The sequence below is a fragment of the Lonchura striata genome, chromosome Z, assembly GCF_046129695.1.
Source record: "Lonchura striata isolate bLonStr1 chromosome Z, bLonStr1.mat, whole genome shotgun sequence".
In the NCBI taxonomy this organism is placed as follows: Eukaryota; Metazoa; Chordata; class Aves; order Passeriformes; family Estrildidae; genus Lonchura; species Lonchura striata.
Window position 1 is genome coordinate 54748161 of NC_134642.1, and position 144179 is coordinate 54892339.

General features: G+C 38.2%; 1 protein-coding gene across 1 annotated transcript; it reads right to left on the reverse strand.

Moving 5' to 3' along the window:
• Positions 1-40784: 40784 nt before the first annotated feature.
• On the reverse strand, positions 40785-115320 carry PRDM6 (PR/SET domain 6). Its single transcript, XM_021546214.2, has 8 exons — positions 115209-115320; positions 114090-114620; positions 104587-104894; positions 65546-65673; positions 61832-61956; positions 58325-58667; positions 47802-47978; positions 40785-40899 (listed from the first exon to the last, which is right to left on the reverse strand). The coding sequence occupies exons 2-8, from the start codon at positions 114610-114612 to the stop codon at positions 40785-40787; spliced, it is 1719 nt and encodes a 572-aa protein (XP_021401889.1). The 5' UTR covers positions 114613-114620; positions 115209-115320.
• Between the last annotated feature and the right edge of the window lie 28859 nt (positions 115321-144179).

Below are 144179 nucleotides of genomic sequence, written 5' to 3' on the forward strand. Positions count from 1 at the left end.
TTATAGCCTGTGCTTGTACAGTATAGTCTAGCAAAAAGGCATTTGAAAACAATGTTATTTTTTCATTATAATCTTCAGGCAGATGATCCCTCCCTGTGTCTTTATGTGGTAATTTTTCTTCCAGTGGTGAGGACTTGCTATTGCCTCAAATTACTTACTACAGGTTTAAATGTAGGCTGGAAACCTGGATGTAGTTATTTGATTGATATGGAGCATTTGCTAAGATTTGGGAAATCTTACAAAGAAATAGACCTTTTTCATCTGAGAATTGTTAGACCACTTCACAGAAAAATTGTGTCTAAATTCTTATTTACATATTAAAGCAGTGGAGTGCTTATATCTATGAAAAAAATGTCAAATTATTTCAGAAAGAGTGCAATTTTGCTTTGAATCTGAATTATTTAAGTATATAGTTACATTACTGATTTTTATAGTATTTTTTTTATTTTGGAGTGAATCTCTAACCACTATTTCTATAATATTTCAGCAGTGATCCAACACTTTTGACACTAATACGCTTACTAAAGTACTGTTGTGGAAAAGAAGCATTGTTATACCTGGCACAGAGCTTTCAAGTATTCAATCTGCAGTTTAAATGCTTCTCCCTTCCATCCACCACCTTAGTGCACTGCTAAAAACATAAGTCCTTTATCATATCTTCTAAGTGCTACTGGAGTATTTATACCAGTTATTACATATTTACACAATTATTTATTTTGCTACTACTGTACCTAAATGATCATGACCTGTGTCAGGGCTTAGATGGGAAACACTAGCCTTGCTATTGTTAAAGATAGAGCTGTAGAAAGGCGGCTGCATACTTAGATCTCATTTCATTTGTTTCTCCAGGGGGTTGTATTAGTATTTTCATTAGAAATGTTTTTACAGATGTCAGCTATCCAGATATGAAGTCCCTGTAATGGAGAAGCAGTCAGGAATTTGGCATTCAGAACAGAGAGGGGAAAAAATCATCTTTGAGAGACTAATTTATAGAAAAATAATTTACTGACTTTCTGATGTGTAAATGTACAGTAACCTTATGGCAGCTTTAATGCAGAGTAATTGAATTCTTGCAAGTATTGTTATTTTCTATTCTGAACTTGAAAAAATAGTACAACCTGTCTATCCCCATCACTGAAGACCAAAATAGTCCACATTAACAATGCTCCTGGAAAAGTGATGTCCCTTGCTTTGTAATCCAGTACTCTTTTATCCACGTGCAAAACTTGTGGTAGTTTGACAGCATTTTAAACTATTTATGTATTATTACAAACGTTTTGTTTAACAACATACAAAGTGAGTAGTTATGGAAATGTAATGTCATTAATTGTTTGAGCAAAATGTTTTAATGCAAAAGATTTTACTGACACATAACTGCATTGACAAAATAATACAGCATCAAACATTACAGTGGGTTTACTGGGGCAGATGGAGGCTAGAAGAACAGTCCACAGCCTAATATTCTTTCAGCAGTACATTGCTCACAGCTTTAAATGTATTATGAAAAAAACTTCAAATTTGAAAATTGTTATGTACTGTGAATATCATATATTTTGTTTTACAAAGGCAAATGTAAATAGAGCAGCAAAATTAAATCACCATTTTGAGGAGCAGGCAATCAAGCTAATACATTTTTTTGTAAAATTCAAGTTTAAGAGGTAATGGTAAATCTCCAACATTTGTGAATTTGCTTGATAGTATAAATGAGAGTATTTTTTCCTTTGGTTTTGTGATCTGGAGGTACAGAAAATAATTTTATTGATCTCATGTTAAGTGATGTTCAGACATCAGACTATCAGTATGTTTGCCTGAAAAGGCTATTTTTAATAACAGGATTAATACTCTAATAAAATAGATCATCCCAACCAGGAGTGGAAAGCACCATGAGCTGCTTTTTGCTTTATAATTTAAGTGTGAACACAGCCAACTGGACATGATGCTTCTCATCCAAATAATTAACACAATTTAGTATTCTGTTAGAGACTGGACTGTGGGTATGGTGCCATGAATACCCATATGGTTTTGTGGTAGACCACAGAGTCTACCTACTGCTCCAGGAGCCCTTCAGGCCAGGTATAGGGCATGCTCAGTCTACATAACATTTTTAATATTTCCATAGCATGTTTAATGCATGTTTTCCTGTATGTGGATGCAATTATTTAAATACTCTAACTTATCTTGGTTAGAGTTTTTAAATTAACTTGGTTTATCCTGACTGTCTGATAATAAAAAATTGGACTGAATAAATGAGGCTAATAACCCAATGTAAAAAAAACAACAAACAGACAAAACAAACAAACAAACAAACACACAAAAAAAACCAACAAAAAAAACCCCCATAGAATAGCAGAAGCAAGAACACACCACTACCCCAGGGAATTTGTAGCTACATTTCTATAAGAAGGCACTGCTATTTGTGGAAAAAGTTGCACATGTCAGCAACATGATTATGTATCTCTTAAGCAAGTTTTACCTCCTGTCCTATCCTAACACATCTTGCAGAATGCATGGCTTTTTGTTTTTTTGGCTCTCTGTCTATTATCTTGCTGCATATATACAGCAAATCAGCAAATCATTAAAAATGGTCCTAAAGTTTTACCTGAGGATACAGATTTTTATGCTACTGGTGCCATTTATTTGTCTATAGCATCATCAATGCAGACAGCTTGTAACAGCTAATTAGAAATAGGTAAGCTAAGCAGAAGGACATCTTAAAAGCCATTATCTCTCAAACACTGTGTAAGGGGCTAGCAATGGTTTGCCATCCTGTCCAACAGCTTGTGTTGCAATACTTTGTGCAACATAGCAAAATCTTTGGAGTTGCTCGTGAAGGCAAACCCACTGGTAGGCTGAGGGTTGGATGCCAAGTCTGTGGTTTCTCTGCCCATCTTGGTTATAGGGTGTTGAGTGATTTTAAACAGGGATCTAGGCTTTCACTTCCTATCAGCAAAATGAGAATAATGTGGGAAAAGCTTTTCTGTGTAAGTGGATCACCAAATGCTTTAAACTCCAACTATTTGTGTTGTTTGCAGTTGTCTTAATGCCCTTAAAGGGATAAATACTGACTTCTATGGAGATGCTTCAGTGAATCAGTACGAGCTATTTACTTTGCTCTTTTATAGTAGATAAATCAGTACATTCTTTCATTGTTCTTGATAATTACCAATTCACCTGAAACCTTTAAAAAAAAGCAAAAATTACTTCAATCCTTCTGTGTAACTCTAATTTCTAGGGCAGTTAAGGGTGTCTAAGGCTGAGACTTTCCACAAAATGCTAGGTTAGCCTTTTAGTTAAGACATTAATTAAATAAAATTATTTGACAAAGGCAGGAAAAAGGACAAAATATCTGAGTTTTGGGTCTGCCACAAACAAGACTTTTTTTTTTTATTGCTATGGGGTAGTACTACTTACTCTGTTTCTCTCTTGGTAAGATGAAGGCGATTCCTCATTATACTGATTCTTTGATGAATAGCTAGTTAATGCTTGGTTGTTACAGCTATTATATAAAGAAAAGGTCAAGCATTTTTTGCCATATCCCATCTATTGAGTAAATAAGTAATTGCAAGGATTTTAGTGAAAACTTTTATAGGAAAATCATTGCACAACTTATTTGTATTGAAATACTAATAAAAATAAATCCCTATCATCCTAACAAACGTGACATATACTTCTGGAAATTAATCTTGAAGATGGAGGAGGCCAACTCTTATTTAAGTAATTCTCAAATGCTGTGAAACCAGCAGGCCACTGCCTGCATGCCAAATGTGACTGTGCCCATGAGATGGTCACAAACTCTCTATCCCAATCTGGAGCTCTATACAAACATTCAGGAGCTGCTGGGCCACAGCTTGGGCCACAGCAGAAGGAGGAGATGATTTTGCAGCACTGCATTTTCCATCACATGGAAAAGATACTTTTACTACAGCTCACAAAACTTTAGCCTTACCTAGTATGGCAAGAAATTCATACTTCTTTACCAGAGTGGACTTTTACACACACCATTTTTTTTCTCCTTTTCCTATTATCAAATGTAATCATGATGATGAGAATAGCAGATTTTACTAGCAGACAAGTTAATTGAACTGTTTATTTACAGTGAATAATAGAAAAGTTTGATAATTAAACATGCAGGAAAATTATGTTCTACTTTATTATTGTATTTGATCAAGCAACCTGGATCAAATAAATATTTTTTGAAGAGTAGTATAAGCATAAAATAAGTTTGTTTGCTTTTTAAACATAATTTTTATGCTTACTCAATCAGTCTTTTCACAAAGATTAAACTTCTAACAAAATTAATTTTTTTTAATTAATCCTTTCCCAAAGATTAATAAAACTCATGTTTTCAGGAGTTCTATTTTTTCCTTCCTTTTTCCTTCCTTTTATGCTCATTGAGTAAGTCATTCACATCATCTGCACCATTATTCCTGGAAGTATCTCACAATTCTAAAAGTAGAATATCTTAACAAAAATTAATGCTTGTAGAATAAAGCAACAACAGCAACAACAACAAAGAGAGACAAGCCTGCCCATGTGTTTAATTTGATTGCTGCTTATTTTCCCGCTCAATTTTCAGATAAAAAGGCTTTTCATGCTTTATGGAATGCAATTTTTTACAGAGCATAGCCAGCATACTAACTTATGTACCACAAAATAACAAGCTTGTATGAGTACAGGCAGGACTACTGTTTGAACAAAAAGACTTGAACTTTTAGTTAGGTAATTTTTGGCAGTGAAAGCACCTAGTTTGTTACTTATAACCAGTTAATCCTGACTTAGAAAAAATGGAAGTCCATCTAGGGCCTTTAAAACCTTAGCTAACTTTTATACTGTGCTAAGAGATCATTGAGAGTATGTCACATTAAAGACTAGAATTCCTAAATGCTAACATGTTTTTTTACACAAAAATACAAGAATTAGTACTGAGACAAAATACAAAGCAACTTTTAGTGGGCTTAGTTCAAATTTTTTTCTATGCTCACAAAAGGAGAAAGCAGGCATTTAGTGTTGTCTGCTTTTTTAATAGAGGTATAAGGACTGTAATGAAGAATAGCAGTATGAAGGAAATGGACTACCCTATGTGGTTTGAACAAAGGTATATATATATGTGTGTGTTTTTGTCTGTGCGTGTCTGTGTGTGTTTAAATATGCTGATAAAAGAAGGAACATAGTAGAAAGAATCCACCCAAAATGGTTGTGGTTTGTTTTGTTTTGTTTTTTTAAGGCAGAGAAATTTGCTTTATCTCATGGAGCTTTCTTGATTTTTCTTCTGTAGCACAAAGCAGTATTTCAATGGCTCAGCAGCCAGATTACATAAAGTCATTTTAGTAAGAAAAAAAATTCTCTTTGGGGACACAAGAGGCAACATGTATTCTGGTTCACAATATCTTCCATTTCTAATTCTCTTCTTATGAAAACAAAAACAAAAAAAAAAACCAATGAACTAAACCAAATCAAACCATCATTTGGGGGTTTGCTTACAGAGATTTCTCAAATCCTGCATTTATTCATATAAGTCTTATCAATGCATATTTTTAAAATATCACAACCTTGACTCCGTTTTCTAACTCTATTTTTATTATCACAGTATCAATTTGAAATTCCTATTAAGCTACAATGTCCCTACCTTATCTTTGTCAGTTAATGTATCTAATTCCACCATCCCAGAGGGAATAAACCTGAAGCTAAAACCTGCAATATATTATAGACTCAAGAACGCTTATACAGAAGAAACAGAGGATTTAGCTTGGATAAACAACAGAGAGCTCAGTGTCTTTTATGTCCAGAGCTCAGGACTGGATGAAGAAAATGTCTATAAATCATCCCTGAGAAAAAACATAAAAAAATGTTGTATGTTTATTTAAAACTTTATACAATCATTTATCTGGGCTATAGCTCAGTTTCAAAAAGAGGTCTGCTGTAATGAGGTACTGAGACTAGCAGTGATCAAGAGTAAAATGATATATAGTCTTCAGCCAGAATTTGCTTATGGGAAGAATGGAAAGCACTTAAGCAGACACCAAGTATCTATAGCTAGTAGATCAAGCAGGAGGATAATGCAAATAATAACAAAAGCTTTGATAAAATTTTTCCTGTTTCTCTTCAAAATATCACATTTCTTGTAACGTGACATTGTTTTGAGAGTTAAGCAGCCAGCAATTTATGCCTAAATTTTCATATTTGAATAAAGACTGATTTGTTGTGAGTGTCTGAGGTTTGACATGATGCTCCACCAGACTTAAATTTAAAAAAAAGAGGCTGAATCTTTGTCTGGCCTTGCATTCCAGGGACAAGAGCTCTTTCAAGTGAGCTGCTGTTTTTTTGGTTTGTTTTTCTCACAGGAGTAAGCACTTTCTGTGATTTCATGGCTAGTAATTGCTAATTTTTTTACTTCAGGAAATTTAGGAGCCACTGATAATACATTTACTGCCTAAAGGAGACAGGCAAAAAAAAATATAATGCAGCTTTTACAGCAGAAAGAAATTTTTCCCGCAAGCACCTTGCACCCTGAAGTGTTCCAGAAGATGCCAGTGTTTGGCCCCAGGGGTGCCCAAGCAGCCATGAGGTTCCAGGACAGGGTTTAGCCATGACATCCCCGGCAGGACTGGTGCACATCCCATGGAGTGTGGGCATGCTCTGGCACACCACAACATCCAACACAGTACCTTTTGCTTTGTATCTCAGTATTGTTCCAGCAGATCTCCCTCAGCGGGGAAGATTCTGTGGTTTGTGGCACAGTAGGTCCCACCCAACCCTTGTCAAATTGTCTTTGGCAGTGTCAGCTTCTGATAAGGCTGTAGCCACTGTGCCTCTCCCCAGCTGCTGCACACAAAGATTTTCAACTCTGCCTGGCAAGTCTCCCATCGCTTTGACAGTGCATTTGGGCCTATAAAAATACTCTGTAAATTTTTAATTACCTCTGAAAATGATCTGGTGCCAATTTAAAGCCTGCTCTCTGTTACCAAATTAATGTTCATTTAAGCTCTCTCTGTTACTAAATTCATGTTAATTAAGCTTCTCTGTGTTACTCTAGCAGTATTGCAGGATTACAGGTCTATTTGTCAGACACTAAATAATTAACTATTAAAAAAAAAAAGAAAATCAAGTTACACTATTTTCACTTAGATATTTTTATTTATTTTGTAGTCTATGAAGACAATAGCCTGCAGAAACAGTGTTGATTGAAACACTGTATCTCCTGACATGAACATAAGAGGTGAAACCTTCTTTGTCCCCTTTCCCCTCCACACTTGACAGCACCCTGTAAAACAGTGCTGTAAAGAGCACAGGCTCATAAATATTTCTATGCCTATGCAGCTCCGGATGTTTTCAAGCAAATATATTTATTATGTCAATAACTATTAAAAAAAAGATTACTTATTCAATAATTCATAATGGTTTTAGACCTGCTGGAGGCTAATATAGCTCACTTTAGTTTAGATAACTTATAAATGTAGATTATTTTCATGACAGACTGAAATTACTTTCTGGTGAATATTTACTTGAGCTTTAATTTTCCTATTAACCCAACATGTACTAGAAAAGAAGATGTTGGTGCTATTGTCCTTGTGCTGCTCTCCCAGAGGCAAGTAACAAAATCTCTGAGAAGCATTTTGTGGAAACAAGGTCTTAAAAATTCCTCCATGCCATCAACAGCAGAGAAAACTCTTGTAGGTTTTTTTGGTAGCTAAAAATGTTTTGTATTTCCAGCATCTGATTATAAACAAATATGTCTACCAAAAATAGGGAGGGCTGGTCCACTGCTCTCCCCATGAGAGCTGCACCCAAACCCTGCAACAGCTCTTGCACAAAGCCCAGGTGCCAAGGACAGCTCTGGCACAGCTGGAAAATTCTTTGTGGCTCAGACACCTGAGGGAAAGATGGGACAAGGAGCAGTTTGGAGACAAGATAATGTGCTGGGCACATCAGACATTTCCATATCCTGAGAGATGCAGGACACTGCCACCGTCAGGCCTCTCCAAACTTCATCCACATGGGATAATGGCCTAGTCCTGGTCTGCCTTTTTCTTGCACATGGCACATACTGAAACAGAAGACGCATCCAAAATCCTAAAAGTAGTTTAAATTGCCTCTGGAGTTTTCAGAGTAAGTAGAAGCTGGAATACCTTCTGGGGAGGAGAAGCAGAGAAGGGACAGGAAGCAGCAGAAAGAGGAGGGACCCCCACACAGAAAAACTCAGCCTTTGTCCCTGTGACAGGCTTTCTTCTCTTTTTCCCTAGGTGAAATAGCAAATTCAAGACATTATGTTTAGCATGTGTCTATATCCTAACAACGACAACATTTTAAGTGAGGGTTGCTGTGATGGTGCTCGAGCTGTCTGAACAAAACATTTATTGTACACACAGGGAAACACACTGGGACCAAATTTAGGGTGGCTTTTCTAGCTTGAAGTTAAATTGTACAAAGGAATAGGTTTTATAGGATTTTAATTTATAGATGTCTTTTCCAAAGTGTCTTTATATCAAACAGGACACATCTACTCTATACTTCTTCTGCATGAAATCATTTTATTAATTTAATTTTGCACATGAGAGAAATATGCAAGCGCAAGAATCCATAAATACAGGCACGTTAAATATAAACCTTGCCCTAACACCAATAAAAGCTAGCAAAAATATTTGAAAACTTGAACTCTGTACAAATATGTAAGAAATCCACTTGGAGCCTGTTTAGAGACAGTTTCTGGGCAGAGGAGGGTGACAGAAGAGCGTGTCTGAGGCCGTGCACCCCTGGCCGGAGCAGGGACGGTCCCCACGTGGCAAACCTGCAGGCAGGGAGCGCGGGGTGTGCGCGGGCAGCCCCCCTTCGCAAAGCCGCGCCTGCCGGCTGCTCGCCCCGAGCCAGCACGGACAGACAGCACCCTCTCTCTTTAATCACTTAAGAAGTTACTTATGATATGCAACTAAATATTTAGTTGTGCAGAGGACAGCTTGTCACAGACAGCTTTGTTGCTAATGTATACAAATGCTGGTATGGCACTGGCTTCCTCCCTGCACACACAGACCTACACACACACTGACCACAGCCTAAATAAGCTGATTTATTTGTTTCGGTTATTTGATAAGTGCATCATACCTCAAACCCTACGAAACCACTTTAAGAGGATTATAAGTTTTATGATGTGAAAAGATTACCCTGAGTGTGCCGGGCAAAGTTTATATTCAGAGACTGTGCAGGAGGTCAGGCATTCACAGAGGCTGGAGAAAGAGGCTTGATAGATCAAAAAGGGACTTTCTTTGTTGCTACACCACTTGCTGGATTTTTTCCTTTTTCTTTTCTTCCATTAAAAGAATGGCTCTGACAAGCCCCAGCTTTGCTAACCTTGTGACACTCCTTTGCCTTACACTCAACAATGGGAATTTCAGGATCTACACTTTTATAAAAATAAGAAGCCATCATTTTACTGGCAAATGAAAAGAGGGGAGAATTGAGTCTGGGAGTTACCTGCAAAATGTGTCTGTGAGGCTGGTCCTGAACTGGGAGAGTTCTCACTCTCCTGTGGAGAGAGTGCCTCAGCCCAGTTTCCCTCTGGAATCCATGAGTACTCCACTGCCAAGCACAGTGCCCCAGGGAGGTTGGAGCAAACAGAGTACCTGTAGAGATGCTGGGTACTTACCCTGTCTTTGGTAGAGCTATCCCATCACCCTTCCCCATGGCTGGAACCAGCAACCACCAGCCCCAGTGCAGCTGAGAGTCCAGAGTGGTCAGCAGGTGAGGACAGAGGTAAGAATAAGGCTTGGCTTTGGCCTTGAACTCACAAAGTTGTCCTCATGTCATGTGGCTTTGTTGGGCTTGACACTTGTGTCATGACCTGGCAGAGAGAGGAAAATAATTTAGCCTTTTTTACCCTTATTGTTTAATGTTTGACAGATGCTTAGGGAATAATTGTAAATAGGAGGAGGAAAAAAATAGGTGATGTATGTTCCTTTTTAAAGGAATGGTCTTGGACAGCAACTGTTTAATACTGTGCTCTAGTGATGTTCTATTATTAACAGGGCAATGTGGATCAAAAGGGTAACACAAGAAAGAGAGCAGGAGCATGAGAGGAGGTAGTGCACACAACATCATGGAGGTTTGCTGTCCTCAGAGGCTTTGCTCAGGTGCTTGGGCAGAACTCAGGGATGTTGCCTGGGGGTTTTGCTTTCCCACAAAGTTTTCTGGGTCCTGCCAGACCTCATCTCCTCTGTCCCAGCTGCATCAAAGTGGGGTCCATATTATCCTCACCCTGCCTCCCCCATCACATGATTGGGCAATGCTGCCCCATAGAGCTCTATTAAAAAACATGCTTGTGCCCAGTGCTACACAGCCCACAGTACTCTGCTGTTACTAAAAAAACATTTATATTATATTCTGTGTCCTGTGTCTTTCATAAGGAAGTTTTTATGTGTCACCAGAAAATACTGGGTAACACACTTTATTAGCCTCATGATACTGTGGCCCATCAATACTTGTCGAGGCCTGATGAGATCACGCTAAAATTGTTAATGAGAGGAAAGGAAGGAGGTGGAGTAGTGGGAAATACCTTTAGGAAAGAATCCATTAGAGGGAGCAGTATTGCAGGTAAGCATGCAATGTGTTTTCCAGTGTAAAACAGCAGTTAGCTGCTCAGCCCATCACTGAAGTTTAAACCTAACTTTCATTTAATAACAAGCATTCCTTTATTCAAGGAGAGAAGAAATTCTGCATTAGCAGAACATGCTTGTGATTACTGTGTGGCTCTTTCAACCATTTTCAGCCTCCTTAAGATCCATTATTTAGGAAAGTACTTAGGTACTTGAACAGATGGAGTGTTGTTGGGACGGTCTCATTTACTCTTTGTTAGACCAAAAGATTTCAGCCTGGCACAGCTGAGCATTGATTACTCACTTGGAAGAGTGTTCTTGACTTGGATTTTTCCTCTTCAGTGAGGACTTCACTGAGGTTTCTTGGAGAAGGAGGTGAATAATTTTTACTTTTTGCATCTTCATAAAATCTCAAAGCTAAGGCTGAGCCTGCTGCCAAAGTGATCTGAGTGTCACACGGGCAAGGTGAAAGATATGGTGAGACAGGAGCCACCACGCAGTGATCACCAGGATGTATTTAAGAAATGTGTCTCCAGGTTATGTTTGCTTTTCAAAGCCTACTACTGTTGCTTGGTACTGATAGTGCACAATTCTTCTCTGATGTATTTTTTCATCCAGGGTCAGAGGAAAGTAAAGTTTTTGTGACAGAACAGCAAGATTTGTTAGTCATATGACTTTCCTTGGATTGCAGCAAAAGTCTGCAGCTCTAGTGCTCACTTCTCATCCCTCCAAACTCTTGAGTTTCTAGGATGACCCTTTAGATTGCATTGTGAAAAGCCCCAGATACATGGATGACACCTTGTGTGAAAGCCACAGAATTTACTGAAGTTGTTTTGCACACCTGGCTAAGAATGAAACAAGGTGTTCAGTGGTTTACACCCCTCAATGTAATGCAGACCAGGCTGATGTCAGATGCCAGGCTGGTTGCTCAGTGCTACCAGCCTAGATAGCACTTTGTCTGGTTTAAGAAGTACAAATATCTGTAACTTGGACACTCCTTGCTCATTTTGTTCCAAGTGGAGAATTTCGGGAAAAAAATGAGGAAGGAATCAGATCAGACCCTGGTAATTCATCCTTGGCAGAGTGCTTGAAACACACCTCCTTATACTTTTCTAAGGATACAGATAAGAATGAATTTTGCATGTCTGGGACCAGCCATGCTTTAATAGGATAAACCTAGAAATCCTATTGCATTATTAGTACAATAATGTCCTAATAATTCGGATCCTAAGGAATTCATGTTGAGAAACAAATGGGTGCTTACCAGTCTTAGCAGAACAAATACAGAGAAATAAGCAGTAAACAATAATATCTCCTCAATCAGCTGAATATTTCAGAGAGTCCCTGGAGTTATTTTAAGAAATTCTCATAGATAGCCCTTGATCTGAGCTATGTCATCACTTCTGAGAGATTCCCTAAGGATTCTTGGCAGAAGCTACCTCATCCATGGTTAATAAGGTCTCTGTCTTCACAGCACAGTGAATGGACTCTTATGAACATTAGACACAGCACCAAACTTGGGGCTTTCATTAGAAGGCAGAAGTAGGTTGGGGTTTTTAGTGTATTTCTCCAAGTTTAAATTAAATACATGAACTCAGTAAGTATAAAGAGAGCAAGAAATCTCAAAACCAAAATTCCAGGTGAAAAAACCTCCACACAATCAAAACAACCAAAACAACAGAACAACCACAAAACGGAACAAAAAACTCAGTAAAAACCAGAAAGCAGCAATCATTAATCTGTACATGCTTTCACAAGCCAAACATATTTAGTTTTACTAAAAGGCACCTTCCTGAGCTACTGACCAAGGGAATAGAAATCAGTGCATCTCAGTGAGATAAAAATATGTTTCCCTGTGACCCCATGGAGTTGCTTGTCTTGCTGTGTATCTGTATTCTCATCTGCCCTAAAAAGAACTAGGACTCTGCATTTAACCACAGCAACCTCATTCCGTGGCTCTTCTAGAGCAGAGGTACTGTCAAATGCATTTCTGTGCAAGTCTTGGTGTGTGTGATGACTGCACTGGGTATAGAGATGACAAAGATGTTTAAAAGTATAAATTTACTGTCCATTGATTAGGAAAATTCCTGCAGACCCCATGATTTTTTTTTTTTTTTAATGGATATCAGGTACAAAAACAAAGTTGTGAAATTGAATACAAATTTTCTTTGCTCAGGGCAAAATTCTGTGTTCATAGTTTATTCCTATGCCTTGTAGAACTATTCCAATTAACAATGCATCTGATAAATGGGAAAAAAATGTGCTAAATACTCCAGTCTTGGTGGAATATTTCAATTCAGAAGGGACCATTAGATCATGCAACATAATTTTTGTTTATCAAGGAGCTTTCTATTTAATCTATCTATGCTTAGATAGGGTCCAGTGGTCCCTTTGGCTGGAGAACTCTTGCTTTGACTTAACCATATCTTCCAGAAACATTGTCTAGCTTAATTTAGGCACTAAGCATCCTGCCTGCCCACATGCAAATCCTATGTATCCCTGCCAGGTTGATGGAAAGAGAATTCTTCAGTAAGTCTGAGAGGGTCAGGTTCTGAAACAGACAGCAGGAGGGAGAAAATTTTTCTAAACCCATTTGCAAACAATTTTCACTAAACACTTCCGTAAACCTTCTGGGCTCTGTAATTGAACACTGGCTTTGAGCTCCAGCCTTTTATTGGCAGTGTGTCTTGGCTTGATCTCATGCCTCCAGTGTTAAAAGCCAAGTTTTGAAAATTAAACTGTTGGGTTGACTATGGGTTTGATACACCCTCAGTCCAAGTACAGCAGTTTTTTAATCTGTTTGTATTTGTTTACAATGAAATCAGTCTTTCAATCTTTTTTTTTTTTTTTCAGTTTTTCCTCTTTTTCCACAAGAATAAATAATAAAATCTGTTCATTTAAACTGCTTTTCTTTCTACTGAATTCTGGAGTCCGTATGGACATACGTGGCTCTGACTGTTGTAAGACCGATGTTTCCAGTGCTTTCAGGTAATTCCCCTTCCCCAGTCCCTCTCATTGCAAACAAGTATGTGATGTGAATAGAGCAAGAGGTGATGGAAGCAAATGAGAGTGTGCAATGGAGATATACTTTAGGAATCAGATAAAGATAGGAAGAGTAAGGATCAAAGATGTCATCTATATTCCTCCAGATCAGCATTAATGAGGCATGATAGTTTTTTTATTTAGATCTTGGGGTTTACTTGTCATGGGCAAGAGAACCTGGTGAGATTAACTAACTTTGTTTTGGATTTAATAAAAAGAAATCTTCACATAATTTTGGTTTTTTTTTCATCTGTGAGCCTCATGTGATGCCTTACTGTTGTGCTTCCATGAGTTCTGCTATTGCAATACAATGACATTCACTTTTCATCTGGTCCTTCTCATGGACAAGAGATGAACTATTTGTTCCCAGCTCTTAAGGCTACTGGGCATACTGGCAGTACCATTAGACTTTCTGTGCCCTTAATATAAAATGCAGACAAATGGTAAATGATTTGCCACATGTGTCATGTGGTAAGATAGATGTATGTATGAAATATGTATATGGATGTCTGGATTTTTTTTGTTAACTGGAGTGTGTTACTCCCTTCATTTTTGCCTGACTAATAATACAATACCATGTTAGTTTAAAGCTAACTTAGGAAACTATGTAGCTTAAGGGACTCATAACTTTGTATTCTTCTGGGAACTTGCCCAGACGCTCAAAGTGTTCCCACAATAAGGTGGACTAAGTGTTTGCTGGTGAGACATCATATGGCAGCTTTGAGATGTCTATCACTCGTTGTACAGAGTTCTAATTTTTTCCTTACAATTCTCAATATCTCTTGGGAAAGTTTACCTTAGAAAACTGTTGTGAGAGTAGAATGAAAAGATTTGGTTTAGCAAATGGAAATATGAAGTTTTGATAATTTTCCTCACCCTAAGTAACACAGAAGCTCAGCACGGCTCTCCTGTCAACCATCCTCATCAAACAGACAGGTGCTGCTCTACTTTTGCATTCATTTAATCCAGGACGCATTTGCATTTCTCATTAATTTGACAGCTTCCATTTGGGAAGCATTCTTTCACATATATTTGCAGAGCCTATGGCTAATAGGATAATTCAGGCAGCTGTTGACCATAGTGTCACAGGGACAGGAATACACCCTTGGGAAAACCACTCATGCACATTTGTGTGTGCACAAACTTATGCACTCTTCCTCACACACTCGTTCTTTCCTCTGCTCCTTGGAAACCCTGCCCTTACAGGGGCACACATGGACTCAGTGCATGTGCAGCACTAGAATGCCACTGAAGCTAAACTTTAACTTCCTTGCATAAAACTAATGGTGCTATTTAAATACAATAAAAACATGCAGAGCTTCACTGCCAAGTTGTGCAAGGTCACACTGCAATGTGTTGGCTTTAAAGATTTCTAAGGAGCCTGTTTTCTTGAATAATAGCAGTTGGAGAAATGCATTTATCTGAAGAATGAGACTGTTATACATTTCTGTAAATCAAACCCTAGCTAAAAACAGTTCCTTAATATCCCTTTTCTACTTCAACACTTTGACTGTGGCACACACTGAGCTAAATCCTGCCCAGCTCACATAAGCAAACCTCAAATTCATGCTGGCATGACCAGCCCTGGGCAAATGTAGAAGATAGCTCGAGAGACTCCACACAAGCAGGAATATAAGGGTTTCCTGCTTTCTGCACGTGAATATTGGAAGTGGTACCAGTCCCAAATTTATCTTCTAGATGGGCTCAAGCCATACCAGGTTCCAGATAAACCAAGCTTGTGGGAAGTGATATAAATCTGATGAACTGAAGTACATAAAAACAGGGGATCCAGAGCTGCCACCTTTTGGGTTTCTATCACCCCTCCTGCACTTCCAGGCAATGCACACCATTAGTGGATGTCCTTGGGGTTCACAATGGGTGATACTGAAAGGTCTTCAAGGTACTGTTGTAAGTACTTTTCCCTTTAAATTTCTCCTTGTGGTTGTCAGGACCAGGGAAATGAGGCCCCATTCAGCACAGTTTCTTGTCACATGTGTTCATGAGACCGGCTCAGCTTCCTCCTGTTTGGAGAACATTTGGGCAGGATAAAAAGAACTGCTTTGGGGAATCCCTGATTGTGCAGCACTACCCCAAGCAATAGGTATCTGCTGGGAGGTGGCGTGGCAGGGTCCAGCATGAGCCCCCACAGCCAGGAGGTGCCTGGCGAGTGGGAGCATGCTGGTGGCATCACACTGCTCCCAACACTGCACCACAGCATGTGGGGCTGCCTTCTGTGACAGCTCCGCCAGCCAAAAACATGGGCAACTGTAAAGGGTTTTTTACAGATTCTATTAAATACTGCTATTCACAGGAAGCCTTAGAAAAATCTAACACTACATTCACTTCTGAGGTATAATAGATGGTAAGTCTTTTTTTTAAATCATTTTAATGCGATCATTTGTTGGGCCTTAGGGTAAAATTACATTTCACAGTTCCCTTGTTCCCATGCTATGTTAAAAAAGAGATTGATGTCTGAAATTTCAACTGTATTTGTCTTACGAATTTGTCCGACTCCCTGGAGAATAATTGTCTCATATCATTTGAAGGCTGGTAATTCCTTTGGAATGACCTCTATGTTATAATTACAGCAAGAGTACTAGCATGTACCTAGGCAAAGTGAAAGTTAATGTTCTTGGTTTCTAGCTTTGTTATTTTTATTAAACTGTTCCCCTTTAAAAGAAATACCTGGAGATATGGACTCTTACTCAAAAGGGCTTTTTGCAGATAACACAAAATGTTGTTTTTCCTGCAAAACACTTACATGCATTAACAATTATCTGAAGATTGCAACGTATTCTTAAAGTCATGTGTATTTCTGGAATATATTAGAAGAATTGGAGACTTGAAGATGTCATTTGCCTCAGGATTATTTATTTTATCCCACTTCAAATGTTTTGAAATTTTTAAATATATATTCAGCCATGGCTCATATCATTTTTCTATCATGATATGGGATTGAACTGAGAACAACCTAAATATACATTCACCTTAGGAAAGAAAATCCTTTAGAGCTGGGAAGAAATCTGGAGAAACTGGTGAGTAGAACAAAAGCCATAGAGAATTAGAGATGCGCTTGCAGAAGTAATGAGAAAGAGGATGCAATACATTGTACAGCTTTGTCCTGTTTGTGTTGGTCTCTCTGGACCATCAGCCCTGAGTCTGAGCCATGCTGGGGGTAAGTGAGGGGGTGCAAAGGGAAAACCCTCCCTGCAGCCCTGGGGGCACTCTCACTGATGTGCAGGCACTGGGATATAGAATTACTGTTACCATTACAACAATTTACATGCTCAATTCCTGTCTGCCTCAGCTAGGTGATAAATACCTCAAAATATTATATATTATAGGACCTATCCTATTCTTGATTTACAAGGTCAATTGCCTATACTAACCTCTCTTAATGTTGGTGGAAATTATTTTATAAATTTTCAGCACACCCAGAAAGGACATGGGAGTTAATCTGTCATGACTCTTCTCTCTAGGGGCAGGACCAGCATCTTACTTCCCCCCGCCATAGTTCTTACACACATTTTTGGGTGATATTTGAAGGTAAAAATGTGGTTTGGTGAGTGGGATGGGGCTGCATGCTTCATTTAAAAAGAAAGCATAGGCACTGCTTAATACATTTACTGCATTATAGTTCTAAAACAGGAACATGTATCATTTGTTATACTAATAGCTGAGATATTATTAGTATTTTTTTAGTCTCTGCCCACTGTGAAACTATAATATCTTATAGTGGATATCCATTATTTATTAGTGGATAAGTTTTCAGACAGGTTATGGCCTTAGACCAGCCCAGTTACAACTCTGAAACATTAGAGTAGTCCATCTTCATTATTAAGAAGTACATATCTATAACTGCTTAATAATTACTAAAAAAAGAGTACTCATTCTACTCTCACAACACTCCATCTTTTATATTCTCTTGAACAGTATCCTTGCTCAATGTCCTTGAACAATATCTACTTTTGTCCAGTGAGCACAAAACCAAAACTAAGACTTCTGAAGCCAGCTGATGAATCTTTAGGGGTAGTCTTTGCAGTTGTAGGCAACAAGAAACTTTTGGTCCATGTTTCAGCAGCTGAGTTAGTCTCTACTTTTTGTTCATATTTTCTCATAATTTTGGAGGGCTATGCCTAGTTTCCAAGCTAGTAACAACAACATATAATTTCACTTTTTTGGGCTGATTTAAAGCATATATGCTTTTTTAAAAAACTTAGAACAGGAGGTGCTCAAATTTGTGTCATAAATGGCCTAGAACACTCACAAAAATATAGGCTTTATTTTCAGTGACTTATATAAAGTCACTGAAAATAAAGCTTCCATAAATTCTTTTAGTTAAATGACTGCATATATTTGTAAAGCAGTCTTGCATGGAGGCAGTATGGTGACAGAATGAAAGGAAAATAAGAAACTTTGTTGAAGCTTAATGAGAATTAATGTTTTGGCCATTGAACTTGATGGATATGTTGGAAAAAGAGTTAAAGTGCTTTCTGTGTTAATGTCAGCTGACATAACAATTGTTTCCAGAGAACCAGACTTCTGAATCCTCATATAAAGCACTGGGAAACTTGAACAACACAAAAGAATGTAAGATTTGGAGAGAATGGGGGCAGGGTAAGGAAAGAAAAACATTATATAGGTTTAGCTACTTCCAGCTCATTTTTTCCCCATTGAAATAATGAACATGAGGGTGTCTCAGCAGCAGTCCAAGCCACATTTAGAGAGAGCCTCAAGACTGCTATCTTAGGCATAAGAATCATCCTGTTCATTTACCAAGCTGAACCAAAGAGTCTTTAATTCATCTTTGTAGTCCTACACTGAAATGAAATCTGGTTTATTGGATGAAAGGTAATAATGACCTTGGGGGAAAAAACTAATCTCTTGACTAGCAGAAAACTACTCTCCTCACTGAACTCAGAGGAGCCAAAAGCAGTGCTCAGAGCCTAGTGCTGTGCATGCACAGCAGGGAGGCAGAAAGACAGCCCTTTTTCCACAGCACAAGACCACCACTTCCCTGCTCAGAGGAGATGGAGGAAGCAAGAAGTATCCTCTGTGGCTGCAGCCTTGGACCCAAATACTCCATTGCTCTGAAGTTTTTAGTCTTCATCTGAGCCATGCTTCAGCACCCAGCCATGCCTTAGGGGTTCCCAATGGCTCCCAGAAATATCACACCCTTTGTAAACTCCTTTCTGCAAGGGAATTTTTTTTCCCTAAGTGCATCATATAATTGAAGATGCTAAAGAACAATTTTATTTGGTCTGGATCAACTGGTGTTTGAGCTGGCAACTGCCCACAAAAGTCCTCTGCCATAGTTATCATGTTGCATACATGATAACGCTGTATAAAACAATGAGTAGAATATGCACAATGTTACCAGTTTTTCATAAATTCAAAACTCAGATGAACACACAAATAACCAAGGGAAAAGATTACAGCATATTGGGGTAAATCAGAGGACACATTTATTACTGTGCCATACCAAAAGAAAAGCATTTTCATTGTGAAGAAAGATGTCTTCATTCTCACACCACACATGCACCAAATAATATCCTGATGACTTCCCATGGACTGGAAACCTATCAGTGGAAAATGAAGAAAGATATACTATCTCTACCTTCTCTCCCCCTCATATTTTCTGAAGCCATGTAGAAGTATCCATGCCATTTTTTTCAGAATTGTTCATGTATAAGGGCAGTGGGGGGATCTGAACAACATATTTTTTGCAAAGAGGACATTTGTAGCTCTTGTCTCAACTCCAGTGCTCAGCTCTTGTGATCCAGAACAGCTGAGAAAGGGGTTTTGATGAAATGACCCCTGGTTCCCACACACTACTTGGGCTGTGATAGTTAAGATTGTTCTTCCAATATATTTCAGTGACTGCCAGAGGCATTGTGGAGTATATTATGTCCTTCCTGCATGTTTTTTGAAAAGCCTGACCTGGTGAGGGCAAGTTCTTCAGTACAGTCTCTAGTTTTTAAAGCTTTCCTGGTCCCCACACAAGGCAACCCTGTAGGCTGTTACACTCCCAGTGTACATGTTGCTTGCATATAAGGTACTTCCATCAGTTTTAAAGTAGCCAGTTTCATTCTCAAAAATGCTTGAATAGCAACAGATTATATTTCACAAGATAACATCTCTGATTATTCCCAACAGCATAGATGTTGCTTTGGTCATGGAGAGTGCTAGCTACTTCTAGAAAAGCAAGAAGGGTGACCCTGGTAAATACAGGCCTGTTAGATTCATTTCAGTTGCTGGTAAAATTACAGAAAAAATTATTCTGGTAGTTAATGAAAAATGCTTGAAAGAGGTGATTGTCTTGCACTGCTGTGCATTGGTGTGGCCTCACATTCAGTGTTGTATGCAGTTCTGGGTACCACAACACAAAAAAGGCATTGAGCTGTTAGAGAGTGTCCAGAGGAGGGCCATGAGGATGGTGAAGGGCCTTGAGGAGAAGATGTGTGAGGAGTGCCTGAGGTCACTTGGTCTGTTCAGCCTGGAGAGGAGGAGACTGAGGGGAGACCTCACTGCAGTCACAACTTCCTTGGGAGAGGAAGAGGAGGGGCAGGTACTGATCTCTTCCCTGTGGTGACAGTGACAGGACCTGAGGAAACGGCATGAAGTTGTGCCAGGAGAGGTTTAGGCTGGATATCAGGAAAAACTTCTTCACCTAGAGGGTGGCTGGGCACTGGAACAGGCTCCCCAGGGAAGTGGGCACAGCACCAGCCTGATGTAGCTCAAGAAGAATTTGGACAACATTCTTGGTCACATGGTATGATTCTTGGGGTTGTCCTGCGCAGAGCCAGGAACCGAATTTTGATGATCCTTATGGGTCCCTTTCAACTCAGGATATTCTATGACTGTATGATTTTTAAGCCTTATTGCAAACCTCATTTTAGAAGGGTTCACCTGCCCTGGCTTCAACTTTTTCCATTTTTCCTCACATAGAAAACATGAGAAAAATGTGAGTCTCTTTCTTTGCATTGAAAAGAGATTGCTGGCAAACCAAACCCTACAGCAGCCTTGCAGCAATTCCAAGAGGAACACCATTTCTGTTTGGCAAGGCCCCACTGAACATCACACTGCCCACACCTTTTCCTATGCTGTGTGTTCAGTACAGATTGAATGAGCAAGATACAGCTGTGCTCACACCACAGCCCTGCTTTCAAAAAGATGGTGGTGGCTGGGATGTTGCTAGCCTTAGAGGCCGAGTTCCCCAGGCTACTATCAGAGACCCTCTGAAGGGAAAAGTTTAGGAACAATTTAGAAATTATAGAGCTATCATAAAGCTTTCATCAGTCAATAAAACAGTCTTTCCTTTTCATAAAAAAAACTCTCAAACATTTTTGTCTTATAAAAAAAATATTGATGCTGGAACCCTGAAAACTTCATCTGAACTTTTATTTTCTCTGCTTCTCTTTTCATTTCCTGTTTTTCTTTTCTTTCTATATGGTGAGTGCTTTCATGAGACCTTGAATTCTTTTTGATCCACTTATGGGTGAGGTGCCTTAAATAACACCTCCATGTTGCCTATCTCTGATTTCTACCAGGTCACCAGACAGCTATGACCTCTCAGAAGCTGTGGAGAGAGATGTCATCTTCAGTCCTCTGTATCATGCAAAACTGAGAAAGAACACAGTATCAGGTGGGGAGAAATAGGGAAATTCCAACTCCTCAATCATTTTTAAGGCTTCTTGAAAGAGCATTGTGAGAATGGCACACACTGAATGACCTTCTTGCTGTCTTTGCAAGAAAAACATTCTTTCTGTGAAGCACTCGCACCAGTATCATCACAAGATACTCCAGCCAATACACAGAACAACAGGTGCTGTATTTTTCCGTTTCAGTTAATTTTCCCTTCACAGGTGGAAAATAGAGAGCAGTTATCCAGTTGTCACCCCTGGCTGAGCCCCACCTTGCCTCACTCTGCAGCCTCCAGAGCTGCTGGTGTTTTCACAAGCTGCCCTGAAGCCCCAGCACAGGGCAGAGGGTGCATGCAGCCTGATTGTGACTATCTTATTGCATGAAAGCAGTATTCAGGAAATATTTGGCTCTGTTTTCCCAGTGTTTGCATAGTGATTAAACTTTTTTTTTAATTCAAGTCTTTCTTTTTGGGAGAGAGGCAGTGTTTATACCTGCTTGTGTTATACTTACTGGTTGAGTGTCTGCTTTTAATTGTTGACAATCAAATATTACTACAGGAAATGATAGAAAAGAATTACAGCTATTTTCCTCAAGGTGGTGCTGCATAGATAAAGCAGAGAGACTTTCATATGGTTTGATTACTGTAAATAAACTCATTTAGCATTTGTTGACACGTGAGTATTCCAGCACAAACCCTACTATGAGTTTTGACAATTTAAATATTTTGAGTCTATCTGTCACAAGAATATCTGAAGAAATCAGAAACACAGAAAAAAAAAAAAAATAAAGAAAAGAGAAAAATTAATCACATAACTTATTCACAGTGAATAATATGGTTTGCTCCATCTCTATCTCTGTACAGGCAATACTGCACAGCAGTTGACAGCCCTGGGTTGGTGACAATTAGGAAATCAGTTCTCCACACCAATGTCTTATTCCCATGACTCAAACTTTTACAATTTAATAGTAAGGGATTTTACATTATTGCTGGACAGTTGATTGAAAGTTGCTGTACCTGTTTTCAAAATGTTGTAAGTAAAAATTGATGTGATTTTGAAAATGGAAAGCTATTGTATGAAACTCTTTAGCATCAAGAGAGCTTCCTGGATTATGGCCATAAGCTGCATTTGCTCAAGTCAATTTTGCATTAATCAGTGTGCCTTGAAGATTACGTCCTATGTTTTTTTATTTAGTGGGTCGTATATTTTAAAAAGTGCCTTTAAGTGTTTTGATGAAACACATTAAAAATCTACTGTAATGCCTAGGTGGCTGACAGTGTTAATATATAGCAGGTACCTTTGCCTTTACGGTTTAAATAATCTGGAGGAGATGCATCATTATTTATTTTTAAATTTTATCACCAGAGATCTGTAATATCTGAAAATCAAAGCTATGGTACTTGTCTCTAATATTTTAAAAAATACAAATGAATGTTTTCCAACCATAAAAGCAAACTTTTAAAGGAAGTTTTCCAAGTAGAAAATACATAAATGATCTGATGTCTTTTACACCACCAAGAGAACATGAAAACTAACCCTGGCTATCTTTGTGCTGCCTACAGATTCCACAGAAGGAGCAGTGTAACATTTAGTATAACGGCAAAAGTCAGGCCATGGTTATCCTGATTTTCTAAATATTCATGGATCTAATGCTTTTCTATAGCCTGTCCAAGCATTTTGGCCACAAAATGGCCTTTTCACAACAACCAGACTTCATCTGAATTTCCAATTTTTTGTGAAGAGATCTGGCTGTCTTGGTGGTTCTACCAGCAGCAGAAGAATTTTGTAGTCTCACCTCTACTCCTGGGTGCAAAGGTGAGTACATGAATAATGGCTTTAGGGTTCAGCCCTCTATTCTAAGTTGAGACAAGCATGTGCAGACAGATACATGTCCTCTTCAACAGACAAATGACAATCACAAAAGAAAAAGCAGTTTGCACATGCTGATATAGCCAGTAAAAATCTCTTGACACCTGATATTGGCATGACCTGGTGGTGCTTCAACCCAACTTTCCTGTGCCCTGAAGGGAAGTGGAGGGAAGTGATAACCTGAAAGAAAGCAAATTTTCTACTTCAGACTGCAAGCTGCAGAGGCATGAAGACACCTCCCAAGACAGCCTTGGAATCTCTAGGGGTATGACAGAACTGTGTGAAAATGGAAGAGAAGTAAGCACAGCAGCCATGGTAAGAGAGGTATGCTTCAATCACTCTTTAGTAGGAATCCAGACAGTTCTTTTTTAGGGCTCTCTAAAACAACATTTTTGCAGGGAGAAGACCAACTCAAACCCTGCAGTAAGAGCTGCTTTGTTCATGCCCTGAAACTGCCTGGAACTGAGCTGAACTCCTGTGGGGAGGAAGCCTTCTCCTGCAATGGGGCCTCCATGGTGGGAAGAAAGGATGGCTATGGCAATTCACATATTCTGGAGGCCAGGATGTAGGGACCCAAGCTGTGAATATGAATATTCACAAAAGTTATACACACAGCTAAGAGCAAAGGACTGGCTTCAGCTCAGTCTAGGATTTGAGCACATATTTTGTTTCAATGCTAGTCTATCCAAACTAATTTGTCCATCTCTACTAATTTTGCCCAGTGGGCCCCATCTCACAGCTTTTAGTCTTTATTCAGGCTGTAAGCCCACTGACCTCAGTAAAAGCTGTGCCAGGATAAAGAATGAATGAGGACTGCAGGATTCAGCCTGAATATCTTGAATAGTGTTTAGATACGATTTCCTGTATAAAGATCTCCAAATATTTTTAAGTAAAATCATAGCGAAGTGGGAGGATGATAATAAGTTCAGTGACGTGATTTAGAATAATCACTTCTCAAATGTAGACATGGGGTAAAAGGTAGGAAGTGAACCTTTTCACAAAAATACAGCCTATGTCACATGCTGGGAGTGGTCAATGGGTAAACAAGTTCTGGCAGTGGTGAAGTTATATGAATACACAGGAATTATTTAGTACTTTCTTCTGACTAGACGCAGGACCACACAAATACAGATCTGTCACAAATATATATGAAGGAAATGATGACTCCAATCTATTACATTTAGTAGTATTCCATATGTTTTGCTGGGCTGATGACCTACTGCAACAGTATTAAAATGCACTGGGGTGCATTTTTTAAATTACAGAGGAAAAATGAGAGGAGTCTTTAAAAGACTTTGCATGTACAGCCAAATCCACAGTTGGTGCAGGTCTCCAAGGCTATACCACCAGTAAGGCTGAGTAAAGCCCTGGGACTGGAACAGAAGTGCTCACTGACTGCTGTATTACAGAAGGTCATTTAGCAAGTTTTACAAGCTGTTCTCTTGCCATATTTGAGTTACTCTAATTTTGCATTATTGTACAGTTTCACATCCCTTTCTATGCACATCCACTGTTAGAGGCTTTCCTGATTCTGATTGCCATTTGTTAAAAACAGAGAGAGCCTGAAGTGGTTCACTTAGGATGGGAAAGAAGAAAAGATGAGGGAGCTCCAGACAGAGGCTTTGAAGAAACAGAATGTTAAACCTGGAGACCTAGTAAACTTGAACTCCTGTATTTTGGCTAGTTCTGAAGTTGAAAATTTTGGAGTTTTCTTGGCCTTCCATCTAGATCTGACCTATCCTATGAGAGTATGTGGATATTTTTGGCTATTTAGAATATACTGTACAGATCACAGATCAGACAAATTAGAGCTGGCAAAAACCTTTCCTCATTTAGCTTGGCTGTCTGTCTGTGAAGGATCATTCCCTAGAGTCTGGTTTTTAGACTTCATAAGACAATCTAGAACTAGTGAAAAGGGGGAAGAAAAGGTCTTGATTTGGATTTTTATTTTTGGTTGTTGCTGTTTTATTTTTTTTTTGGATGTAAAATACTAGAATTTACACAGTTGTCCAGAAACTCTCTATATGCCTTGGTATGGGGGAAGATTTGCATGGCTATTTATTTTTGTGATAATCCATGCTTCAGGCAGATCTGAAGAATCTATTAACCACTGTCTGAGCTGATTTCCACCTGGGTGAGAATGAAGGACTACTGCATGTCATGTAAATAATGCATCACAATAGAGTCTGTATTTTAGTATTTGCACTGCAGTAGCACTTTTCAGTCCTTCAGAATATTCAGTCACACATGAGTAATGTCCAAACCACAATTACAACTATAACACAGGAACATCTTTCACAACCCTTACAGTGGGAAAAAAACCCAAACCAAACAAAAACAAAAACAAAAAAACCAAAACAAAAACAAAACAAAACCAAAAACAAAAATAAAAACAAAACACCAAAACAAAACAAAAAACAAACCACCCAAAGACCAAAACACTTAAAAGAACCTTCAAAATACCTGAAGATCCTTCTGCCTTGATTGCTTCTAGGTCACAAGAGAATGCACTTCAAGAAAGCTCCCCACAGTGCCTATCCAGAAAAGGGGGCTGAAGGTTGTAAAAATCCCTTAGAGAGCCTGGTTACACTGCATTTTTTTCTCCCTGCTTTTCACACCATGTGGAGTTTGTAGGCTCAGCCAGCTCTGGATCTTTCCTGGCAAATGGATGGGTCACAAAACAGCACACTGCTGGTCTGATTGGGGCTGAGAAGGTATTGTATCCTCACAGCATTGTATTAAACTTCCCTGTTGCTGGGTTAAAACTGAGAAAAAAATAATCTCTACTTTCCTTTTGTTTTGAATTGCCAGGCATAACATTGCCAGGTTTAACATAATGCTTTAAAAATTGCATGAGCCCCATATTGTGTTTGCTTTTTGACAGGTCTGACTCTGCTTCATTAACAGGCTCCTTCTGGCATAACACTTTTGCACCCATCAAATTTACCTGTTCTTAACTGTCTTGAAAGAAACTCCAAACTGTGAGTAGTAGTTAATACTTCTCTATGTACCACATCTGGTATTGCTTAAGGTTATGCATAGGCTCTTAACAGTCATTTTCCTTTCTGCAGTACAAAATGAAACATATTGATTATAATTTGTTTCCACTCCCTTTTATCTTTTTTTTTTAAATCAGAATTTGGAAGAAAAATATTCCAGGAGTACTTTTCTCTATTTTTCCTTTGTTTCTGCAGCAAGCTAATTCCTATGAAAAGCAACCTTCAATGAAGGCGAAAGGATAATTTTCATTGTGATTTTGCCAAATTCATGTTTTCTCTTATGAAAATCCTCTAATAATCTCAAAAGATTGGATAGAGATCTTAAAGTTAGGGCACAGAATATCAATCAACACATCCCTCAGGGTTCTGTAGCATTATGAACCAATCTAATTTTTCTGTTGGGATTATCACAATTACTTTGTGAATCATGTAGATATCTTTCAATAAGGTGGACTGAATACCCTGAGTTAGAAAATGTTATTGTCTTACAGACAAATGAGGGCAGCAGCATAACCCTAAGAACGTGAAATTTCAGTGAAGTCAGTGGGATTTACCTTGTTCATGAAAGAGGAACTGCAAGGGAAATTGACAACTGACAAAAGTTCCTTCTGTCCTATGCCCTTTGATAACTGACTCTGGACTTGCTTTTCAGTTTTATACTATTTTCTATTTTTTTAAAATTTAAAATACAACAGAATTAAGGATCCAATTAGCTTCTGTAACAGATCTGTCATCCAAATTATTAAAGAGAAAATATTTGTTTCTTAAAGTACTGTGCTTATGTTACTTTCAATTTGAAATTTGTTTTCTTTAATATCCTCTGTCATTGCAAGAGAAGCATCAACAAAGCCATTCCATTGATAAGTCTCAAAATAACCTGGGAGATGTTTTAACAGTGTCCAGTTCCCATGAGAGGTGTCCAGTCTGACTATGAAATGCAATTGGGTCCAGGAACTTTTGGACCCTTTTTCCCCTACTTCAGCCCCCTCTTTTAGGTTTTCTGCCTCTGCACACTCCAGCCACATCCCTGATCCAGATCAAAAATGGAGGTAAAACTGTGACATTTGCCATGCGGTGCACCTCTACCTGACACAACCTGAAGGACTATTTTAACCTTTATTAAGTTAAATAAGGCTTTGAATTGGATTTTAAAACATTTTTTTTCCATCCTAACAGTACACTCTTCCCATATATGGAAGAGCTTTCTTCCAGTCCTCTGCCTACACCTTTCAACAGTGTTCTCTAAGCTATTTTCATTTCTGTTTCTTAATCTGCTCCCTATTTCTTTCTTTCTTTCTGAAAAAAAACATTTCTCTTGCACCAGATTCACCATCATCCCCTTGACCTCTTTCCTGGCATGTTCTGTTCTATGAGGAGGTCCCCATCTGGGCCTTGGCATTAGGAGGAGAGAGTAACTGACCAGTCTTTCATACTATGGATAATGTTTGAACATGCTTTGTGCTGTTCCAGCAACAGAAGAAACAGTGAAATTCTAGGAAACATCTTCTCAATTAATTCCTTTGCTTCTGTCTTCCTAAGTAGCCTTATTAGGGAGTAGGATTATTTGGGAACAGTTTTCCTGGAAAGGACAAATACTACCATAGTGATGCAGCTATACTATTCTTTGGCCTCATGGCTGTAAATTTCCATTTCTTATCTCATATCCAAAACTTGTCTAATTTGATCACTTCTTTGCTCTAAAAAATATTTGCAAATTATTCTAACACGATATTTTATTCTGTTAAGTGTATCTGAAAAAGAAATATAAGCAGTGAATAAGAAATGTGCTTTGAGAATAGCCTTATGGAATGACAAGAAAATTATCCAATAGAGATGGTGTGTGCCTTCTTTGCACAGTGAAATTTTGTTTTCTGGTCACACTTTTCATGAGCAGAAGACACATAAGTGCCACCAGTATTACCTTGTGATTCGTTGTACTTGCAGTACTGCAGGATGATGAATTCAGATGTATCTGCTGGGAACCAAGCATTATCAAGAGGATTTCACAGAGGAAAACTAATTATTTAAAGGAGCAGCTGAAATGTATTTCTGTTCTGAATGTCCCCTAGAGCCTGGCTAGTAGGGACATTCAGCCCATAAATATGGACTAAACTCAATTTTCATAATTGATTTGCAGTACATCTTTAAGTGCTAAGGAGGCCAGGTGGTTCAGCAGCAACTGCAGCTTGATTCCTGTACAATAAAGTATATGTTCATGCTGCACTCAGGCAAGTTATACCATGGACAGTTGAGGCAAATAAGAATCCATGCAATAATTCTCACTCCATCATTTTCGGACATTAGTGACTTACAGGTCCTGATCTTAGTTCTGAATTTGCCTTCGTTTTCATTGATTTTGTGGTATATCTGATGCCCACTGCAGTAAATTACTGAGATCATAAATGATGACTCATGAAGCCGAGAGTGAAGTCAATGCCATTGGGGTGAACAAAATTAATGGATGCTGGTGGATGATCTTTGTGCTTTCCTGTATCTGTTGTTTGAACTTTTTCATTGTGCATGGACCGTAGGAAGCCTGGTGATGTGATCACAAAAAAACAGCTCCATGGCTCACTTTTCTTGTGCCTCAGTAAATGAGCAGGGGGATGAGGAAAGGGATGCATGAAGTATTTCAGTAAATTTTTAAAACTTCTCTATTTCTTAGATAACTAATGCTGATCTAGTAGTTGCAGAATTGTGATCTTTACAGCAGTAGACCGGCAGAAATTGAGGTAACGTTATCTAAGGCCGTTATAACCTTTCAGTGGCATAAGGTTGGTCTATATTTGGAATATCTTTCCCCTTTTTCAGGGCAAAAGGAAAGAATCATTACTCTCATATTTTTTTGACAGTACTGCTGAGGCAATCTTCATGCTGCCTAAAAACCTGGCATTATCTTTCCTTAGGAGGCTAAGTCACTCACAGCAAACAATAGTGGACCCTTTGAGAAATACTTTCCATATTGCTTAATATACAAATTAGGAGAAACGCTTCACTAACTTCAACAGAATATTTTTGAGGAAAATATAGTCAACCGGGACTAAAGGAGCTTTCATGGACTTACATTAATAAAGGGCTCCTTGATAGAATTAAACCAGTATTACTGGTCATCCAAAAGCTGCCTGTTACCACATACACCACAAAACAACATCTGTGGTTATATGATGTTCAGCAATAGAGATTGCATTGATTTGCAGTTCAGTGACTGCAAAGTAACCATCAGTGTTTTGATGGCTCTGTGTTTCTTACACAGATCCAAGTCAGCGTTTGCCACTGTCAATGTAACATGAATCTTCCATAATCCTCATCACATCAAGAGAGCTTACCAAAAATGATGCCCACTTGTTTCCTGTCAATGACAGCGTCCCTGTTCTAGAGTATACTGGGTTTTTAAGTACTACAAAGTCAGTCATAAGGCTCTTAGATACATCTGTACCCAATAGGGGCACCATATTAAAGTAGCTCCAAGGACAAAAAATCTGATGTTTGAACAAAGAAACTATTTCTACTAAGTATGAACAATACCTGAAAGAAGCAGATTGGGAATTGAAATTACACCATTCCTTGTTACTTTCAGTGTTTTGGTGTTGCCACCATTGCAGTGGTCAACAGTAGAATAGCACTTGAGTGGGAAAGTAGTTGGCCACACAGTGACCCCTCTGATCAAATACAATGCCAGTGCAAGTCTTGGGATTTCCAACATTATAAGCCGTATAGAGAAGCATTGCTATAGAAAACATGCCGACTCTAAAAAGCCTTTTAAATTCTCAAATAAAAAGCCTAAGAAATTTATGACTGTGTTGCTAGATGTGGAGGCCAAGTAAACTCACAATGTTGATCTTAGTTGTGTTCAAATTTCTTCTGCCTTCTGGCACTTTGAACTGTAGTGGAAAGAAATAATTTACTTCTAGCAGCTTTAAGCATTTGGAAAAACAAGGGTACCATGGAAGAGCACTGAAAACATAAGTTATGTCACATAACTGGTCACAGAACTGGTGTTGGGTACCTTTCCTCTCAGACACAGCAGATCTATAGTGATGTGTGTGGGCACATTTAAAAAAAATCCCTTGGACAAAATGTGGTGCCAGCACCTGGGTTACTGGCTTTCAACATCAGGCTATACTCATTTAAAACTCCATTGCAAGAAAAGAAACACAAAGCCTGAGCTTCTAACCCTGAAGTTTCTTGCTGAAAACATGATTGTCTTTGTTAGACAATTTATATTTAAAGATATTCTTTGTTTATCTGTATATATACATCCTTTTTGATAATGGTTAAGTTTGGGATGGAATACAAAATGTGGTCTTCCTCTCCTTAGGCTTTTAATTGCTCTGCAAGTTTCACATTTAGGAAAGAATCTATTCAACTTTTCACATTATTAGAGATCAGAGGTTACAGAGTGCTTCCAGAGCTCCCAGAGCAGGGCAGCTGAACAGTGCGGGTGCAATCGCCCTCTCCAAGGCAAGATATATTGGATGAAATCTCTTGGAGTAGAATAGCAGTCATACATCTCATTTGGAAAGGTTTTGGTTAAAAGAAGGTTATTTTTCATTTCTTTAAGGTGCATTTAATTTTAAATGCAGGGTAAAGATAGTCAAAAAGTCTCAAGTACTACTGTGTGTAAGAGCAGTCAGATGATCTATAATGTGGAAAATTACCTTAGATTAATGCAAGGCAAAATGCTGTTTTTTGAACCCAGAAACAAATTAAACACTTATCTCAAAAGTAAATTTAATGAAAATTTTATGTGTGACTTATACATGTTCTGGTTAAGGTTATTAAAGTTAGACAGTAAGATTTCCTGGTAGAAATTTTCTTTCTTGTTTTTATAAGATCTCATCTTTATCACTTTATTCCCTTACCTTTGCATTTTCTTTTCACTTCTGAAAATTCTGAATCTTTAAAGAAGAAAGAATTAATAAAGATTAGGAAGAGGGAGAATGAGGGTGAATGCCTGCATGTGTACCTATACACACACAAGGTGAGTGTGAAATCCATGAGTTACACAGATCAGCAAGACTATATGCTACTAGAGACACTTATTAAAAAAAAAAACATGATAGACAAAAAAGTGTAAAACCATCATGTCTTACATCTAGCCTAGATCTTCTGTTATGTGTGATTAGTTAAGCCATCTCTTAAAATTGTTACAAATTAAGCAATGCATGCAATTAGGATTTTCCTATTGCTTTTTTCCTCCCTTTCCTTTATTTTCTTTTTAAAGACCCCCTAAAAACATCCCACAAGACATTTTATCTTGAAAAGGCATGCTTCTCTTTTCTCATTGCAAATCATTGGTTTTGTACTATGCACAGACCTAAACAAAAAATCTATGCAAGAAAAAATGTTTTTTACTCTCTGACCAAAATTTAACATGATTGTCTCCAGAGCAGATTTGTTTTTGAAATTTTATTTTTAATGTAATGAGATCTAGTGTTTTTCTTTGTTTTAATACAGAATAATTGCATTCTTCAGTAGCATAGACTATGATTATTAGTTTATTCAATGTCTGATGATCAGTCTATTAAAATGCACTATTATGGTTAGGCAGAATCACAGGTACATTTTACTTTACATTGAAGCTGAATAATTTTTCTGAAAGTTCACTGCATCTGTCCTCTGAACAAGAATATGCTGCTTGCAAAAATAGAACAGTGAGGAAAGAAAAGAGATTTGGCGAGGCTGTGTTTATTGTTCAATAAATCACAGTCACTATAAGTGACCTGCTGACTTCAAGTTCTTTAGGTCAAGGAACCCTTTGGTATTCTGCAACTTCACCTCTTTGCTGAGCCTCTTAATCAAAAGTGTAAAGCCAGAAAGAACATCAAACAATCAAGAGCTGGATGATTGGATTGGTTATTTTAAATGACAACAGCTATGGTTGTGACAGATTTGAGGATAGATTGCATCATCTCAGCCTCACTAAGTAGGTTGAATAGGTTGAGCATTTTGTAAAAAACAGCTCCCCTCCCTCCAAAACAAATTTACATGAAGCCATCATTCAAGGTACTTTGACAATTAATTTACTACACATGTAAAAACTGCAGGGATTAGAAAAAAAATCCAGTATAGTGACACCTCAGCTTTGCTATAAGAGAAATTAAAAATAATATTTAATGTCTTTACTATATTAACATATATTCGCTGTACTGTTTTATTCAGACTTATCTCCTAATTCAACCTGGTAATCTGTACTGGTTCCTGTGATTTTACTTGTGCTGTTAATGACACATTCAAATGTGAGAGGGCTACAAACCCAATTGAGGCACGAAGAAATGACGATTGATGCAGATGCCCTTTCTCTTCTGCAATTTCTGAAACGTGTGATTTCCATGATAGCAAACATCACAATAGAAAACAAGGTAAAATCAAAACCAAAAACAACATCTGGATCATTACCACAGGCTTGTTTTATATAACAAGCCAATAATATAAAGGAAGCTATACTGCTCTTTGCTGGGGTGGAATCAGATCTGGGAACTTTTACATCTGAAGATAATCTAGACACATACTAGAAGCATGCTTCTTGCTGAGGTATCCATGGGACTGCCATGGGATTTTATGGGCAAAGAGCCTTTGTGCTTAGGCTGTTCGCAGAAAGGGAGCTAACAAGCAACCTTATTTAACATGGAAAAATCCTTAACTAGGAAGGTGCCAGCAAACAAAGGAGAGGGAAGAGAAAAGCCACACATGGCTTAAAATTCTTCTATCATCTACAGTGTAACTCCTTAATACATATTATGTGCACAATGTATTCCCTCCATTAGGACTTCGGGTGAATTAAGGTCATATGACTGTGCAAGACTGATAGAGAAAAAGTATTTTTGCAGCCACAGTTAAAAGTAAAGTAATTATTTTAAAATCAATGATGTTATGCAAAAACTTGCACAGAAGAACCAGCCATTGAACTCTACAGAGTATCATGATCTGTAGTATAAAATTGTTCATAATTTTTTCCTTTAGTAATTCGATCTAGACAGAAAGCGCCTCTTGAAATATTTTTAAATGAAAATGAGCTCTTGAAGAGTGGATTCTTCCACAAATAAGCCCATTTTATAGAGATATTTAAAATTATTTTCCCCTAAAACTTACAGAAAATATTTCTCTCTTCCTTTTTCCTCTCTCTTTTTTTCCTTTTTCCCCAACTGCCAGCAAACACTTTACTTCTCTAGAGAGAAATCCTGAGAGAAAAAAAAAATTTAAAGTCTGAAAAATCTTTACTGATAATGTGTACTTGAAGGAAGATCTTTCTTGAGGAGTTCTACTATTGACACAGACCAAAGCAAAACTAGGAAGATGGAGGGCAGACACAATATGGTTCTTAACTTCCCTCAGACCTTAAATGCCTCAGATCTGCTTACCTCCCAAAAAAGATAAGTGCAGACATCATCCTATATTTAGCTTTTAAATAAAAACAAGCTCAACATACTGACATTATAAGTCCGATACTGTTTTCAGCTGTGTCAGGGAATGTACATCTTTGTCACATAAACTATTCCAAAAACTGAGATGAGAGTTACACAATGTTGTTATCATGGACTGATCAGACACCACTGCAGGACCTCTTTGTGCAGAAAGAAGTGGTGCAATTACTATTAGAGCAATACCTTATCCCTATTCTTGAGGATTCCATGCATATGTAGAAAAAACTAGCTTTATATATTTTAAAGAAAAAAAAAAGAGAAAATTAAGAAAGACCCAAGCAAACATACAGACATTACAAATACAGTTAGTGTATGCATTTATTGCACTCTTTTTTTGCTTGATAGAAAGTATTTTTCTAATGAAAATTTTCATTTGCTGCATATATAATTACTTTTATGCCATGAGAAATACATAAAAAACGATTGTCCTGTTATAAGACTAATAAAAAAGAAAAAAGCTAAATAGCTTCCAGAAGAATTATTTGATCTCTGTAGTGAGTGCTTTTGGCTAAAATGTTCTTGGCTTCCTAAACAAAAAATAAATTCCAGGTTGAAAACTCTGCATGACTATTGTAGTTTGACTCATTCTATTGAGGCAAAGATTATTAAAAAATGTATTCCTGTGACTTGTTGTGCCAATATAAACAAATACAAGTTCCTTCCCTGGTCATTTGCAAACTTATTTGGAGAAACTCTAGGGATGAGAAGAATGATTGAATGCAGTAACGTCAGAGGGGAAAAGAAAAATAGAAGAAAGAAAAAACAGAAAAAAAAGAAAAATAGATGAAAATTATAACAAGCAAGATGGGAGGGGGGAGAAGACTAAAGACTGGGAAAAGTTTAAACCCATGGAGAAATATTGGTATCATTCATCTGCTGTGGTTGGTGGAGGAGACAACATTGGGGAAAAAGTTAGTGATACAGCTACAGCTAAGGCTTCACTAATATCCTTTTCCAAGAGAGTGGATGTTTCTGAAGTTATGTTACCTGTAACAAAAATAGCTAAAAAACATTAAGGTTTGTCAAGGCCTTCATCTAAGATGAGACTCATTGAGTGGGAAGATTCTGATTCATTTTGGGATAGACTGTATGCTCCCCTTCCTTTCCTATATCCTTGGACCAGTTACAACTGTATTTAGTTATCTAGGTCTTATACACCATTAGTTTTCTGACGTCCTTACACAGGAGATATGAAATCACCTGTGGCTATGTTCAGATATCTGTGGTCCTTATTTTACACCTACATAAGTGATTCAGATTCAGAGCAAAGCAGCTACCTGTGGTTGTTCCTTGACTAGCTGATTGTCCTCAGGGTGGCCATCAGGAAATACTGAGAAGAAAAATAAAGCCCCCATCTGATGCACTGTCTTGTGGCACATTTAGTTTTTAGGGACCTAACAGTTGGTGTCTATTTTAACCAGACATCTGGGCATATTAAGCACCCTGCATTATATTGATTAGTCCAAAAGGCTGTCAGATCCCCTGCAACCATGGAACATGAGCCTGGACAAGTCTCTCTCAAAATGTTTCGTTGACTGACTTTTAGCAAGTATGAAAAAAAGTAAGTCTGAGGATGGGGAAATTGACACTCAGTACAAGGAGGTCAGAGTGCAGCATCAATGTCTGTGAGTCATCAGTTCAAGTGTAGCTTGGGTTTGTGGTGTTAAGAAGTCATTGGACTTGTTTTAACTGGCAGATGCTTTTTGGTGGCAAGCAGGCTACCTAAGCAATGTATGCAGTGACTTGGTTACTGCTGATGTCTTGTTAACTTATTTGGGAGCAAGTGTCTGCTTTTTTTGGACAAAAAACCAACAAAAACCAAACATTAAAACTGATGCTATATAGCTTTCCTGGTCTTTTGCACTTTAATATCAGATTGATTTTTCCCCAGATCTCAGTGAACACATTTGGAAATAAATTAAGCAAGCAGCACATTGCTGGTCCTCAGTGCTGCTAAAAAAGTTCAGTAAATGAGTTAAAAGAAAAATATTAGCAGACCTGAGTCTCACCCCTTCTAAATCATGCACCCAAAGAGTTTCAAGGTGGTGGACCCCATGACTTTTCTATATCATAGACTGGACTACCAGCCAAAGGACTCCTCCACCCACCAACCCCTTTAGACATTTGTGTATCACTAGCTCCTGACAGATTATGCAGGTTTGGTGATATAATCTCATATGTTGTATGACTCAATACAATTCTTGTTAGAAAGAACTTTCCTCAGATGTATAGAAACTTGCCTTGAATGATTGACTATCCCTGCTACTTGCAAATCAGCAGGCAGTCTGCTGGCGGATTTACCTGAGTATTTTCTCAAATACAGTATCATGGTGGCTCTAGTGCTTATGTAAAAGGTCATATAACATGAAAAATGACAGAAACTGACATATTTTTACACACTGAAGTGATACTTTTTGAAGTGGAACAAGGGGTTACTTAGTGAACTAATTCTGCTCTTTGACACACACAATGGCAGTAAAATAATGCTGAAAAAGACACTGAAGGTCCTTTGCACTGGAGCATGGTTATTGGTTTTAGCTGTGGTTTTAGAGTAACTTCTGATTAATGAGTTCTGAGTCTTCATAAACTGGAATTTTGAAATTCTGTCTGAGTCCACTGGATGGTGATCCTTTTAATCAGGATTCAGGTAAAGAAAATTATTCAACCACAAAAAAGCCTGGCACTTGAGTAGGCAAAATAGAAAAACCTGGTTATAATATGGCATGATTTACATCATAACCTATAGAAAAATATTCCAAAATACCTTTGAGAAATTGCTTGAGCATAAATGTATTGTTTTCTCAGCAATGCATCTATAGGAGTTGTGAGACTCAGTTACCAAGAAATCTAAACTTGATCTCATTCTCTTCTGACTGCAAGAGTTTGAAACTCCAAAGCTGCAAGCACCTTTTGGAAGCTGATGATGATAACTACAGCAAGGCATGCTGATTATTTGAGGCTACCTTCAATGCACAATCATTCTAGCATATTTGATTTTCTGCAGAATACAAACAAAATTCCATGAGTACTATTAGCATAAGACAAAAGCTTAGGGTACAGTAATAGAAATGTTTTATTAATCAAATATATTTACATTTCTTCATCTTTTTAAATGTGTGCCTGTTATTTTCATTTAAACACAATGTAATCTTTACATTTGATATCACAAGAATACAGCTACATGCATGACTTAATTGGTCCTTTACAGTAAAAAAGAGGCAATTTTATGAAGTTTAAAAAATGCAAGCAAACTGTTGATCTTTCTAATTACAGTGTCATTATTATTTTTATTACAACACAGGACCCCTTCAACATACCCTACATCTATAGGTGGATTTATGGGCTTTTTCAGATTGACTTGATGATGCCAAAACTTCCAAAATCTAGGACAAAAAAAAAAATTTCATGGAGTCCCAGAAAATTATTATCCACAGAAATATTCTTATCCACAGAAAGAACTTGCATGGAACAGAATAGTATTCTAATTGTCATTTCTAAAAAAATGAGAGCAACTTAACTAGTCTTAAAAGCAATGAGGACTTCATATTGGACATTCACTTTTTATTTGTTTGATATCACACCATTTTTTCAGCTATAAGACAGCATCACATAACACAACGGCACCATACAAAAAATAAAGATGAATTTAAAGGAGAAATGATGTTACCAAAAGTAAAAGGTATACACATAATTTCTTGTAAATTTCTAGTATGTAAAGTATGTAATGTACTGTAATTATTATATTATTCCCAATTCAGGTTTCTTATTGGGAAGAAAATCACACTGTATTTAAAACCATCATCTTTAGGGGCTATAAGTAGGTTTATAAAGGACCCAAAGTCTTTCTGAAAGGTATAACTCTATGAACATATAAAATTTAATTCCACACTGAAAAAGAATCAGAACTAGGCACAATTTTTCAATATACTTTCCAATACGTTCAGGGTTGGACAAAAAAAATCAAAACCCAAAAGCTTGTATTTTTTTACCAGACTACAAAACAGAGATGCCAAGTGCTTCAGAAATTCTGAAATGGCAGGCACATAATCACTATATTTAAAGATAATTGTATTACACTTACTGCTTCAGATTACTGTGTGCAAACACATATTGTATGCATAATAGACCTAAATGCACAGTTGTTCTGCTGATATATTAACTGAAACTCACTCAGTATTTAGGAAGAAACTGAATTAATTCTGTTTAGTCCAAACCTATAATGTATTTTATGTTCACGCTGGTTTTACATTTGCCATACTGTAACAGAATGCCAAATGTGGTACTCAAGAAAATGACACTATGAAGTCATGGGTTTTCACGGTATTGCTTTTGTATGCTAACTAATGTGTTGTGAAAATGCAGTGTATAAAATAATACAGTAATTGAAGTTGTCTTTAGGCATACAGAACAACATAGTGATTTACACTAGAAAGAATTATTTGGAAGGAGAATAAAATAAGTTCTGCAGACATACTACTCTAGTGCATTTTTAAAAAAATCCAGTACAATCTTGAAACAGTTGACCTTTACTTCACACCCATTCAGAAGAATATTTAGACATGTTTAAATGAAAACATACAAGTAAGCCTACCTGCAGTCAGCAGGGAACTTGCAATTTCTGTAAGCACTTACTTAGGTACTAGTGGCACTACAGGATTCAAATGCAGTGGAGTGCCCTTCACTGCTACACACCCCATGCCTGACCATGAGAGCAGGGTTAGATAATGCAACAATTCACTGATCTAACACAGCTCACATTTGCTTTTCAGAGCATGACATTTTCCCATTTACTCCATTTATATATTTTCTGGTCTCTTGTTCTTTTTTTGTTTGCTTGCAGAAATGATCAATAGATACCATTCAAATAGTTAACAAAAAGTTGGTGCTCCAGAATGTTACTTTACATTGTCACTTAAATAAGGGAAAATGTGAGCTACCAGGTATGAGTGTCTGAAAAGTTTAGGATTTTATTTTGTTTTCTTCTGTTTCATTAACCTTGCTAGGAACAAAACAATGTTCAAATAGTCACTTTTAAGTTGCAAGTCTTCCTACCCAGCTTTCCATGCTTCTTTGAACCTAAAAACAAACAAACAAACAAACAAACAAACAAACAAACAAACAAACAAACACATTTATATAGTAGATAAGAGTTTCTCATAGTTTTGAGGATAGAATCAGGCAGGTGACAGAATTGCTCACTCCCCATACTTCTTCACTAAGAAATAGAGCTGAAAACTCATAGGAATAAAGCTTCTTTATGAGATAATCTGGTATTTGCTAGAACAATTATTTTAAAAATCTTTTTTTCCCCCACAATGTCTTTTACATTTTAATGGCCAAATACAAATACTCCTGAAGTAATTCCCTGCAAAGCTTTGGAAACTCCAGATTCCACAGTGTAATTTTTACAATATAATAAATGAACATCATGCAGTATGGATGTCTTAGCTTTTAAACTCCCTTTAAATGCATTTGAATTTTACCATAAGCTTTTTCAGATTGAGCTCTTTGCAGAATTCAAAAATGGTCTGAACCTGGTGTCAAATTTGTAGCTGATTCTGTCTAGCCCTTTACAGAACTGGATACTTTATTCTCTACATATTTAAAATCATCCCCATAAATGTGTTTAAAATATTTAATATAATCAACTGAGCCCTTATGAGCCACTCAGCACTTCAGTTTTGGTGCAAAACTGAATTATTTTATTTTAATCCCCATATTCTCCACAATTTTATTTTGCAGGTTTAACTTATGATAAACATTACCTCAGACTGTTTAGGTTTTTCTTCTTGGTGGTTGTGATTTTGTTTCTTTTCTTTTACTTAATTTTGTTTTCTTTTTTTTTTTTTTTCTTTTAGGTTTTTCTGTTTTTTTTCTCTTTTTTTAACATTTTTGTCAACCTACTGCTCTAGCATTGAGACAATCAATATATAAACAGACACTGCTGGTCTCTAGAAATGAAAACATAATTTGATTAGACAAAATCATTAATTGAAATACGTAATGGATAAAAGCATGGGAAAAGCCAATATGGAAATTGTTAAATCAAACAATGTCAATGTCATGATATCTGAGTTTTGTATTTATGTTGCGAATATTTTGGCTTCATTCACTGTACCAGGCAAATTTCCATGAAGTGAATGCTATGAAGCCTAGAAGAAATTGATAAAGTATCTCTATTAAAATTTATCTTTTGTTTTGAAGCTCAGCCCAACTGTATTGAAAGCTTCATCTAACACAGGAGCATTTCCAATTTGATCAAGATAACAGATTGAAAGTATCAATGGACTATAGCTTGGATTTCTGATTGGTTTTCCTAGAAATAACATGACATTAAATCAGTTACCAAATAAAAAGTATCTTCTCGGTTTTCTGCTCCTTGTAATATGATTTACACATGGACTGGGATATTTAGTGTTTAAAATACTTTTTACCACCTCTGTCTTTCATAGCTATTAGAATGAATTTGAAAGCTCTATTAGTTTAACACAGTTTTCCTACTTGTTTCTTTGTATAATGTATATTTGCAGATATACAACATTCCATAATTTTTTAACTATTTTTTCTTTTTGTTTTTGTTTTTGTTTTTTCTTTCCCAGATTATCTATGACAATACCAATGCAAACTAGTTGCATGAAAAAGTGCACACAGTGTGAGGCATGAGACTATGGAAATGGAATGCCCTTTGGCCTGATGTGGCTGACATTGACCCAGGTATAGCTTGTGATCACTTTCCATCCCACACAGCAATTTCTATTACAGCCATGTCAAGATCAACTTAGCCCAGCCCAGCCAAATGTATAGATTACATCTGGGTCCTTTGGGTCATGCTACAAAAAAGGTGCAACAATAAACAAGTCCATGTGCATTCTCAGTCATAACTATGAGCAGAAGAACCCTTGAGACTCCTCACTTTGGCATTAAATAACAATTATAAAGGCTTTTAGAATTAAAGCAATACATGAAGGGACTTGAAATGTCAACAGTCCCAAGTAACTTGTCAATTGAAATAAGACTCATCCCTAGTCATAAATAAATAATCTCTTTCCTGGTCTCACTTCCATGCCAGGATCAATATCTCTTAATATCTTACTTATTTTATTACTGCTTTTGGTTTTCTGGGACTGATTGAAAGTTGCTCAGAGGAAATCTTTGGTTTTGCTTAAGTGTCCGTGACATTTAATCATGACTTTCCTTGCAGTTTAATTCCAACCAGTCAATCAGTTAATCCACTTCAATTGATTCTGTGCTCTCTGTTATTGGCTTGCACTCATTGGGCATCCTCTGGTGTCGACTCAGCTGGGTGGCTTGTGTGAAGCTCCTCTCACACCTCTCGCACCTGGTGAAGGCAAGAGAGAAAATTGAGACCAGGGAGCTGCTCTGCAGGGGGGGTGATGGGCTTTGTCTCATCCTGCCTAATCAGAACAGACACTCAAAAGTGCCTTCAGATTTTACTGGCTCAAGAGGTTTAATTGGTGGCTACTTCCAAGGCCTTTATGCCTATGATGGGACAAGGCCTGTCTGATTCAGAACAGAGGAATCTGTCAATAGACAGGGGGAAGGTGATTTCTCCAGAGAGGCCTGTCCTGCTATAGCTCTGATCACTGTCAGTTCAAATAGATAAAGAACAAAAAGAGATTTTCAGGAGTGAGCCATCAAAGAGGCAGCTTGCTGCAGTTTTCTGTTCTGTATCCCCTAAGAGAAATTGATGACAAATAGAATTTCACCTTCTGTTTTTTAAAATCTACAACTGCTATTGGAGGATGAGAAATCACAAAGCAGTAATTGTTCAGACCTAGAACAAGAGAAAACTCTTTGTTTATCTGATCTGATTATGTAGTAGGATTCATTTTTAAAAGGCACATAGAGAGAGTGGTTGCTTAATTATCTGCAAACATCTACACTATTTGAGATATTTGTGGGTTGAGCAAGAACTCATAGCAGCCATCAGTATTGCTTTGCTTTTATATTGTTTCCCTTTCTACCCTGTTCTCTCACAGAGAAATCTGCAAGAAAAATACCGTGTGAATGAATGAACAAAGCCATTGAATTTTGGAGAGGACAGAATAGAGGCTATTCTTGCTTTGGAATTAATCCCTTATCCTTGCTCTTAAAGACAAACTACTGTATGTAATCTCCCAAACGCTGCCTTCTTGATTTGCATTCTAAACACTAGAGAGGGGTTTGAGGAGTCACAAACATGGATGGAGCACATCCTTCTTGTATGGTGCTTGCTACAAAACCCATCTTCAGTTTAATGGTACCATGTGAATTTTTTATCTCCAAAAAAGATTTTCATAAAAGCATCACTGCAATGAATCCTTCATCTTCAAATGAGAAGTGAGAAAAACAATGGGCTAAGTTAATTCATTTTAATCTTTCTCTCTTCACTGATGTGAATGATAGAAAGTGAACTGTCAGTGATCTGCTTATTAAAAAAAGAAGATATTTACACAGATGTGTAATTGTGGATATTCTTCATATTAATAATTTTTGGTGATAAATTTCTGCTTCAGGACTATTTAGCACAGACATTACGGAGTCATTCATCCAGGTTACTGTACCAATCTAAAATGTCAACACTTTTAAGTTGTATTTCCTTGATTGTCTTTCATAGAATATTTTTAGCATCCTATGCCACTGTTAAAAACTGCACTGTGATCTTGACAAATGTAAAATGTCAGCTTTAATGTATCAGACCTATCAGCTCAATGAAAATAACTCAGAAGTATTGATTACTTAATGATTTTTGGGGTATTCATTAACGTCCATGTGCAGATCATCCACTCTCCAGAGCTCCTGAAGTGCTGATGACACGTTAGTGCACTGCTGATTGTTTATTAGAAAACTGATTACTTACTGGATTAGTGTGTCAAAATATACTACCTTTCATTGCCTGACAAACTTGCAAATTATTGTATTATTTTTATATACATACATATATATCTATCACAGAGGCATTATAATCAATTTTAAGCCTGGGGAGTTAACTTGGTCTGTATGAGATATTACTGTCTACTTGAACTTGATAGTTTGGTTATTTTGATGTCTACAAAGACAAGTACTTTGCTTGATGAGTAATAGGGGGCTTGGATCCTTGCCTACCTAAGCTGTAAGGGATACAGTTGCAACATAACCTATAAAATCAGGTGTGGCAAGCCCTGATTTCAAGAGCCTGGCCAAATAAATTAAATACAGGTTAACAGGATGCCTAGGAACAATTAGTGACTTAGGCTATAGAGTGATCGAGAGACAGTGTTACCCACTAAAATAATTTGCCGTGGCAGGCCTCCTTACCCTTTTTGGAGCTTGTCTGTGGGCTAGAATTGGGCATGCATTTACTCAGCTCCTTGCATTGCTAGTGAAAATTCAGAGCAAGGCTTACCATATTTCTTTAAAATACAACTTCCCATCCCTTAACCGCAAGATTCCTCTGTTGTAGAAGTGCTCTACCTTTCCTGCTACAGCCTGATACACTAACATCAAGGCAGAGGAAAGAAGGATGCTAAAAAGAGAACAGAAAAAGAATAAATCTCTCAATGCAACCCTTTATTAACAGGAAGGTTGTGAGTGCCAAGTGTTGCTGCTAGTCAAACTGTGATGTCTGCACTTGCACAGCCCTTGGGTAAAAGTCAGAATAAAGCCTCTGACAAGGCACTTAATTCCCCTGTCTTTCTCTTGTACCTGGATAACTTTCAGATATTATCCAAGCTGCCTGGGATTTTCTAGGTACCTCCAAATTATGTGGGTGGTGCTTTCAGGACCATAGTTTTGGATATATAAGTACCTGGCTTATGGGCAGAGATGTGTATAAGGCTCCTGATTCCCCTTTTCAGTGTGGACCAGAGAAGTTGTTGCTGGATACAAACTGATAGAAAAGGCAAAGATAATAGTGTCACAGCAGTCAGCATTACTGTCTCACAGTAGGTAGGAATGGGAAGAAGAGCAGGAATATTTTTCTTCTGGATTGTGATGTACTCTGTGCATTCTCTCCCTCTACTAACCATTCTTTCCCAGCTCATCATAGCAGAATAACCACTCCCATAAGCTCTGTCCATGAGATTGGTAAGCATGTGTGTGTTTTTGCGTGCATGTTCCTGTACTGTAACCCATACATGTTTAGTGTTGTGTTAGAAAGTCGAACGGTAGTCAAACTTGTCAAAAAGGAAAAAGAATCCATATCTCATGTGACCACACACCAAAACCATGGGGCTGAGCCCAAGCCTGAATGCTAGACATATCAAATTTTGGCTAAGCCTGCACTGTAGATGTATTGGCAATAATGACACTTATTAACTGAGAAACAACTTAATTTCCGCTTAGGGTCATCTGATGGCATTTGAATGGATTTTAAACAGCCCCAGATGCATATAGGTCCAAAACAATTCCAAAGTCCTCGCACAATTAGGTACCATCAGTGAAAACAGGATCCATATTGCCTTCTTTTACAATGTATGTGTACACTGTAATTGTAAGGAACAATGTACTATAGCATTCAACCTCCTCAGCCTCAAGGCTTCACTCTGCCACAAGGCTTCTTGGTATGATTTGCTTGTGTGGAGTGGGTAAACAGAATTGTTCTTAAGCTCATAAATTGCACCAGTAGTTTTGGGATATTTCTGCAGTACTGGGGTTTCTGGTTTTATTTAGATAGCCCTCATTGTTACTGGTCAGCTTGTTTGCTTCACAGTGCTTTCAAAACATTGACAGTGAGGGCTGGTTTAATTTGCACATTTGTGTCAACCTCTGTGAAAGGCTTTGGGTGGAGAAAATGCTGAGGGTCTATTTTAGAGAAAAAGACATTAATTTGATACGCTAAAAGAAATATTTTAAGATTTCATTCAACAAGTACATTTAACACTACATTTTAAACTTCTTTAGAAGAGTATCAAAAATCCAAGAAAAACTATGAACCAAAGAGAATCCCTCTTGACAACTCTGAGATGTCACTGCAGGTACAAAGTACATATTCAACCTAAAATGAATGTTCCCCAGTTTTGAATTTCAGTAAGAAACAATGTAAAAATTGTGAGCTGTTGCAGGCTGAAAGGATCTTTCCTTTTAATTATTTTGGATTGACTCCTAAATATTAGATCTTTAAATAACCCTGATTTTGTAGGCAAATCCCCTCACTATTTTTTAATTTTACTGAAATGGAAGCAGGGAGGGGGTGAGAAAAAATTAAGAGAACAGAGCTGACAAATAATTTTCATTTTTCTCCTGCATTTTAATTTACTTCAGATCTTTGTTCCCAAACTAGCAGCCGTAGTGGAGACTTCAGTAAGATAAGAATATACAAAAACTTTACAGTGGTGGGGCTGGCTTGATAGCTTGTGATGACATGAAAAGTCAAATTCAGCTGAAGCTTTGACTACAGATAACCACACTTAGCATTGCTATCTTAATGAAAAGAAAATAGAAAAGTCTTCCACCATACATCCAAATCTACCTAGGACCTACAAAGAAAATGCCCTCTCACAAAAAAAGGTTTTTAACCAAAACATTGCCTTACAAAACATTAATCTGAAATATTTTTTAAAATACTGTCATTCACCAATGTCCACCATTTAAAAACCAGCTTCTGGAAATAATATGCACACAAACATACTTAGTGTTTAACATTGCTGACTTAATCCATGCTGACTAAATTTTCTGTATACCAGAAAGCTGCCCTACTGCATTAGAAATCATGAGATTGCATTCACAGCAGAAGCACCTTCAAAATTATACCTTTTATTTTTAAAACAACTTAGCTGGAATTTAATTTATCACTCTTCATGTGTGGCAATTCTTTCTAATATTAAAAATATTAGTTAAAAGAAGTGTGTACAACACCACAAATGCAAACTTCTCTGAGGTACAGAAATACTATTTCACTGGGCTTTTATGTTTTGGTTTTATTTTCTATGTAAGTGTACCCTCAAAATTCTTTCACAAACAAATATTTTAAACCTAAGTTGCATGATCAAGAGACAGAAATTTTGTTTGTTCTATGTATGGTTCTTGCTTAATAGAATTTGTTGAGGGCTTTTTTCTAAACTGTCTTAATACCGGATCTTTGCAACCCTTTTCCAAAGGAGGATCCAAACACTGATGAGACATGCAGATGAGCTGCAGCTCTTTCTTTTTTTTCTCCAGCAGAGATAATAGATTGATTTCTAGATAAGTTTTCTGCCCCTCCTCTCTCAAATGCAAGTATTCCTGCATGAGGGACAAATCTATCCTTTTGAACAGCTTACAGGATCAAGGCCTGTGTATCCTCTTATCTGACTAGCAACAATAGGAAGATCTGTAGCTCCAGTTTTAGCTTCACATGAAATTACTAGTCAGCTTAGGCAAATACTTCAACAAGCCTTCCAGAGAGAAAATGGTACTACTCTTTCTTGTGCCTGAGGAAGAAACTAAAGAAATACCTTGCACAATTGAAATTATGCCATACATCTTAAGGAACCAGTACAAACTATACACTTTTTTTTTGTTGCTCTGTCCTGCAACTTAAAGAATAGTCAGATACATCCTGGAATACTTAAATGCTTCCACATGAACAGGGAAAAACATAACAAAAAAAAACCCACACCAAAACCCAAAAAAACCCAGAAAAACAAAACAAAACAAGACAAAACAAAAACAAATCCCAAACCTCTTGTTTGTTGAATTACATACATTAAGCTCTTCACAAATGAAATCGCGCTGTAATCAAGTCCATTTTGGAAAAGGGTAAAAAAATTAGTAAACCAAAAGGAAAAAATAATTACTCTAAATGGGGCACAATAGAAGATCTATTGGAAACATGACAAAAAGAGTATGTTAAGGAAAAAAATTAAGTGGAGTCAACAAGGTTACACATAAGTAACACCTTAACATTAAACAAAATCCATTTTCCATTTTGACCTGGAAACCTCTTCCATTAATTACTACAATCTATTTACACAGCAACTAGGTAAAATCAATCTGATTGCACACACCATTTTTGGCTCACTATCTGTGGGCTCTGAGCATTCAACAGACTTGCTCAAGAGATATTGATACTTAGATGTTCTGAGTTGATACTGAGATATTCTGAGATGTTTCATGATATCCTAACCATGGTTTCTGCTATGTGAGTTCTTCTGTGCTGGATATGCAGCACATATTCCTGGCTCTGCCCCCTTGCCCCCAGCAAAGACATGTATGGAGGCCATGCTTCCTTCCAATCTTTTATGGAGCCAAAATGTGTTCACCAGTATCTCTGTCAGGCTTGTTATTAATCTGACAGGCCCTACGACGGAGCTTTTTTGTATTAACCAGATTGAAAGCACAGTCTGGAAAAAATAGAATAAAAAAGACCAACAGAGAAAAGTAGAAAGAGAACCAATAGTACTTGGAGAACTGAGAGATACACAAACCTCCTTATTCCCCTGCCTCCTAGGAACATCCAGGAAGTTTCCAAAAGAAGTGGTATCAATACATTAGGTGGAATTTCTCCAGTGACTACATATAAACACATACACTCTGAGTGTGACAGTTCAGCCAAGACACAGACACAAGTATGGGATATATTTCTTCTGCTTTGGAGAATACTTCCTGGTTTGTAGGCAGTCTTGCACCACAGAAGGTAAAATAAACCTGCATCAGCTGTACTATTGCTGGACATGAGCACTGCTGGAAGATTTCTGAGACAGGTATGTACTTAGCTTTAATATCAGTATTTGAAAACTTCAGAAATTAATGAAGTCTGTTTAACGTAAAATCATCATTATTAGGTGACATTTTTTTCTTATACCTCAGACATCTGAACACTTTCAGTTTATTACTATGATCTTTGAAAACTTATGCCATAAGTCAGAGTTACATTTTCTATCCAATTAGACTAAAAAAGGTGCATATTTTCCCCCATATATAGCTACAGCCAAATTAGCTTTTAAGTGAAGCTCCATCTACCTCAGCATATAGACATCAAAGAATCATATTAATGTTCTTACAGCATGGCCTGTCTCAGTCTTGATCATATTTTCAGCTGTAGTTCTCTGGAAGCAGCTTGCCACTTAATTAAAAAAATCAAAGTATCATTAGATAACAGAAAATTGTGCAAGGCTTTCAAGAAACTCAAAATCAAACTCATATAAATTCTAATTTTAACAGCACCACTAGCTGTTTTACCTCATGGGAACCTCTGCCAAGTGCTGGCGATGCTATTGAGCAGCAGCAATGCATTTCCCTCCCTAATCTCGCTGGCAAAAGCTGCTGGCTTCAAGTACTTACTTGAAGGGCTTTTCCCCAGTGTGTGTCCGGATGTGATTGTTGAGTGTTGTGGCACCAGCAAAGGCACGCCCACAGTAGCCGCACTTGAAAGGTCTGTCACTGGAGTGCGTCACGACGTGGTTCCTCAGCTCCGAGGGCTGGGAGAAAGACTGGGAGCAGTGACCACACTGGTAGGGCCTGCAGTGGGAAAGAGAAACAGTATGACATCTGTGCTTTCTGTTGGCATGAGCGGGAAGTCGCGTGGGAGGGGGCTCCTGATCTTCCCAGTAATTTCCAAAGAGAACCCTGGGTACACTTCTCTGGGTCTTTCTTGCAAAATACAAACCCAAAACTTCACAACATCTTTAACAATGTGAAATTCTTGGGCAGGAATTAAATGAGAGTCTCTGGGACCCAAAAACCATAAATCAGCAAACTAGTGAGCCTACGCTGCACATCTGCCTGCCTTAGTTCTCTCAAACTTGATACTGTGCTCCTTAGTCAAAAAGATCCACACACATTGGAGCTGAGTGATTAATGAAATCCTCCATCTGTTGATATAAGCTACAGTCTTACTCACAAATGTGTGTCTGACGGTTATGTGTACATCCTATCTGTACTCCATAGCTATTAACAATTAAACTCCTCATATCGCTTTGGAGGTTTTTAGAGATCACCTATTTCAATAAGAGACCTGGAAAAAATGACCAATATATTGCAATTATCTTTCTGTTTTCTTATTTCAGTAGAAAATCTTTACATTTTATCATCATTTTTTCTCCCATCCAGATTGAAAATACCTGTTCTGGGGATATTGAAAGGAAACGCAGAACTCAGGTTTTCAACAACACATCTTGTTAAGTATAACAAACACACAAAACTGACATGTTACAAATTCAGAATCATAATAAGCAGGCTTCAAACACAGGGAAAAAAAAAGGATACAGGACAGCAATGTGGTCTGCTGAAATGCTAAATAAAATAAAATGCCAAGAAACCATGTCTATATTTTTCTCTTTGGTAAAAGTGGCTTTATATCAACATCCTACAAGGGTTTTTTTCTCCATTTCACATTTATTTTAAGGTAGTAGCAGAATCCTAAATGTTTCTCAGACTGTTTGCTAAGAAAATTAAGAACTTTTTTCAGGAGGGATAATAATGATTTTTACCCTACACAACATTTTGACTCTTGGTGTCTGCATTTCTAGAGCTAATGGCCAACTTAATTGCTCTCTCTGTAATAAATGTATATGTTTAAATGGCTAGAAACCAAAAGGGAAAGAAACAATGGTGCCCAGGCATGTACAATTCAATTAAGTGCAAAATAAAGTGAACTATCTCATTTGTCAACTGAACTGCTTAATTGTGGCTACTTGCATCACTGAACAAAAATACTATTATTTTACAGTGCTTCAGAGCACTGAACCTTGATTGTAGAATTTTTTAACTTGATTAATAGCTCAGTATTCATCAATAACTCAATAGCTTAAAATTTTAATTACTTGCATGTGAAAATCTAACTATTCTCCAATAAGTTTGAAGATCAGATATGAAAGCTGTTGAAAGGTAATTTAGATTATGCAGCCCTTAAAGATACACAGTTATATGTAAAATAATACTAAAAAAGGCAACAAAAAGAAAACAACAACAAAAAAGCAAAAACAAAACCAAAAAAACCCCAACAAAGTGTTTTCCTGTTTCTCTTACTGAAAGACAAATAGTAACATGTCCAATTTTCACCTTTCTTGGAGTCCAAAATAGTTTGCACAGAAAATATTTACCAAATTTGGTATGAAATTTCAAAAGCTGGTAAAACAGAGATATTTGGTGAATGCAGTAATCAAACACTTTTAAGAAAAATAATGTAATAATATATTCCATATCCAAGAAACATTGATTTTTTTTTTAATAGTGAAAGAGACCATTAACATCTGTTAGCCTCTGGTTATCTATTTTTAACAGCAACCACAATAAATGATGCAATGCTGCATAAAACCAATTAATCTTTTTTTTTTTAGCTGATAAATCAATGTGATTAATTTAATGCAGTGAAAATTCACACTGTAACTTGTCTGTAAACAGTCAAAATTTCAGACATGATATAAGTGAACATTGTAATGCCAAACAATATGTGTTCATTGGCTCAAAATAATGTCTTCTTTACAAAATAATCAGAATATATTTCACTGGCTTACTCTCAAGTAAACCAGCCCTGTAAAAGATCACTTATTGTTAGTCTGTTAGTCTTCAACTCCATTTTTCTGATTGATCCACATCCTGGGAGAAAAACTATTTAAAAAGTTACCCTTCTCTTTGCAGAGAATGCACTTATGCAGTTTATATCCAGGTAAGTCCAATTAATGCTAAAATGTGTAATTTTTTTAAAGCTTAGATAAATGACACACATTATGCAAAATTAATTTTAAAAATAGAGCCTAAAAATACATTCAGATACTGTAACATCTTAAAAATCCTCTAAATTTCACAATTGCAGATTTAAATATGCCAGCTTCTGACAACTTTTGGATACTACTATTTTTCAAATAGCAAAAAAAATTACATTCAATAAAGACAAAAGTTATCATTCTGTTCTCTGGTAACAATTTTACTGTGCTCAGAATTTTTTTCTTGGAAGAAAATAAAATCAATATGTTATTTTTCAAAAAAAAATGAAAGTGGCACTGAAGGACCGAACAGGAGCAGTGCTCGGTTCAGTGAGTGCATTGACATGAGCAGAGCATGTCTGCCTTTGATGAAGCAGTTATGTCTTCTGCCATCACTTTTGTCTGCAAAAGTGGGACAATGGGACAATGAATTAAGATGGCGACCTCGCTATAACAGAGTTGTGTAGACAAGGAGGAACAGAGACAAAGGGACAGAAATGTTGGTCTTCTTAGGCTGTGCTTTCAGAAATCCACTGCTGGACTGAATGTACTCCTAGCTCAGAAAAACTCATTTCCTTGGAATACATATACATATACTGTACTTTCTAGAGCTTCACAATATCCATGTGAATCAAAATCTTACCAGATAGTAATTTTAACTTACAGTTAAGAGCAGCTAAACTGATTACAGCCACGTACAGACGAGATAATACTCTGACAGCCATTAAAAATAGTTATAATATTTTTTATTAAACACCTAGTTACATGGGAGCTTTTAACTCCACATCTTTCTTTTTGAGCTTAAAGAAAGGAAATCTACTTAACCAGAAGAAATTTTTCTTGTTGGAAAAATTACATTGTTGTTATTAATCCCATGCATCATTTATAAGCTATCTAGGTTTACTGACATTCAAAATCCATCAACTTTTTCTAGAGACATTAATCCTACAGTCTCTGATTATATGATGGCCCATATAGGAACACTGCTTGCAAACAAACTCTACAGAGCAAAGACCATCTAAACAGAAATTCTGGGACCAATTCTAATGTAATAGTTTTCAGGTTTTGTGGTAATTTATAATTTGAGCTTTTCCAAGTTGTGCAAGACACATTATTCAAAATGAAAACAATAAGGAATAAATTTTGCTCTCTGAGCTGGACAATCTCTTGAATGACGTTGCTCTTTGGTCAGGTCTTTTCCTATTTTAAAATTCTCTTACTTTTGCAGCTGATATTTTTCGGGGTGAAACTACATTTTGTATGGGAGTTATAAATCCCTATAAGGCTTACTGAACCTCAGCAAAGCTCATGCTTTGGGCAAGGAATGTAGAATCCCTAAGATGTACAAAGCATGTTAAAAGAATACAAAAATCTATATGCTTTCATCTGAAATAGCTACTGAGAGACAGATGTACATTCAGATTAATTATTTCTGTATTTTTGTTTAGCAAAACTGGCATAGCTTTATTTGTGTTTTGCTATTCCTCTGCCAAAAAAAAAAAAATTCAAATTCTGACACCTAAGTGTATCTAAGTCTTATAAATTTATTTTCTACATCATAAACTATTAACTCATTGAATTATTAGAACCTTGGAAAAACCAATAATTATTTTCCACTGCATTTGCAAACAATTTTCTTTATGTTTGATAGGTTTTTAGTGTGGCCTCATCAGAAGTAAATTTGCTCTTTTCAAGGGGTATATGGAATTCTAGTGTAATTTAGAAGAGAAATTGCTTGTGAGTTCCTGAATACTTGTAAATTTGTCATTGAAACTCGATCAGCCCAGTGAGACAAAAGAGCACAGTGCTGTATTCTTTTCCCTCAGAAAGAGCTCGAAAAGCACCAGTTAGAAGGAGAGACTGGCATGTGATTGAAGGTGCTTTTCTCCCTGTTGACAGCTAAGAAGTAAAAAACCAACATGATCATAGGATTATAGAATGGTCTGTGTCAAAACATCTTGTTTCCAATCCCTTGCTATGGGCAGGGACACCTTCCAATCAAGGCACCATCCTATTTGGTCTTGATCATTCCCAGGATGGGGCATCAACAGCTTCTCTGGGAAAGTTCCAAGTCTGTCTCATTACCCTCACACTAAATAATTTATTTCTTACATTCCATATAAATTTACGCTCTTTTAGTTTAGAGCCATTATCCCTTGTTCTATCACAAAATGTCTTCACAAGAAGTCTCTTTCCAGCTTTCTTGCAGGCCCCTATGTGTACTGGAAAGCTCATATGAAGTATCCCTAGGTCCTTCTTTTCTCTACACTGAACAGCCCAAATTCTCTCAACTTGTCCTCATGATTCTGATTATCTTTGGGTTGTCCTCTGGACTCTCTCTAGGAGATCCACATCCTTCTAATGTTGGAATCCCTAGAGCTGGATGCAGTGCTCCAGATGGGTTTCACAAGATTTGAATAGAGGGGGAGAATAACTTCCTGCCTATGCTGCTTTTGACCCAGCCCAGGACATGTTTGGCTTTCTGGGTTGTGAGTGCACATCTGGCTCATGTCCAACTTCTCATCCCCCAACATCTCCAAGTCCTTCTGATCAGGAATGTTCTCAGTCCATTCTCTACCCAGCCTGTATCTGTGCTTGGGATTGACCCGAACCACACTTAAGACTTTTCACTTGTTCTTGTTGGACTTCATGATGTCCGGCCTTTCCAACCTGCCAAGGTCACTCCGGATGGTATCCCTTCCTTCCAGCATGTCACCAGCCTGGTGTTATCAGGCTGAGGTCACTCGCTGAGGGTGCACTTGATCTCAATGTCCCTCTCACCAACAAACACTGACAAATAGCAGCCCCTAAGGAATATCCCTGATATCCACTTGGAGACTGAGCCATTGACCACAACTCTTTTGAGAGAAACTTTCCTGCCAATTCCTTATCCATTGAGAGACATTATCCATGTCTCTTCACTTCAGAGACATGGCTGATATGTGCAAACACTTTGAACAGGTACAGGTAGATGACCTCAGTCTCTATTCCTTATTCACCAACTCTTCTACAGCACTCATAGAAGGCTACCAAATTTGTCAGGCATGATTTGCCCTTAGTAAAATTTTGTTGGCTGTCATCAGTCACCACGCTATTTTCCATGTGCCTTTACCTAGTTGCCAGGGAGATTTTCTCCAGGCTCTTGCTGAGTTCCAAGGTGATACTGACTGCCCTGTAGTTCTCCAGGTCTTTCTTTTTAACAGTGGAGGTTATGTTACCCCTTTTTGAATCAGCAGAGCTTCACTAGACTGCTATGACCTCTTGAATATGACAGATAGTGTCTTTGCCACTTCATCCACCTCTTCTCTCAGGATATGCACATACTTCTCACCAGGCTGCAGGGGCTTGCACACCATCAAGTTCTTTAGATGGTCTTCAGTCTTTTCTGCAGCTGGCAGTTCTTCATTCTCCCAGTCCCTGCCTTTGCCTTCTGTTGCATAGGTGATATGACTGGAACATTTGCCAGTAAAGTTATTGACTAGCTCAGACTTCTCCATGTCCTAGGTCACTAGGCCTCCTGCATCCTTTTAGAGAGTCCCACATTTTCCCTGGTATTCCTTTTATCACTAATATAACAACAGAAGTTTTTGTTGTCTGTGATGTCCCTTCCCACATTTAATCCTATAAGGGCTTTAGCTTTCCCAGAGGGATTCCTGACTGCTTAGACAATCTTTCTGTATATCTCTCAGGCTACCTGTCTGTGCTTGCATCCTCTGGTGGCTTTCTTTTTGTCTTTGAATTCATCCAGGAGCTCTCCATTCATCCATGCAGGCATCTGGGTGGTTTTGCCTGACTTCATCTTTGCTCCTGGGCTTCAAAAAGGTGATTGATCTCATGGTCTCAAACAGTGGGACACAGGTCTCCCTTGAACCCAGTACAGCATTTCTCATTGTTATAGGGTGAAGGCTGCCATGCCACAGCCTCTGCAAGAAACGCTACAAGCAGGGCAGGTTGAAGGGGGGCCAGCACCAGCTTTCAGGATTTGGCCTTTATACAATGCACAGCTTTAAGAGAACAGCTGGAGTCAAAGGAGTTAGGTCGCAGTTGTTCTCAAATGAAGGTATTTTTGAGGAATACATTCTTCTAGCAAGTCAAATTAAGGCTGGAGAACAAAGTGACACCTCAGGATATGGATAACTTGCACACAGAAACATCCCTAGCATTAGCAGAGCCATGGGTGGCTACCTTCACTGCCTCTGGACTCCACATTCCCTACTTGTTGGTGTTCCCCTTAGGCAGCACAGCTTTTCTCCCAAGCACCTCAGGCACCATGCAGCAGGCAGGGATGGCAGTGCTGGACCTGCTGTGAGTTTTGCGATCATCTGTTACAAATGCTTGTGAAGAAATTAGCCAAAGGAGAAAGCCAGCACACTTGGAGCATCTGCAAGCTTCTGAGGCTGTCAGGGAGAGTTGCTGCTCTGTAAACCTGTTATTGTTATTAGCTCTGAGTGCTGGTCATTTGCAAACCTTTATGAGAAGATTATGCAAGAGCCAGCATTAAATTCATCATTAAGTTTACTTTAACTGAGCAATACTCAATAAACAGAAATAGATAACTCATGCTCAAAGCACATATTTCTTAGAAGTCTGTTTTGGAGAAGTTCAAATCAATTTGTGGACTTGGGAGGAGCACCACGGTAAAGACACAGAACCTATAAAGAAAATGTAAACACAAAATGGACTAAGCCATGATATAGGAGGAAAACATCTATTAAATTGGTAACTTAACTTCCTATAAAGAAAAACAAAGCAAAACATGCTTACTATTTTATATTGAGGTGATATTGCAAAGTGTGAGTACAATATCTTTTGAGTAAAGAAGAATTGTGAGTGCCAGATCATGTCTATAATCTAGTGCTTTCCCTCAGATTCTCAACTTGACTACCTGGCAATCAATGAGAATATAAATCATACAGATGTACAGGTTGCACATGAAAATATGCCACACAGAACTCTTGAAGCCTTCTGCCTTCCCTAAACACTAATGTATCCTGAATCTGGTGATCAAAGTGACATGGAAGAGTGATGTCATTAAAAAAGACTGTGTCATTATCAGAAAAGTAGTTACTGTTAAAAAAAACAAAATAAAAATTTTTCATTGTAATGGAATTTCAGTTACCACCTTTCTGAGCCTTCCAAAGAGGATTGTCGGGAATTTCTGCTGCAGAAGGGAGAAAATAATAATAATGAAAAAAAATTAAAAAATAAATAACTCCCCCAACAAAAGAAAGAAAGAAAGAAAGAAAGAAAGAAAGAAAGAAAGAAAGAAAGAAAGAAATCAAATTTCCACCTCCCACACACACTTCAACCCCAATTACTGTTAATTTCAAAGAGAAGCTCTAAAAAATGTAACAAGCTAATTTTTTTTGCGGAAATGGAGAAGTATATAAATAAACCAATTAAAAGAGATTTTATATTAAAATCTTAATCTTGAAATATAACAAAAAGAACAGCAGATGATTTTAACAATTTCTCCTCTTTGGGATTCATAATGTTTAACATTATTTTTATTTATTAAGTGATCTGCCTGATAAATAGGATCATTTATTCCTTGCTACTTCATGGAATTATGTATATTATGGCCTATTTATGTCTGCTGTCATTTAGATGTTTCCTTAATCTCAGTTGTTGCATTATCTTTGTTTGGATTTCTCAAGCTTCAAGTAGCCTGCTTTTCTTGTATTTCAGACCATTAATTTGACTCCTGTATAGATGCAAAGGTGTTTTCCCTGCACAGTGCTGTTGCAAAACAAATACTAAGTCAGAACAGATATACTAAAGTCTATTTCCTAGAGATGACACGACATGCTGTTTCAGTAATATCAAATATGTAGTGACTGTTGTGCTCACAAATTGCTGATAATAAATGAGGAGCTGGAGCAGTGCTGCAGATTTTCATTGAGCAAATAAAAACCAGAGAGCTCCATCCAGTACTTTGGGCTGCAGGCAGGTATTCTTTCACTAATCATAAGGATAAAAATCAAAACATAAAATCCAGAAAAATATTGAAAGGGCTTGTTCACATTCACAATATTATCAATTCTTTAATTTTTATTAATATTAGGTTGGAATCTACTTAGTCCGTGACATGCTTAACATTTCACCAAAGGTCACTTTTTCTAGACACTGTATCACTAAATAACTGGTACCCACTAAACAACAAAAGGTTTCCTATGATGTAAGCTCAAACTATAACGGTTTCAAAGCAAGGATATGATAACCCAGATACTAAGGAAGTTATTTATGGTAATTTTAAGCATGGAATGAATTGCAATAACCTTAAGCATAGCAAGATGATTTCCTACTATGTCCTAGGGTATTCTGAGCTCGAGACTTTCCTGAGGAAACTGCTGGCTGGGTAGGCAGAGGAGCCTCTGAGAGGTAAGACACCATGAATCAGCACCCTACTAATAAGAATGTTCATTTTTAAGAGTGAAGACCAGAAATCCAGTCTGTGTTTCAGACAATATTTGACTCAAGCTGCTTAGGAGGAAATAAATTTAAAAGAAATAAAATTAATTTAAAAAAAATAATCTCTCACCTCCACAATGAAAGATCTAATGGTAAAAGACCTGTCCTCATTTCCTTTCTCTGACAAAATAAATATTTAGCTCTTGCTTAGAGTGAAAAATATTAAGAGGCACCCTTTTTGCATTAGCTATTATCTGCAACTTCCTTCTTCACAAAGAAAGACACTGGTTCAAGCAAAGGATGAAAGCTAGGTGCCACACCTGATTAGATGAATCACTGAATAAGTATGTGGAGGGCCTCTTAACATGCTTTTTCCAGTCTCTAGACTCTTCCAGGATGCACTGTTTTATGTTTTACAGTATTCTTAGGGTTCTTTAATACCAGAAACACAAAAGTCCATGGTATGTAGAACAGCAGACCTTTCAGGACCAATATTCTACATTATGACACCTAAATTACCATTTTTGTCCTACAGCTTCCTTATCAAGGCATTTGCTTCTGCTGAGGCAAGCATAAAATCCAGAAAAGTGTTGAAAGGACTTGTTCACATTCACAATATTATCAGTTCTTTAATTTTTATTAATATTAGCTTGGAATCTACTTGTCTTATTCTCCTCATACCCATAGAATCACACAAGCATACGTGTACACGTAGATAGTACACAAAGAACACAAGGAGACATAGACATGCACACAAAAACATGCACAGACTCAGTCTTCACTACTTTTTTGCTAGTGTTTTTTTAACTCTAATTCACAATTAAATGCTGCTTTTAGAACAACCTTTCAGGGATTCAGGTGCTCTGCTCAAATCTGCACAGCTGAAGAAGAGACAAAATATGGGCAGCCTTTTTTATTTAATTAATTTGACTTTTGTCTTTTGTCCTGCCAGCTATCAAAACTGTCAAATAAACCAGCTTTGATTCATAAATAATGGTTCCATTATATTTACTGTGCCACCAGTCAGAGTACCTGAAATTTTAATTCACTTGTTCAGCTAAATTTCATCCTCAGTTCACAGCCATAAAATTCTGTATTGACAAACTTTCAAACCAGCTTTGACTCTGAGGTATCTAGTCAACATTTTTCTTCTGTGTGGATATTAGTTTATTGAATAAGTGGCATCTGTTTTCCTCCACATCACTGGTGGAGTAGGTATTTCCTTTTGACAGCTTTGTACGATTTATGGGTTTGCATGCTATGAAGAAAATAGTACTAAGCAAAAAATTCCAATTCATTACCTCTTAGTACTTAATTAAGTTCATACACATTGCACACTATAGGTGAACCCTGAAATAACTGTGACAGCCACTGAGCAGCAAGTTAGATTGTCTTTGGAAGAGAGAGAGACTTTTAATCATCTTGACCTCATTTTTTCCATCTATGATATTCATAAATTTTTATTCTATTTTGTTGCCTCCATCAGATGTACCAAACCATTCTAAAAACAAGATTATATCCTTAGCTATTTCCTTTTATCTGCACATTTAGGGACTGAATGTTTTTACAAATGGTAAAGGCAAGCAATAGTTTTTAATCAGCTTATTTCATGTATCTGCAGATTAGTTATGTCATACAGGTTTCTCATAATAATGGTTTGGTTTTGAAAATTATAACAGCTTGATAAAAGAAGAAAACACAGGATCTGGCTATCAGTAGATACAGAAATAAAGAGAGCCTGGGCTTTACCTGTCAGGGTTCTGCGTACACACATGCATCTGTAAGAGGATCCGTTGGGTGAAAGTCTTAAAGCATTGCCCACATTTCCAAAGATGCCAGTCACTGAACTCAGAATTTAGTTGGCTTGTTGAAGTTGGGCTTGCAAGAACTCGTTGGTTTTTGACACTGATCTGGTTAAATCCTGACTCGATGGACCCAGACTTATCCAGGAGAGAAAAATTTCTGCTACATGGAGTCTGTGGAAATACTACAGATCGCTGTGGAGTGGCAGGGGATAGTTTGCTACTTTTATTAAATGGCTGTAGGGTGTCTTGTCTGGACATGGCCTCCATTACAGTCGAAGGGACATTCACTGGGAGAAAACAAGAAAAGTAAATAAGATTCTTTTTATGCCTTTTAAAACTAATAGAATTTTGGGAGACACCAAAAAAAATCAACATGCATTTTCTTGACACTACAATGAAACAATTTTATTTTAGCAATGTACAAAAGAAAAAAAGGAAAAAAAAAAAGAAAAGAAGTGATTGAATGAGACAGTGATCTGAATGAATGGTGCTGATTTTGTGACACTGAAATAAAATTCATGCAAGGGAGTGTCTAAGACTGAAAGGACCCAGAGAAGCCTGTCTGTGATATACTTTTATTACACTGTGGAATTGTCATCTGAAAGAAAAAGCTGCACCACTTGTGATATCCTGACTCTGCATGTTGCAGTCAGCATGTCTGACTGCTATATCACAGAGAAGCATGAATTTTGAGAGCATGGAGAAAAAAATCCCTGCTGGGATGTTCCTTGAGATACAACAGGGCTTAAGTAGCTATTGCAGCAATAGTTCCCTTATCCTACAAAAGGGTGGCCTCTAAGGATATTATACTGTTATCTCTCATAGATAGTCACACTGCCAATGCAGTAAGAAGCCAGGGCCTTCATCATGTATCTTATGCCTGAGGTTAATAACAGGTAGGTCATCATGAAACACTGCAAAGTACAGGCAGAGAGATATTCATGCATCAGTTTCCACCTACAAAACAGGCAGAAAAATGTTTTAAAGTCACATGAAAATTGTTTCTAGTCTTATGATTATCAATTAACTAAGGCTTATGAGGCACTCAGATATTTCAGTGACAAATGTAATATGCTATTCACAAAGAAGCGATTTCGTGCTGAATTTGAATGTTTTGTGATATGAAAGGCAGGAGCTCAAGCAAGTAGAAGAAATTGAACAGCTGCCTCACACCTTGAGAAACATGTAGATCTTTAAGTGAATAAGGCAAGGGTCCTGTGGAAAAATAGTCAGCTGACAAAAGCTTGCACCACAAAATAAACATAATTTAGGCCACCTGGACTAAGTAACTCCTAATGCTTTCTAATTTTGGCACACTTAGACCCATGAGCTAATATTTTAATGGAAATTTTTATATTAATTATGTTGTATACATATAAGTCTCTGTACACAAATTTAGTTACTGTCACACACTACAAACAGGTACATAATGTATTAAACTGATTATTAGAAACTACGACTCTGTATCGGTAAGTCATGATGATAGATTTCTAAGAGCAAACATGAAAATTAAATTTCAGTTGTAAGCTGGAATCAGCCAAGATTATTTAATGTTCAAAAAAACCAAAACCAAACAAAAAACCCAAAAGCAAACAAACAAAAAAAACCCACCCCCAAAACAACCACAACTTAATATTTGGTTATATTTTAAATCATGCCAGTTGCTTTAGAGTTATGTTCTAATATCTCTGATCACTCATAATTATTCCAGTATTATATTATTACAAGATATTTAATTTATGTCAGTTGAGGTCCTTCCTAATCTATTCTTTTTTGTACTATCTGAGAACATAATTTCTAAATAGGTTTACATCCATGGAGCTCTCTGTCACAACTTTCCAGACACAGACTATATGTTCTAAGTCTCTTCAGTACAAGAAGCAATTTGTGTACTATCATTTTGCCTCAATATCCTGAGAAGAAGGAGATCAGCTTTTTCTTTTCTTTTCTTTAAATTGTGCTCATAAAAGTCCACAGAAGCAAGGAGACCAGGCTACTAAAGACCTAAGGAATATAGGCAGAACTTGTGCTCCTGACAATACTCCTGAGTAGAAGATAAGCAGAAGGTGCATTCTGGCAGTTTAGGTGTGACTGAAGTCCTATAACAGTCTGCAGCTGACTCCATGGTCAGAGATTAATTTCATCTACTCATGGCAATGTCTCTACAGATGAAATTCTGGTTTGTCTCACAGAGAAATACCAAGACACAATATTTATAGATATTAGCCATAATGATTTTCTTTTCAAATAAAATTTTTGTAGTCTTCAGTTTCCGGAAGAAAAAAATACTATTTCTATATTGTACTGCAGAGCATGGCTTTCATCAGCAAGTATTTCTGCCAGTAACTAAATTTCTTTTAAACTTTTCTCAAGCTCAACAGACTTGAAAACTCAAGATGGGAAAGGATGGGTTTTTTTTGACAGTTTAATCCCTGCTATCTTGCTGTTTAATTGCTGCATGATTCAGTATTTAACTTGCTACAAGACACTTGTTCCTCCTAGCAGCTCATGCTGTTTAGGTGTCCAAATACAGGACCAAAAACACAGACTTTATACATAATTTTCTAAGAGTAGGAAGTCACAGAGTTACTTTAGACCTAAGTCAACGGGTCCATTATTGTTTTCTTCCACTATATAGATACATATAGTTGCCAAAATGGATGCAAGCTCTAATCAAGTCTCACACACAAGCAGTAAAACTGAGGGATGTGCCTGGATCACCCATTCCTATTACAGACAAAGGTATCCAGCACTAGATTGTGTCTGTGTTATAAGTAACTATTTTTAGTTTTGTGAGGATCCCTAGCAAACTAGAAATAAAATGCTGAGAGCAGGTAAAAGAATGGATGAAAATAGGGATAGTCAGGATGGAATAGAGATTTATTGTCATTTCGGGGTCCTTACATTCAGCTAGTATTATTAAAAATAGGTTTTTATTTTTAACCACAAGGATCTAATATCTTTAATCAGCCACAGCTTTTCTCAACATGCGCGAGGTAATAGAAAAAAGAATCACCAACAGAGGTCCTATGGGCTTACAATGCATAGCTGTTTTTGGCAAGATAGTGTTTTGTGATAGGTCTAGTAACAATGGAGAGAACCAAACAAACTTGTTTGCAATAGATTAATTAATCACTTAAACAGAACAGTGATTCTAACCATGCCATATTTTTGCGTAGTGTAAATGTAGCACCTCACTTTAAATATACTGCAACTTTCATTAAATGCTATAGAATCAGAGAATCATAGAATTGTTTTAGTTGAAAGGGCCATTAAAGACCATCTAGTTCTATCTCCCCTGCCATGAGAAACAGATTGCTCAAAGCTCCATCCAGACAGGTGTTGAAGTTTCAGGGACAGAGCCCCCTCTCAAAATACTCTATGATGTATGTGATTGGGCATGAAAGAGGAATTATGGCTTACATAGATAGAAATGCAAGAAAAAACTTACAGTTTTCATCTTGTGCAATGCACTGAAGAGGGATTCCAAAGAAAGAAGTGTAGCTGTCATTGTACCACACTAACAGCTCAGTGCCCCTGGGGATATCTATACAAGCCCGGTAGAATATATTTGACCTAATCAAGAAAAAAAAACATGGTATAATTTAGGAATAGAGCATTGTCATCTTATAGTACATGGTATTACAATAGAAATTCATTGTTTTGGAAGCATTTCTACAGATAACTAAATGAATAACCTACTGATTGTTTTAAAACCAAATCCGTCATTAGAGGAGGACTTTTCTCCTGTAGCACAAGCTAACAACATTACAGACAAGTTGTACCTAGCATATATTAATATTAGATTAATTAAGGGTTCAGAAGGACCAAGATACTATAAAAATACAGGTATTTTCCTGCAATGTCTGTTTCAGGGGGATTTTAGAATGGCACTTTTGCTTATACAGTATAACCATCTGAATGGTGTATACAGACCAGAAAGTACAGCCATTTAAACAGCTTTGCATTTGCCATCTAAGATAAAATTAACATATTTTAAGGTAGATAACATTTATTTTGTGAAGAGAAATTGAATTAATAAATACATTTAGCAAGACCTTTGAGACAGTGTAAAGTGACCTTTCATGGAAGTAATATACCATCAAAAGAGACATCTTGGGTTGTTGAGAAAAACAGACTTTGACTTAAAGGAAATTTTAAAAATTGGGATCACGCAGCGCCAAAATATTCTGCTACATGGAACCTGAGAACAGTGCCAATGATTTAGTTTTTATAAATCATTGTTACTATAAGTGTGTATCTCATTGTTCCTGTGAGAGAAGACTGCATATTTCTAGACCACTGAAGTGGGAGCAGAGGGGAGGGAAAAATCCTAATGTCTTTAGCATAAAAACAAGAGCCTTATCCTGGTCTTGCACTGATGTAAATAGCTTCAGAGTGATACTTCTGCAGTTAAGACATTAACATGGCAGCAAAAACTGTGCTAGATTAGAATCAGGTGTAAGATAAAAGACAAATTCTATCAGTTTGCAGTGGCTTTTCCCTCATGCTTCATGTGGAACAGTAAAACACACTCCTCTGAGATGGATAGAAATTCAATATATACAAGAAGAACAGTCCACTGTTGCTGAAGGATTACATACCAAAGTGATATAGTCAAAGTACTAAGAAATGACCATCTTTTATAACTGCTTATGTAAGGCAGAAAAATATCTTTAGAACAAAAAAAAGTTAGGCCTCAACCAGTTTTCTGAGTGAAGAATTGCTACAAACATTATTCTGAAGTTCAAGATAAAAGTGTTTAGGGTTGGTAGGCCTTAAATTTAGACTTTCTATGAAGAATTGGCTGTAGCAATGCAATTTGTTCCTTGTATAACACTGCAGACATAAGGAGAATCTTCTACCACATTTTTCATGGCAGTGAGATATGCACTTGTCAACATATTTTGTCACCGCAAAGTGGCTCTTGGCAACAGGATCATAAAGATCAATAAAAAAGTGCAGATTCTCAATATTTTACTAGCAGCTGCAAAAATTTCATTTATCTTGTTATTTTCCTCACTTACTGCCACCCTGTCTCAGGAGGGCACTGCTAGCTAAGCAGAACGGTTTTCTGAGACTTCTATGAATATCTGAAAAAAACTCTCCCCTTTGTGTGTTCCCTTCATCTTCCCTCCTTCTCCTCCTCTTTATCTCTCTCTCTTTCTTCCCAGAGCTTTGCATTTAGTTAATTCTTTCCACTGTTACATAAAAATGAAAATCGGAGCTATGCTATAAATTACCAGCATCTCTTAACTTGAGAAAAATTGAGTCTACTTTGTACTTCACCCTTGTAACATTTCATCTCTCAGTTTGGCTTCCCTTAACATAAACACTGCAGCCCAGCAAATGAATGTGCTAAAACCAAATGACACACTTTGCCGCTGAAAGAGCAGAACTGTTTTTGAGCAATGGGTGGTCTGTGGGGCTTGGAGTAGGCAAGGAAAAAAAGTGTAAGTGTACACCGTCCCTTACAAGTGTGCAGAGCTTCCAAAACTCGCAGAAATCTCTGCATGCTGAAATACATCAAAGGGATTTTTCCCTTTTCAGATAATATTTCCTTTGCTGACATGTATTTAGTATTGTGGTTGGATGACTCATAAAGATAGCTTCATGGCGTCCCAACGCAGTTGAAGCAGAACACATGCCAACAAACATTATTGTCAGCCTCAAAATAAAAACAAAACGTTCAGCTAAGGGTCAATCAATCAAGAGCACTTTGAAGAAAATTCCATTTAGATATTACAAATCATAACAGAATGAATTTAAACCAGCTGACTTTCTGTGAGGAGGACGTCCATGTACAATAAAAATTAGGCTGCTTTTTCAGTGTCCAACTTTTCTATTTTCTTACACTTGGATGCAGTCACTGGTGATGGATGCCAGTTTTTTAAATTGTGTTTTTGTAGTTCATTTTATAAAGATCTGAAGTAATCGAAAACAGATCAACAGAGGGAACTCTAAGTAAAAACTCCATCATGAAAGGAGAGTTGTAAAATCCACTTAATATTGACAGATGTGTAATGACTTTCTCATGTTCACTTTTAATTTAGTTTTGTCATATATATATATATGTATGCATATATTTTTTCTTATTTTTATATATATACATGCACGCACACATCACCACATAGAGAAACAGTCCACAAGACACCTACAAAAATACTCTTTCATCACAACAATCTTTATTCATTATCCAGTGTGTTTCTTTAAAATGTTATGGTATTTTAGCTATAGATAGCAGATACTTAAGTATATAATAAAAGATTCATAATGTATAAATAGGATTGTTACCTTTTAACTGCAGCATTTTTTAGTCAATTGGCCAGAGAATAAAAAAGTTGAAAACGCAATTGAACAATTTTACCATTGTTAAATTGGATCCCTATGAGATAATCAAACTTTATATATTTCATTTTAGCTTGCTTTTGTATGTTTTATTTTTCATTTTAAAGGTAGTTTAAATAAGTTTAAGATTTTTCCCAAATAAAAGAAACTCTGCTCTCTAAAGCAACCAGCAAAAATCATTGCTCACTGCAACTGGCAAGCCTGGGGCATTCTTTGATGTGCTTCCTACCACATTTAATAAGGCCAAGAAGTCGCTTCTGATTCTAAGGCAAAAGGTTTGTTTATAGCTGAGATCATGTATTTATGTAATGTGTTGTCTGGGTTTTCTGGACTTATTTGCAAGTACAAAGTAAAATGTGCCATAATTTCTTTACATTTTTCTTCACATATTGACTTTCTCTAGCCAGCAGCATGAGAGGTACAAGCTCTGGCAATCTTGGCTAGCAGGTGCACTGAACAAAAAAGTTCGAGGTGTATACACAGCTTGTGACTGACCCTCAGGATGCCTCTGGGTGCCACTTTTCTCCCTCCCCTATCACACGCATCTCTATTAAGGGTGGAGGACTGCTTGTGTTGGCTTGCCTTGGATAAGACTGTTTGAAAAAGCGCAGAGAGCTCAGTGTGGTGGGGTGGTCACAAGTGACACAGGGCTGCCCTTGCTCCCTGGAGCTTCACCCCATGTGTGCTGCCCCATGTGAGTACAGCCTCCAAATCTCTGATACTGTCTTTGCAATCAAAGGCAGCAGTTCTCCTGATGGTCACAGTCTGATAAAACATTTTCATTCTGTGTCACTGGGTGAATCAAAAATCACTTTACCTGTACTGAACCACTGTTAAGTTCTGCTCCCCACAGTGCCTGGCACATCGGATGTACCTCATCCAGCTTGACTTACTGGGTTCTCCACCATCAATAAAGTGCTGCAGTGTCCCATCTTGGTCATATATCTGGGGGAGATGTCACAAGGTCAAGTAGTTAGAACAAATCATTAGCAATCATTTTCACTGCTTTGCTGGTGTCTCTCTGTGGCTTTTCCAGGACTTTATTTCCATGAAGTTTGTCATCTGTGTACTGATACTCTTAGAAATATACATGAAAAAGCAGAAAAGTATTTTAGGGAATGCAAGTTTATCTTGTTTCTCTTATCAAGCCAATCTTTCTATATTAAAAATATTTTTGGTCTCAAAGATATGACCATGTTTCCCAAAGAATATTTAACCTATTTTGACAAGCTGGCCTTAAATAATGAACTGCCAGATAAACAGAAAAATCTGGATGTAAAGTGTGCAATAAAATGGCTGGGACATCTAAACAAGGGGCAGTAGCAATCCCTAAACAAGGATCTCTTCCTTCACATCTCAGTTGCAGCAAAAGCATATATTTCAGCAGCCTTACATGATATGTAAGGGAGTTGTAGGATTCATAATATCAAAACAAATGAGACTAAAAGGAAATGCAGAGAGTTGATGGTGCCTTTAGGAGCTCCCTTGAGATACACAATTTTTTGAAGTACTGAATGAGAAACCAGTCCTGAGGGAATCGTTGTTTTCCTAAACATGACATCCCTGCTAAGGACATGAGAGTCAGTTACGGCAATTTTTAAAAAGATGGTAATATGTTTCTATTCAGAAGTGGATGCTCCCTCTGAAGTCAAGAATAGTGTTGCTCTGGAAATTCTGAAATACAAAGATAAATGTATCATGCATACCTGCTCCCCTGACTGCTTAAAGATGTTATCTAGGTAGATCTAATCCTAGTAAAAGCATGTGATCTCACAAGGTTTTTACTTGTTATACAATTACTTTGGCAAACCTCACAAATGCATCTGAACAATTAGGTGCCTATCTGAAGTTAATCGCCTTTGCATGCCTTTTGCTCCTCTATGAACACCATTTGCTTTTATGTCCATACCCCAAAAATGTTCTTCCATTTGGAATTGTATGAGCCTAAATTAATGTCTTCTTGTAATGTTTTAATTCTGCTAACTAAAGAGGAAGCACATTTATTACATTGACTTAAATATTTCTAGTATATACAGATTAACAATTTTGAATATCTATTTCAATATCAAGAGAATAATCTCAGAAATTATGCTACTATATTAGATACTTATGATTTTAAAATAGGGTTTTCTACAGTTACAGTTTCCTACAGTCTCCAAAACTATACATAGGAATCAAAATCTAGTTTTTCCCTCCACCAAAGGAGTGTCTCAAAAAGCGTTTTGCTTTTGGCCAAGAGGGACTGTGAGTAATTAAGGAGGAATATGTCCATTGCGAGAGCATGAGAAGCATAGAAATCAAGTGTCTATGGCGATCCTTATCCTTTTTACCTGAGTGTCTGTGACAAGGACCAAGTGGAACCTGGCCAAATACTCCTGTGCTGGATAAGCAAGATGTTACCCCAACATGCACTAGGTGGAATATAGTCATCAGAAGTACAGATATATATATATATATATATATATATATATATATATATAGTCATCAGTGGAATATAGAAATCAGGAGCCCTCAGAAGTAAACAAATTCTTCAGTCCCAGGGATTAAATTGATTTTTTTAACATGCTTATTATCAGCAAGGGCCCATTCTTATGCAAGTATCTTTTTGTATTTGAATATGTGAGCAAAATATGCTAAACTATAAAAATCTGTGAAGAAATTGGAAAAGTTCTACAGGACATAGGCCTATAAAAAGGAAGGAAAAAATACTGACTAACAGTACTTGGATGAAACCCTTTTGACAATACCTATGCAAACATTCTCAGCAGTGTTTATTATCTATCCATTTACATGCTGCTTATTCACATAACAATATACATCTTAACATGAGGCAAAAACAATTCCCATAAATAAAGAGCTGATAACTTCCTAATCCCCAGATGACATGAAATAGGAAAGACAATGAGGTCTGCTATAATCAGTAGTGACACTCATGTCTTGGCACACAGGGTCCTACCAGAACTTTGTATAAAGAGACAGTCATTAAATGATACAAAAAATTAAAATCTGTCATGAAAACATAGGACTGAATCTTTCCTGGGCCTTGGTCTGGAATTGGAAAGACTGCTGTAAGACTAAGTATTTTCAAATACTTTATTCTGTAAGTACTGATACATCAAGTGACACTATTCCCTCCTTTATTACTGAGGATATTACTGATATTGCTGCATAGTCATAATCTATCCAACAGCATTCTTAGCTCTGTTCTTACAAGATTGTAAACCCATCTGTAAAGAAGCAGAAGCTCCAGGCTTAGAAGTTAAATAACAATACTTGTTGAATCTATTTGTCAAATCACATAATACAGGTTAAAATCTGGGAAAAAAACCCAAAACTCAGATATGGTTATTATTTTTCATGTCACAATCACAGAAGTTCTTATTAATTTTGCAGTTACATAGATCAGGAAACCAGGGAAGATATAACTGCCTGAAGAAACCCTCATGAAGGAGCAAACCATAACCTGCCATAACAGAGAAAAAACAAAGCTGTAGTAGAAGCTGTGAACACAGGCACTACATTAAAGAATGAATATACATATTTACCCACATCTCTACTACACATACACATCCTTAAACAGTCATGTTTCTATTACAGAAAATGCTGCAGAAACCTGTGATAAACTGATGTTACTGTAAGCCTTTGTCTACTTCACTTGATCACTACATCCATCTACATTGGCATAATTTTTCACACATTGCAATAGCCTCACGACAAAATATAATATAATTTCTCCAAGTCCCTTCAGGCACTGCATTTATTTTTTTCTGTATCTCACATCAGTCACTGATCTAAGTAGTGGAAACACAATTAATTATTTAATTTTTCTACTTTGATTGCACTTGAAAGTATTACCTAAGCTTCATACTGGACCTTGATAACTGTTGGTTTTGCTGAGTTTTAGGGGTTTGGTTTTTATTGTGGTTTTTTGTTTCTTCTGTGATGGAATGAAACAGATTTGTGGAACAGAATGGAATCTGATAAAAGAGGTCTGCACCTCATCTGACATGCATTATGGTCCCCCTTAGCAGTTGTCTTATAGTTAATTATCTTCTTAATAGGTTCTTGTCTGTTTACAGATATTTTACTGGTATGTTGCAGATCAAGGGACTCAGGATGTGATACATACTTCTCCTCTATTAATTTCATCCTTTGACTTCAGAATACAACAGAAACTCCTTCATTTTCCAGGAAAGTAAGTCCAAAGCATAGCCATAACAATACAAACAATATTTTCTGTTCCTTTCCTTGCAAGTACCATTTTATTAAATACTTGAGACAAAAATAGAGGTCATATTTCTCTTCTAAATGGCTTGATTGGTTGAGGATAATTATTTGGAGGGCATAGATACTGTTACTTTAATGACAATTGTAAGAGCAACACACAATGGCAATAATAACACAACTTCTAAAGCACACTGCATCCATATAAGTGATGCTCTAAAATTTCTGAACAGCCATAACATAAATTTAAAAAGTAGTATAAACATGAACTATCTAAGATTTAAGGAGTATTAAAAGACAAGGTAGAGTGCTAAAGAGACTTCTGAGAACCTTCAATTACTTCAGTACTGATATAGTCAGTATTGCTCACTTGGATCATTTGAGCAAATCTAATTCTAGTGTTAAAACTGTTGCTCCAGTTTCTGGTATAGATGCCACAAAATTTTAGATTAAAGAAGAGCAAATGCAGCAGCACACCTGCAGAGAAAGCCGAGTTGTTAAGCAATGAAAAGCAATTTAACAGAAACAGCAGAAAAAACAAAAATAGTTTCTTGAAGATCTTTCATCCCCATATGTTGCTTTCCCTTGTTCTCTTTCCATGGCCTGCTATTATGTCTTTAGATATTCTTCCTGTATTTTATTTTCCCATTTAATCTGGCAAGAAAGGTATTAACAGATAATTATTTGGCTGCTCATTTTCACTTCAGGCAGTCAGGGAATGGAGTGACTCTGACAATACAATGTTTATTTGCAAATGCATTTATATTGTAAAAGTAGCTATTAGAATATTTGTTTTATGTTGCAAGACATCAAAAGAGATGTGAAGAAAACCACAAAATATGCAAGAGTTAATTCTAACCATTATAGATTCTTACATCTGGCTATTCACTGTTATTCTCATTGATATATGCATAAAATCATAGAATTTTCAAATCACTTACTATGAGTTTTCTCATAGTAAGATGAGAAAAACTACTGGTAAGATGGTAAAAAAGTTGTTACCAGACATGTTAGATGTGGTAGCATCCATATAAGTTATATTCTTTCTGTAACAGTCTATGAACCTACAAGCCACAGTTACACTGAAAGCTTCTTCTTTTCTAACTTGGACATCAGAACTCAATAAGCTCTACATTAGGCAAATCTCACTATTGTGAGACCCTGCTTTTGATGTAAAAACAATACATCTTCTTAAGATGTCTAACCTAAACAGAAGTTGAAAACAATGCCAAAAAGTATAATGGTTATACTCCTGGCTATTAAGCTGACAGTCTGTAAAAGGTGTGCAATTACAGAATCATATAATTGCTTAGGTTAAAAGACTTTTAAAATCACTGAATCCAACCAACCCTTAACCCAGCACTGCCAAGCCAAGCAGGGTTGAAGTCCCCACACTAAGTCCCTAAGTGCCACAGTTACACTCCTTTAAAACACCTCCAGGGAAGGTGACTATACCACTTCCCTGAGCAACCTGTTCCAGTGCTTGACAACCCTCTTGGTGAAGAACTTTTCCCTAACATCCAAGTTAGACCTCCTCTGGCACAACTGGATGCTGTTTACTCTTTTCCTATTTCTTTTTACATGGGAGACGACACCAACTCGCACACTCCTAGAACCTCTTTCAGGCAATTGTACAGAGCAATAAGGTCCCCCCAATACTCTTTTCCTCCAGACTAAACATCCCCAGCTCCCTTAACTGTTCCTCACAGGACTTGTGCTCCAGACCCTTCCCTTGCTCCTTTGCCCTTCTCTGGATGTGCTGAGCACCTCAATGCCTTTTTTGTAGTGAGGGGCCCTGAACTGGACACAGGACTTATGTGGAGTCACCTGTGCCAAGTACAGGGGGACAATCCCTGCCCTGCTCATTGTGGACACAAACCAGGATGCCATTGGTCTTCTTGGCCACCCAGACAAAGCTGGCTCATGTTCAGCTGCTGTCAACCAGCACCAAGACATCTTTCCAGTCTCTCTGCCCCCAGCCTGTACCATCATGTAGGGTTGTTGTCACCAAAGTGCAGGACCTGGTACTTGCCCTTGTTTGACCTCACAGACTTGGCCTCAGCATGTTAATCCAGCCTGTCCAGATCCCTCTGCAGACCCTATCCACCCTCCAGCAGATCAACACTGCTGTGTAAATTAGTGTTCTCTGCAGACTGACAGAGAGTGCACTTGATCCCCACATCCATATCATGGATAAAGATATTCAACAGGGCTGTTCTCCACCACTGAGTCCTGCAGAATAGTACTTATGACTGGCCACAAGTCAGATTTAGCACCACTCACCTCTATTCTCTGGACACAGCCAGCTTCAGTTTGTACTTGAAGAGTACAAGCCATCAACATCCAGTTTTTCTAGCAGAATTCTGTGGGAAATGGTGTCAAAGGCTTTGCTGATGAACAGGTAGGTAATATCCACAGCCTCTCCCTCATCCATGAAGTATGTCACAATTTCACAGAAGACCAGGTCATTCAAGCAGGACCTGCCTTTTGTAAACCTGTGCTGTCTGTGGTCAGTCCTGGTTGTCTGCATGACGGCACGCACTCAAGATGATTTGCTCCATGACTTCTCCTGGCACCAAGACCATGCTTACAAGCCTGTTGTTCCTTGCATCCTTCTTCCTGACCCTCTTGTAGCTGAGCTTTATGTCTGCTGATCTCCGGCCAACTGGAACCTCCCTGATGAGCCAATGCCACTTATAAATGATTTAAAATAGCTTAGTGAGCTCTTACCCCACCTCCTCAAGACTTGTGTCAATCCCATCTGACCCCGCAGACTTGCATGCACTGAGTAACAAATCTCTTATAATTTTTCTCTAGATTACAGGGGCTTCATTCTGCTTCCCACACCTGTCTTACAGCTCAGAGGACTGGTTATTCAGAGAAGAACTAGTCTTACTATTAAAGACTGGGACAAAGAAGGCATCAGGCTCTTCAGGTATTTCCTTGTCTTTTGTCACTGTTTTCTCACATATCCACCAAAGGGATTCTACTTGGCCCTACATAAGTTGCTACACAATTTATAGAATTATTTCTTATTTTCTTTTACAGCAGGTCAGTTCTATTTGGGCTTTGATACTTCTAATTTTCTCCCTGCATAACCTCATTATATCCTCTGAAGTTGCCTGCCCCTTTCTTCCAAAAGTCACAAACTCTCTTTTTACCCCTAACTTCCAACCAAAGTTCTTTGTTTGACTACCAATTCGTATTTTAGCATATGTGGACAGCCTGCTCCTGTTCCTTTAAGATTTCCTTTTTAAGGCACATCCAACCTTCCTGGACTCCTTGCCTCCCAAGGGACTCTGCAGCCTTTGCCCTAAACAGGCCAAAGTCTGCCCTCTGGAAGTCCAAGATGACAGCTCTGCTGATCTTCCTCCTTACATCTCTGACATTTGAAAACTCATTCATTTTGTGATCATTGTGCCCATGACAGCCAATGACCACCACATAACCTGTAAGTCCTTCTCTGTTCACAAACAACAGGTTCAGCATGGCATACTCCATAGCTGACACCTTACCATCTCTGTCAGGAAGTTATCTTCCACATACTCTACAATCACCCTGGGTTTTTTTCCCCTCTGCAGTGTTCCATTTCCAGCAAACATTGGCTAAAGTGAAGTCTCCCTTGAGAACAAGGGATGACAATCATGAGACTTCTCCCAGTTTATAGAATATTTCACCTGCCTCTTCATCTTGGCTGGATGATCTAAAACAGACTTCCACCAGAATATCTGCTATATTGGCCTTCCTCTTTGTTCTTATCCATAAACACTCAATCCTGTCAACATCATCTTCTTTTGAAGAAGAAGAAACTGCTGGATCTTCATTGAACTTTTTAAAAATTCATTCTGCAGTATTTTACTCATTGTCTGCAGTAAACTTGTACTATAAATAAATTGAATACATGTATGCTTTCTTAGGTGGGTGAAGAGTGTTAAGTGGCATTACTGGTAGAAGACAGCTCTATAGCCAACAGAACAAATTACAAGGACTGTTACCTCTTCCATAAAGCTGAAGAAATAGCTGTCTCTTTCCTGAAAAAACCCTGAAAGTCAGATAAGTGAACAGTAAAATTTAGTGATTTGACTTTTTTAAGGCAGTAATTGTTAAGCAAAATGCCAATGAACTCCAGAGTTTATTATGACACATACACATTATTTATTTGTTAGAGCTTCTAATCTAACTGAAAGCAAACTGGATTGTATGCATGACTTGATAACTTACTCATTTAGGTTGGATTTTGTGTAGTGTACTGGTGCCTGGCAGCTGGCTTTGAAATCAGCACACTGCCAAAGGACCTTGTTATCTAGAAAGTTGGAAACATTCAGAAGATGCTGCATGAACTGAAAGAGAGAAGATACTAACAATTTATTGAAAATATTACATTTAAGGAGCATAGTTTAGTCTGAAAATCAAAATACAGCTGTATTCATATTGATAGCAACAAGTGTTCAAAGAATGAATGCTTTTAGACTTTTAATGTCTTAATATTAGGGCCTGGGCATCTGCTTTAGGACAGGAGAGTCCTTCTAAATATGTCTTCTCCTTATTACACACTGAATGAAACAATCATGCATGTAACCATAACTTCTTTCACATTTCTTTCACTAACTTGATGACCAAGTAAGGGTATTCAGCAAGTTTTCTTTAGACCCACTGAATAAAAGAAAAATTAAATATAATGCAACTCAGAGACAAACTAAAATGCATGGGAAACTCCCCGAACAGAGTTTAATAAAAAGAAAAACTGATGTTGATTTATGAAAATAGTAATATTATATAATCACATCCTTCGCAAAAACCTTTCAAACATTGACATATTTTGTAAATTACATGCTATCTTTTAGATTACCTATACAGTGAACAGGCTGAACCACACAAATAAGGACAATATTCATCACATTCTGATAAGTCCAGTTTTGATATCTAATAAATATTGTGTGTGTAATAATCAACTATACATATAAAATTGGTATGCAACAATAATAGTATGCATGTCATCACCCTCATTCTGCCAGAAGTGGAAATGTTTGGACAGGTTTCTTGTTCAATTGCATGGTCATTATTTCAGAAAGACATTAGTTATAAATACTTCTCATATGTTCCACTGTTTCTTGATAAGACTAATTGATTTGCTTTACCAGTTAAAGTATGTCTTCAGATTATTTATGGGCAGATAGCAGAATCAAAGATATAAATATGTTTCAGATAACATTCAAGTTTGTTGTCTTAGGAGGAGATAAGAATGCTTTGGTTTTTTTTATGTAGAAAATGAAAGCCAGTTAATATGGTCTTTATATCTCCATGAAATAAATCCATGTCAATAACTAGTTACTGCTTTGAAGTCCTTCTAGTTTTATAATAATAATTGATGGTATCTCCTTGCCACATAGGAAATGCAACAGTCCATTCAAAGTATGAATTTTCTTTGTTGGAGTATTTGTATTACATGCTTTTTGTTTATACTTAGAATTATCATCAAGTTTTCCAAAGCAATTGACAGAATAGAAATCTGAAATAAATGAGCAAGGAGGAAATATCAGGAGGCCTCACTGGTTAAAGTCAAAGGAAAATTTTTGTCCAACTGGATGCAATTCCTCTGTGAAAAAGCACAGATACAGACCCTGACAGCCAATGGTCTTCTTTGACTTCATACAATACAAAGCAATTTTCTAAAATTAACCATATCTGATATGGAGCATACATCTTATAATATCTACTCAATGTTTTTCTCTTTAATCTAACAGGCATCATCCAGAAAATTTTATAAAAGAGAATACTTGCCAGATAATATTAAAAACTATTTAGTTTTAATGTTTCTCAAATGATCATGGCATATGAAACTATAAACATTGGTTTGAACTGTCTGTGCTAGGTGAAAGGCTTCAACTCTCACTTAGACCTCAGTCCAGCAAACAGTTCTGCACATGTTGTAGTCCCATTGATCTCAATGGGACTACTCGTGTGTGAAATCAAGCATCTGTGTAAGCAGTTGGAGGATTGGGGCCTTATTCCAGAAAGTGTCATAAAAGCAATGCCCTGCTGATTATGTGGACTTCATAAAAATGCTTTTTTTAAATTCAAGTCTCTGTGGTTTGTTTTGACATTAGCCCATGGAGGTCCTGGAATAGGAAAGAATTTCATGTAATGCAACAGTGTTACTCAACATCAGGGCAATGAGAGGAAGACACAGAGCTGAAAAAACTCCACTCATGAAGCTGGAAACTTGTAGACATGTAAACAAATCTGTAAAGTACCAGTGCTCTTGCAGTACCCATTGACATCATAAAGTCTTCCCTGAGTGTGGTTTTGCACCCACCTGACAGGTCCAGTGATAGGACAAAAAAAGTTGTGCTCCAGCCACAAGTCATTCTGTAATGGAGACATTTTTGTTGAACATTGTTATTTCCACCCTGCTCACTACCCTGCCTTCCCGTGCTGCCGTGGTAGCAGAGGATCATGTGGAGGCAACAGACTGAAGTGGTTTTCTCCAGCTTTTTCCATGTGGGACATGGAAGATTAAGAGAAAAATGTTACCAGTCTAGGCTCTATGGTTGCTCTTCAGAAAGACTGTGAAAGAAACCAGACTAAAAATGGAAAGATGTTTAAGAATAGAGAGGCAAATTGTCAAAGCTTAATTAACTCAGAAAGAAGACTCTCACACCCATTGACTGATAAATGCAAATCATGGTAAATATAACAGGGAAGATGTTTTGAGTAAAAACAAAAAAAAAAAAAATCAAAACAAACAAACAAAAAAAGAAACACCACCAAAAAAAAAAAAAAAAAACCAAAAAAAACCCCCAAAAAAACCAAAAAAACCAAAAAAACCAAAAAACCAAAAAAAAACCAAAAAAAAAAACAAAAAAACACAACCCTCATTCGACTGGAAAGAATCAATGAGCTTACTCAGTAATAAAGCTCCTAAAATTATATTGGGAGCCAGAGAATCAATACTGTTACAGTGATTCTTTCTTGCTCCCAGTGCCTCTGAAAACAGAGCACTGTTTCCTTTGCAAGTTAATGACAGAGCTTAGGCCATTTCTTGGAGGTTCTCAAAACAACTAGACATTGAAATGTGAAATTAAAAAGTGTTTGTTTAATATTTTTTCATTCCTTTACACAACCAAATACCCCAGAATAATTTTGGTGGATTTAATCACTTAGCATCAAGCTAGACAGTGTAGCTGAAACAAGCAAGCACGTATACACTCCTGGGGTGACTCAAAGTCATCCTAAAAGAAATCACTCTAGACCAAAAGAAACTCATAAATAGAAATAATTCTAATTTGACCTGATTCTTACATATAAGAGGGTCTGTTCTTCAAATTCAAGGCTTTCCTTGCTTCTAAGAGGAAGCTGATGGCCCAAGAACAACAAAGGTTTTCATTCCTATAATTTCTGTAAAGCACTTTTTCAAAACACTGTTCAAACCATGTTTTTGTAGTTTTGTGCATGAATTAGAACTTCTAGAGATGTAGCAGGTCTTAGAAGTACAAATCCCAAACTCAGTGCTTAGGGATATTTTTAGACATCCTGAAATATGGTGCATAGAACATTTGGTACAATTATCATTCTGTAGTTGACTTTGGTTTCAGTTAGCAGCATGTGGGACTTCTCATTATTTTCTTTACCTTTAGGATTTTTTAAAGCTCCAACACCATGTTCCTTTAAGCATTTTAAGAACTAGATTATAAAGGTAATGCACACAATCCTGAGTAGCATGCTCTAGGAAACCCTCCTTGAACAGAGAGGTTGGACTACGTGACTCAAATGGTCTCATTCAACGTATATAAAAAATCTCAACCCTAATGCAGAAATGTACTACATGTGAAAATACTCTCTGAAATAAAGCCTGTCCACAAGTAGCTTCCTCTTCAAGAAATGTCAAAGAGCATTACTTTGTTCTAAATATGTAGTGCTGCCAAAAGTAATGGTTGTGATCACTGATAAGGGTTTATTCCTGGACTAGGGAAGTACTATATGGTTATATTCGGATGTGTAAACTTAAGTTCAGGTTAAGTGTGTAAAGTTAAGTTTAGGTGTGTAAACTAGTGTTTCTGGTGGGTTCAAGTATTCCACTAAAGCTTCAGTGACTGCTCCAAAAGACAAGTAGTTATCCTTAAATTCTGGGCATTACTTGTCAGCCCTGTCTTGTCAGTATGTCTTAGATACTTTCCAGGATTTAAAATTCCACTAAACACCCCCATTCAGGCACTTGAATTGTTCTGCAGATGCCTGGGTTTAGCTCCTGCCCAGAAAATGGTTTGTCACATGGCTTACAGCAAGTACTTAAAGTCTTGATCCTGTGGCTGTAGAAAACAGGAGGTTTGATAACATTTTTTCTGTACCATTTGCTTATCTTCACTCTGAGTTTGTAAGTAAATATGGATAGGGACTGTGTTTACAGTGTATGTGTAGAACATCTATTACAACAGAGCACCCATTTACTCGTAATACAGACTCCACAGATAATTCCTTCAATCTTTTTTTAAACTTCTCATTAAGGCTTACTATAAATGAGGAATTTCAGTAAAAAGTACATACCTTAGGAAATCTACTTAAATCCTTTGTGAGTTTTAAATAATAAGGCACAGTGATATTTTTAGTTTGGAATATTTTGGAATGTCTGGAATGTCAAGTTCCCCAGATGATGCTTAAAAGGTCAAGTAATAAAGTATATGATAAACTGTGCCTGAGATTCCTCATAAAACAAATGAGTAATGGCTGTACAAACTGTGTTGCCATGTTTCCATATCAAAAAATTCCTAGAGTTTATGACTCCTTCAAATCTGTTAAATTATAGGATTGTCAGAAATACACACAGGAATGGGTAGCTTGCTTCCTCTTTGGGGCTGAAGTCACAGTCAAGAAGCAAAGGAAAAAAGTGCAGTAACGAGTAGTTCCGATGTTGTTAGTGGACATCATAGTGGAGAATGTGAAAAGGGTTTTTTTCATTCCCAAGTGCAGTTCTGGTGTTGGTAAGTATCATGCTAGGTTTCTTTAGAAGTGTGTTTGTTTCTGTGAGGATTATAACATTAGATTAGAACATTGCTTGAGACACAATCACAGGAGCCCTCCAGAGCTGTCAAGCATTTGGCATATCTCACTTATCTCTAAGGGTGGAAGGGGCCATCAATACAAAGTGGCCCATCAATCAATATGGGATCTTCTTCAGACTTTGCCTGTCAGCTGATCAGAGGAAGACTTCAGGGAATCACCTTTCCATTATCAGGATTTGGTCTGGGATCAGAATAAGCCACTAAAGCTTTTACTTTTCACTTGACAAAAACATACACACTAGAAAAAAGTCCTGACAGTTCATTCATTTTGCTCCATCACTGGAGCCAGATGATGTTTGACGGGGGAGACCCACCCTCTTTGATGTTGTACTCTTTTGAGAATGCCCTGCTGTGAAGAAAATTTTCTCCTTCCAAATTAAAGAGAAATATTTCTGTGTCCAGCTGTTTAATGTGACTTTTGCCATTTTTCAGTATACTGGCTTTGTGCCATTTTGCAGGCTGTGTTTCAAACCTATCTTGTTTCTTTCCCCTTCTCAGCAGCAATATCCACAATGTATTAGTGTATCCAACTTCTACATACATCAATACCAAAAGGGAAAATACAAGTAATACTGCATTTCTCTGAACTACAGCAGCAATATTTACATGCTTCTTCTGATTTTTTGCATTCCTTCATGCAATGAAGGCTAAAACCCTTAAATATGATCTATGAAAAACCGAATTCAGTTTCATTTTGATTGCAGTAGGCAAATCATGCCGAATAAAAGCCAATATTCAATATTCATCACATTCTGATAAGTTCAGCTTTGATATCTAATAAATATTATTGTGTGTGTAATAATCAACTATAATTTACTGGTTAAATGAGTGTGGATATTACTAAAACTTTTTTTGTGTCCACATCAAAAAAATGGCACTCATTCAGCAGCCCTGGCTCTGTTTAAATTAAGACCAACTTCTCATGAAATCTTGAATAAATATTTAGGTTTATGTAATCAAGAAAATCTGTCTCTTCTCATATTTATTAAGTGTAATTTTTAGAGTTATAAAAACTACTGTCACCAACTGTGTATACAGTAAATAAAGGGTGAACTCATCATTACAGCATTTTGCCTACCCATTGAGGTGGATGAAATGTTACAGGTTCCAAGTATTCTTCAGTTCAAGCTCTCCATAATCTTTTTCATTTGCATATTTGCTGATACGAAAAAGGATCAATGTTTGATGAATTTTGGCAAAGTCACTATTACAAACTTCTGTTCTGTAATTAATCTCAGAGTATGACCAGCTAATCTGAATAACTGCTCATGTACTCATCACATCTTCATGCTGCGAAAATTAAAACCTGACAGAGACTCAAAGGATGAGAATGGAAACATTTAACTTGGAAAATTGCATGAATGGTAAAAAAAAAAAGCACTTCCCCTTTAGGTATTCACTTTGTAGATATATGCCAAAAAAAGAGTATGTTCAGATAGATTTGATCTAGAAATAAGCAGTAATCTGGACTGCAAGTAACTCATGGACACTTTTTTTTTTAATTTTAGAATGATACAAGTTTACAAATAAATATAACTTAGCCTCTCTCCAAAAGGCTAGCAGAGAACCAAGCTATGTTCTCAGGAGCTTCGGCAGTTCTGAAAAGCTGTAGGCAGTACTGGGACTAGACATGTCCAAGCAACACAGAGACACTGACTTGTAAGAGTGTTGGCAATTCAACAGGAGGCATGCTTATTTGTTCCTGGAATGAATCAATCACTGCCACTCCTAAAATTGCAAACAGCACATATATACTCTATAAATGGTACATTTGGATCTCTGCATTATGCTGATTCCATGACTCTGGTTCCAAAGACATGACCTTGTTATATAATTTATGCTGCTACTATGGTCTTTCTCTATCCTTATTTCCAAATCATTAAAGAAATAATTTTCTTACTGATAACTGTAACTTTCTCTTATTTAGCTAACCAATGTTATCCAAAATTTTCTTTACTTGCCTCTAGTCTTCCATCAGCCACTGTTTCATCATGTTCCTTTTTCTGTCCCTCAATCTATCAGGCAGCAGAAAAACATCCAAGAATACCTCATTAGAGTGAAAATAAAGGACTGATTTCAAAGACTTGCGTTGGACTCTCTCACTATTACTTTCTGCATTATTCTTTCACCTTTAAAAGTATATACCTTACGTTTATCCTTCCAGCTTTTCTCAACTCTCCTCTCTATGCCAAAAATTATTTTCTGTAAAAGGAAAATTTTTGTCCCAAAGAGATGTAAGTGAAAATGTAGAGGTGGCTTACATAGTCCAACACAGATGAAGCAGAAATAGTCAAGTAGTTTGTGTAGCAAATCTGCAGGCTTTAAATGACCATTTTTTTACAAAGAAACTCAAGGTACATAAAATAATTTGAAAGCAATAGAACCAGTGAGTATAATCCATCTTGAATATTTTAAAAGTAAAATGATTTATGCAAAACAAGTTTTTTTTTCCTCAAGACTAAATGAAAAAAATAAAAATAAATCAATTATTCTGATGATTTTCCCACATCCTCAAAATTTAATACAAAGGGGGAATTAATAACTTTTAAGCAAGGCTGCCTGGATCTGTTCAAAACCTCACAATGGTTGTAAAGCAATAGCAGTAGCAAAATATTTTTCTGCAAGGGTTTTATTTTTAGTTTTTTTTTTTAATTAAGATCATCTCAAGATTTTATAAACCAAAATATTACATTTAATTGTAAGCTTACTGTGCCTTAAAAATTAAAGGAATTTGGAACAGAGAAATACATATTTTATTTAGAAAATGTAGGAACTTTATATTTAGATAATTTTGAACTTTTTTCTCTACGTTTTATTAATGAGAAATTTCCATGAGACTAACATTTTTTTTGCAAAAAGTTTTATTTTCTGAGCATTCACTTGAAAATAAAAAATTGTTCCCTTGGGAAACTCCAACAATTTGTAACCAGTTATCTGTTGTACCCCAGTTAAAGACACATATAAAAACAGTCATGGCACCTAAGAGCTTGCAATCTGAAATACACAGATAAGGCTAAATGAATTGAGAGACTCAGAAAATGTGATGAAAGTGTAACCTTTCTCCACTTCTTTCCTGTATCTTTCTCTCTCATGCACAATCACAAAAATTCTCTGCTTAAATACAAAAAGAATAATAGGCAGTACAACTTCACAGTTTTCCTGAGTTAAGCAGGAATTGTCACACTTCCCCTGTCCCAGGTAGAAAAGCTTTGATTTCCCAGTGGGGTACAGATCTCTACCAGCTCCGTCCTGTTCCTGGGGAAAATAAACCATATATGTATCTGCAGGCAGGTGAAAATCTGAACCCTTTCTTGGCCAGCTGGTATCCCCTGACTGCTGGTTCATGAAGGCAGGCAACGTAAGTCAGATATATATTACTCCAGGCATTTGAGGGCAATGGGAATACATACTAAAGAAAGGGCAGAGAAACTAAACAGTGTAGAAAATAGGTATTTTTGCAAGGGGTTCCTCAAGAACCCCTTGCTGATAGTAAACAATTAAGTCTTAGTTCAGCTTCTTTTTAATGCCTCACAGACTGTATGTGGTTGACTTTCCTAACTTGTTTGACCATTATATTTGTAAGATGAGAGTGTATTAAAAATAACTGTGAGCCAATTCTTAGCGATACCCTCAGACTAACTGTTTTCAAAGAATTTGATGAAGATGTAATAAAAATAAATTTATCCATAGAAAAAAGCACTTCTTGTTCTCAAATGACAGATTTACAATTTCATGCAAGCATGAATATCTTAGAGCTTACTCTTTTTAATAAGGAGCCTTTTAAAAGACATATTTGTCCCAATGAAGTAATGGTTTCCTAAGGTTTTGCTTCACTTCTATGTCTTTGTTGAAATGTGTCATTTCTTAAATTATGATGTTTTCCTAAGTCTACTATATTCTTTTTCTAACCCACACTAAGAAAGCACAATTGTCAGACATTACATTTGGAGGGCAAACTGACCTCCAACATATTGTGGATAATGTAAATTTAATATTTTATAGTTATTATGAAAACATTCCTAAACTCACAATCCTTGGTTGCTTAGTATCTAACTCACTCTACCTAACAACAGTAAACTGAAGAGTCCAATGTTTTCTGCAGAAAATCAAAGTAAAAGGTGAGAGGCAAAGCTGAAAAAGTACTTTAACTTTTAGGGTGTAACTATTACAGAGTCACTGCCAACTTCAGATAAGATGCTGTACAGAGACAGCCCAAAGAGCTGCTGCAGTTCCAGGACTGTCATCTTAGCCTGTTCAAATTTGTCTAAAAATTCTCCAAGAAACAGGGAGTATAGGATGAGTGAGACAGGAGAGGTTAATGCATTGTGATTCTAGCCTCAGCTGACTCATTCTGTCAAGAAATACTGAGGCTCCTCCAACAGAATATGATAGTGTGTCACTGTAGTAGATTTTTCTTCTTTTTCTCAAACATGTTTCATTCTCCAGTAGAGAGCAGAGAAGGATCTGAGTTACTCCAGGCTTCAAAGGAAAGACATTTATTTTATCCAGATAAGTAAATTGTCTAGTAATCCCATGTGGCCCCTGGATAGGAAATATATTATACTTACTAGAAAATTGAGCAAATCCTTGGAATCAAGGATGAATAAACAAACTGACTGAGAGGAAAATACACTTACCAGAGTCTTAATAATGAGGTACATTCAGGAGCATTCCATACTTTAAAGGGTAGTTTTGCAGTAAGCATGACAAATGAAGCCTGGTTTTAGTATAGATGTGTGTGCCTTTTGTCCCCAAAACGTGTAATAATCTCTACTTTGATACTGATTCCAGTGTATGATACACTGATATATAAATAATTTTCAGTTATTATGCACTTAGTACTGCTGCTGTCACTGAAAGATCAGCATGCAGAAGTTTAAAATGTACAGTACAGTCTGTTTTCGTGCAGGAGGAAGAGGTACTGGGGCACTATGCCTTGCAATGTGCAAGTAGAGATAGCTACAGTGGTGATTAAAATTGCTCCCAAAAATATCCAGTAGCTTTTGATCAATAGTGAGATATAGATTGGGTCACTGAGCTTTGCTGAGACCAAAAGGGTTTTTCTTGAAAGCATACCAAAAGCATGTAACTTCTTCTAGATATCATTTTGTGAAATGTGAAGTAGCAAGGTGAAATCTGGAACCATGCAGGAGAGAAAAGTCCTGGTGCAGTTTGCACATGCTCAACAAACCTCATGTGTTTTATCAATAGTGCAGGCAATAGGTCCAGATTGCAGATATTGTTTTCCCCAATCTCTGGAAATTTAACCTGCTGCATATTTGGAAAAGTACAGTTGCTGTGAAAATACCAAAAAGAGTGTTCCCTGTATGCTTTTCATATTTTACTTCACTATATATACAGGATATCCTGTATCATACACTCTGTCTGGCACTTCTAAAAGACATAAACTACATTTCCTGTTTTCTTTTTTATTACCCCCTACTTTTTCCACATTTCAGGAGATTTACCTTCTTACCTATGACATTAAAATCAGTGAAAATGCAGGAGCAATTACTGTATTCCTACCAATATAGTTCTGACTATTAATTAAATCCATTCCAATCTCTACAGGTAAATCATTAGCAATAGGACAGCTCAATTGTAGATGCTTTCCATAATCATTAAATTTAAATGTAATTTTTTGTGTTATTTTCTAAATCTAAAATATGTTTTGTCAAAAAAATGTTCAAAACCAACAGTGATCAAAACATACCCTCAGATTCTAACAGAGTTTTGAACATTGTAAGTATGATCTGAATGAGACCCAAAATTGTACTACTGTGAGCAGCTCTTAACACAAAATTGCATGGAAGTTCTACAAACAGGGTCAAAATGCATCATGCTCCACAATGCAGAGCATCTGTATTTCACTCTCTTAATTGCAGTGTAAATCCTCTAAAAGTCAGTACAATAATAACCAGCAGAAGCAGATTTTTTGAATTATAGTGATGATGGGAGAAAAAAGACCAGGAAGATTATTATAACATTATAATAATCACAATAATCACACTTATAACAAATTATTGAAGCATTTTTCACCTGTAATATTGCAAAAATATGTATTGTAGTTCCCATTTTACACCTGATGTAAACCATACCATTAACTTTGCAACTCTGCTTAAACAGTCTGTCAACTCTAATGGTACATCTACATATACTGTTCACATAAATGAGAAAAAAATCCAAACCTCATCACATATGTCATTCCCATAAGTGAATACAGTCAGTTCTGAGATTTGCATTGATTTAATATCCTTCAGACAAAAAATAAACAGGACTCAAAAGATCCATCATGATGCAATTAACCAAAGCTTTCCTTTTAAAATGCATCTCTGCTTGGTTCCTGACAAAATAATTTTAACTGTAAACTTGCAAATGTCTCTGTTGCAAAACAACACAGATCTGAACTATAATAGTCAAATCTCAAATGTTTTATAAATACATTTTAAATATGACATTAATATAAAAATCCCATATCGTACAAATAAAAAACTCCATCGTGTACTTTTAAACTTCTTCTGACCTTCCAATGGTTACAACTGGGAACAAATATTATCCAATAAATACATTGGCAGCCTTTTATTTGCAAAAAAGAGGACAATTAATTTAAGCAGCCTTTGTCTTAGCAGATATGTCAGATATATTGCATAGTAGTTTCATATATCATAGTCATAATCAGAGATTAAAAGTTCTACTGGTTTAGAGTACATCTACATTGCAATCAAAGTGACTGGGACTGATACTGATGAGTCTGTTTTTTGGATGTAAATTACTTACCTAGGTCATGACAGCAGGAGATATACTTAGGACTACTTACTGTGCCTGACTGAGAGTTTGCTATCCTCTGGTAATTTTTGCTGGGAATTACAGGACTGAAATAATTACCCTGATTAAAATGATTTGGCTTCTGTCTGCCCAGAGGTTTAAAAACATCTTTGGATGCAATGCAAGATATTCTTAGTGAATTTGCAATAGGGGAACCTGATAATAAATATTGGGGCACTATTGGTCATTTCCTTTGTTCAAATGCAGCATAAAATGAAGCTTCTCACTCATTTGAGGGTAGGATTTGTTTCACACAGCCATAACCAACTAGGGTTAAGTACAAAACCTCCCTCTATTGCCTATTGTTCTTGTAGAGACATCAGAGGGAAACAGAAAACATCAGAGGGCAGCACATAGTAATCAAGGTTAACTCCCTTAGATCAGGTACTTACTGATCTAATGTTATTGCCTGATGCTGCAAGCACAACCTGCTGTAAATTGCCACACCCTAGATGTGGACCCCAGTCTCTTTCTGAGACCAGTACTCAAATAATGCAACCATATTTTGTATTGCTTTCTCATGCTCTTGAAGAAAAGGCTATGAACATTTTTTATCATCTCAACATTGAAGCATGACTACTGTAGCACACTTTTTACTAAAATAACAAAAATACCTTCTCCATACAAATACATTTATAAATAAGTAAATGTATAGAATCATATCAGTCTTAAAACAATTATCCATGAAAGCATCCTGTCAACCAATCAGAAGTTTGAGGTTTTCTACTTTTTTTCAGCATTCTCTCAAAAATATACTTCTCCTTTTTTTCCTTTCTTTTTTTTTTTTAAATACACAACAATAACAGCAGTTTTTAAGAGAGATGTGATTTCTAAGGATGCTGAATGCTGCTTCCCTAAAATGACCTTTCCTACCCAATAAATTATTACACCAGGGAAAACCCACATTATTGGTCATGCTGCTCACAAGACCATGTTGGTGACATTTTTCAGATATATGCTCAAAACTTAAAATAAACAAATAAATAAATAAAAGTGTTCCTCTTCCACTCAATATCAACTTCAAGACTTGACAAGCTGCCACATATCAAATCATTTTATGGAAGCTTTGAGATAGTATGTGGTAGCAAGAATATGAGACTATCTGGAGCATGACGAGAATAGGATATTTTTGCTTCAACTGCAGCAAAATCTTGACATTACAAATAGCAGCATAAAATAGTAAAGCCTAGTGAGTCTAACTATTTCATCCTTATCAAATGGCAGAGCAAAACACCTTTACTGAAGACCAGAGGCTCTAATTCCTCCACTGGGAGAAGGGCCATGGGAAGGCATAGTTTCCACATGGAAGACGCCGTGTCTCTAAAGAGTCCATCACTCCATGTCTGAGCAGGGTTGGTCTGGGAGGGCAAGTGGGATTCTGGTAAAGCAGCTATGGCTCCCCTTGCTGACTTTTTCTCTCCTACAATACCACACCAGATCACCCAGCAGGCCCTGTGTAAACACAGGCTTGTCCCATGGTGCACATGGCTACCTTGTGAACTCTCCAAAGACTGAGGTCATGGCAGATATTTTTCTTAACAGTGGATAAATCATTGCTGTAAAAATTGGATCTTTGGGACACAAAACATACTCAGCCTTGTACAAAATAAAGTGCCAACTCTGCCTTCCAGCAAAGTTGAATTAGAAAGTCTTAATTAGAGAGAAAATAGGCATCATGCTTGCACTAGTATAAACTGACAAGAACTGAAACATGAGAGTACAGTTTATCTACACAGGCACTAAGAAAAATAATTGTGTGAAACTATGTCACAGTGTCATCTAGTGACTAATGCCATAATCTTATTATCCTTACAATGCAACCTACTGCAACTACAGGGGAGGTCAGTTTCTACCCTGCTGAAGTGAGCTGTACCCACACACTCTATTGACACTTGGCATTCAGCTGTGGCAAGACTTCACAAGCAAACTGAGAGCATGCATACACAAAAAGGATGTTTGCAAACAACTGTCTCGTGAGTGTGCAGATAGCCTTAATTCTGTGTGTGGAAATCCTAGTGGAATGCCAATGCTAGGCATGGTATAAGGTCCTGTCTTGTGTCATGTAAAGCATCTGTCATGATGGTGCTGAAATACAGCCCATGATTATACCACCTAGTGAGACTCCTTTGAACTCAGTCCTTCATGTAATCTGCAGGACATTTCACATGGTCCTGCAGACCACCAGCAAGCTGTGGACAGCAGTTTAGTAGCCTGTGGTGAAAGTAGCCACAGTTAAGAGCAAGCAACTTGGTGGTCTTCTTTTTCCTTCCTAACATCTGACTGTAACACCAAGGATTACCCTGGGAGTATTCAAGGCCAGAATGGATGGGGCTTTTGAGGAACCTGCTCTAGTGGAGATGTCCCTTCCCATGGCAGAGGGGTTGGATCCAAAAGTTCTTTAGGGTCCCTGCAAAAGCAAACCATCCTGTGATTATATATCAGTAACCAGTGACTAAATCCCATATCATGCTTCCTTATTTCGAAGAACATCCACTGAATGCAAACTAATCTGCCCAGAAGGCTCATGAGAGTTCTTTAGCATGACACTAGAAAGTTGTTTTTTCAGTCCTTCCATTTTTTTCATTCTTCTTGCCTGAAAGTCTGCTTCCCACACAAGCAATCACATAACAAAGGCCATTAATAAAAATGAAAAAGCTTAACTAACATATTGGATTCCTTCCTTTTTAGAGTTATGAAGTTATTCATAAAGTGCAATACTTGCCAAATAATACAGTTAAAGGCATGAGCATTTTGTTGTATTTCCATGATAATTAATTAAACTGTCAGAAACATTGACCAAAGAGCATTCACTCTGACAAACTTGGAAAATCTGGAAAATGTAATGCAAGTGTGACGCTTGTCTATAATTCATGCTCCAGTTTATAGGGGTATTAACTGCACTGCAATCTTTATTACCCCTTTGTAAATAAAAATAAAATGGAATAAATGCATTTTGAGAGAGACTTTAATTTTCAAATCATATCCACCTCCTTCCTTTGCTTTACACAGTGTAAAGTTTTAGCTTAGTGCTTTGAATGATATACATCAAAACTTAATGTAATGCTCCAGAAAATTAGGAAAACATTTTGTCATTGGTTTGATAATTAATTTATCTTATTCTGCTGCAAACTTAATATTTGAAATTGAGTTTAACACACATACAAAAAAAAAAAAAATAAAAAGGATTATCATCTATGTTCAGATTTTCTTACTTGAGCTTTGTATTTACCATGCAGCTGGAACATCTTTGGCATCTAATTGGGTACCATCATAATAATAGCTCAGAACAGGAGGTAATTTTTTTTCTTCCTAGGGTACATAAATCTTGTATTCAGTTTAATCACCAAGTTCTGCTTAGAGACCTGATCACTAATTTCTGCGCTTTCAGAATCTCAAGCCTTGCTAAACTGTGAATGCAGTTTTGTGCATCAAACCCAGAGTCACTGAGAGGATTAATCCAGGCTAGCAATACTGAAAACTCCATCTATATTGTGCCATGAAGGTGCAATAGCTCATTCAGAAATAAGTCAGCTCAATAACTCACTGTGGAGGGTAGATATACCCCTGGTGACCAAGGGCCACTAAGATCTGATGAGCACACCTCTAGTTTTGCTGGTATTAGCTCAGCTCTCTCTAGGCAAGTGTCTATATATAGCAATCTCACAACTAGTTCTAAGTGGTTCATTGTTGGCAATAGAACAGAAAATAAATTTAAAACCAAAACATGAGAGGGGGGTAAAGAGAGAGGAAAATGTTTACAGTAATGCTTTTAGAAAAAGGTTAAGACAAGTTGAAAGAATAAAGAGGAAGAAAGAAGGTTCCAGATATGTGAAGGAGTCCTTGGCTTTCATTTTGAAACAAAGTTATAAGTACTTTGCTTTGCCAGAACAGTCTTAGAAATCTGTAACAAAAGAAAGGGAAAATCCTGAACCTCCTTTCTGTATTATGAATAAGGACAGGCTGCTCTTCATCCTTTCCCAGACCTGAGCCAAAGAGCAACCTACTGAGGAACCCCAGGGCCCAGGAATAAGCTGTAACCAAAGGTGAAGCAGCACAGCCTGTTGCTTTTAGAAAATGGAAATCTCAAGATATCACAAGCTGTTCTCAGGTCCCTCTTCTCAGGAGGGCCAACACTACCCTTCAGCACAATACTACTACACAATACTAATACTACTACTTCTTCAGCACAATATCTCAGGACAGCTCATGTCCAGCTGTCATTTCATGTTTCTTACCTGCAATAATGCTGATCCCTACTTTCTCACACTGCCTAGATCCATTTCTTCATTCCTTCCCCACCCCCACCCTTTATCCACCTCTTCTTTCTTTTTCACCTTCACACCATCTTCTTTCTCAGGCCTTTTATCCCAGCTCCACTCTGCATTCGCAATACAGATAGATAAAGATATACAGATTTCAATATTCCTTTCTAAAACAGTGAAGCATTTGAATATCTCAACAATCTGTCAACTTGCACATAACAAACCTAAGAACACAGGGTATTTTTGTTACCTTGAAGCTGATCTCTTTATCTACCCTCTTCCATTATTTCCTTTATGGCACCAAAGTGATCATAAGCTAGATTTTTGTTGGGACATGACTGATATATTTATCAGGCAGGTGACTGCAAGGTCAAAAAAAAGCAAGCATTCATAAGGTGAGATGGAAAGAAATTCTTCTATGGTAACTTGGCTTAGTTCTTAGCCCACTTTATGAGAATAAAACCTAATAACAATGCAGTGAAGTTGAAAGAGAGCTCTGAAAACCTTCAGCATATGATTTTGGGGTCTAATTTCACACATGTAACACCCCTGATACAGCCACATTTGGAATTGCAAGACATATTGCAATGATTGAATTTCAGACAGTACCTTTTCTTCTTAACTGCAAGGAAAAATCAAATATAAATGAATTATATTAAAATAAATAAAGTTAAATTTATGAAGCTACTTCTGACTTAGAATACTTACAGCAAAATGTGAGAGGTTTTGTATGTGCTGCATAGACTTATTAGTGTAAAAAATATATTTAATAAATGACAAGGCCAAAGGAAAAATTTATGTGGTACTGGATACCCACCCAAGTAGTTAAATCAATTCCTTTCTGTTTAATTTTGCTATTTGTTTTTCTATCTGAGCTGCCAATTTTCTAACATATTAGGGAAGAAGTAGGAAAGTCTTTTTGATTGATAACAAGTTCAGATTTTTGTGTCAGATCAGTAGAGATTTTTTTTTTCAAAGCAAGAATTTCATATGTTGCTTTTACATTCTTAGACAATTATTCTACAAAAATTATTTAAATGCTCTTTTTTTAGCTGCCTTGACAAGAATACCAAAACAGTTCACATCACCCTTGACCTGAAGGGTGTACATCATCTTGTCAACATATAAACAAACACATGATGGGCTTCATTTTAATAGATTTTGTAAATATCAAGATCCAATTCATCAAAAGGTTTGCCAAAGTGACAGCTGTGGGGGTTGCAGTATGTTGTTGCATGTCTATTCAGCGTTCTTGCAATAGGATCATTGCAAGAAAACTCAGAGCTACTGTTGCTATTTATTCCATATTATTATTTCTCTGGAAATCTAGGTTAAGCTGCTGTCTGTATATGCCACTTCATGTATAAGAGAAATATGCAGACTTCTGGGCAGAACCACAGGGACAGCTTTTATAATAATCCCTCTCCTCTCTCCCCATCTTTATCAGACAGTTCCTCTGATGTGCTGCACTCTGTCATAAAAGGAGGCTGAGAGGAATTTATAAGCACAGAAACTCTTACTTTGGAGAATGAACAGAACTCATTTTTGATAAGGTTTACACAAACACAGTAACTTTTCTTGGTTGACTTTGTAGCTTTCTGAATTTCAAAGCTAGCAGGGACTGTTAGGTCATTTCCTGCAGACTACACTTCATGGGCCATTAACTTCTATACAGGAAAAGACACAGAAAAAAGGAGAGAACCAGTGCATGCTTGAGGACTGAGTGATGTGAGTACCTGGTGCCCCTCTAAATGCCAGGGAATTTTTAAGGGAGTTAATGCCCTGAGGCCCAGAGAAAGCCAAGACAGCCATACCTGAAGCTGCAGAGATTGTGATGTGTGCAAGGACAGTGGCAGTCAACCTAGGGGAAAAATATGCTGGCTGTGAAATGGAAGGCTAACACCTCACACCACTGACCCAAGGTCCTGCAGCAATTCTCTGGCTCCCAAAAAAACACAAAGAAGAATCTATATATCTGAACAGCTGAGGGAAGAAATTCTCATTAAACAACCCAGTAAAGATGAGATTCTTTTGCAAAGTACTAAAAGGAAGATGCAGACAGTCTTGCTTTCCTCATGTGTGTCCCGGGAGGTAAATTAGGAGTTTAGGAGTTTCACAAGCTATGAAGGGAAAGGCTGAGATAGTTGAATCCGAAGATGTGCAACTTGACACATCTAACAACCTTTTAAGAGTCAAAGGTGCCAGACACTTTTAGCAAGATATTCTTATGTTTTACTGCTAAACATATTTACCTTCCTCTTGTGAGATGCATTTTGTCTAGCTTCAGGTTCTAGCCATGGTATTTTGTTTATCCTGTCTCATCCATTAAACAGAAAATCCCTTCCGCCAGGTTGGATTTTCTTTTACATATGTATCTAAACCAAGAAGACAAACCAACTCTAACCTCTTCCATAATGAAGGCAATACATCACACTCCATTAAGAACTATATTCAAAGGCATTTTTTTTCCAGAATCTGATCACCTCCACAGCCACCTTGTACTCTTTTACTGCAGTACTCTGGTTGTGGTCTCTAGACACAGGGTAATTTTTCAAAGACATTTCAGTCATACGATACTAGTCATATTATACAATTTATAACTACCATGACCCTTTGCTGGAGAGTTAAATGCAATAATGCTCGTGGGCAACGGAAATACAAATTTCTATGCTCATTCACAAAGCCAGCTTCTCCCTCCTTGGCCTCTGGTGCCTTTCCAACAGACTCCCTCCAGGATGAAAAGTTTAAGAGACTGAAGTATGAATTTTAAATATTTGTCTCGCTTTGAAACTCCTAGCATTTTTGGTTTTGCTTGAATGGAAAGTAACATTGGAGACTTTTTACTAACTACAAGGTACAAACACCATGAAACACAATGAAAATGCCTAAAAATTCCTACAGTCTGACATCAGGGTGATGCTCAGAAGTCCTGATTCTAGAAACCACTTCATATTTTCTGTAAGGTCCTCAATACCACCAGCTTCCAACAAAGCAGAAAGGACTAAATGAAATCTCACAATTGTGCAGCGATGTTCTGATATAAGCATTCTGATAAACACCCTGGCCTCCATTTGTAGTATTTATAGTTGTCATGCACTCAAGAGAAGAGTCTTCTAACCCAATTTGCTGTAGTTAGGCACAGCAAATGATTTTTGGTTTTCTTTTGTTTGGTTAAAATATTGAAGTTTACTTGGAGTTTTCAAGACCTTAATATGAAACCATTCTACTTTCACCCATAAGATTAGTGAGCAGCTGAGCAAATGTTGGAACTGATTCTGCCTGTGCGCATGTGCAAAACTGCCCTAGTATGAAGTGCACAATACAAGAAAGACCTCTTCTGGCATTTGCACTTGTATCCTTTGCTCTAGATTAATTTAATCCCACTGAGTAGCCCAGTCAGTGTTACAGGTAGGATAAATCACCTGCAGCTATAAGTGGAGGATTTAAATTACCTGTCAGTTTTCAGAAATTTTAGTAAGGTGTTGGTCAAATAGTCATAATTTTTTTTTCCCAACAGGAAAAGAGAAGAATCATGTTAGAAGGCACGGAGATCCAGCTCCCTCTAATCATAGCAAACATAGTCTGGGCATAATGGGGTTTCAGCCAATAAGACAATTGCACCTGCAAGGATTTGCACCCTTGGGCATGGCACTGTGCTAGCAGACACACACCCACATGACTTACAGTCCACAGCAAGTTTCTGTCTAGTCAGCTTACACCAGAGACACAGAAAGCTGGTGCCCAGGTGCTCCTGTCCATGGTCTACCCTTGGTGGGATAACATGTTTCCTAGTACAGCTTTGAGGACACTAAAAGATCTTTAAGAAAACCTTGCATGCTTAAATATATTCATGAAGCTATCCTTTAAGGTACTTGCAAGTTTTGAAACTTTGACCTACATAAAATATTTTAATTCATCAGCAAGAGAATGGGAAAAGTCCAGAACAGAACATGAGCGTGAAAATTACCCATGACTTTCTGTGGGATATCCATGACTTAAAATCAGACAGCACCAGCACAAAAACTGAGTAATAGATCAGCAGTGCAATGCTCATGAGACAAGTCTAGCCTGGTTTGTGAGAGAAAGAATAGCAGTAATCTTCTACAACACTCATAGCCAGAGAAAGCCCTGGCTGTTTCTCCAAAGTCGTTGGCATTACACAGCTTTGCTGTCCTATTCTTCATCCCCCAAACACATTTTCTTAGGAGCCTACGTGTCTCTTTCTGTTGTCCCAGTTTTTTCTCTGATCTAAAGGTCTACTTTTCAGCCTATATAGATACTTGTATTTGCTGAGAAAAAGATATTTAGCTCTCTGATTTTTACGTTGAGACTTTCAAATGGTGTGAAGGAGGGAGAAATTCAATCAGCCTTTCAGTCTGTGGCAATCTGATCCTTGGATGCTGAACTACACAGGCTTTCTTATACAAAATTTCTCAATACGGATTCTGTTAGATATTTACCAGAGAAATTAATACCTAGTTGCAATGAATGGCTGTAGCACTGTTTTAATAAAGCAATGGAATTAACTCTAGAAATATTAATGTGCATCCAGACCAACTTTGCTTTTGAAAGAGAAAACTTTTTTCCACATTTAATGTCAGATGACAGCTAGGATGGATGTTCTCAACAGCAAGCTTATGGTTAATTCTTCAAACAAATCAAATCACCATCACTGCAGAAGGAAAATGCCAAGATGTTTGTTCCCTTGGTAGGAAGCCCTAAAATGGAAGAACATAATTCTGCACAAAAATCACAAGAATAACTTTTATATCAGATTTTTGCAGTAACAAATAATAAAACAAATGAGAATTTAGTTAGTTAGTTAAAAATCAGTAAAACAGACACAATGGTGATCCATATAGACACTGTCATGTATAATCATAAATTATTGCCGAGACAATGAATAGCCTTGCCTTAACTATCACTACAGATGTAGTAGCAGTGTTAAATTCTTAATGTCTTTCATCCCTAAAACAAACGAATGAAAATCAAATTCAGCAGAGGGAGGCACATTTCTCCTAACCAGCCTGCCAACCAGTGGCTGGGCACACAACAGGAGCAGTGCTCTGCTCAGCTTCAGAGAGGACAGGAGGCACTGTGCAAACTTCTTCAGTGGCTATTTCTGTTCATTCCAATTGTGATTGATAGCATCCTGAGAGGCATTGCTAACTATTTCTGATCATAAATACAGCCATTATGACATGCAGGCCATAGGGTGTAAATTACTAGAAAAAAGTATAATATGTGAACCTCAATGTGAGATTTCAGAAGAGATAAGTAATAATTTGGAAGAAATATAAATTAAGAATAAAGGATTAAGGAAAGTAAGACTCTACCAAACTCTTCATAGTGATCCAAAATGGCAGTTACCATGTCTTTGGATGAGAGACAATCTGGCTTGGCTTGGCAGCAAACTATAAAATTGCACACAAACTAGCCTTTCATAAATAAAAAAACCTCTTTACATAATGAGGTAAAACTTTTGCAATACTGCCGCCACTAGGTCATGTCATTTTTTGTGTAATTAGGGCATGAAAACTAACATCTCATTGAATAAACAAAAATTTGCAAAGGTTAAGAAAATAGGCAGACAAATACAGTCTTTGGAGGCAAAGGAAACAACAAACCTCAGCCTGACCTTCGGCCATCTTTTGTTGGGAATGGCAGACCCCAAGGTCAAACAACCACTCAGCCAGAGTTAGTCTGAGCCCACCCAGGCTCACATTATAGCTCACTTTAGTACAGGCTCTGCCATGTGGTGGGCTAGAGACACCCCTGATCCCAGGCTGTATGGTTGTTCCTGAAGTGTCCCCACTGCTCAAAATTCACCAAACCCCTAGACCGGGGGTATATTAGCACCATTCAGGAGAAACAAGCAGAAAGGTCAATATCGTAAAATACAACATTTCATTCCAAGTAACTTGAATGTGATTCTGATTTGATCAGAATAGAGAATGGAATTCAGATGAGGCAACACTGATGTGAAGATTTGATCATCTATTTGGTACCCATCTTTTTCCAATACATTTTCACTATTAATGCATGGTCAAAATAAATGCCAATGTTCATCTTCATTTTGCTTCTTTTTTTGATAAAATTTTATCAGAAACTGAACTTGCTAAACTCTGACTTTTAAACATGCTAAAAGATATGCAGCACATTAAACTCTACAGTGTTGGTCCATGAAGAACAGAAGCGATTCAGTTGGCTGAAATGCTTTGGCTCCCACACAGAAAGAATTTATCTCATTTATCAGGAAGAAAAATGCCAGAATCAGGGCATGGTATCTAACAATACACAGGCTTAGGTCCATGGAAAAAAGAGCACTGCCAAAAATACAGCTGAGGTCCCAGCTTGGTACACTTCAATAGCTGCCCCAAAGGGTTACAACAGCTTCAAGTGAAATTTCTAAATTTGTTTAAGTTTCTGTGCATTTCTGTTAGAACTGGCCAAAACTAATCTGCAATTTACATTTTCGTATGAAAAACACACCTTTTTTTAAATCTACCTTTTTTTTTTCATAGAACTATGTTTTTATGTAAGTATTGTAATGATATATTTGCATCAGTTAAAAAGAAACAAAGAAACATATTTACGTTCATTAAATGTTGCTGTTCCTTCCCGAAATTTCTGAATGTGTGCCATCTAGGCATCTTATCAGTCTTCCTGCCAATGGCCCTAAGCCATGAATTAAAATATTTTTTTTATTTTTTAAGGTTTTTTAAGGTTTTTTTGAGGGTTTTTTAAGGTTTTTTCCATCAAATGTCGAATGCCATAGTGTTTGTTCTGAAAGACAAATAATTTTTTTTAGTGACAGAAAAAATGACACTTTGTTACTGCAGCTGTCACTGAAATATTGCTGGTCACAATGAAATGAATTAACACAAACCCAGGCTAAAATCTACAACTTTCTCTTTGTTTCTCCAACTGGAAATTAAGATTTACTTTAGTAGAAACTGATTATACAAAAAAGCCCCCAATCTTAATTCTCCTCATTTTTGTCAAAGTGATTGAGCATCTCTTTCATCTCCTCTTACTGGAGCTGTGGAAATGGGGAGAACATTCAACACAGCTTGAAATAGAAATAGGAATAAGAATAGAAACAGAAAGAGAAAGAGAAATAGATATAGCTAATAAAAATATAATCTGGAAAAGTGAACACTTCCTAAAAAATTATTTTTACCTAAGTGGTGAGATCTTTTTGCAAAATGATGGTCTAAAAATGGTGCCAGTCACCAACTCATACTGCTATAAATTTCCTTCCATAGATTGATAAAAACTAATACCCTGCTTTCCACAGTGAATGCTGACATGACAAAAGCAAAAATTACATATAAAATATTTTAAAAGACAAAAATAGTGACCTTTATAGAACTAGAAGATTAGTCTAGAAGATTTGTGGGAAATGGTAGTCATGATAAAACCACTTTTGTCTACTTTGTAGTTCCACAGATGAAATCAAAACATCTTCTTATACACCAGTAGCTCTCCACACAGAAAGCATCAGGTTGAACTACTGATAAAATACAGAATTGTTTACGCATATCTTGCTAAATCCAGGCAACTAATACGCAAAGTAGTACAGACAACAAATTTATGAGCTACACATTTTCTGCAAGATACAGGAAAAAAAAGTATTTTCTTTGATTCTAATATTCATCTAACTAAAACCAATGCACTGCTACACAGCCATTCGCAGTGCAAACCTCCTTTTTTTTCACAGCAAAAAACTGACTTTAGGTTGAATGAATGCATTTATACAAAGGTCCCTTTACATTTACTGCAATATTGTTGTGTATAGACAGTATCATAAAATATGCAGGTGGTTCTGCCAATCTGAAAGAGCTACTCACCTATCTTTTGAAAAAAAATAAGACTTTTGATTACACTGGTACTGTGTTATTCAGCCATGCCTGAAGACCTCTTTATATCAAAGCTCCTAGTGACAAAGCTCCTCATGATAGCTCCCAGTGGCTATCTTGTCTAGGCAAGGACTGATAAAAAACTGTAGGATATCAGTCTTGGAAACCCTTGATATGCCTATGGTACAAAATAGCTTTTTGACAGCTGGATCTTGCATAGTCTGCAAAAAGAACCTCCTGAAAGCACCTGAATTTTAAGGTTTTTACCATGAACATTGCTTATTCCCATGCAAGTAGAAAGCACTGTGGTTTTGTGGTTGGTGGTTAGCATTTTATGGCTTTATTGTACTTGTTTTAACAGAGGAAAACTTCTAGAACATATTTGCTTTGTGACATCATTTCTTGATTATGTCTTGCAGAAATAATTGACCCAAATCAAATTACTATAATCCATATCTATTTTTTAACTGGAACTTTAGGATGCAACAAATAAAACACACTATTGACTTTTAAATCTTCAATCAAATAAATATTTGTTAAATGGAACTTTAAGATGCAACAAATAAAACACACTATCGACTTCTAAATCTTCAATCAAATAAATATTTACAGCTGCAATTTGCCAAAATTATTTACCTTTCAATAAAATATCATAAAAAGTATATACACTACAGATTCAAGTGAATGCCTTGGCTGTCAACAAACAAATTACAAACAGAAGGAAAAATAAGTGCTCCGGCTATCATTACAGGCTATAAATAGCTGATTATACTTTAAAGATGTGGTTCTACTTTAAAGATGTGTGATCTTCTACATTAGTAGACTTTTTCAATGCATAATTGACCTTGAGATGGAGAATAACCTCGCAGAAGAGTGGCTTTTCTTTTAAAGAACAATGAGTATAGGTATTAGAGGATGTGCCAGTTGTCAATGATCATTGCTGAAATCTGCCTATACCACACTGAGACAATCAATTTTGTAAATGATTGCAATAATCAAGGAAATTGCCTAATTTATAAATCCTGGCATACAGCATTTTAATGGATTTCTACATTTTAATGCTGATGCTTTCAAAGCCAAATGAATTGTTGTCCAAGCTGTCACTACACAAAATGATAAAAACATTCAGTCTTGAGGGTAACTACATCTCATGGATATTCAGGCCATCAGGTACATAATCACTCATTAGTGAAACCTGTGATAGATTCCAGTTACAAGTCAATGGCAAAAAACCCCACAGTTTCCTTATGAAAAAACCTTCTGGGTGCTGAGGACTAAAACCAGCTGAAAATTACCGAAATAAGACACTAAAAGCATTCCTAGCATCCTTTGCCCAGGTAAGACAGCCCACAGTTCTATGACCCCATCCTTTTTTTTCCATAGGTAAAAAACCAGAATAATCTTATTTCTATAACTAAAAGACTGATCTAACAACTTTTTGACCATGGATTCTGTCAGAGGAGACATTGTTCAAATGGAAGGAGTACAAATGCAGGACATGATGCCATGCCTTGGCTGGTGGGTACTTCTACCTAAACCACCTTTCAACTCACTCCCCACCCTGAAGATGGTTCTGCAGACATTGTACACACATTGCTATTCTCAGTTAAACCTTTAGCAATTGCTTTCAGCCAATAGTGGGCTGGCACTGCTTTACTTACTGCTCAATCTCACTAACCTGACATTTATGGTGTACTGATTGGCCTATGTCAGTGGTGGTGGTTGTAAATTCACTTTGAAAAGCTTTGTGTTAACAGCCTTCAACCAGGCTCCGAGACGAGTATGAGCAGGCAAGCTGACAATTGCTCGACCTCCTGCCCTTATTACAGTGAGTAAATCAGTCTTTGAGCCATTAGGCTGGAGCCCAAGGCCTACGCAAAAAGGATTGACATGACTAAAGGTCAACCTCTGTCACACATGTGTAACAATTTGGATAATGGAATTCTGTAACCTATCTGGAAAAGGTGCCAAGTGCGTGGAGGGAAGATACAGCCTGGGCTGAATTTTCCAGCTTTTATGTTAAGGGATTACTTAAAAGTCTGCACTTTAAAGTCTATGTGCATTTGATGCCATGGAATATGGGGGACCAAAATGTATAGAGCAGTGATTGAGGCAGTTCTGCAGAATATTGTCATCACCACCTGGAAAAGCACATAGTACTGTTTCACTTAATCAGATCTATAATAAATATATTATTGACATCAGGCCCACAACACATTTTGGACACTTGTATAGGTCATTAAAGTACTGACTTTACTTACCAATTTTAAATCAAAAGTCAGTAGAAATAATTACCTGTTAATGGTATTATAAATTCATTGCAATTTCTGGCCTAGTTACAAACTAGTCTCATCCAACAGTGGAAATTGCTTTTACAATTAATTAAATTAAAAGGCCAAATGTTTCCATAACACTGTCGCCTAGTCAGCAACACAGAAAGGTACTGGTCAAAGAAGGACAGAATTGAGAATTTGTGTTCCACTTCATTATTTTTGCATATTACATAATGAAATCTCCAAGGTGAGATTATGTGCCATGGAAAAACAGATCATCCCTGCATGATCTAGCAATTTAGAAATTTTTTTTTTCTGGGAATAGTGTGCATCCAGATGCGTGCATGTTCCATGCAGCCCTCAGAATTCTTGTTTTCACTAACACTGTTAAAAATTCTGGGGCTATATTCAACTTCAAACACCCAAGTGTATTCCAAACTTCACTTAGTTCAATAGGAAGAGAATCTGTCCCTGTGCCAAATTAGATTAATTTTGTAGCACATGTGCTTGGTCATACAATGCATACATTCTGCAGACAGAAAGAACATATCAAAAACATGGAGATACATTAAAAAATGCATAAGAAGGTCTTGTAAAAGTTACAGATCTTCTAAAAGAAACATCAGGGTTTTGTTTAGCTTTTCTAAGAACTAAAATTATTAAATATATAATATCTTCCACACTTGTGATCACACTAACTTTTTATGGACATTAAGAAAAGAGTTTGTAACTTATAGAAGTTATCTGGGAAAATGTGCTAGTAAATCATCCAGAAATACCAATGATAGAGACTGCTCTGTAAATGCTTAGCACAATTTTCTTCTGAGGTACACAAACTGAGTCTTCTTACTGAGCTTACAACTTAGCATGGTAGTGACCACACCATTAGTGATATTTTCCCACAGCACGGGTACTTAAAATCCATGTAAAAGTAAAAAATATTGGTCTTTTTTAATGGAAAATAAATGCAAGTGTCATACATCATACAAAATCCTCAGAAATGGCAAAACAAGAAAATAACAGAATGGCACCAGCTGTTACTCTGAATAACTTAAGATACAATAGGAAAGTACCTTAGGAGGTTTTTCAAGACAAAATTACTTGAATTTCATGAACATGACAAATTTAAAACAGAGCTAACATGCAGTCTGCAATACTAAATGATGGATTGCTGAGAAACATAATTTTCACTTTAATAGAATGACAGCATGCACACAATTCTATCCCCCAGTGCTTTTCTGTAACAGCAAATTTAGTCCCAAACTGCAGCCTTGAGAACCTGGATAAGAATCTTTCACCGTAACTGCAATGAGTGCTTCATTTGAAGGGCAAGGATTCTCTGTGCATATTAATTTGTTCACAAATGTCCAGTATTCCTGAACAGTGTGCATCCCAGAAAAATTCCTGTTCTTGGTCCAGCAGAAGGCAAAAGCAACGTTTTCTTTTGCTTCATATGAGACACAAGAAGGCTAATAAGTACCCATATGGTACTTTATTAAGATGACATGCACACTTTCTTGTGCCAGTTAAATTTTTTTGAGGGGAGAGGCAGAGAGGGGGAAGGAAACAGGGGGAGAGAGAGAATGTTTTAGGGGGAAAATCAGTTACACAGATTTAACATTTTGTATTTACTAATGAATACCTGATATATATATATATATAAATTTGCTCATCCATGTAAAAAGAAGTCGCATATAATAAAGCATTACTTCCAAAAATGCTAAATTCCAATTAACTAAAGTTGAAATGAAGTGAAATCATATATTTGATATGCTTAGGCTCTTGCAAAAAAAAAAAAAGCTATTTGACCACTCATGAAAGAAAAAAAAGAGAGATAGCAAACTTAGCAAACTCTTTATCAGGCACATGAAGAACAGGAAACAATAAGACTGTATCCTTTGATATGCCTGTCAGTAAAAGTTTTTTCATCTAAGCTGCATTTACAGGGGAAAAGGCTATTTACAAATTAGCTGTTTCCAGAATTCACAGTTTAAAGTTGAGAGCCTGAAAAATTTTGACTACTAAAATGTATGTATGTTTAAACCTCAGTATTTTATTCTAACAGAATTTAAGCGTATATCGTATACATTCCTTATGTCTACTCTTATTAAATTTTGATGTTAAACAGAAAGGGGAAACCATGTGCAACTAGATTAATTTATCTCCGGGGAGTAAGGACACATTAATAATTGAGATAATGTTTTCATATATGTTGGAATCAAGTGTGCCTTTCCACTTCTTTATTAGAAAACACATTAATGGAAAATTATCTCATTCTCATCAGTAAGACCTAATTGCTAAGAAAGTCTCTGTTTCTTTGCAATAATAAAAGGATTATTCTCATTACTTCAAAATAGAAAAAATAAAAGGGATCAGAAACATTATCAAGCACTGCTGGAATAAATGCCTGTATTACCAAAGAGAGTGTTTATTTAATACACCCAGTCCTGTTTTTATTTTAAACAAATCAGAGTTTTTTATTTTTATAAAATACAGCAAACTCCGGTTATAGAAGTGGGTCAAAGGGGAAAAAATGCACTACAACTGAAATGACTAATATTTTTGGCTTTTTGAAAGACTGATCTTTCTGTAAGTTATAAAAAATTATTTTGGCTGATTGTGAGAGAATTCTATAATTTCCCATGAACACCCATAGGTGTCAAGGCCTTTTGTAAGGTAATGGAATGGTATGGAATTTACTCTGAGTCCTTATACATTATGCTGTGTGGATTACATACAAAGCAAACATTGAGTGCATGGTGGGAACACTTGAGCAGACAGGCTGAAGCATATTTCCATAGCATTGAACTATACATCAGATGCTGTGCTTCTGATGTTTCCCACAACAAAGAGTATAAAGAAAAAAGCAACCAAAACAGTAACTACTCTTAAAAGTGTTCTCAATAGTCCTTCTGTTTGCCTGGTGTACACAAAGAACTGTAAAGTAAAACAAATATCTATCAACTTTACAGAGCTGAGAGTAAAATAATAAAATGCAATTTTTGATACTAAAAATGTGAAATTCTCTCCATAAGTTCTATCAAGATCTAATGCTGAACAGCTGATCTGTAGACAGACTTGCATTTGCAGCTGCATGGGAAATATTGGTGAAAGAGAATGGACCAAAGTCACGACTTTAAAAAGGGATTATGACAAAACATCCTTTTATCATTTACAGTGATTCAATCCACACTCCTATACCATGTAGACTAAAATAATACAGGCTATTTAGATATATACTGTTATTTGCTTTTACATATTTTCATAGATCAGGTTCTGTAAAATTACACACACTTTCTGATTATTTTACCATATTTTTCTTCATTAAACATTGGTCTTCTAATAGACATAGTATGCCAAATTGAAAGATAAAAGAAATGCAAAACAGCAAAATTTTGGCTAGAGCTTAGAGTATGTATTTCTTTGATAAGAGTTTTTTTCATTAACAGAAATAATTCAAGACCATGAGTTGCCCAGCAATATGTTCTTATTAAATCAAATTGAATTCTTATTTTTAAAATAATTCCATTAAAATACATGCATTCATTTTGCTAGCCAACAGGAAATCTGTGTTGTATGTTAAGAGCACAAGAGCAATCCCACACAAAAACTCAGCCGGTAAGCACTTATGGCCTGAATCTAGTACATACAATAGTACTGGTTGTTATTTTTTTCCTTAGTATCTTTTTGGCTTTTGCTTTTAATTTTTTTAAAAAGTCCTAGCTTCCTTCATTGTTTCAAAGTAGTTTTTAAGTTAATCTGAAATATGATAAAAATTCTTGCTTATTTAAAAAGGTATTGCCAAGATTTGCAATTTTACTTGCATAAAACTAATTCATAATTTTTAAAAACTAAACTCATGTTGTAAATATTTACAGAAAAATTATCTGACTCAATTTATCTAAATTTCAGTATTTATTGTAATATGTAGATTCTGGGAATCTTATTTTACTATTACATATTCTGTTAATTAGAATAGTCTAAACCACAATACCCTTCTTAAAAATTAGAGCCTCCAATGTCATTATAAAGTGTTCCATAAAAAATACTTTATTGATAACATATCCCAAAATACTGCAATTATAATCACTGGACTTTGGTAGGAACGGGTTAAAATCCAAATTATCAATATCTGCCGTATGACAGAAATTCCATCTCCACTGGAGGCAACAGCAAAATTCCCAGTCATTGCTATTCATCTAGTTCTACTGATCACATTCAAGTGTGCCTGAGACTGATCTTTTTAATGTGAACATCTCCTTCTTTACACAATGATGTTTTTGGTAAGTATCTTGAGACAAATACCCTGGTGTGTTGTTTATTATTTTTTTACACATAGGAAAATCATAGGAGCTATGATTCTTCCACATGCCATATATCTTTCAAAGATCCATTCACTTTCACTGTACATGCACTGAAGACAAAAAACACTCTTAATGGATTCCTCATATTCTGAAGATTTTGATTTGGTGTAGATGAGCAAATACCATAACTCTATGGGCATATTTGTACTGACTGTTGTAGTTAGTTTTGAGGCAAGCAGAGATTGCAGCTACAGAGGACTAAGCAGAACTAAAAAATTATACCGTCCAGTACAAATCAAAGAAGAAATTAATGGCAAAAGACTAGGAATAAACTCTTTCTGACACACAGACTGTTAGGTTTTCCCTAAGTTATCACTGTTACCCTCTCTAAGACAGTGACAAATATTATAAAAAGGAAAACCAACAGCCTTGAGATACCTCAAAGTGGCTTTCACACAGAAGTACTGGAAACCTCATTAGGGGAATGCACAATAGGTACAGGACCAGAGCTGAACTAAGCTGAACAAGCACTAACTCCTTCACACTGCAAATGGTCAGGCAGTAGAATATGGTCCTGGGCTTATTTCAGCAGCTTTTCTTGGACTGGCTGGGGGCCACAGCAATAGTGCAGCACTCCATCTCAACCCATATTCACTGCTCTAACATGATTCCACTGATGCTGTGACATAAGAGCTCTGTCAGCTCTTGTAACTCAGGTCAAAATTTAGAAAGAACTGGGTGTCATAAAAGCTTCAGACTTCTCTGATCATGTCTCTCTACTACACATTACAGCACCTGCAACAGTCAGTTCTTCTTACGCAGTCCAAATGAAGTTCTGTGCTGTCCACTGGTTTTCTGGCTACCTTTATCACAGCAAGGCTTTTGCTTGCACTGGCTACATTTTCAAAGCTGCTTACTTGGTTTATTTGAATTGTGGGTTTGTTTGCTTATTTTCACGGCTAGTTCTTGTCCTAGTACTGAATACAATCACACTCCATGTTTACTTCAAAAAAATCAAATTTGACAAGGAGAGAAAGATGATAACTTACTTCCCAGAGATGCTGGGTGTTCCTGATGGCACCTGCTTGAACCTTCTCTGGCAAGAGCAAGATTCCCTGGAAGGGCCCAATCCAGGTGCCCTGCTGGATCCGTTGTGCCGCACAAATGCCATAGGCCAGGCCAGGCACTGTGCTGGTGCACAGACACACTTCCCGGGGCAGGTCCCGGAGCCACTCTGGGATCTCAGGCGGAGGGGCTGCCGCAGCCGCACTGCTGGTGCCCACCAGCCGGCGCAGGGAGTGCAGGGGCCCGTGCATGGGGCACTCGCCGTTGCGGTTATCAGCACACATGTCACATCCTGAGGGACAAAGAGGGAAAAGCACTTATCAGTGCAGTGCTGTTGGCCACCACTTCCACCATGGGCCACCACCTCCACCAAAGGACATGCAGATCCCTGTGCTTGCACTGCCATTTCCTGGCAGTACAGCCAGTACTCATGCACACCGTGCCCTTTTGAGTATTGCTTAGGCTGGTTTCCCAGATCTCACCAAAGCCTTAAATAAGAAATTCCAAAGGCTGAGCAGAAATCCTGCAGACAATTTGCAGACCTTGTGTATTCACAAGCCTGCCAAGATTAATTTACTTTAACAAAGTTTTTAAAGATGAATTTTTTAACTGATACAAATAGTCCAGCTAAACCATCCCAGTATGTTTCAGTGAGACATTCTAAAACACAATCATAGTGTGTTGCAAGTCCCTCTCTACTGCCTTACCACAGCTCAGTCCAAGAGTTTAATTGGAACAAGATTGAATTTATTCCTTATTTTAAATGAACATTCATTCTGTAATGTTTTTACATTACCATGTGTGTGTGCATGCCCTGTCTGTTTGGAAAATAAAATAAATAAACCAGAACCTCATGAATGACAAATTGGAACCTGCATGCACATTTACTTCCCTAAAGACAAATCTAATCCTAAAACTGAAATTATACAGCAAATATTTCTGGACACACATTTGAAATTTTATTTACTGAATGAGAATGCATGTTATTTGCCTGTACCATGAAAAGACCAAAACAACATATTTGAGTTCATGAGCAATACCGGTAAAAAAGATCTGTTTGTAAAACTGTTAATTTCCCTAACTGTTGTTAATAATGAATGATATATCTCTATTTCGGGAAGATCCTACCATGACGTTTCTTTTCTGAGCAAAAAAAATTTGGTTAAATGTTTCCACTGCACACTATTCCACATGCCACAAATATACATCTTCCAGGAAAATGTTTCATGTTCAAGAAACTAATTTCTCTGGAGATATGCTGAGTTAACATAACAATGAATCTCTTGAAAATACATTGACATCATGTTCACATTTCATTTTCATATAAATTTATTTCAGAAATACAAAGAAAAACCAATAATTATGGTGTAGTACTCTTCTATCAAGTCCTACATCTTTCCCCTAATAGTTTTATATACCACTCCTTATAAAAACAGAGCACAGCATTCACTACAAAAGCTGGAGTTTCTTGGTCTATGATACAGATTTAGACTTGCTAGACTGCCTGCAACCATAGTTTCAATTCTCAGGGGCCTTGACTCAGATGTTCTTCTTTCCAAAGTGGATGTACTGTGTATTAAATAGGCCTCTTTCCTACAGATCCTTTGAAGGAAAACTCTTCTCTCATTTCAGCAAAAGCTGCTAAAGGAGAACAAAAGATGCATCTTCAAATTATGGCTTTTACATGTATTCTCCAGTTTGAAGCACGGTACATAAACACTCTTTCCTGTCACCCTCTTTTAAATTTTACCATTTAAAAAGTGGTGCATTCAGCAACAAGAAATTATTACTAAGTTACATGTGGAAGCTAATTTCCCTCAAGATCATTATACCTTTGGGTCTTGCAGAAAACGCCTGTCTCCACCTGGTGTTCATCTGTCCAAGTTCCCTACCCGCAGCATCGGTTACAGATACAAGCAGAAAGCAAGTAGACAAGCCCTGAGTTGTGCATTACTCTGGCGAGTGCCCCTGCGGAAGGGCTGCAGGTGAAACTGGTCCCAGTCCATCCATCCATCCCGGTAACAGGTCTCGGCAGAGGCAGCGGGCACAGGAGCGCCGGCCGGCACGGCAGGACAAAGCCACCTAGCGGGCACCGAGCGCGACTTTGGCTGCAGGGCGCAATTTCTCCTTGCTTTGAGGACATAATACGCTGCAAAACTATTTCTGTTGGACTAAACCGCCACTTCAGAGGGGTTTTGCTCTCTCAGCCATGTCAATTAGATGTGGATGGCGGATAGAGGATGGGATTTGCAGGACCCCAGGGGAGATATTTCTGGCGAGTCCTAAAAGAGCACCAGCAGATATTCCTACAATCATTCTGAGGCATGATGAATAGAAGGCATCAAGTATATACTGGAGAGGAAGGGAATGGGGTGGGGGGGACGGTTGGGTTTTTTTGGGGGTTTTTTTGGGGTTTTTTGGGGGGTTTTGTTTGTTTGTTTGTTTTTTGTTGTTTTGGTTTGGTTTGGTTTGTGTTTTTTTTTTTTTTTTTTTTTTTTTTTTTTTTTTTTTTTTTGTTATTATTTCCACAGATAGTTTGGAAAGTGAGGTATCACCACAGCACCTTTTCTTCCCTTTCCTCTCCAAAACCAGTCGTCAAGAAACCCTGTGGTTTTGGCATACCCAAAGATGTTAGGGGCAGCACTGCTGTTTGGTGCTGGAGGTCACATAGGAAAGGATCCCAAATAGGAAAAGGAAAGAAAAAACCCAAACAACAAAAAAACAATACCACAATCCAAAACAGTATGGCATGTGATGCACTCTAAATAAATTATGGCTGAACTCTATGATGTACAGTTGGACTTGATGACTTCACAGATCTTTTCTAACACAAGTTGTTCTATGATTCTAGGAAATCAATAGATTTCAATCTACCCATGCAAGGTAGAAAGAAAACATCTGACAGGAAAACTGAGAGTTTAAAGAAACTATGTCTAACCATGGTGTCAGCACCCAGAGTAGGCCCTTGAATTCTAATTATTTGCACTTCTTTAATATTTTCTAGATGTGCAACCCTCCTCATACTAGCTGATTACAATGGCTTTCTTAGAGGAACTGTATCTCTGGAGAAATTCACATTAAACGTGTTAAAGTATCTTCATTACTCTAGTCAGAAAATCTCAGTGTCAAGTTCCTGCATCCAGCCACCAGATATACACAACTTTTCATGCAAAAAAATTTCAGGACCTGCCTAGAACAATAATTTCTTAACTTCATTCTGACAATATGTGTGCATGAATGTGGGTTAAACATTTTATTTCTACATTTCCAATAAAAAGAAACTAAGAAATTTTCAAGGAGTATAAACAAACCCCATGTCACTGTCATTTACCCTTACAGAAAGTCACACATGGTGATATTTATTTTCCAGAGTCCAAAAACAGTGGTAATGTTTTAATGCTTGGCAGTCACAGTATCTGATCCCCTGCTGTGTTTCTTTCCCCTTTGTCCTGGCAAAGTTAAAAATTTGGAAAATAGAACATCTTTTGAAACTGCTTTGGCTAATGTCTTGTTGATGAGAAAGGAGGAATCTGTCTTTAATACTAAGCAGTACTGAAATTCTTCTTCATTTCATGCTTCATACATTTAGCTCTAGTTGTTATGTAATTGCACAAATAAAATCTTTTAAAATTCTCATAAATGTTATAAGGAATGGAAGCCATCCTAGCTATATTTTATCATGCCTGGAGTAAAAAGCTACTGTGTATCTTTTCCTCTTTTGTAAAACGTGAAAGCATCCATTTAAAGGCCATCACTGTAGGCAGTGTATTCTGTTGCCTCAGGGGACAAGGGAAGGATTTCCTTCATATCAGATTCGGGGAAAAATCAAGAACTCCAAGACTTGCAGACTATCCTGCCTCACAGCAGGATGAACTGCATCATCTTCGTGTATGCTGCAGAGTACAATGTGACACACTGCACCAACGTGCTTAATAAGACATGGAAAAGAAATGGGGGTTTGAGAGACAGAGTGTTGTGGTCCACTGACATCACCAGAGTCTCCAAGCTGGGTGGTGGCCCTTACTGGTCATAATGGAGAACTAGAGTTCACCTGAAGGGATGCTTCTACAAGTGTGAACTTCCCAGATGGTGGCCAGAGAGGGTGACAAATAGAGCTGTCCTGTACCCCACCTCCAGTTTTGGCCTCAGAGAGTAGCTGAATGTGAGTACAGGGCTTCACTGAGAACAGTTGAAATGGATAATTCTACTTTCTGAAATGGCATCAGTCAAGCTCCAAATCAAGTCAAGAAGAAGCAATAAGACTTGTAGAAAATGGAAAAATAAAGGAGGACTGCAGCCAGAACAAAGTATCTCCTGATAAAATCTAAAGATGTAGAAGGTTAAGTCAGTGGGAATACACCATTGCAGGCCCAGATACAGCCAAAGACTTTGGAAGGAGATCAGTTTTCTTCTTTATACCTTCATATTCTATAGGTAAGGAGGATTAAGGAAAGGAAGATGCAAGAAAAAGAAAATCAAAGGATTTCCTAGCAGAGCTGTTTGGCATGGTTCTTATGGAACGACTGCAATATGTTACTGTTAATGTGCCTCCAGAAAACTGAATGCAGGGTAATGCCAATACTATAACACCATGTGAGAACACTTAAAAGTCCTAAACCTAAGCAAAAGGACATATGATTGCCTCCAAAATGTAATTTTAAATGCACACAAGATAAGTAACACTACTACTGCACACTTTAATGAAAATCTGGAAGGAAAAACCTTTCATCAGTGAAACTAGGGTTTAACACAGTGTTTTTTACCAGCAAACCAGCTGTAACAATAAATGAAAGAAATACATTTTTTTCCTCAGCAATAATATGCTTCAAAGGTGCAGTTAGACTGGATACCTGCAGTTTGCTGGTATTAAAGAAGGGTGGCCTCTGACCCTTTGTTTCATAATTCACCACAAGTATGCAGGTATCCAGTGTAAGTGGCCATCATTTCACATGGTATTACTCACTTGCAAGTATAAATCACTACGGCTGGCCCTGCATCCCTCTCTGGGCGCGGGTAACAGCTAAGTAGGAGGGACGGCTGGAAGAGATTGTTTCCCTTCGTTTCCTGAGGGATGGAGCTTTCCAGGGAAATTCAGCCTCCCTCGTACTTCAGTTTCCTCATCGATGAGCTGGCATCTACCTACTTTCACCAAGTCATTTGCAGTTTCTTTCAGACTGCCTCACAGGAGGCAGACTTTCGGGAGTACCAAACACAAATGTGCTTTCCCGTCGGGTGCCCTCTTATTTATTTAGTTATTTATTCTAATTACTCTTTGCAGAGAGCACGACAAAGCCCGGCCCGCTGACCCACGGCTGTCACCGCGTCCCGGACGCCAGACCCTCTGCCCCCCTCGCTTTACCCCCTCGCACTCCCTCGCCGTTCCCCCCGCGGCGCAGGGTGCCGGCGGCACGGGCGCTGTTCCCGCAGGAGCTGCCGCGGGGTCTGTGGCTCCCGATCGGAGGTCAAGCACACACCGCGGCAGCTCCGCTGGGGAAGATGTTGTTCGAGAGCCCGCCTGGGCGCCCCGGAGTGGGTCAGAGAGTCCGCCCTGCCTTCAGAGAGGCTTTTGGGTTATTTTTAAGAGGTGAGTGGGAGGAGGGTTGAGAGAGTTGAGTTTGATTTTCCCTGCCTTCTACTGTAGTTATGAATGAATTATATTACCGTGTCAGGTATGAGAAGGGTAGGAGAATATTGTGTGTAGATAAACCTTGCCACCCTCTGCCCCTGAGAGACCCCCATATACAATGTAGAGATGATGAATAGGCGCTAAGAGAGGAGATCGAAGTTCAGTCCGCACCGGCTCCAGTCTCTCCCACAAAACTATAGGGCAATTAATTGTGGCTTGTCCCCTCATCCTTCATCTCCTGGTGGCACATATCGATGGAGATTACTGCTGATGGACCATTTTATCACCCTAAATAAACAGTCACCACCTTCTCTAACCTCAATCTAATGTATGGCTATCTGCTATGTTTAAGGGTGCTGGGTAACTAGTGATGTAAAATAACTAAATCATACAGGTTACCAGCAGTCCAGAGGGAAAAAAAAAAAAGTCCGAATATTTTCCACACCGATCCACTTCACAGCATGTTACATATACACTGTCTTCACATAAATTGAATGGGAAAAGGCGTGCAAAGTGCTTGATCGCGTGACACTTCAGTTTTACACGGCGTATTTGTTACAGTGGCAGGTTGGTGCTTTCTGGTGAAGGTGGAGGAGTCTCAGAGTTCTCAGCGCCGAAGCGTCTCCCCAGAAGCTAGGGGCAAACCTCCAAGGAAACAAGCCGGTCCCGCAGTCCCCGGACTCACCCTAGGAGATCTCCTTCTGGCCGCCCAAGCGCCCCTCCCCCAGCGCCCAGAAATACTCTCGTCCTTCCAGACTCAAGGCTGGGAAGCAAACGGTCCCCAGCCTCCTGCCACCTTATCGGGGCTTTAGCATAATCCCCTTTGCCTCCCTGGGAGTAAAGGTTGCTGGACTCTAATTAGGGTTTTGCCTCTTGATTGCTTTTTTATTGTTATTATTTTTCCCTAGCTTAATCCCTTTCAATTTTAAACAGTTACATACAGACGCTTAACCCACAGCTCCTAGGCGGCCCCCGCCCCCTCCCTCGCTCAAGACCGTGCCATATTCATTGATATTTGACGATCAAGGCGTGTGTCTACTGGAAACCGCCGGCCATCCATCTTCCCGCGGCGGTCGCCCGGCGCCGAGCCGGGCGCTGGTGAGCGGGGCCGGGCGGGGTGGCGGGCAGCCGGGGCAGCATCGGCAGCCGCTCGGGCTCCCCCGGCGGGCCCGGTCACCGCCCCTGCCCCGCCGCGGCCCCGCAGAACGAACGGGGCATACGCGAAGTTCACCGGCGCTTCACTCCAGCGGGTGGGACCTGCCGGCGAGCGGGAACACGCGGGGTGCCCCGGAGAAGAAGGGGATGCTCATAATGGAGAGAGGAATACTATTTGAGAAAGTAGGGGAGACGGGGCACTCGCTCGGCTGGTAAAGGAGGTACACAGCTAAGATTAGAGCCGGAGAAGCAGACGGAGGCCTGCTGGGACGGACAGACGAGCAGACCGACGCTCCCGCTCCGGGGAGGGGATTAATCCCGGCGGGCGGGTGTCTGCGCCGGGCTAGGGAGAGCCTGCGCGTCTCGGGGTGTCGTTGGTGCTGTCCGGAGGTGGAAGTACAGCAAGCAAGCACAACTCAAACTAAAGTAGACGGCACTTCATCTCACCCGTAACCCCCACCTCCTTCCCTTCAAACGGGCAATGAGGGTGGAAGTGATGCAAAACGGGGAATGATGGTGGGAGTCAAGGCGGCTGGAAATCCCGCTTGCCCACCGACCGCTAGTGTGACCCTGGCCGCACTCGGTAAGCGCGCAGGGGCAGCCAGGCCCGTGGCCTGCAGCTGGTTCCCTTGATCGTGCGAGTCCTTGGAGTGCATGACACAGCACAGGCCGTGTTGCGGCACTCCTTCTTCACTGACAGTTTACTTTTTCTTTATTTTTTTTTTTTTAACACGAATTGCCCAAAGCAAAGTGCTTGGTCCCAAAAGACTGAAGCACTCGCGTTGGACGTTTTGCTCAGAGGCAACTAATAACCGCTGGAGCGAAAGCCGCCCTGAAAACAAGTAAATTATAAGAATGCTTAGATCAAACTGAAGAAAAACAAACATAAAAAAAAGTCGAGATGGCGCTGGTTGCCCCCCGCCCGTCCTTCCGACGGCGACGACTGCCCCGTCAGAGCCGGACGCGATTCACGAGCGTCCTTTCCGCAATCGACCCTTTTGCTTTCCCGAATCCACCTTTAATATCGCGCTCAGGAAGAAATTATTCAGGCTTCGCCTCCGACTCTGCGGGGTGCTGTTATTCTACTCAATCCTTAAAAATTCCCCCCCCTCCCCCCCCCAAAAAAAACGCTTTTAAATATTCCTTTCTCCTTTTAAAACCTTTACCCTTTAGATTTACAGAGCGGATCCAAGTAGCAAAACATACTTTGTCAGAACGGTTCGGTTGTCGATTAGAAGTACATTTCAGATTCCATTTTCTGCATGTAATTTATAATATGTCTTCTTCACCCGAGAATACAAAATACACGAACAGGTTTAACTACAGGGTAAGCGTGAGGAAGTCAAAGCTCAAAATTAAGTCGACAATCAATATAGAAACATTTGAATGTTAAGAAGGCGGGAAAAATCTCCACCAAACTCCGACTCAACTTTCCTCCTGCACATATGCACAGCGCTGAAGACTGCTAGCATCCACGCAGTTTAATTAATACATAACAGGGTGTTATGGAAACTTTCAAAACAAGATCCTCATCTGAAATTTAATTAAACGAATCTCTGTTTTGCTTGGGCATGTGTTTAAGGATTGCTGGTTTAGGGTACCGTTTTTCAGTTGAACAGCCTTCCTTAAACACACATTTGAGGGGAGGTGGTTGAGAAGAACAACAACAACAAAAAAAGAGTTTTGAGAAACCTTAGGATAAAAGAGAGTGTTTGAAACAATAATTTTTTTTTTTAAGTGCATGGACCGAAACCATGTGTTTTAAGAGGGACAGAACCGTGTCTGAATGTCAGTTATAAAACTGATGAACTATTAGGAGTTCATATAGTTATTTTCATGACGTGAATTTCCTCGGTTGCGTCGTATTGATAGATACAGGGGGGGGGAAAGATAGAACCAGTTTCTAAAATTACAGATCTCTCATCCGTACAGACGTTTCATAATAGGGGTGCTCCCTCCCCTCTCCCCCCCCCCCAAAAAAAAAAAAACCCTCCCAGCTGTATAATTGGCAACAGCAGTATAAAACCCTTTAGAACCACCAAGTCCTAAATTCATTCTGAGTCAAGCAGACATTTTCGTCTAGAAAGTCGGCTTTTCTCTTTAAATGACCATGTCATGCTTTTCCGTAGAGGTGAAAACTAAAACCAACGAAGTGTTAACGAGGTCTGAAAGGAAACGATACTCCGAGATAAGAAAGAGGAAAACTTTGCCCTAGACCGTCTGATGAAAACTGCAACTTTTCCCCTGCCCAGCTCGGAGGAGTAATTGATTTCTGAGTATTCAGCGAAAACTGGACTTTCCGGGCAGGAATGTAGTGGGACATACAGGGCGAGAAAGGGCCAACTTGGTAGCTAGCTGCCCTGAACCTTTGCTGAATCCATTTTCCTAAGCAGCCCTCCGAAAGAAATCTACCCCCGCCACAGCCTTTCCGTTGAAACGTGCCTTCCCATGAAGGACCTGGGTTTCAGACCAGAAAAACTGCTACTGAAGGGTTGCCGCCCGTCTCCTGAAACAACTGCTAACAACGCAAAAACTAAAGGGAGGAAGGGCGAGACGGAGGATGCTCCTCGTGGAGTGCGAGTGGTGCAGGCACCAACTGCGGTCACCCAGCCGGTCACCCAGCCTGGAGCGTCCCCGAACTGGCCCCATGCGCAGAGAAGCGGAGGGTAAGCGGTGGAGGAGTGCGAGAAGAAGCACGATACGTACGGTTGTTGGGGTCGCTGGTGTGCTGGTTCAGGGGGATGATCTCCATGCGCTGCTGCCCGTACAGGTAGTAGTCCAGCTCCTCGGCCGTGCAGCGGTACCGAGCGGCACCACGGTCGCCGCATTTGCCGCCGCCGCCGCCGGCCCCGCACAAATCCTTGCCCTGCAGGGGAGCGGGCGCTCCCCCGGCCGGGAGCTCTGAGCTCTGCAGCGGGCCGAAGACCGGGACCTGTGTCGCAGGCAGGGAGGTCAGACCAGCCAGAGAAGCCGCCGCCGCAGCGACGCAGGACGAGGTGGAAGAGGAAGACGGAATGGACGAGGAAGAGGAGGAGGCAGAGGAGAGGGACGTCGGGCGCTGGCGGAGGCCGTCAGCCGGGGGCTCGGCTCTTTCGGGTGGCTGGAGCTGGGCGAGGGGCCCACTGCTTTTGAGCTGGCTGCTCTGCGGGAAAAGCTGCTGCCAGTGCTGCAGATAGGCGGGATCCACCTTCAGGAACGCGGATCCGCCAGGATCTCCGGGCTTCAGCATCGCTCTGCCTGTGGAGCAGGAAGGAAGGGGACAGAAGACGTGAGACCCCCGCCCCTCCCTGGCAGGCCCGCCCCGACCCCGAGGTCGGACACGCGGTCGGACACACTGGGCCACGCGTAGGCTTTGCGCCGCGGCTGTGCGGGATCGGCGGCGGGACCGTGCGCCTGTCGCTTCCCCTGCCCGTAGCCAGGTTCGTCAGGAGAAAACCTCGTCCGGAAAAGCCCCAGGACGAGAATCGTGGTGGCCGGGGCGACAAGGCGCCGGCCCACGGCCGGAGAGCCCCCTCCCGCTACCCCGCACGGCGCACAGCTCACCCCGTCCCCGCCGCACGAACTGTCTTCCCTTTTCACTCCCTTCCCTCTCTCCGCGGAAGCAAACGACTCTTCGCTGACAACAGGGAGGAGGAGGAGGAGGAGGAGGAGGCGGAGGAAAGTTCAGTCACACGCAAACACGCGCGGGTCTCTCCTCTCCGGACGCTGCTGTTTTCCACTCCGTGTTCACAGGAGGAGGGCGCGGGCCGGCAGTGCCCTGCCCCGGCCGAAGGTGTCCCGCTGAGCCGGACAAGTCGGACGGGCCCCGGCCCAGGTCTGCCTTACCTGAGCGGGGTGAGCGCTGCTGCACGGGCGGCGTGCGGAGCTGTCGGCTGCTCCGGGAGCCTTCGAGCCGGACAACGGCCGGGGGCAAAGACTTTCCTGGTCTTTGTCCACGCGGGTGCGGGGTGATCCTTCTCCAGGTTCCGGTGACCGGAGGGACGGCTAGCTGCGAACAACCGGGCTCCCTCTGCTGTGGCTGCGCATCGCAGTCGCGGCCGGGCGCTCGGCTCGGCTCTGGCAGGCTCTGGGAGAGACACGTGGGTTTTACGACAGCGCAAAATACAAGTGTGTGTGGTGTGTACGAGAAGGAGGGGAGGGATCGGGAAGTTACCAGCGAGTCTGGATGCAGAGCTCTTTTTTTGGCAACTTCCCCCACATTGTTTCTTGCTCAACTTTTAAAGAGCTCCTTTCTTCCCTTCCCTCCTCCTTTCCTCCCTCCCACCCCCAAGCCTTCGACCTCTCCCCCTCTCTCCTGTTTCTCTCCCTCCAGTTTCCCTCCCTCTCTCTCTTTTTCTCTCTCTCTCTTTCCCCCTCCTCTCCAGCTCCGAAGCACAATCGCCCCGAAAAGAGCTGGACTTTTGGCTTTTATCTTGACGGAGGGGGGTGGTGTACCGGCGCCCTCCCGAGCAGGATCTGCGCCGCCGCGTCCGCCCCAGAGCCGAGCGTCGGGAGCTCCCGGCCCCGCCGGCCCAAGCGCCTCGCACCCGGCCAGCCTCCCTTCAGCTGTGCTCTTGCCTCACTTGCTTTTTGCCCCTCGGGAGTTAGGGTGGATTTTAGACACCTACCCGACCAGGCCTGATATTGTCTCAGTTCTCTTAACCTGTGTGCTGGATGACATGCCTACTTTCCCCTCGGCTACCTGAGGCCACTCCCAACACAGCTGAGGGAACCCACCGCCCCAGAGTTTCTCCTTCCTCAGACCTTGCATCCTCGAGCACCACTAGCACGCCTCACTCCTGCTCTTTGTACTCGGTTACAGCGCAGTGCAAGAAGTATGGCAGAGAGATGCAACCTGTGGAGAGAAACTTCTCATCTCTAGTGACTTTTTGTCTCCACTCTGCTTAGAAACTTGAGTTTCCCGCCCCCCTGCTCAGTTGTTGAGCTCACACATCAGTGAGTATTTAACAGATTTGGAGCTTTTTTTCAGTTTCTTTCCTAGACCGTATGAAAAACCAGACCAGAACTATAATCTCTTAGATGTATGGCACGTACATATTATGCCTTGCACTTAGGACAAAATGCACGAACTGTTTATCTTACCAAAACAACTCTCTAGTGTCAGAAGAGCCCTCGTAAACAGGTGTTACGCTGGCACTGAATGCAGAATTGCCTACAAACGCAACGTGTGACCGTGTAAACTGTTTTCACCATTCTCCCCAAGCTATTTCTTGTTTGTTTCTTTCCCACCCTTCATTCTCGCAGAGCCTGGGAAAGCTGCTGCTGTTTAGACTTTGTCTGTGTCTAAGGCAGGATATTTTAACACAAATTTGAACAGAGCTGGGGCAAAAAATGTTTTGACTGGAGTAATTTTGACAAGGTCATCCGTCATCTGCTGTACAGATTGATAACACCTAAATTAAAGGCAAACACGAGTAAAAACACCCCCAGCACCCATTTTTAGGAGTTATAAAGTTGGGTATTAAAACCTTCTTTAAGTCTTTGATCACTTCCATTATGCAATATGTTATAATTTTCATCCCCCGCTCTCTCTTAATCCTCTTTCTGTAACTCTGCAGCGCTACCGCTCAGCTCGGGGACAGAGGTGCGGGCTGGGAGACTGTTAGTACCGTCGCTGGCGGCCAGTGCTGGGTGCACTGACAGTGGGCGCGCTTGGTTTTCTCTGTTTTCATTGCATTAATACAATGTCTCATTCCTACCCAGCTCCCTTCTGTCCAGAATTTTATCCCGTCCCATCAATCTCGGGTTTTTTTTATTATTATTATTTTTACCCTTACGTGTACGTCTGTGCTATGGTTGTTTTCCTTACTGGACTTCTTTCGAAAGTACTGAATTGCTTTTAGTGGTACAAATCTGAAAAATTCGTTTCGCTCTAGAGAAATGTGAAGAAGTAGAGGAAAGATCCTAACTAATGGATTTAAGTATATCGTCAATACCTGCATTTGCTTCGAGTTGTTAACAGAAGTATTCCACGAGGGTTCATATTTAGGAGTACTTCAATCTGTTGATTTTTGCATTTTGTTTTTTTTAACAGACAGAAAAGTAGCGCTTTGAGCAATCAAGGTGGCAGAATAAAATTTACAGATTCCCTTGACACCCTGCCGAACCAGAGGAGAGGAAGAAAGAAGGCTCGCTGTCTTTGCCGGTCCTCAGGCTTGCGGAGGGCAGGGAGGGAGCCGGTCTCCGCAGCAGCCCGGGCCCGGCTCTGCCCGCTGCTCCGGTCGGTCACTCACCCGGGCGGGGGCGGCGAGGGCCGGCGGGCACACTGCGCCTTGTCATTTGGCTTTTGTCCTTAGCGGCAAGAAGCCCCGATGCGCCGGGTCCACTCGATCCAGGGTGGGAATGGAGGAGAGCACCCGCGCGGAAGGTCGGTGAGCCGCGGGTCAGCGCCGATGCCGAGCGGCGGGCGGCGAGAGCGGGGCTCCCTGCGCCGGGCTGGCGAGAAAGGCAGCGGCGCGTCTCGCCAGGGCAGAGGACGGCTTCTCGCCTAGTCTCTCAAAACATCTCCGTTCCCGGCTTCATTCCCTCGGGAAGAGCAGAGCAGTCAGATCTGCCAGCAGAGCTCCCAGCCCTGAACCTGCACCTCCCCGGGGTGGCTTTAGCCAACCCTGACCTCTGGTCTCGCTGCCCCAGGCAGAGTGGCTTGTGCGCGTCCCTTCTGTCTCCCCCGAGTTGGTGTATTTGTTACTATTTCTTGGATTTGTTTTTGCTGTGAGTTTGAGTTTCTTTTTTTTTTTAATATTAAAAAAAACTTCATTTCTTTGCTACTGGATGTAAAGATAAGAGGGGAAGAAGAAAGGAAGCTTTTTACTACTGCCATCTCCTTCCTGTTCTCTCAGGACTTTTCATTATTTAGAGGACGAGTGCTGAAACAAATCACATTGACCGTTTAGAAGGCGATCAAACCTTTATAAAAATCCATCGCCTACGAATCGATTGGTGAATATTTGCTAGAAATTTGTTCAAAAGAAATACATAAGGAGGGTAAGTGTATTAAATGCAAAGGGGGAACACGGTGGTGTTTTTCTTCATTGATTAATGACCTCTAAAATAAAACAAGCAGGAAGAGGAGCCAAGATCGATAAATTAACTACCCAAATTCATCATTTTCCCTGCGGTTTTTTTGTTTTTGTTTTTGGTTTTGTTTGTAATTTTAGGGTGTTTGGTTGTGTTTTGTGCGGTTGTGTAGTTTTCCTTCCTTCCTCTCTTTATCTTTCTTTCTTTCTTTCTTTCTTTCTTTCTTTCTTTCTTTCTTTCTTTCTTTCTTTCTTTCTTTCTTTCTTTCTTTCTTTCTTTCTTCTTCCTTCCTTCCTTCCTTCCTTCCTTCCTTCCTTCCTTCCTTCCTTCCTTCCTTCCTTCCTTCCTTCCTTCCTTCCTTCCTTCCTTCCTTCCTTCCTTCCTTCCTTCCTTCCTTCCTTCCTTCCTTCCTTCCTTCCTTCCTTCCTTCCTTCCTTCCTTCCTTCCTTCCTTCCTATCTTTCTTTCTTTTTCTATCTCTTTCTTTCTTCCCTCTTTCTTGGCTGGGTTTTGTTTTGTAAACAACACTTACGATGGATGCCCTTCTCTTTGGAAACTCGAAGGCTTTATTTTAGACTTGGGTTAGAAAAGGGAGCTAAGCCCCTTTTAGCAAGGGATTAAATCGGGGACACCCTATCTGATTTCGTTTGACACACAATTAAGAAGTTTGCCTTTCATATTAATTAATTCTCCTGATCTGGGGAAGACAAATGGTCGGTCACCTCTGACAGGAGTCCGATAAAGGATTCTGCAGCTTCCCTTCTTGCCCTAGGCGTCTCCTCATTCCAGTTTTAAGGTCACAAGCGGCAGAGTTAATAATTCATTAATATAGACATTTATTCAGATGGGATTCACGGGAATTCGCTCTCTTCTACATCCCAGCGTTCGGATTCCAGTTCCCCTCAAACATAAGAGGGGAAGGAGAAGGGATAGCGGAAGGCTCTACACAATGGTCCTACACGGACCTATCTCTACACACGTGTTTAAAACGTGGTGCTCCCAACGCGAGCGCTGCCGGGTCAGCGAGCCCTGTTCAGGCAGGCGCCGCTCCCCAGGCCCAAGCGTCTGCCGAGGGCAGGGCGGCCTGGCGGCAGCCCCCGCCTCCCGAGCCTTTTCCGAGTCGAAGCCAGGCACTGCCCTCCCCCTTCTACTTCCCCGGAATCGGTGAAATTGCCCGAAAAAGCCGCTGGCAGCGCGCTCCGGGGTCGGGTACGGAGTGAGGAGCGGAGAAAGCTGCGCGGGAGCGGCCGCGACCGCGGAACTGGGGGTCATTGCCGGGGTGTCAGCGGTGGTCGCTGCAGAGGCATTAGGGGGGGTGTCAGAGGACATCACTGCCGGGGTGTCCGCGGGGGTGTCAGAGGACATCACTGCCGGGGTGTCCGCGGGGGTCGCTGCCGGGGGTCGCGCCCGGCAGGTCCGCGGACAGTGCAGAGTGCCGGAGGAGCCCCCGGGGGGTGCCCTCGGGGCCCGGCGGGGAGGGCGGGGGTCGCAATCGCCATCGCCGGCGCTGCGTGTCCCTCCGAGCGGGTCGGGACGGGCGCCCGGCCCCGCCGTGTGGCGCGGGCGACGCCGCCCTGCTGCCGCTCCCGAGGCGAGCGGAGCTGCGGCGGGCGCAGGAGCCGCCGGTGCCCGGGTGTACCCGAGGGCTGAAGGAGCTCCCCCACGAAAGGGAAGTCTGTCCCCGCCTTGGGATCAGGTAGCAAGAGGCTGTCCGAGGGGGTCTGCTGTGGGAAAGAAAGGAAAACACCTGGCCACGTGGAACTGGACAGCAATTGTTAAAGGATTTGGCAGTGGCCACGAGGCAGTTGCCAGCCAGGTCCGTAATGACTTTCTGCCACTATTGACCTGATACGGATGGGAACTCGGGACTCTTGGGGCGAAAAGCGCTATAGTCTATTACCAATTCCCCCAGCCACCAAATCCTCCTCACAGACAGTATCAAATGTTTATGCCCATCAACAAAACAAACTGCTCCAAGCAAGGCACACTGCAGATAGGATGAGAAAAGTAATTCTCAGTTGTAAAGACCTAAAAATAAATCAAGTCATGGCGTGAAGAAAGTTGCCACAATAAATTTGGATGAATTTCTTTCCTACTTTCGCATAGAACATCTGAAAGTACTCTCAATTATTTGAGAATTATAGGTGTTTTTTAAATTTTGTTTTGTTTTTTTTTGTTTGTTTGTTTGTTTTGGTTGGATTGAGGTTTTTTTGGTTGGTTTGGTTTTGGTTTTTGTTGTTTTTGTGGGCTTTTGTTGTTCTTATTGTTGTTTGTTTGTTTTTTCCTTTTTAAGCCCCAAACCAGTGTTTTTATCTATAATGCAGCACTTCAAGATGTTTTTCCAGATAGGATTCTAGAACTTAAAATCCATGTGCAATAACAAGATTAATAGGCAGAATACTTTAATCACTTCTGACATCGTTAAGCCCAGCTCTTGTGGGTTTTTTGATGTTTGCAGTCTGAGTGTACACTCTTACATGTACCTCATTCAACAGTTTTTAAAAGAAGTGGTTAAGGGAGCAGGCAGACCTTTCAGAATGCAGACCTCCTTTAAAATTCCTGATGCCAATCCTTCCAAAATCAAGTGACACAACATTTTGAATGAAGCTCTGGGTGGCTACTTTGAGCAGAAAAATAATCTGGAGAGTTTTCCTTTACTTTATCTAAAAATAGCTCTCAGAAATACAGAATTTATTAAACACGATTGTTTGCATGTGACACAAGAACAATAAGGTCTGGACAAAACTGCCATCATATTTGCAGAAATAAATGGAGATTATGGGGTTTCTGTCCAATTTTGATGCAGGATTGTAATCGTGACTCAATATTTTGGACAGAAACATTTCACATTCTCTGTTTTCCATTTAAAAGTTTTTCAAAATGTTTACTTTTCTAACGGATTTCTACAGGCCTGAACTTTAGCAATTTGTTTTGGTGGGGTTTTTTTTTAGGAGGAACAGGGGTTGAGTTGTTGTTGTTGGTTTTTTTGGGGGTTTTTGTGTTTTTTTTTTTTTTTTTTCTTGTTTTATTTGGGTTTTTTTTTTCCTTTATAAATCAGCACTGAATCTATTGATGGGGAAAGGAGAAGACTGACTGTTCCAGGGAACAAGAGTTCAAAGCAGGGATTGTATCTTCCTTTGCTTTGTGTACCACATGGTAAAAGGCTGCAGGTACAACTCTGGAGTATCTGCCCTGCCAATGTTAACTGTTTCTTAGTGGTCTATGTCTGGTGGATGATAATCTGCTTAAAATAAGACTATATGTCAAACTAACTTCAGGAAGTCGGATTCTTGAATACAATTGTTCTTTCTGACAGCATTATTCAGGAATAGCCATCTTGGATTTTATGTTTTAATCCCAGCCAGCAGCCACTTGCTCCTCCCCCACCAATGAGATCAAGGAGAGAATGGGAAGGTTAAAAGCCAGAAAACTCATGTTTTGGGATAAAAACAGGTTAATAGGGAAAGCAAAAGCCACACACACAACCAAAGCAACACAAGGGATTAATTCACTGGTTCCCATGGGCAAATATCTCCAGGAGAGCAGGACACATAAAGGTGACTTGGGAAGACACCATCATGTCACCCGGTTCTTTTAAAAGTTTTAAAGTTGTTTTAAAATTTTCTATGCCTTCTGATGTTTACATTTCTACTGGAGTTTGGCACACACTGTTTATGTAAATAATTATTTCTTTGCATTCTTCTTTGTGGGAGGAGAGAATGGATGGACTGTTGGTTTGACCAGTGTCGTTGGAGAGGTGGCAATTTCACCCTGCAATCCACTGCAACTTTTGAGATTCTATATATTGCAAGGTCAGAAATAAAACTTCTCCTTTTCTATTTTTTTTCTTTTTTGCATCTTGAGTGAATTTTGTGTTGTCATGACACCATCACTGCAAGAATGCATATTCTTCTGCCTCTGCTTTATGTCCTGAGCATTATGTCACATGGTCTGGAAATCCCTTTGGTCAGTTGGGTCACCTGTCCCAGCTGTGCCTCCTCCCAGTCTCCCACACACTCCCAACTTCCTCACCAGTGTGGCAGTACAAACAGCAGAAAAGGCCTTGGTTCTGTGTAAGCCCTGCTGAGCAATAACAAAACATCCCTGTGTAATCAACCCTGTGTTCAGCATAAATCCGACACACAGCCCCATACCGGCCACTGCAAAGTAAATTACCCCAGTCAAACCCAGAACAATGGCAAAGTTTTGTGTAAATAGAAGGAACTGGGGAGAGGGTAGTAGTCCTGAAGAGCTGCTAATGAGTACCATGATGTGTACCATGCATACTGTGAAAAACCTCTGGTCACAGCTTTAGCACTAAGTAGAAAGTTTTAGCTGCCACTTCATTGTTGTGGCACCTCATGATGGCACCTCATGAGCAATAGAGTTTTCTAGGTAAATGAATAAAGCTGAACATTATATGAAGATGAATTCTTAAGGAATATCTAATTCAATAACTGAAATATCTAAGTAACTACAGTAGAGTACTTGCTACTCCATTACAGATCAGTTTCCAATGCTTTACAAGACAAATGTTTGTTTCAGTTCTTCATGTGGTTCTTAAAGATTTCCTATAAAGTTATTTCTAGAACTATAGAAGTCCAAAACTGAATCCAGAAATACTGATGTTAAAGAATAAATGACATAGATAAAACATATAGGTTTTCAATGGAGAGCAAGCATAATGAAGCTGGCAATTTTCTGCAGCAAGGTTTACATTCTAATATTCTTTAGTGTGAATTATTAAAAGCAGGGAGCCAAAACCAAAACAGCTGATGTATGGAAACATACAGAATGGCTACACACTTCAGGTATTGCCTAAGTACCTCATTGTGAAATCCTGAACTCTTCCCTTCTGACTAACAACAATCAGGTTTTCTAGATTCCTGTTTGGTTTCTGACAACCACACTGGCCTTGTTCTTTCACCTTGTGCACCTGAGCTAAATCTATTCTGGGAGCTAATCCCTCTATTAAAAAAAAAAAAAAAAAAAAAGAAAAAAAAAAAAAGTAGGCTTTCTGTAGCTTATCACAGATACATAGCCTCCATCTAGCTGAACTCATATTAAAAAAATAGACAACCCTGAAAGCCAAAGCCCTAGAGACAAATGATTTTGTAAGCTATTCCACATTTTGTCTGGAACAGGTTAGGTGTTCTGCTACACTGGCAGTGCAAGTACAGATTTTGGGTTTAGAAAGAATAGAAAGCATAGACTGAGAGGAAACACTTTGGTTGCTGAGTTCAGTACATTGGCATTGCAGTCAACTGTGGAACAACTATTAAGTCCAAAAACAGTTAAAAAAAATAATTTCTGTCTACTGTATGCTGTAAGAGCTCTACCCTCTCCTTCTTCCCCTGAAAATACCCAATAACAATCTCCGGGCTTTCAAGTAGAAAAGACAGGAAATAAACTCCATAAAACTTCAGAATACACTGCACCATAGGCAAGGAACTACAGCTGTGTGGAAGAGAAAGTCTCTGTGTAGGATCTTTCTGTGGCACTGAATGCCATGAGAATTTGCAAAATTATCTCTACTGCTATACAGAAATGCGTTTGCAATCTATTTAAAATTTCCTTGTCTATCAAATGCTCTACTAAGAGCATCTCTCTATTGAGAGAATGTACTTAGTGCTAAAATTGAAAATTTGTTTACTGTTAAAATATTTCAAGCTAATTAGTCATACAAATGATTTTTTTATTGTAAATTCCTAGTAGGACTATTGTTTTCACTACAGTCTTTATAAAATTTAAATTTCACTAAAGCTAATAACTTCAACATGTTACACTTATATTTCCAGGGAATGTAAAATAATCAAAGTCATGCTGTCAATATGATGTATGATAAGTAACTTAAGGGATGAGCAGTATGTGCAGCTCAGGGGAGCTCTCACACAAGTCATTACTTGTGTTGCCTCTTTTCAGACATACAAACCCAAATCACACTTCTTAAATAGAAATGGATTACTGGGCTACTTATGTGAAATAGATTTATGAAATTCAGGAATGTTATCACTGCTTTTCAGATGAAACAACCCATGTCTCTGATGAAACAAACTTATAATGCATGCCAGACAAGTTAATTGACCTGGTGTCCTCCAACATTCAAAAACTTCTGTACTTAAAAGTAGTTTCCTGTCTATTCTACACCTGCATTGCTTATTAAAACATGCCACATGAATCAATACAATGGCACTACCTAAGGTAAAATGCTCTAAAACCCACTGATAATATAAAAATATTAAGCTTTAACTAACAATATTTGCAGCATACTGTTTTACACTAATACATAAAAGTGATCTTCATTATGGAGAGGAAACAAATGCAGTCACCATACAAATCCAATGTAATCTAAACCACGACATATCCCAAACATCTAAACTAAAACTACAGTACTTTAAAAGTTCAAATAGATTCTAGGAAGAAATTAATTTTACAATTCCATTGAGAGATTGCTGTCCTTCCTGTTCCTTAACAGCAGATTCTAGTTATGTCTCTAGGAGGTGAGGTGAGTACACTCCTGATCTTACTCTTCTGTTCCGTTAAGCTTCGCATTCCTTGAGCAACCTTGGTATGTACCTTTTCAAATGTATTCTTCCTGCCATTTTAACTGATAATTTGGTTGTCCAACATGTAATCTTGCTCCTTATGGGACTTCCAGAGAGTCCTTCAGATTTGCTAAACCATTTACAGAAAGAGCAGAGGCAGGAAAGTGAGCAGCTAGAAAGAGAGCCAGAGACACTACTTTCAGAAACCAGCATCAGGAAATGTAAAGATACAGAAATAGCTCCCAGGAAAAAAAAAATAGAAAAAAAAATACAGATAATGTACCTCTTGATTCTTTCAGGCCAAAAAGCCTCGTAATAAAGTCTTGACACATTTAACATAGGACTGCAATATTAGACCTTCAGTGAATGCAGAGCAACATAAGTAGTACAGACCATAACAAAATGTTACATTAAAACATTCATTTTACGATTATATTTATCATTCCAAAGAAAAATATTATAGGGCTGGAAGAAAGCAAGTACCTCAAACAAACACAAAGCACACATTTTGAGAAACTCCCTAATATCCTATATAAGAGTTCTTCTTTTCTGTTTAAATTTTTAGTAATCAAGAACAAAGAGTTATAACAGTGGGTAAATTTTGGTGACATCAGTGCGTCCCAAGTTTCTGATTGCAGGAGGACAAGTGCTATAATAAACACTACCAGGCACTCAGAGTACAAAGCTTGCATTTTTAAATCAAGTCTTCATTTTCCATCCTATTCCAATAAAAGACTGAAGATCTGCAAGATGCAGTTTTGATCACATGCTTTAGACAAAAGAAGTAAGAATCATTTTAATATAGATTTATGCCATAACTAAAGATTGTCCTATTTCTCTTGAGTCATTTGGAGGGAAAATAATCCCTCAGCTAAAACTGCATGACCTGAAGAAATTACAGAATCATTATTACTTCTTTTGAATTTTTTTAAATCACGTACAAGGGGCAATAACATTCACAGACTAATTCAGAATAGCCTGAGAACCTCCTTCAGGTTCAGCATGAGAACTGAACCTTTCCATCAAGTCTGCTTAGTCTTTGAATAAGAAAACTTTCAAAGACAACTTTTTCAGAGTGTATCTTCCATGGAGGGTGCTCAAGGGGTATTTTCTGCAATAATTTTTATAAAAGACAGTTTTTTAGAATAGTGAATGGCATGCCAATGTGTGTGTAGGCAATATAGTGAGCCCTGAGTACAATCTGATCTTGAGTCACAGCACATCTATCTCCATTCATTTCTGTTAAAATCTGCACATACAGATAGATATAGAATTCTGGAAATTAATCTGACAGCTATGCATTATGTTATGTTTGTACCCTAAGAAGCAGATTGGAAATCAATAGGGATAGTCAGAAGGAATAGACACTACATAAAACAGAGTATGATACTGGATTTATTAGATCTGGTTTAGTATTCAGTAGAATCTTGGAACATATTTTCTCTTGCCAAATGACCAAAGTATATACTTATACCAAGAGATATATACACACACAAACACACACACAGGGAATATAAAAGTATCTAAAGTATATATAGATGACTAGTTTGTTATATGTAGTCATCCCCTAGCTTGAATAGACATATGGAAGTTGCCATTTCAAAGAAAATTATTACCGTTAAGTGTACTTAATTTCAGCTTATTTAATGGGAACTTGACACTGTGCTGAAAGCTATCTTTAAGCCTTTTACATTGATTGGTACAATTGTATCTGTTTAAAACCAAAATGTGTCTGTGGTCAGGAAAGTGACTATATAAAAATGACATCTTCCAGCAGCCTTACTCCTGGTCTTAGCTGAGTCATAGCTGCTTTTCCTTCTTCTGTTTTTCTGTGATTAAAAAATATTTTTCCACCACTTTTGATTTCTGGTATTTGTGTAGAATCAACACAGTGGTAATAGAATGAGGTAGACAGTTTTCCATTTACGTAAGATAAGCAGATTTATTAGTTAACATCTGATTCTTTAATCTTTATTATCTGTGATATGGTGTCATCAGAAAAATAGCCCCAGCTTTGATTTTTGAACCCAGGTTGTATTTTCAGGAATAACTTCATTAAAACAAGTTTGAATTTCACACAATATTAAATGCAGGGTAGAAAATCCAAGAAACAATACAAAATGCAACCATCAGTACTGTATAGTTACAGGCACTTAAAATCCATATTTTAAGCATTTTCCCACATAAAGTCTGTTATAAAAAAAATCACCAGTACTGGAATACTAGGGTGTTCTATCACTGGACTCATCTACAATATATATTTTCATGTGATACATCCATAATATTTCATACAGTCTTACAAATCATGGAAACAGAGACCCAAGAATAATCTAATTAAATTTTCCTTTTTCTAACCTTTTAAGGCTTCTTTCTTAACTTGCAGAAAGTTAGATCACTTACTAAATATCCCACATACTTTCAAAACAATCTGGAGAATAGATGCTGACATTAGGAGGACTTGGTTATGTAAAGCATTTAAAATAATATAATTTATAAAGAGAAATGGACCAGTATTTTGGTAGCCTTTTGGAAAAACATGATGTTTTGGGTCTGTTGCACACCAGAAATACCAAGTACAACTTAAATTAAAAGGGCTGAGGATAATAGTTATTAGTTGTGTGTAAGATAAGAGCTGGTAAAACAGGGCATTTGATTGATAAGGCAGGAATACCTGGAGTATCAATACAGAATGCAATCAAGGTAACTATGTGCAAGTACTTTCTGAGAACCAATGATGGGTGTTTTCACTTTACATGTCTTTGTTTTACATCTTCAGAAAAGCTGAGAAAAAGACCAGTGCTAATATACACTGTGTTGCAAAAAGAAGGGATCTAACACCTGAAGACCTAAGCAGACCTGCTACACTGTATAGAATTAAATTATATCTGGGCAGATGGACTCCTAGCTGACAGTAAAATAGCATGGAAACTAACAAAATGGCACAAAAGATTTGCAGAGACATAGAGAGTGAGAAAAGCAGGACTTAAACCTGTTTATATACTGAATAGTGTGCACAAAAATGTGTCAAATAAATAGGCTGAGACAGCATGGCTGAAAAACTATGAAAGTTCTGTAATGATCTTCCTTTCTTCATGATCCCATATCTCTGGTTTCTGTACTCAGGCTAACTGCTTTCCCCAGTAATGTAATAAGCAAACCTTCCTGTCTGCAACAGAGTAGTGCCTCTACAGATGTACTAGTTATTATTGATTTGTAAAAAAGTTTTGATATCATCTGGTGAAAAATCGTGTATGTGCTAAGTATATGATTTGTTAATAGAATGGCAGTGAATGAACCCACTCTGATGGTTAATAACCCACTGGTTATTAACCATCAGACCACCTTTTCGTGCCTGTTCTGTGCTATGACATGCGTAAAGTACTCCAAACTGTGTGTGCCTGTGACTACATGCATGAGAGGGATAGAAAGAGAAAGTCAGGACCACTATGTGCATAAGAGATCTCAATGAAAACTAGAACAAAACCAATCTGAGTTGCCAAGAGACCTAATGTTCTATTATGATCAAAATAATGCCAAAGTAAATCAAGAGGTCAAGCAGCAGCAGCAAAAATTCATCACCACTCAGAGTACGAAGACCAAAAATTATCTCCTTAGAACACTGTTTCCCACTGCAGAGGACAGGGTCCAGCTTGAGATGAAACCAAGAAATATCCTTTGAAAGATACTGCTGCCACATTTACAGTGTACTACAATCACAAGAAAAAAAAAAAAAAAGAATATTAAATAGCAAATGCAAGATCTTCTATTGGTAGCAGATTTTTTTTTTCTTAAAACTGGATAGATAATTGGTTTACTTTGTGTCATTATTAAGATGTTACCCACCATCAAAGAAAGATTAACAATGTGAGAATCCAGTGGGATTAGAGAATGAAGAAAAACTGTAACTGTTTAGACCAAAGATGTGGCAAAATGTAATAGTGTCCTGAGGTGTTGGAACATAAAATGCCTGAAGTATTTGTAGTTTGAAAATTTTGACAGGCTCAAGATTTGGAATTAAAAATTGTTAGTGTTGGCATCTTTGTTAGGGGGAAAGTAACTCACAATGATCTTAATTTTGTTCTCGAAGTTGGATGTGAACAGTTCACAAAGTTCTGTTAATGGAGGAAGAACCAGATTAGTCAACTTCCCTGCAATAAAAAGTTACAAGAAAGTAGGGCAGTCTGCCCATTCAGCAATTAAGTTGGAATAATAAGCAGATCTGGCTTGTTTCAAAACATTTCTGTACACATTTATATAGCACAAACTTGTAAGTGTACATGCAGACAAGAAGTCCTCAAACAGCACTTACCTTACAGCCCAGAACATTAACTTTTGAGTACATATTCCAAAAAGAAGTGTACAGAATTGGTATCCCCTTTATAGAATGGGTATCCCCTTTAGGGGATAAAGATGGTTATATTTAAGAGAAAATCTGAAAAAACCTGAAGCAATCAGTAGTATAAAAGGAATCTGCTTTGGTCAGGCAGATAACTACATTCAGTTAGAATGAGTGGAAAGCTAAAGTATCACAAGCCTTATTTAGGTTTTATTTAATTAAGTGGTTCAGAGGTGGAGTTTTGTTGGTTTTGGAGTTGTTTTTTCTTCTGTGAGTGTGCATGTTTTTTTTTTTTTTTGTTTTGTTTTGTTTTTATTTTTGGCTAAGAATAAATGGTAGTAATAAGTTAAAAATAAATAGTGGCTAGCACTTCCATCTTTATCTACATCTCTTTCACTTTATTTACAAAGCCTCTTACCAGTATCACTAACTGCAGATGGCTAATCTCCAGATGAAGACACCAAGTCAATGGAAATAATAGATCTTGATCCATGGATTAAGAATGGCTTTAGACTTCACTCATAAGAATATATCCTTTGAAATCAATGGAGTAAGTGTCATGTGAACAGCTAAACATTCAGAGGAAAGTGGTCCAGAAGTGGGCATAGTTCCTTTGTATCTGTGCTTAAATTTGATTAATACAGCCTTTGGTAAAACTACTGAAAGTTCAATTCATGGCAGATCACAATGTTGTTCTTGGAGTTAATGGGACATGTAGATTTGGGGTTTAACTATACAATCCAAAACTTTTCCTAAACTGCCTTGACAATTCATATAGGTTTTATCTTGTATCTCTTACACTTTTACCATATTAAATACTAATAGAGAATTCTTCAATTATTTCTGCATGAAGAAGAAGAGAATAGCATGCTGCTGCTTGCTCTATTTTAGGAGACTGAGCAATTTGCTTCACTGTTGATGCCTTCAGTGTTTATTTTGGTAAGATTAAAGACAGAGTGCATATGGCAGTAATTCTGGTATTCCTACTTGTGGATGAATCATACAGAACTTCACGCACATTCAGAAATCATATTACTGTGTAATTTATTATCAGAAAGGGTCATAAGCAGTAAGTGATAGAAGTTCCAACTCTCAGTAAAAGAAGGAGATTATATAGTATCATGGAAAAGATATGATGGAGATAATCAGGTGCAACTCCTTGCTCAAGCAGGACACCTACAGTCAGTAGCCCAGAACTGTGGCCCATCAGATTTTTCATATCTCCAAGGATGGAGACTCCCCACCATACTGGGTAACCTGTGCCAGTGTTCAGTCACCCTCACAGTAACAAAATGTTTCTGGGTGTTTAGACAAAGCTTCCTGTATTTCAGCATGTGCTCACTGCCTCTGGTCCTGTCTCTGGGCACCACTGAAAAGCGCCTGGCTCTATTTGCACTGTGCTTTCAAGTATGTACATGCATAGGTGAGACCCCCTGAGCTTCCTGCTCCTTGGGAGGAAGTCTTCAGACTTTCTTCATAGGAGAGATACTCCAACCCCTTCATCTATTGTCACTAGTATATCTGTGTCTCTTTTCCTGGAGAGTCCTTAACTGCGGTGCAATCTGTTTTAAAAATAAAATTATGCCAAATATTAACTAATTTTCCTGATTTGGTGTGTTAATTAATATAAATTGTTAATGTAACTTTAAGTATTATAACAGAGAAGAGTTTTGCAGAAAAAAGTCAGATTGGGTACAACACAAAAAGGCATATTAAAAATAAATGTGTAGTCAATGTGGTTTCTTATTCTGACTTATCCTGTTGCACCCATAAGCACTCCCAGAAGTCTGGCTTTTTTATACCACATCACAGACCCTGCCTCCCCCAGAGAAGTTTATCTCTGACAGTTCTGTGGCTGGTGTGTTAGTTCCTGCACCACCTCGTATTTTTACACATGTATTAATTCCCTTTTTCAACAACCAGGGAAAATTCCTTGGAGAAAAAACAGATTGAGGAGAGTAGACTATGGAACTAAAAAAATAATGTGTAGCTGCAGTTACATAGAAAAAGGATAATTTAATGTTATTAATTTCCTATCCTTCAATAATCTACAGCAGCATGCAGAGACACAATGTAAAATGGGAGGTTAGTGTTGTTATTATTAATGAGTTAGCCAGACTTGTTACTTCTTCCTCTCCAATCCTAACTATGGAAGAGACCATCTGTTGAAAAATTCTGAGTAATTAGGAGTAAACACAGAAAGTTTTGATCTCGCAATGCCCCTTTCACTTCCTCTGAAACTCAATAGGAAACACACCTTTGATGATGCAATGTTATAATGATAGCTTCATAGCCTTGCAGGTATCCATAGCTATGCTATGCACCTGCTGGGCTGGTGAAGTCAGGAAAGCTTTTGGGAACTCTCCTCTTGCTGAATAATCGGGGTTCTTGGCCACTAGACATTACACTCAAGAAGCAAAAAATGGGTCAGTAAAAGCAGCTGAAATCTACCTACAGTACTCATCTCTCAGGCTCCTGTTTTGCCGTGTTGAAAGAAGAGGAAGATAGCTCTGTCACTAGGTTTTAGGTGTCTCTTGGCTGGCAACTTTTGAAACACCTACTTCAGTCCTTCTGCAGAAAAAAATTCTTTAGCATCAAAAGAGCGTTCCACTCTGATCTAAGTGGCTTCTCCCTGTATCTCTCCATTTTCTCCAAGTCCAGTTGTGCTACTCCTGTTTCCTATGTGCTTGAACCAAGCTAGGTAAATGGAATAAATCAAACTTAACATAATGCAATTAAGCAATCTATAACAACATTCCTCAAAAAAGGTTATGCCTCCATGATCAATACCAGCAACCTTGGAACATATTAATCTGTGAAAAGGTATGAACCTGTTTTTCCTAAAACAAAGCACTCCAGATGTAATCTATTAACTAGAATTTTACTAAAGACTGCTTTTTATGTCACCCTTTCTGATTCTTACTCCTTTCACAGTCAATGGTAGCAGCCCCTAGGGCTATATGCAGTCAGTGGGAAACTTTAAAACCACTTTTCTTTTGCATTCTAGTGAAAATGGAAATAGAAAGCAAGGTTGAAAATATATATTTCTTAGTGTACTTTTGTCTTGTTCTTATTACTTCCACCTGTTCTTTTTGTGCTATTGGAATTTCTTATACAAAATAAACATGAACTCCTTGTCTTGTCCCTGAGTCATCTCTTCACACTTATGCCTTATTTCCAGGATAAACAAGAGTCTGTTCTCCAAATCCTATTGAATTTATTGCACTTATCATGATAGGGGGATAAAAGTGTTGTTAAGAATTTAAGCACCCAAGATTTGATCTATACTGGTTTTGTGGTAATACTGGTCTGAACTAGGTCACAATACAGCTCTTGACACCAGACTTTTATTCCTCAGTCAAGGCCTTCCAGAGTCAGCTTTGTATGAAGGCAGCTTTGATGACACCTGAAGTCAAGCCAGGCATTCATGATTTCTGCTAGCTCACTCTCTCTAGTCCCACGGGCATCTTCTGGCTAGATTTTTTGGCAATTTCTTTCAATTTCTTGCAGTACTTTCTAGGCTGATATATAAAATTCTGACTGTTTTGAAAGGCAAATCCTCAAAATACAGAACTCATTTTTCAACTGCAGTCTTTTTTATGAGAGAAATGGAACTGCCACTGCAACTTCTGAAGTTTTGTAAGTAGTTGGGTCTGTGTCAGAGATGGATGTGACAGTGTGCAAAACCTTTTTCCTTCTCTTCAGTCTAAGAGTCCTCTTTACATGGATTATTATAATTTCTGCTGCTTCAGGACTGGCAGCTGCCAACAGCTGAGGTCTGGTGCTCCTTCAATTTTGTAGAGATAATGTTTGTAATAAAAGAGCAAATAATTCATGATCTGTAGTTATCTGTGATTTTTTCTCCTGAGAAGGGACCTGTACCTGATTCTGTAATAGATATTTTCTTGCCTACTTGAGGCAACTTTGAAAAACACTTCCTTGTGAAACCCAGAGTTCTATTAACAAACAATTCTATTAATCTGAAGTACAATACTTTCCAAACACATCTGCTGTTCAGAAAGTAAAATGCAGATAATATGCAACTGGTTAGTAGACTACAATTTTAGAATCAAGGAAGTAATTTAACTTAGTTCAACTCTTTGCCCAGAATACTGAGCATATGCTCAGTCTTATAACCATTCCCTACATAATATTAGTGACAGCAAGTGATATTACTCATACCAGCCAGGATTGCTCATGTCAGAACACTTGGTTTATTCTGTTGCTTTCCCCTGCTTTCCATCATGGATATCACTATAGCTTCTGCAACTCTGAATGCCTGTGAAGACCCTTTGAAAATATACCTTCTATTAAATGTATTGTCTTGCTGACATGACTGCTAGGTAGACACATAAATGCAATATTCGCAGGTGATAGAAGCAGGAATTTAGGGAAGGACAACTGCTTTCTACCTCATCCCACTCACTCAGACAATACAAGGCTTTGAAGATGATTCTGCTGAAAAAGTAAATGCAAAACTGGATAGGAGCTCAGTGACTGATGGTCTCCTCAAAGCCTCAAGCAGCCAGCTTCAACTGAAGCAGCTGAGATTGTTCAAGATCTCAGCAAAATTCATTGTTTGCTTTATCAGGTACCTTGCCCAGCAGGGAGAGACATAGTGTCCAGGCAAGATAAATGTTAAATAAAGCGGCTGTAGATACTGACACTATCTGTTTATTCAATTTCAGTCAAGATGCCAAGGCTTCACTGAATAACACAGAGCTCTGTATACTACTGCAAACAGTATCTCAGGCAGGTAGTCAAAGGATCATCTCACAGCACATTGTTGCCCTTACTATGATTCAGAATGAGCTAATTGCACAGCAGGTCTCTTGTCAGCATCTGGATGTCTTAATAGAGGAGGCAATAGCTTCCACTGGAAGATGGAGAAACAGTTGTCATTATGTTCCTGCAGAGGGGACTCACTATTTTCTCTCACAAATTTTGGAAAATACAGACGGAATCTGCAACAGAGCCACTGATGTGTATGTAGCAATGGGGTAGACAGATGAGCTAAATGTTTTTGTAAATCTCTGAAAATGTCAGTGGGAGAAGAAGAGAAGGAAGGAAAGGGAATATGAAGACCTAGCTTCATGTTTTCCTTGTTTGCCACAGTATAAGCTTGTGCCTGTCATCTTAGGTTTTCTTCGCAGATAGTCTGCTCCTGTTCCAGCATTCACAGAGGAATTATTTCAAAATATATTCTATTCTATTCTATTCTATTCTAATTATAATTATAATTATAATTATATTATTATTGATCTGAAATCCATAGTCATCTTATTTTCCTCCAGAAATCAGGACTGGGTCACCTTACAATTTTTCTTAATCAGTTCATGACTAAAATACAGCTTGTGACAGTATCTGTAGTCACAAGTCCTATTCTAGGTCTGAAGGGAGAAGCATGAATCACACCTCTGTCTTTGAACGGGTAAGACAGACACAACTATGGATAAGCTTCATCTAATCAGATCATAGCTTTGTAATGTCTCTTCTACCACTCATATCGCCTGGCAGAAAAGACCACGTGGACATTCTTAGTCTCACTAGAAAAACATCCTTAGTCAAGATGATCCTTAAAGACTGCCAGATATATAAATCTTACACCAGCAAATGTAAAAATCCTACTCAGACAGAAAATGCAATTAATGGGGAAGCATCACAGACAGAAGACAGAGAGAAAAGAAGGTCAGTCAACAAGGACACTCCTGCTGGATGCTTCACCAGCACACTGTTCCTGTGCTCTGGATTATCATGTTCTGATAGAAGCAAACACCACTTGGTTAGAACTGAGTTTACTCTGAGTTTACTCTGCTAAAGAAGCAGAGTAAAGATCCAAGTTCTAATTTACATTTCACTCACTTTCTCAGTGAACTCATTTTGCTTTTGTAAATAGTTTGAATTTAATTTTTTAATGACATTGTAATTTATGAACCTCACCATTAAAAGACAACACTTTAGCTGTGGATGACATTGTTTATCCTTTAGGAGAACATTTGCTGCATTAGCCATAATATATATAGCAAATGTGTTTATGAAACAAGTACCAACTTTGTCTTCATGTTCAGAAAGATTTACTTGTTCAAATTTGCAGATTGGTGTCCAAAGTGTGAAAACAGTAGTTTGCATGTCACATGATATATCCATCTGCTTTTACAGCAGTGTATAAGCAAAACAGTTGTGAATATACTCTGGATTTACAACACTACTGAGGTCTTCCACAAAGAGATACATATAAAGCTGTCACTTCCCTGACTATGTTGTCTGAAGTTAGAGAATTTTGACACAGAACATTGCTGACTCTAAAAAAGTTCTGGCTTTCCTGTCAATGGGGAGAGAGACAGAGCGCTGAACAGGAAAAACCTTTCCTAGAAACAAATTTTAAGTATTCATTGTAATCCTGTGTCTTCAGCAGCAGTTACAACTGGCAGTCTTAGGGCTGACTTTTTTTGTGCTTGTCAGATTGATGGAAGGAAAGATGTGGAGAAAGAGATCTATAAAAAAGTAAGTTTTCTAGAAGCCTTCAATGCCAATGATATCATAAGCATGCTAATGTTTAAAGAAGACTGAACATTTTGGAACAAAGCAGTACACGGACTTTATCAATCTGATGTTTTAATGAGAATAAAAATGCCACCACTAGTTTGCCAGGCCAAAATTTCTCTATTTCTAAGGATACCATTGACATATCCTTAGATACAATCAGAGAAACATCTGCTTTGTTACTCTCATGCTGCTTCTGCTAGAAACCAGGGCTGTATTTTAAGATATGTAAAAACTGACACAAAAATAAGTCAGCTTCCAGGTAGCTTTAATGGAATTACATTTAAATCCACCAAGGTCTATTTTGAACTGAAAACAAGTAATCAATGCAAGTCTTCGGGGCTTCTTATGAAGATAATCTAGAATTTAATGGGTTAAATAAGGGGGACTCTCCAATCTGTTTCACCATCCAAAGCATTAATTTGTCAACCAAAACTGTGGGATATACCATCTAAAGCATCATGATATCCGCATATGCTTCCAGAAACAGCAAAGTATGGTGTCCAGCAAAGTATAAGGAATCTAAAAACTTAAGGAAAAGCAATTCTTTCAATGGTGTTAACAATTACACTAAGTAAATTGGCACATAAAATACAATGTGAAGTTATATTTCTGAGAGCATTTCCCAGTGAGGTGCTATTAACACATCTGCTCTTTTAGCTATTTATCCCAGGTTCCTTTGCTTGCAGTCACAAATTTGATCATCTTCATAGAATCATAGAGTACTTTGGGTTGGAAGGGAACTTCAAAGGTCAGCTAGATCAAATGCCAGGAGCAGGGACATCTTAGACTTGACTAGGTTGCTCAGAAACCTGCTGTTTGTTCAGACCAATTGAAATTTCCCAGACCATTCCTACTTTTTTCTTCACTGAAAATCGGTAAAACATTTAATGACAACACACTAAGAAAAAGTACTGACATTTATGGCTTAGCAGTCTTGCTTCACAGGAAATACAGAGAATACAAACGGCAAGTGGTAAATTGCCATCAGCATCAGTTTCTGATGAATTTAAATATTGAGAAGTGATAGCTGTATGAGCAAATTTTAATTCCAGACAATTGCATTTCCATACATTATGCATATTCTATGTATTTTGTAAGAAATTCTTGTTTTAAAATGCTTTGTGCAGTCTTCAGGGCTTAAGTGGTTGATGATACTTTAAGAAAATCATTAGAATGCTACTATTTTTTCACTAGCTTAACTGTAAAATCTAAAAGCAATACTGAAAGGTTCCACCATAGCTGAAAGCTTCTTTTCCAAAAGTGAACAAGGAATTTAAAATCCCCAGCTTTTCATGTCAGACCTCCTATTTCCTCTTTTGACAAGGGGAATTCAGTGCTGAGATCCTCCACGTATCTCTGAACACCAGAACTGCAAATATAGAGGTGTAGTGTGTCTGGTTGGGATGGATTCTTCTTGTCATCACAGCCCTCACCTTGCTGTGCTGTGAGCTGATGGCTGAAGAGGCACTGGTCATGCTGAGCAGCCCTGGAACAGCACCAACATTCTGCCTCCTCCCTCACCCCAGCAACTGGTAGGTGTACTGAAACCCTAATTCCTGGGAAGTGGCTGGATACCACCTGCAGATGGGAAGAGGAAATAAATCTTTTGCTTTCCTTTGCTTCTATGCACAACGTTGTTTTCCACCTTTTTTTTTTTTTTTTAAACTTCCCTCTTCCTAATTAATTGCTGCTCTCTCCATCTTTTTTTCTTCCCCCTCATTCTGCTGAGAAGAGTGATAGAGCAACTTGGTGGGCATCTTGTATGCAGCCAAGGCCCTTTCCCTACAGAGAGGTCCTGCTGCCATCAGTGCAGCTCTCAAAAGCTGTGAAACAGCAGAGTTATTTCCTAATTACCTACAATTCCTTTCCCAAAAATAACACACTTCCATTCATTACAAGCACTACAACAATGAAATGCAAGGATGATTGCTGGAATAAGTTAACGAACAGAAAATGTAGCATTTACAGAGCACTTGAGAATAGGATTTTATTGAAAAGAATCACTTAGAAAAGAGACAATTGACTTAGAATAGACAATGGTAATAGAAAGAAGAATAATGAAGAATAATTTCAATGGTGTTTGTTTGAACATACACAGCAAATGCCACTAAAATGCAAATACATGCAGAGTTATCATATTGTGCTCATCAGAATATTTTCTTTTTCTTTTAAGTATGAGAAATCATTACATTTTCCTAGATAATGTGACATGGAAATTCTTAATGAGCATCAGTGTAGAGAATTTTAACTGTGACTGACTGTAACGCTGTTACAGTCAGTCACAGTTAGAAAACACCAACTATATATATTGGCTAACAGCTGATCACTTAATGCCCACCTTGTATGCAGGACTATTGTCCTTTCCTTGATCCTTACAAAATCTTGATAGAGTTCCTCTATATTTCATATAGACAAAGGATCATGGTAGGTATTTCTCAGAAATTTGCCCTCTGACTGGCAAGATCTCCAAGAATACTACAGCGCTAATTAAAGACTTGGCTTACTTCAATGTATATTTTCTGAAAGACCTAAAACATGCGACAAATAGGGATGGTATCTAGGTCAAATGTATGCAGTTACCTGTATATGCATAAGAACAAAATCTTAATAGAAGTTAAAGTAAATATAGAGGTGAAGAATTAGACACAAATCTTTCTTAAGGTAGATTAAGATATCTTTTTTACATAGTGTAATCTGTCAGCAAATTAATACATCTTTTCAGAAACACTGCATCTTACTGAACAGAAATTAGAAAGAAACTAGGCAGATGAAGTCCTTGACCAGACACTACTTTTAACACGGTAATAACAATGCAGAACTTCAGGGACACTGAAATTACACCTATTTTTTTCCCCTGTACCTTCTAACCCATATTTCCTGTACTAATGAGGCTAGCTTTGTACTTCTGTCAGCACAGCATGCTCCAGAGTGAGCTGGAGAGAGAAATATCATGTATCCTCACCTTTCCCCATCTTGAAACAAATGACATATTTTCCTTCCACTTAAAACTATCCTGGCAGCAGTTCTTCCCTTGTTCTAGATGCTCAGGTCTTTTCAAAATGATCAGTGTTCATACAAAATCTCTCTAGATATTCAATACTTTCCTTATGATTTGTAAAGGAAAAACTCTTGTAATTTTCACTTTCCTTTTGAACAGCTTCATTTTCCCTTTTTATTACTGCAACATCATCTAGTATTTGGAAGGTCAGGGTGAAACACATTCACATGCTTTAGCACTACTGATTATGTTTGTTTTCTTCTGAATGTTACTCTTGGGTTGCCATTTACCTCCTGGACAATTAATGAGCTTTCACTGTTTCACTCTTCTTACATCCTTCTTTCCCTACCTTTCTCCTGCTCTGCCACCAAGAACAACAGTAATAATAATTGAAAATATCACATGAAAAGAACAAACCTGTGCCTATTCTTCACCACAGACATGTGATGGAATGCTACTTTTTTAGTTTCCCATTTCCATATTTGAGGAAGTTATTATCTTTTTTTCTTAAGAGCCTAGAAACATAGACTATATATTCTGATTTGCACCTCTGGGCATTATCAGGCTGGAAACGTAGATTTCTGGAACTTAAATTTAATGACAAAGACATAGTTTTCAAACACTCGTGCCTTCCTTTAGGTGTAAGTAGTTCCATGGCAAACAGATTGTAGCCATGATTTATGGACATGCAATAGCGTTTGGAGAACTGGAATGAACAACTTGCTATAACTTGAAGTAATATTTGGGGAAGGAAAAAAAAATTACGATCCTATGCAGTTTCATCTTTTTTTTTTTAACTGGATTTTAGTTTTTTGCCTTGAAAACAAAGAAATCTTACCATACATTTATTCACAGCTATGCTTTACTGAAAAAAAAAAAATCAGCTTTGTCCTAAGGGATCTTATGCAACCACAGATGCTATGAAAAACAGAATTTAAATGAATGACTATGTGCTAAATGAGATGTGCAATTACAGATAGCTCTGATATCCTGTAAACATATAGGTTTAAAATGGTTCTGCCTCCAGCTGCACTATTTTGAAAACACATTGCTGGTATCACCTAAATAAATGCTTTGACCATTAGAGTGGAAAGGGTGACACTTCAAATTGTGTTTGGATACAAAATTTAAAAAGCTTAAAAACTATTCACCAGAAGGAAGACACTTATCTGGAGCATAGGACATATTTATTTTGCATAAGTGCATCAGATGACAGGAGCAGTCTAAGCCATTTTACAAGTGGTTTAATAGAAGAGACAGCACATACAATACACTCCATCTTTCTGAAGTCACATAAAGGAAAGGGAAAAAAAAAAAACAAACCCAAACAAAACTTCCCATAAACCTCTTTCTTCATTATTCATGAGTACAATATACAGTGACTTACAATTTGCAGACCTTAAGCTGGTTTTTTTTAACTGTTGCATCTCAGAATCATATGTCAGGTCACAATAGCTCTGATCTTTTAACATTTTTAACCATTTTATAATGGTATATAATATACAGTGTGGCATTTCTTAGTCTTTATGGGATTAATGCTTGGCTTTAAACTTATGATTTTATTCTGCCAGTGATACATTAAATAAACAAGACAAGTAACACTATGTCAGTGTGAAACTTTATGGACAACGATCAGACCTGGAAGGGATGACACACTTTCAGTGATTCAGCCTTGAGAATCAAAAACCCATTTCAAAGTGAGAAAATAAAAATAAAAGCTCAGTTACAGCAGTCTTACAATTCTTACTCCAGGTTTTACCTTGGTAGCTATCAAGCAGTTAACACCAATGAACGTGTTTACAGAACCATAAAGCATTGTTACATGTATCAGAATTCCTTTACCTGTATAACATGATATACTAGAATAATTTTGATATGAAATATTTCTATATAATGACAACAAATTGTAGCTCACATCATGCCATAGTGCTGAAGAGAAGTCTAGAATTACTGCCAATGCTAGTACTACTAAAAATCAAAATCTGTTAGATTCTATATGGTCAATAGTTCTCTCTTCTGTACTCATTTTCAGTTGTAGAGAGCCTGTAAGAAACAATGAAACATCTCATTACCGACACTATTACTTAAATTGAAGACTGTCAAACAGTAGCAAATTATTCTTTTAAGAGGTTGGTGACTTCAAGAGACAAGCACCCACATAACACATCAGCTAGCTCTAAAATGCAACATGTTCTATACACCATAATACAAACACAAGATAGCTTAAGCATATTCTTTGAATGGGTTACACAATCTTTGCCACAACAGCCTTATGTCACTTGAACTACTTAAAAATAAAGGGAAAAAAAAAGCAAGATATGACAAAATGTGCTTATCTGTAGCTTCTACTCGTGTAAGGACAAAGGTAATATTTCAACTAAAAGTTATACATCCAGATGACACCTGCTCTAATACTTCACCCATGTGGAAAGATAGAAGGTATTGGGATTGTTAAGTCTACAAAGTCTAGGAAACAAAACTGAGGGAAGAAATTATAACAGTTTTTTCAAATCAACTTCATTGAAGAGGTGAAAAAATTGATCATAGCTAGGAAAGATGGAAAGATGGTTTCTGTTGTAGACCCTCTCTTGATTTTGCACCTTTTATTAAAATTTTAATATGGAGAAGCTGTCTCTGTGCAAAGTCACAGTGTATTCAGTGTAGTTTGCAGCACACTGTATCTAGCTGGTGTAAAGAGTTTGCAAAGATCTCCAAATTCTTCAAGAAAGCGATGAATAATTAAGGCAGAAAAATAAAGACGTTATAACAAGTTTTTACACATTGTCTAGCTTCATTGAACGGATTCCTTTCTTTTCACAGCTAACACAAAATTTACTGTCATGTCAAACTTTTGTGTACTTCCAATTTGATAGCCATGACATCAAACTCCTACAAAAAGAACATGTACTTCTTTTATCATCAGGAAGATATTTTGTTGTGTAAAATTGACTTTTCACTGAGCGTATTAAGTTTCTGCCTCTTTTCAAGATTTCCTCTTTAAACATTGTTTTATCTTCTTCCAAAAATTATTTAGCAGCATCACCAGTATGCATAAACTTTCCAAGATAATATAAACCAGATCCCATCTCCTCATCTTGCTGTTTTTAAATATCTTCAGTGCTATCAAGCACTCCTTTCATTCTTTCTGACTGCCCTCTTGTACATGAATGAAACATATTTACATGTCAATAAAAGGGAAGTCATCCTTGCAAACACCAATATTTTTATTGAGGGAGAGTGAAAGGGAACTCTTGCAAGTACTGCAACTTGATAGTGTAGTTCAGCATACCTACACCTACATATACTCTGTACAAAGGAGTATGAAATTAAGGAGCCTCTCAGCCAGATCATCTTTTTTGTGTCTTCCCAGCTCCTTGCTCATTCTTCTGCACCTCCTGGTTTGAATCAATGTACTACTCTAACTGATTTACTCAGAGAAAATACAGTCTCATCATCCAGCCTTTCAAATTGAAAACCTGGAATTAGCCTTGGCTCCACCTTTTTCCTTATTTCTTTACACATTCACCGGGTGACCCACATACATTTGAAGTAACAAAAATGTTTTGTCCCATGAATGACAAAATTAAAAATACTTCAAATTAAAAGACTAAATGGTTTAGGTCAGATATTAAGAAAATTGTTTATGGTAGAGGTGGTGAGGCACTGGAGCAGGCTGCCCAGAGAAGCTGTGGCTGCCCCATTTCTGGAAGAGTTCATGGCCAGGTTGGATGGACTCCGAGCAACCTGGTCCAATGAAAGCAGTACCTGCTCATGGCAAGGGAGTTGGAACTAGATGATCTTTAAGGTTCCTTCCAACTCAAATCATTCTATGCTTCTATGATTCTCTAAAAAGAGATGGAAATGGTAAATTCACAACTCCTGGATTTTAACTGTGGAGACTTAATTGATGAGATACATATGTAGAAAATACTTCTGTCACTATTTGACAGAATCCTTAACTATTGCCTAATGATTTTATACAGCAATAAAGATTTTTTAAAGTTTATATCCAACTGCTGGAACAAACCAATAAGCATTTGGACTTTGTTATATTTCTGCAGTAAATCTTGATGCTAGAGTTAGTTGAGCACCATTGCTATGTGTTTGCAGCACAAGGAAGGCAGATGAATCATAATATTAAATTCTCAGTACCTTATCAAACTGGCAGAGACTGTAAACACATAAGCAGTTTACTCTGAGTAAACTCTCATACTAACATACCTTCTGAAAAGGCAGTGACATATTAAAGAATATACCATATGAGACATGTTTCCTTTTGGGCCTGCTTTGTTATTTAAAGGATATTACTGTGCAATATTGTGCTCATTAGCAATGGGATCAGAGAAGTGCCACATGCACCTACACACACATGAATTAATTTTGATTTACTAAAATGAACAGATCTCAATAGCTACAGGATAAATGTCTTGTACCATGCACTGAAGCCCTATATCCCCTAGTGATGATGGCAGTCCCCAGGCGCAGGGCTTTGGTAAAACCCTCAGTTGTACAAAATGCCAGCACAAAATTCAGACGTCAAAGTTAAGTCCTAGGTTAGTCCAGATCACTCTTTGACTCAGGAACTACAAGTATGTTTTACACCTCTTGAGGAAAAAGGATCTATTTGTGTCAGTCATCAATTAAGCAAGATGATAATTAGGTGTTTCTACTCATGTGTTATGTAATGTGGAATCTGTAACCATGCCCTCTGCTGTGCCTGGGAAATTAAATTTTACTGTAGTCGTCTGATGAGAAATCTTGTTACACTCAGATACACTTGTGCAGGCAGCTTGTGAGCAGAATGGAAAAGAGCAGAAAAGTTACATCCCCTATGAAAAACAGTCTGTGATCACCCCATAGAGTCAAAAGTGAGTATCAGGGTATGCTATGTTTTGAATTGGATGAGGAATGACTTTTGAATTGGATCTTTCCAATGTACCAGCTTACTGTGTTTGTTTCAGAGAAGCCTTGCCACACATAAATGAGATGACTGACAAGCGTCTACATGAGAGAACATGTTCTACAAACATGCCTGAACTCTTCAAGTGTTGTAAGCATTTGGTCAGCTGCGCAAGCCACCTGAAAACACACAGCGAAGACATTCTCTGTTCATGCAAAAATGCACTCTTTCACTCTTTGCTGCCCAAAACCAGCTGGATGGCCAGGCCCAGGGAGTGGAGGTGAATGGAGTTAGATCCAGTCCTAAGTGCTGTTCCCCAGGGCTCAGCTGGGGACAGCCTTGTTTAAAATATTTACCCATGATCTGGATGCAGGGATCAAGTGCACCCTCTGTCAGTTTGCAGATGACACTAAGTTGGGTAGCAGTGTTGATCTGCTGGACTGTAGGCTCTGTTG

Coding starts and splice junctions, on each gene's coding strand:
- PRDM6 (XM_021546214.2), bottom strand. CDS start 114,612: ATGCTGAAGCCCGGAGATCCTGGCGGATCCGCGTTCCTGAAGGTGGAT. Junction 104,895..114,089: donor CACCAGCGACCCCAACAACC/GTACGTATCGTG, acceptor TTTGTCCCTCAG/GATGTGACATGTGTGCTGAT. Junction 47,979..58,324: donor TGTACGCAGAACCCTGACAG/GTAAAGCCCAGG, acceptor TTCCCACTGCAG/GCCCTACCAGTGTGGTCACT.